Genomic DNA, 144179 nt, shown 5'->3' with positions numbered 1-144179 from the left:
TTTTTAGATCATCCTTTCTGATGGAGGCAGTTCAGCAGGGCTGCCCTAAATAAATCATTTAGCATTTATCTGCTGCCATGCCTGTGCTTTAAGTAGAGAGAAAGTGCCAGAAGGCGACCGGAGGAGCTTTGCATAAAGACAAAAAGGCAGAGCAACCTCCTGTAACTGTTTCTTGGCAAACAGCAGCTGACTACAAGAACGTCTGTGAAATCCATCACCGCTGCAAGACGCCAGACAACCTGGGGAGACGCTGCACAAGAAATTCTGGGCAGATTGATAAAATGTTGTTCATCATGATCAGCTGCAGCACGACACTCCCTTAAAGTACATTTGTAATTTAATTTCCTGTATGGATTTCTTAGTGTGTTCCTGGAGTTGATCATTTTTATTATTATTTTATTTATAGAGCCAGATTACTTGTCTCCCTTTGTTATGAGTCATTTTTTGCTTTATGTGAAACCTTACTCTAAATCAGATTTGTATTTTGATTGGTCCACCTATAATAGAAAAACAATTAGTTCCACATGTTCACAATATATATAAATACCAAATTTGCAAAAATTTGGTTTTAGTACATTTTTCATGTAAATCACGTAATTCACAAACAGTTCACATGTTTCAGATGTGAACTGTCACAAACGTGTGTTTCACATGTGAATCACACGTTTTGTGTTTCACGCGTGAATCAGGCTCTAAAAGTGAAGTTCACATGTAAATCAAACTGCATGTCTCAACTTGTAGCTCAGATGTGTTTTTGTCTAAAAAAAACGCATTAAATCGAAAGACAGAGGGATGTCTAAAGAAATTAGAGGAAATTTAATCATGTAAAGGCAACATTCTGCTACATGTCATTAAAACCCCGATACACTCAGTGTGAGAAAGTATTTGCTATTAGTACTGGTGTTATTCAGACTGTTGAGACAGTAAAACTACATCATGATTTGATTGTTAACATTAGTGATATGGGCTTATTCTGTTGTACATTGCTACTTAGAATTTTGGCACTAAAGATAAAGTGTAAAGAATTTCTTTTTTTGGTTTGGTAATTTGAGATTAATTTAGAATAAATTTGATGTGCTGACAAGAACTTGGTTTCCATATTTATAAGTTATCTAAAATAAAACAGCTGTTCACAGCAAAATGTTACAAAAAAAAAAAAAAAAGTTTGTACAGTTTTAAAATGATCTAGTGCAGGAGGTGAGAGTAATGCTATGTAACTTTATATCTTTGAAATTTTATGGTTTCAACTGGCAAGAAAATTGCAAAACCCCAAAACTAAAACGGAACATAAATCCATGTCAAAGAAAGGTGTAAATAATTAAATCAAGCTTGTAATTAGGGACTACAAGTAAATCAGCTTTATTAGAACCAGGGGGAAGAGTCCGATAATGCTTGACTGGTCCTGAAGGAGGAAGCTGAAAAGTCCAAAATCCAAGAGGCAGAGCCAGGGATCAGGCAGCAGTCAGTAAACATAATATTACAGTTACTTATCAACCCGACAGGCACGGCTCGGGGTCCAGATGCAAGGCAAAGGTCAAAATCCAGAAGCCCAGAGACAGACAGGAGGTATCCAATTGGGGCAATGCAAGAAGAGTAATCAGAGGACAGACACTGGTTGTCAATCTTGACGACAGAAAGCCAATGTCAGATTTCAACTAGGCAGGTAGCCATGCTGAAAATCTGGCAACACTATTTAACCCCAATGAAGTGGGGTTAAATAGTGTGGGGACCAAGTGGCAATTTGGGAAACCCAGGTGTAATGAATAGGACTGATTGTCAGCGCGGGAACTATGGCAGTGTGCCACTGATTAACCCAGGCAGAGCAGAGAACGTGACAATTCTTAGATTTTGCTTATCTGAGATCGGGTCATGAAGGCAACAGGCTCAGGATGGAGACTGAAGCACCCCTCTTCCTAGTGGAAGAAGATAAACGCTCCAGCAAGTCTTGGGTTTGCCCCAAGGTGTCCTCCCTGCAGGCCCTGCTCGGAAAACCTCCAAGAGGAGATACCATCATCAGATTCCCAATAGTTCCCAAACTGAACACCTTCTTCTATCTAACCTCTGCTTGTGACCCTATCGTGTCCTGAAAGTGTCAATATCTTTTAAATTAGCTTTGCCCTTTCTAAATATGGATTAAGATTCAACATCGTTGTCTCAATGCACCACCACTGGCAGGAATATCAAGTGTTTATCGTCTTCTTCTTCTTTTATCCTTCCTAGAAATGTGTAATGTGATTTCTCTTGTTCCAAAAACACTTTGGTTTGGTTGCACAGAAGTGCAGAGGAACTTGGCTGTTTTTTATTGCACAGTCACCTCACGCATGCTTTACACTGTGCGGGTGCTGGACGTCCACATTTCCCAGCTTGATTATTTCCCTAGATTTCTAACCACAATAGGCTAGATTGCATATGCATGGATAGGTCCATGTTACGCAAAGGTTATGGCACATTTTGAAATTCATGCATTGTAATTCTCAACACACACATTAAAGCTGCCTGACAGACAAACAGCAGCTTTGGGATATGTTATCGCAGATATCTTCATCCTCAGTCTTCAGCCACCGTCTCTTAGGTTTTACATGTTTCCCTGATCAAACACACCTGTTTCAAATTATATAGAATGTGTATATATACCAGAATAAACCAAAAGATAGACAATCTGTTTGCAGGCATACAAACAGTAAGTCAATTGCCTGTGTGCTTGCTTTGTTTGACAAATAGACAAATCTAAATCAAATAATCCACAGAGGCAAATGTACATTTAAGTGTTGGACGGTGTCCAATGTGCTTTGTTTCCATGGTAACCTTACTGAATGTTCTTCACATTTGTGGTCGACAGGGATATGGATGCAGAAGATAACGAAGGTGCTGTAAAATATGTGAACCAGGCTGGAGTGTGGATGGAAATAAACACCAACAGCAAACAAAAAAGAAAAGCTGCTTCAGGGAGAGCCAGCATCAGCTCCACAGGATGGTTTCAGTTTGTCATACTTGGGCTGTTGTCCAAACAACATCTGCATTTCAACAGGTTCTGGCACAAGCATCGCATCCATGTGTCAAGAGTAGAATTGTCTGGAAATACTCCTTTCCTATCTGTCTCTGATCTCCAGTTTTTTGGGTTTTTTTTACTTTCCCTCTCCCTGAATATATTTAGGTTAGTCTGAAATGTTTGTTTTGTTTTTTTTTTTAAACAGAGAATTAAAGACTGCTGGAGCATAGATTCACAGCTGCATATTGTTTTTAGAAAGGTTGCAGATAAGATGTGTATCATCTAATTGCTACTCAGCAGAGTACATAGCACCTCAGAATAAATACAAAGTTGCCATCAGAAATAGAAATACGAAACAGTTACTTCATTCATCATCTGTAACATGAAGTTGATCATTTCTCAGTAAAATAAACAAGCATTTAAACAAAACAGGACTGTTCAGCGTTGCAAGTGCAAATAACTATTCTTAGTGACGGAGAGCAACAGAGAATTTGAATGCACACAAACAGACTCTGTGAATACTGTATCTCTATCACTGCTAGTTGACACGGAAAAGTTTGGAGCGATAATCTCCTGGGACAACAAACTTTTTATGATAGGCTTCTGGAGCACACAGAGATTTTTTGCTGCTGCTTCAGTTTTGCCTGAGATTACAGCAGCTGATATAAAGAATAAGAAGTAACGGAAAGACATGCTGAACCAGAAGTCAACTGAAGGGTCAACATCACACAGCCCAAGCACTGTTGTGAGTGCATTAAAAGCCAAACATAAATTAATCTGAAAAGGTTTGGCAAAAACTGAGGAATGCTTTCATGCTGGTAATGTTTGGTCTGCTTTAAATGAACCCACAGGGAAATTTATTTGTAGTACGAAGAAGACTCAAATGGCAACTTTACACGAAAAGAGTAAAATCCTTTAATGGAAACCAAGACGTATGGCCCAAGTAATCAAAGCAGACAGGTAAATGACATCACACATGTTGGCAGAGAGCAATTAACACAAGGAAGACAGATCTATAACAATGGATTAGTCAGAGAACTTATTAGTTAATGGATAAATTTTTTATGGATAAACTTTTATTCCATCACTTCTAACTTACTCCTAAATATTAGACTGAATGGTGAATATTTTTGGTTTCAATACAGGTGGATGCTAAGGTGGTGGTGAGACTCAAAACAAAAGCAAGTACTATGCAGCTGTAGTGGCAGCAAGCATGAATAAGACAGCAAGGGAGGAAGTGTGCAGCTTACACCCAAAATGGATGGATATGTTTTACATGTAACATTTGAGGCAGATCACATGGGATGCAGCTCAGGTTGTCTGCCTGAATTAGCTTGCAGGCATCGCTTCATTAGCAGCAGAGAATAAAAAAGAAAGTCCTGGACCCCTAGATACACAAAGAACACAGACAAACTGGCAGGAAGGAAGAATATATATATTTATACACACACACACACACACACACACACACATACACGTAGACAGGGGAACACATTAGGTCAGGGCAGGTGCTGATTACAGGAGGGCACAAAGTGGAGGAACCTTATTCTTATGGCAAAACATAAAACAGGAAAGTGAAAAGTGAAACCCACAATGGGAGAAAACATAACTCTGCCAGTGGAGGTGAATGTGACATAAAGTATAACCAGAAACACAGCCCGTACACATTTATTGCAACTTCATTATTTACCTGTGGCGGAAAAATCATTTAAGGTCCTGGCCAGTATATGAGCTGGCTTTTCTTCTGGGTCCTGCTTTCCTTTCTGGTCAGTGGTCAGTTGGAAGGAAGATAGACCCCAGTAATTAGTTTTTGTAACTATGATGTCCAGGTGGTTCGGTCCGCTTGACTGCAGTGCAGCGTCAAAGCAAACCAAACCAAATCAAAACATTTCCTTGTATTCCCTGATTAAATCAAGTCCAAAGGATTTTATCGTGGTGTGAATGCACCATTAGCTGCTGCACAGCCAGTTGCACTGGCAAAGGACCCCAGAATGAATGTGTAAAGCTGTGGTCTGAAGCTGACACATGTTAGTCTTGGACATTTATGTCATCAGTAATTGATTTTCCAATTATTTTTTAAACTGTTATCTCAGACAAATATGTAGCGTATGACTGTGGTTCACTTTCTTGTGTTTCTTTTTTTAATACTGGATAAAACAACAAAAAAGAAAAAAGATAAGAAAAACTTTTGCTTTCATCGACCAGTTCTGGTGGCAACAAGACAGCCCAGAACGTGAAGCCATGCTCGCCAAGTTTTTAAGTTTTTACAGCATTCTTGAAGTTTCAATTTACAGTACATTACGTCCAGTCAATGTGGATCAAATATTCTTCTTCCAGGATACACTTTCTTTGTCCTCGTGCTCAGCTGTGCTGCTAGCTTCAAGCTTCAGCTGAGATTGACAACATCCATTGTGCAGCAAGGTCTTTTTTTTTTTTTTTTTGACAACAGTCTATAAATCTCTTGAGATAAACACCACCAGTCTTTCCTGTTTAGATTTAATGGGAAAGTCTTTCCAAAAGTTGACAGCTTCATTGGTATTCAAGTAGCTTTTCTATAGCTCTAGCTAGCAAGTAGGTATTCTTCTGCATGCCCTCAAAGCAGCTACAGCTACCAGACTTGCTCCGTTAAGCCCCACAAACTTAAATGGCTTACATGTTACATTCAGTTTGTAAGAAAATATTGTCGTGGTCTTGGCCTTCCAGGATTAAAAGACATTCGAACTGGATTAAACAATAGTTGTCATTTCTTTCTCTGCAGTAAGACTGGTCCACACAGGACGAGAAGGGGGACCATTTGACCCAAGGGAGGACGACACTCAGAGATTTACACCTTTTCTCTCTACAGAATACAGCTGTATCAACAAAGGAGTGGAACGCAATTTATAGTTGCAGGTCGGGGGGGGTGTCGAGAGTCGCATCTAACCAAACCCTGGTTCTTGTCAAAAATGACACCTTTCATCAAAGTACCAGACTTCATGGCGCCAGAACAACCCCTCCCCTGACTGAGAAGGAGACTGGAAAGAAATTCAAACTTCTTCCCCCAATTGAAGGAAACTTTAGATGCTTAACCTCATTGATCTTATTTTACAAGTTTGTCTAACCGATTTAACTTAGTCTAAATGACTGTGGTTAATTGTTTTGATTGAATTTCTTCTTTTTCATTATTTTATCTTGATATGTGATTTAATTCTTTGAACTGATCACACACGCATATTAATCATTAACACTACATTAAATAATCTTGATTATGTTTTCCAAGCTCCAGACCTCTCTTAAGCTACTAATGTGAATGAATAAAATGTGAGTTTTCCTTTTTAGGATTTATTGCCCGATGAAGATGAGTCATGACAATTAATTAATCCACCTTTAATAAAAATACATGTAGCCAATCTTTTCATGTGTGAAAGTAATACTATAAGTTAAAGCTTTTCTTCCCAGCAAGCGAGGAGTCTGCATAACTCTTAAGAATGTGATTTGATGTGTATTGGAGTCAAACAAAGTAAAGAATTTTGAGTATCATGTTCACATTAATTAGATGCAGAGGGCAGGAACTAGAGCTGACCTGATTGGATAAGGTCGGTCAGCCTCTGACAGAAGAAACTCATGATTGGCTGGAAGTTCGAAAGGCGGGTCTGTTTAAAACCGACTTGCAGCCTGACTTCCTCAGTGTGTCTTTTTAGTCTTCTTTGTGCTTTTTGCCTTCTTTTAGCTTTTTGTCTTCTTTTCCCTTTTTCAGCTTTCGTCTTCTTTTTCCTTTTAGTTTTATTTCGTTATAAGCCGTTTACCTCTCCGTTCTTCCGAACGGGAGAAAGTACAACAAGTGTTTATTTGTAACCAGTCATTTTTCCTGAGATCAGTAATTAACTAGAACCGTAGTTCCAACTTTTTCCACTACGTCTTTACACGTAAAATCTGGAACTATCTATTTTTGGGACCATCTGGATCATCATCACGCCGCTCTGGAACTCCGTTGAACGGACCCAGAAGCCCAGAGTAGCTGCGTAGACCTACTCTTCCTGATGCTCCAGGGATCCAATCTCCCGGAAACGCGCCGAAAAGGGAATCAACCACCCGCTTCGACCCGCACTCCGGACATCCAGCGTCCAAGTAGCTCTGACATTTGTGATGTCCCAAACCAGTACATCAAATTCTTACTAAATAATTAAATTTGAATTCTTATCCAAATTTAGAATTATTGAACACGCTCTTATCAAAGATTTAAGTAAGATAATCATCCCGATTTATTTGCTTAATTCCAACCAGTTTCTTCCTGCTCCATCTCATTTAATTAATTTCAGCCTTCCTTATTACTGTCAGAATTGAAAACCCATGCAGACATCCATTAACCCATTTTAACTGTTTGGTTTCTTCTACTGTGTTGTTTATCATCATTGTCAATAAATATGTAATCAATTCATCCGTTCTTGTCATAATTTCTGAATGTACAATTTCTGGTTCTCTCGTTCTTAGGATTTACTCCTTTAAATTGAGACTGTTTGTTGAATTTGAATTTATTTCAGGTGTCTCATCCGCCTGAATCTTAGGTTAATTAAAAGTGATGAGTGGCGCTCCAAGGTAATTATTCATGCATTCATTCATTTTCTGACCTGCTTTAATCCAATTCAGGGTTGCGGGGAAGCTGGAGCCTATCCCAGCTGCCTTAGGGCGACAGGCAGGGTACACCCTGGACAGCTTGCCAGTCCATCACGGGGCCACACAGAGAGATGAACAACCACTCATGCTCATTCCTAGGGGCAATTTAGAGTAACCAATTAACCTAACATGCATGTCTTTGGATGGTGGGAGGAAGCTGGAGTACCTGGAGAGAGCCCACGCATACACAGGGAGAACATGCAAACGCCACACAGAAAGGCCACTGACCAAACCCCTCCCCAGCCAAGGATTGAACCAGTGACCCTCTTGCTGCGAGGCCACAGTGCTAACCACTGTACCACCGTGCAGTCCGAGGTAATTAATAAATTAATAATTAGTAAAGGCATATTCCGCTACAATATCCAAATCAAAGGAAACATTTTTAAATGTTCATTTAAGTTAACCACAAAGTTCTCATATGGGGAAGTTTGACAGCGGTTTCAGTTTGGGCAGTGCTTTCAATCACAGGATTCTAGAAACACAAGAAAAAAGGCTGTTTTCTGTCCCAGTGGTAATTCCTTCACAAATACTTTGGTCTTACTCAAAGCGTAAGCATCACAACCACATGGTATAGTTTGGAAACAGTTCCTTGTTCGATTTAGTAGTCAAAAGCTGCTTTTTAATTAATGTGAACGCCATAGTACACAGGTACGCGTTGGTATACAAGGCAAGGGTTCAAATCCGGCATTAACCATTGTACACCATGATGGTATCTCAGCTGTTACGCCACAGAGTGCTGCGGACTGGTCCATCAGAGAGCTTTGGTTTTGTGATGTTTTGATGTTTGTACTTCTCTTGATCCTTATTCTGACAAAAACTATCGTGTGCTACTTCACCCATTTAAATCTTAAGCTCTTTTGCTGATTACATACCGCAGGAAGCTTTAAAAATAACATCACCATTCCAATGGTAAAACATTTTGACACTTCGGTAAAATGCTGCTGAGAGCTTTGCTGTTGTAGTGGTTAAACAAATGGGCTCTTGTTCAGATGTTCGTAGGTTCAAGTCCTGATGCATTGCCATAATAAATCAAGTTGGATAGTTGTGCTGCTTCTCCAAATGCTTATGCTTATGCATATCAATCACTCAGCATAAAAGGGGATTCACAGCTCCCCTTTGCAAGAGGAGCAGTTTTCTAGTTATTAACTGATTTCTGAGTTTGGGGTAAAATACATTATTTTACATTGACATTCTCTGACAGGATGCTATTTTCTTGCAAGTGTTGGATGTTTGGAACCTACATATAAGATTTCGTTTTAGTCAGTTATATTTGAAGTGATGATCTTAAGATGCCGTTCATGGTAAAAGCCTAAAAAATGCTGTTTTGTACTGCTAAATGTCTAGCTATATTGTTTTTTTATGTCAGCCATTAGCGCCTCAGGCATTTCCACTGTCTTGCCTGTCAATCCAGTGACTGCAGTCAAATAAACTCTCTTTGAGCAAAGAAGCAACCAACTTCCAAATTCTATTAAAATTGAAGTGTAGAAGTCTCCCCAAGTCACAACACATATTGGAATAATTTACACAAGTGGTGGCTCTTTAATGGACTGCCGATGTTTGGATCCTACCTCGCACCCTACAGCTGGCTGCCTGGCTATACTTCAGCTCCCCTTCACTGCTGTATTAGAATAAGCAGGTAGAGAAAATGTGTCAAAAGATTCATGGAAGTCATTATATCAGAATGTTTAAAACATACAACTAACATTATGCGCTGGGTTAATTTTAGGAAAAAATCCCAAATTATTTCAGAATTCTGCACCTTTTATTCCCAAATATATGAGGACATTGTTGTAAACTATGATCGTACAGAAACAAGGAGGAAGAAACCAATGATATGGCTACAAAGCAGTTGACAGGCAGAAGCAGAAACTAGGATTTATTTAATGAAACTAACTGAGACATGAAAAGGAAACTAAAAGTTTTAAAGGATTACATACAAACTGACACAGTAAAGCTGGAAGAGTTGTAGGAGAGCGCAAATGAGGATCTGACAATAAGCAGAGTATTAAAACTGAAAACCCAGGCTGTGTCTCAATTCATTAGTGCACTGGAATGCAGTGCGTAGTGCGCACTACGCACTTTTCTCTGTAGTGCGCACTACGGTGGGTAAGTGCTGTCCCAAATGGAACACTGGACGAAGTGCACTAACCGGTAGTGACGAACTCGCATTTGACCACAATTATTATTCTGCCAAAATTAAAACAAAGCGCTAAATTACGAGAATGAATTTGCTTCTCTCATGAAACTCCATCGCATTAAAGGTGACGAAGGATCCTCCTCCGATTGGCTAAACTGGTACGTATATTTATTTACTTGTAACGTGTATGACCCGCCTGCATACGTGCCCAGAGTGTGTACCTGTTGCCAGCCTCGCATCATTGTTGGCTTATTGTTTCAGGGACAGTTCGTCCCACTAAATTATTTTTAGGAAGTTGTAAAAAATAAATGAACAAATCCAGCAAACATAACTTTATGTATCATATCATCATATATTATGGCACTAGACTGATCTATCTCAGTTGTTAACAATACAAAGCAACATCAGACTGTCATGTGTCTTTGCATGTCTCCCACATGCTTATTAGTATAATAAATAAATAATAAAATCAAAACACTAATAAAACAGCTTTTAAATATGCAAAGATATTTTCAGTGGAAAAAATGTCCTTTACATTAAACACATCTGTTTTAACTGGTGTTTACTCTGATGCTGTACACATTTGGCAACAGGAAACGGATTATGAATAATAATGTAGGGAATGTAATGCTGTAAAGAAGATGCTCAGACACAGGGATGCAGCAAAGTTGCTATAGAAACATTTTATTGAATCCTTTATTGAAACTTCTACTGCTTGTTGCAGTCCATCTTCCTCTTGATGCTCCTCTGGCAGTCTGTCTGAAACCACCTGCAAGCTCACTTCAACTGCTGCCTGTCAGAAGCCAGGTGTGTGTGGAGAGGTCTTTCAGGATCCTAGAGAGCAGGTGGAGGTCCGTCTTCCTAAAGGCTCTGGAAGGAGGTGAAGTACGTCCACCGTCCTCCACAACATCTGCATGAGCAGCGGTGACCTTCTGGAGCCAGATGATGATGAAGATGTCAGGAGGGCAGCTGGGAAACAACCAGAAGGAGAACCACCAGCAGCATCTCCAGGAACCATCTGTGAGGCTGATGAGAGGCAGAGGATGGCAATGATTTGTTACTCCCCAGATCATGATTGCATTTATATCTAAACAATAAATAATTTTGCGAATGGGAAACAAATTGTGTGTCTTTATATAATGAAGATCTACAATGAACTTCTCTTTACATTTTTCAAATATAATTACATATTTTGTAATTAATTTATTACCATACACAAAACAGACAAAACATTCAGTAAATAAACACATATAACCTGTATACGTCCACTACAGCGGATAAAAACTGCTAACCGTGTGCTAACAGTGTGCTAACCTACGGTGCTAACTACCGAGTCTGAGAAATGGTCAGATCCATAACTGTTGTCAGGGATAGATTAGCAGGTTGCAATATACATCACAATCATAACGGAATAATTTAATACTTACAATTATACAAATGAATCCCCGCCTGGATCGGCGTTAAACTCCACCATTATTTACCTGGTAAACTGATGGAAAGTCCATCCTCTCCCGCTACGTCAGCAAAATGGCGTCGATTTAGTGCGCGAAGTGTCCATCGTTCCACACTGCATTTAGGGCAGCATCCGGGTACTTTCAGTGCACTGAGTTTTTTGCACAAAAGTCAGTGTAAACGCACTATGCACTAAAACATAGTGCGCAAAGTAGTGTTAGTGCGCTGATTGAGACACAGCCCCAGTGTAACAAGAAGAAGTAGTAACTATACAAGCAGAAAATCATTCATTCGTTCATTTGTTCGTTCGTTCGTTCATTCATCCTCTATACTACTTAACTCGATTCAGGATCAGGAGAGGCTGGAGCCAGAAAACCAAAGAAAAAAATAAATAAACCAAGACAAACGATAAAATTTAATTGTGTCTGAACCATAAACTCCAGATCATGATGTAAAGTGTCACTCATTGTATCTGGGAATAATAAAAACATTGATCTATCCATTTTCTTAACCAAGAGGCAGGATAAACCCTGTACAAGTTTCCAGTCCATCGCAGAATAATAAAACTCGATTCTGCTTCAATTCTAATCAATTGTTCAGAGCCCAAACTGTATGTATGTATTAATGTATATAGTTTCAGTGGCTTCTGTTATCCATTGTTCTCTGGAGAGCAGATTTAAGTTTTTAGTTTTAATCTGTGAATAAATTCCAATATTCAGGACTACCATTCAAGCTGTTTTATGGTGGATAGGCTGCATGGTGGCACAGTGGTTAGCACTGTGGCCTCACAGCAAGGTCACTGGTTCGATCCTTGGCTGGGAAGGGCTTTGGTCACTGGGATTTCTGTGTGGAGTTTTCATGTTCTCCCTGTGTATGGGTTCTCTCCAGGTACTCCCGCTTCCTCCCACCATCCAAAGACATGCATGTTAGGTTAATTGGTTACTCTAAAGTGAGTGTGAGTGGTTGTTCATCTCTGTGTGGCCTTGGGGTGGACTGGCAAGCTGTCCAGGGTGTACCCTGCCTGTCACCCAAAGCTAGCTGGGATAGGCTCTAGCTTCCCCACGACCCTGAATTGGATTAAGCGGTTCAGAAAATGAATGAATGAAACCATAGACCGTATATGAAAGATGGACAGAGCCTACGGCGGTAAAAAGTGAAGTGTATAAAACTGCAGTTCCCCCCTTCATCCACTAGGGGCTGCCTGCAAAACAGAGCAAATCCCCATAGACTCCCATGTTAAAAAGGCAGAAATGAACATGTTTACAGCCTGGTTCAAAAATCCATTTTAGGTTTAATAGGCCAAGTTACTGTGGAGGGAGTGAATTTTTTTCTAACTCGCCTGTTTAAAAGTAATTTAATCTCAAAGTTTGACATATTTAGGGACGTGTCCTTTTGATTGACAGGTACCAATCTCCTGCTTCAAGTAAGAAGAAAGTAGCCGGTTAACATCCGTTAGCTGGTTCTCTCCTGTTATCTCCAGGTTAGCTCGGTATGCTCTTAGCTATAGAAAGCTTGGAGTTCGCTTGATGTCAATCATCCACCATGATGCTCAGAGCCCCCCTCTCAGCTCCACCTCTTTGCCCATATATGTATTTTCCGGGTGAGATGCCTCTGCCAAGATGGCTACGGTAGGAACTGCCCACTGAGCTTCAATTCAGCTCTTCAGAAACTTATGGGTGACATCACGGAGGCACCATCCATCTCTATATACAGTCTATGGATGAAACATAAAAAATGTGGCTTTAATTGTATGTTTTGGCTTTGCTGCTGAGTGAAAATAGCAACATTAGCTTCACTACCTCAGCTGTACGAAGCAACTTCTAAAATGTGAATATTTTTCTTCTCAATGCTTATATAAAAAAAAAATTTAAATCTTGTAACTTTTTTCAAGAAGGCCCTGACTAACTGTAGAAAAAATGTTCAATTTAGGGATAAAAATCCAATTTTGCATCAACTATTACTTTCACTCTTTTGAAGTTAAAGATAAAAATGAAACAAAAAGAAAGATGTTGTGAGTGAAGTGAGGCAAAGACTGATTTGTGTTAGCGCTGTGATGGAGCGGTGGGCTGCCCACGGCTCTGAGAGAAGACTCAAGGACTGATGAATCTTAAAGGAAATAAAACAAATCAATAAAACATTATTCTACTAGCACAAAAAGAATGACATAATCTGAGTGTAATAGATAAAGGCATTGGCTGATGGATGAAGTCGCAGCTGAACTGGAATTATTCACATGCAGCTCCTCTGTCTGTTATCCTGTGTTTGGGGGCTTTTCTGCTCCACATGCTTTAAGAACTGTAATTAGGACGCAGTTTTGCATAAAGTGTCAGTGCGAGGGAGAATCCATCACCCTTTTTCTAGCACTGTGCTGTCTACATGAATGCATCACATAAGGAGATAAAGACTAAAAAAAAAAAACCATTCATTTATGTGCAGTTGTTTGGACAAGTGTTCATTTCCAGTTAAAGTCATGATGTGAAACACGCCAGATTTAGGAAACACAGCTGAATAAATAATGCATCTCAGGCATGCATCATGTAGCTTTGACCCCCAAATATAAATAACTAGTCTGTAACTTCCAGACTCACAGCATCATTTATTTCTTTAGTTTTTACCAGAAAAAGTCTACAACTGGTGTGGTTTAGCTACAGATTGAACATGTTCAAAGATACCTAAAATAGTGTGTGAAACGATATAAATACAATCGTGATAAAGAAAGTATGTCTTAAATCAAACACCTTGCGGGTCTTAAATTGGGTTAAAAACAAACATCAGACGAATGAACAATACTGTTTTTCCTTCCATTAGATTGGCGGAGGGCGGAGTGTACTTCATCCTGTGATTACAAAACTAACACACACACACACATGGGCAGGGTAGATCAGCAAGGATCTCACCAGATGTGAGTATGGGAAAACACATCAGCCACCTGAAAAGCAGACCATAATGTGGCAAACACACACTGATGTCATCAACGCACAGAACTGCGGGAGTAATTCACCTTTTCAGCCGTAACTGTCGTCACTTTAATTCCCGTCTTACTCAGAAGTTCTGACCAATGTTTCATCTTATCATTTTATTCACCAAACCGTGTCCTCGCTTGCAGCAGCAGCTTTGTGATCAGCCAGCAAGAAGGAAATGAACCAGCTGATTGTCATCCTCCATTTCTGTCTGGGTGCAACGAATGTGGTGGATAAACACATCTCAGACAAAGGCCGACCTCTGCAGAAAACCGATGAATGGGATGATTATTATTGTAATAAATGAATAATAAAATAAAAATAAAAAAGTCTGCTTTCATATTTTTCTGTTTATTCAGTTAATTAATCCTACATATTTAGACAAATATCTTCATCTTTCATAAACCCCTGAGAGTAAATTTATCAGAAATCAACCCACACAGATGAACATACAAGTTATTTGACTTTAGAATCAAAACATCTGAGCATGTTTGATTAACGTGTAAAGTTTCAATATGAAGGTGTAGTTTCAGCCGATAGTTTGTAACCTCGCAGGTTTTAATCCATTCATCCATCCATGAAATGGCAACATGAACATTTAATGATTCGGAGTTTATAAATTCATGACCCGTGTAGTTACTTATAGCAAACACAGATGTCTGAGTCTGACACCAGTGGCAACACATCTCAGTCTGAAATTCTTTCATTGTTCAGCAGATATGATCTAACTGCTTAATAATCATAGTTTCTGCATCGTAACGACTCTGTACCTCCCTTATGAGTTTATGTCAGTGACAACGTTTCTGTTTAGTGTGTTTAAGATGTATTTTTTACACATTTTACTCATGAGAAACCTGAAAGTGTCAATGGCTGTTGCTGGGAGCCCCAAAAATGGCAGCAAAAGCTGCAGTAACCATTCTTTGTTAGTGGTTTTTAAAGTTTCCCAGGTGGGAAAGATGGAAACACACACTGTCCAGCAGAATACAGCTTAAACATCATGGCCATTGCAGATTGGAAGCTGCCATTATTGTATTTTCTGAGTCATAATACAGCTTAAACTGGATGGTAAACGTCAACACACGATCTGCTATCTTAACTTTGAGGATATTTGCAGCAACTCCAGTAGATGAAATATCATTTTCATTCCATTAAAATACACATTTCAGTGATTCATGGAAAATAAAGTCAGCAATGAAAGTTAGAAATGTGATGCAACACCACAGCTAAGGGTAGCTTCCCTGTGATGTTACATTATTTTTACATCATATTCTCGCTCTAATACTGTAATGAGACTACCTGTTAAAGAGCTCATAAATTCATAAATACATCTAATACAACTTACCACATGCAGCCTAAGTACGTCGAACCTCATGGAAGGCAGCGACTGGACACAGACACTCGGATCTGTTCAAAGACACAAAGAAGAGAACCAGAAAATAAACATCAATACTAGTTTTTAAAAGATGTTGGGGACGCAGTGCCATGAAAAAATATTATCAATACGTCAGTGGAGCAATATTGGTGACATATGCATTGATGTGATGAAAAAGGAAAAATCAGTTCAGGACTTAGTTCAGGTTGTGGTGGATGTAATCACCATACATGTAAAACAACTATCAACACACTTCATGCAAACTCATTGTACAAAATAAGACTATGCCATGTTAAATTTGGTACGACACCAGGCACAAATTAGAAAGATATTCCTCTTAACCATCATTACCTCATTTAATAAACCTTGTTTTGTTGCAAACAGGAGCAGTTCAGTAAAGGTTTACATGTGCAGATTGTCGCTTTGCTCCTGCTGAATTAAAATTTTAAAAAAAAAAGGTTAACCTTCCCGAGTAAACTAGGAAAGGCCTAAAAATGCTACAAGATAAACAGTAAAGTGTTGCTGTTTGCATCAAAGCCCACACACAGAATCTCCCATAACTCCTGCTATTTTTTTTAGCTGAGGTCAGGAATGGAAAAAAATTGATTTGATTTTGTTAAAAGCAAAAGCGCTGTCTCAAAAAGCAAAAAATTTCCTTTATAAGAAATTGAAAGAAATTTTGTTCCATATTAAGCCTGAGACAAACATTTTGCTCTTGTGAGGGCCGTGAAAGTGCCAGATACTGTCTGGGCTTCTTTTCTTCCAGTAATACAATAGGCAGGGATTAAAGCTACATACGAAAGCAAACGGTGAACTTATTCCTGATTACTTCACCAAACCTGTACAGCCATAATGCAACAGCAATTTTATCACATGTTAAAATAATAATTTCTCCCTGGATGACAATGAAAACTTGACTAACTTTACTGCGTGGCTATAAATATTCAAACAGACCATAGATAGCATCGATAAAGCCTCGCTGCCATGTAGCAAGTATTATAATTCCTATCCAGCTCTCCGACTGCATTTCCATATACAACATGTTGCCTTGTGTCAGCTGGAAGGGTCTTCTGAGATAAAGAAACCTTCTATATTTCATGTCCACAGCTTCAGAGACCGTCTTAATGAGCCAAGAGCATGCAATAGGCAACAAAAAAAAAAAAAAGAAAAAAAAAAAAAGACCTGTAAGCATTTCAATTCTTTTGGGGGGGATGAAGAAATACACGGCCTTACTCTGACCTTTAGCATATTATGCATGTCAAGCACATTTAAATAACAGCCTGTCCTCCACACATAACATCTTAATCAGAGGAAGCCAAGTAGCAGGTAGGCAGATTTACAGAACAGCATACTGCAGCAATATAGTGTCAAAAGATCAAATGCAGTGTTTTGTGCTTTAAAAGACACCCTGCACTTTTTTTCCTCTTCAAGCTGCTCAACGTGGATTTAATGCTTAAGTAAAAAGTGGCATGATTATTTTTGGATAAGAATGCAATGGAGGAAGGTCATTATGGTTACTGGCTAACTGTAACATCGCCAATGTTCCACATTTCAGCGAAGCTGCTGTGCTGTTTGCTGTCTCGCTGTGCGATAAATAAAGAGACAGCTCACATTAATATGACTAAGAGAGACTAGTTAGGTCTGTGCCTTTCCACAAGTGGATGCGACTGCGCTTTGGCTAGTCACAGCTTTCTCTATGGCGATAGTTTTAAGGCCGTGGCTGTCCAGAGCTTGGGTCTTAAAACTATGGTGATCGGTGCGTCATTATGGCTGCAGCTGTTGTGATCACTGAAGGCCAGAATAAATAAATAATAATAAAAAAAAGTCTGACCTCATTAGCATGAGGCCAGTATTCAGCATAAAAAACACCAATCAAAGTTGCCAGTTCTGCAGTCAATACATTATCATTAGCATGATCCATAAACACAGAGTGGGCTAACCCATCTCGAGGATGAGCAGTTTACACGATACAAACTGCTGTAACCCTAACCAAAACAAGCAGAAATTTATCTGCGCTGTTTGGCTTGGAAATAAATTGATTTACTTGACCATCTCGTTTTCAACCAAGTTCAGTTTTAATTACATTTTCAAGACAACTGCATGAATTTCTCCGTTTTTTTCTTCTTATTATTAATATTAATCGGTGAGAATCGGTAAGAGCATAAAATGTCAAGAACATCCTCATAATCTACAAAGAATTTCCATGGTAAAAAATATTCTCATTTGTTGCGTGTGCCATGGTCAGCTGGGATGGACATAAGGCAAGAGTGCTCAGTGCTCAGGCAGAGGTCACCGCCAACCTCTGCACCGTTTCCTTTTGGTTGTTTTGAGTTGGGAGTCTCCGCTAGTCCAGATTTTGGCTTTAGTTTTTTGGTTTGATGCTTTTTGTTTGGGAAGTGTCCCAGATCCTACGGCCCAATGCGTGGCTGGTTTAAGACTGCCCCTTATTTTTGCCTATTTTGGCTGGGGCTCCCTCCACCTTTGGTTACCGTGGTTTTCTTTAATAAACTTTATTAAATGTTGCTGTTTAGCGATGCTCTCTCTTATGTTTTATGGTTCCTACTCTTGAGCCGTATTATTGTTTTGTTTAGGGACCGTAACATGATTATTGACATTGAGATCAGGATTAGTGCAGGGGAAAAGGTGAACAGCTAAATCTAAACCATGTCTGTAGCAGTTTATTACCTAAAAAGCAAGAGCACATATAAAAATGAATATATAAATAAAGTAGAAACCGATATGGACATTAGGGACCTGTAGGTACAATAATACAGACATAAAGTAGTGCCAATCAGATAAAACTGATGTCATAATCATTATTTCTTTTAGAAAACTTATTGTAGCAGCAGGAGGTTCCAGCCATATTTTGATTTCTTGAAGTAAATTCACAATACCTTTACTTGGCAGCCAATGTGTTTTGGTAGCGTCTTCCTCAGGGCTCCATATGAATGAATATAAATCCCACTGTGGGAGGGAAATTCTCATGTATAAGACTGTGAAACAGGACCATGTTAGAGAAGATAAATAGAAAGAAAAGAACAGAAACAAAAGCATTTGCATTGCACAGAAAGCATTGGTAAATCTGCCCCTTAGCTGTCATATTTTTGTTTCCAATAGATATCTAAACTCAGCACAAAGGAAAGGAAATTTGTTTGTTTGATTTATTTCTTTGCTGTATCAGTGATTCTTGGTTATAAATTGTATATAGAAATCTCACATGGAAAGTCAATTTATTTCTCTTTAAATTGGGGACTCATTTGTAAGGACAATTCTTTTGTAGGACATTTCAGCAGAACCGAGAATCTGGGTTGTGCTTCTAAAAGTCTTCTCTGCCAGTCCTTCTGCTCATTTTCCTTACTAATGTGGCCCCATTTAAAAGAAATTTAACAGGCTTATGAACTGTATATTATAAGATTTATTAAAAAGATATATTGCTAAAATAATTAAAAAATGAAACAATAATAATATTTCTCGTAAACAAATACAGATGATTTGGGATTTTTTTTCAGTCTATGATGCAATAAAGAGGCCAAAGAAATCATATGGTATATTTGTGTGTTAATCTATGAGGAGACATATTTCTCATTTGCATGAGAGACCTTGTAGCATCAGATAGGAGTTAAAACCACAGGTTGCAGTAACAGGAGCATATTTTGTGCAAATATTTCTTTGCTTTCTGGAAAACCAGTTAAACCAGAACGAAAGTGGGCGGACATTTCTCTACGGAATTAAACATCAACGAGCTGCATAAATTGCATACTGAAATTTTAATCGGTTGCTAGGCAACATAACACAGCCACATTCATGATTTAAACTAATGATTCTGGTGTTTGGCAACCAAAAGGACCCTATGTGACGTTTTTTTTATTTTCCTTGGGTGGCCACTAGTCATCCTCCCATCTTCATCTTTGGAAAACCAGGCAGAAGAATCCGGGGACTTATTGATTGATTTTTATTATAACACAGAATGCAATATAGCACTTATTTTAACGTTGGCAGCCAGAATTGATCTGTGTTTGGACTTTTTATATTGTTTACGTTGGTAAATTGTTATTTTACAATGGAGCCTGATGATTTGACCAATTTTCGGGACACAAACTCCAGACTGTTTGTGTTTTACTTGGACATATTACAGGTCATTTGCATCTAGGTTATGTGCAGGGAATGGAAAAAAGCAGCATTAACAGCAGTAATCACCATCTCTGGTGGTCAAAACCTCTGAACTTATAAACAAATTTAGCAGAATCATCTAAACTCCATGTTGATGTGATTCAAGCCAAGCACAATTAGCTGTAGAACATGGCACAATCTGCTGCTACACAGAAAAGAAAACAAACAAGCTTAACAACTAATCCAATTGGCGCCACCATAGTGGCAACTAAGCCTATCAACACCCTCAACAAGGTAATTTTTTTCAGCAAGATATGCTCGTGCTCAGCTGAGGATGGATTTAATAATCAAATTTGTTACCAGAGAAATGCTAGTTTTTAGCTTGTCAATGCTAATGCACTGATGAGACTAGATATAGATGATCCAGCCATTACTGACATTAGATACATAAATCATCAACCAGCCAGAATAGTTCTTGATTGCCAAACTGCATTACCATTAATGGCATTGCTAGTTTAAGGCTGGGTCATCTGAATTTGGTGGAAAAACACCCTCTTGCCACAACATGTAGCCTCTGCCAGTCTTAGTAAACTTAACTGCAACATTTGTTCTAGCACACATGCTGGAACGCAAAGCCAAAGCCTCTGAGTTTTATGCACTTTGGCCTTGCACAGCTTTGGCCTGTGCTCAGCCAAAGCTGTAGCTGAGGATGTAAAATTAGCCAAGCACACATCCACAGCCAGTCCTTCCAATTAAATAGCTGCACTACCTACTATTGTAGCAGCAATAGTTTGAACACTGCAGAGCATGGCTTGTAGAAGAACTATAAAAATAGCTACAAACTGTGATTTAACAGAGGTCTAAGTGGTGTTCGAGCTTCCACCCACAGGACTTGAGGTAAGTAAGCTAGTAAATGCTGACAGACCATTTAATGTGAATCAAAAGTAAATTAAGTGCATGGCTAAAATAAAATACTAAAATGTAACAAAATGTCAAGGTTGCCATGGAAGCAGCATATAAGCAGATGCATTGCTCTGCATAAGACGAATCAAATAAAATGAAAGAAGAACGGATTCTTATGTACTATTCTTATCCTAAAATCTCCTAATCAACTCCTTCAGTAAGATCTCCATTTTGTGCACTGCAGAGGATATCATATTGCATATAATGTGCGTAAAGTTTATTATGGCATGTAAGTGAAGATAAACATATGGTTTATCACTTGACTGCAAAGTTTCACTCTGTCTAAGCCTGCACCAAGTGTAGAATTTGTTGCCTCACATTGCTCATCTATCATGCATGAACCATCTGTCTGGGGATTCATTCCACTTTTTTCCCCTCCCCTCTCAAATGTATTGTCTCTGTTTTACTGTCTGTCTCCCCCAGACTGAAAGGCTGTCTCTTTATTATCAGGGCTCTGCGGCTGATCAGGTGACAGGGGTGTACACCATGTCAGATTAGTAAGTCTGCCATATCTTCGAGAAATGTGTGGGAGACTACAAAGCCCTGTCAAGTGGCTGAGAGGTGCACAGTATAATCTGTCTGAACAAACTGTGCCGCAGGACACAGCAGCTGTTTTTATTTTTATTATTATAATTTTTTTTATTATTATTCTTTTCATTTGTTTTCTTTCTGATGAGAAATCAGAGGATAACCACAGTCAGATCTGGCTGCTGGTGTGTACACATAAAGGACCACATAAAAGTTCAATCCTGATCCCAGCGATTACAAAGGATTACACATTTTAAGGAAAATGGAATAACAGGAAGAGACAACAAATAGTACCGAGTCAAATGTCTCTCATGCCTCGTCGTGCTGGTGGAACTCTTATTAGGCAAATCCTTCCTGTGGGAGGGAGAGAGCAGATTTAGATTAGACTGCTGCACCATTACATAATTCCTTTTTTTTTTTTTTTTTTTTTTCCCCAGCCAGACTTGTTGGCAAAACGTTGACGCTAATCGGTTACCCCACGCAGATGACAGACACACTGTTTCCCCACAACCTTTTCCAAGTTAATATGCATCCCTCTTGCAGGGAGTCCATTTCCAGAGAGACTTGTACACTTGATGACTTTTCGATGCCGTGCACACGGCTCAATACTTTCTCCTTTCAAAACACGGCCTTATTAAAGCCAAAGACGGGGGTGTGGGAGAACGTCTAGAAGGTTAATGGTGAGGAGACGCTACTACTCATCAGCTCCAAATAAAACCACAAATTGACTCTTCAAAGCTCAGCGGTTGACCTACTTTTGAGCAGCCAATTATGCCATGTCTCTCTCTTGCATCTTTTTGTTTTTTGTTTTAAAGTGGGTCAAGAAATGTAAAAAAAACAAAACAAAACTGAAGTTTAGGCAGAAGGTGTGGAATTTGTTTCCCTTTGTCTGACTGATGATTAATAAATGTCTTGTGTTGTCAGCTTCAATTAAGCACGATACTTCCCAAACAGACCACTGTTGACATAAATGGGAAGATTTTGAAATTAAGACATGCTCTGAACTGTTAACGCTCTTATTTAAAAAGAAGCTTTGGGGTAGAGGGAGAATAGCAAGTTTAGTCATGCTGTCTCCATGTAAAATTATCTTCAACTCAGGACCGGAACGTCTCCAAACACAGCTTCATTTTAATGTCTGTATAGAGGAGCGTATGGAAAATCAGTTAAAATAACAACTTTAAGTCAACTTCGGGAGGCATCATCAGCATCGTCAGTGCGTCTACACAATGACTGTGACTGATCACTTCTTGGATCATGAACATCCATGATAGCAGAAAACCTGGCAACCCCCTGAGCAATCTGCTGCTGAACAGTTGCCTGGACGTAATTAATGGGAGTATACCAGCTGACAACAACCAACTGTCCGACATCCCGTGTACCTGCACGAGTCGAGATATGATAAATGTGTCACGTTTCTTATCATGTCATTTATATCTTTGGATCGGTTCCCCATTCCATTTCCACAAACTGACTCCCTGCTTATTTCAGGCACAGCCCCCACCACCTGCCGTTGACCCCCCCCCCCCCCCCCCCTCCCAGTTTATCACCTGACCCTTCCAATCTCTCTCCTTGCAGTCATGCGCTTTCCGTAATGAACTCCTTCAGTATTTACACATGCATATGAATAATGCACTTTCCTGGCTGTCTTTCTGCCAATTTCTCTCCCAGCCAGATCTCTTCTGTGTTTATGCCCACCTCCCTCAAAGTTTATTCACCTGGCTGCTTCCTGTAACCTCTGGGAGGCTTTTAAGCTCCACCAAGGAGGTCATGTTCTTACGGGCGTTTATCTGTTTGGCTGTTTGTCTGTTAGTGTTCAAGATAACTCAAAAAAGTTATGGACGGATTTTCATGAAATTTTCAGGAGTTGTTGGAAATGTGAAAAGGAAGGACTTCATTTTGGTGGTGATCCAGATCACTGTTTGGATCCAGTATTTTTTTTAGAACTATGGCCCTTAGCGGAGGTTTGCGCTCTCCAAGTGCTTTTTGAGTTTTAATGAGTTTTGTTTTAACTTTTGCTTTGGGGTCTTGGATAACTTACCTTTTTTTTTTTTTTTTTTATCATTTCTGGATGTTAAATGTGCAATACCAAATGTCCCATCCTCCATGTTACATAATACTGTACTTTTTCCTGTAGGGCAGACTGAGCAATAGACTCCCTTAATGCAATTACCAAAAACGTGTTGACCCCCCAGCCATGTCATGTTGAAACTATGCTAGGTTTTGTGCTTTTATTTGCTGCTTTTTACCATAAATGATCCATTCTGTCTTTCTTCTGTCCTTTAACACACAACAAATTACAGGTAAATACCAGCATATGGCTTTACTCTTGTACTTTTTATTTTTCTTTTCCAAAATAAGGATGAATAATCTGCACTGTGGCGTTACTCAGACATGTTTCATGAATGAAGTAACATTGTTAATAAATTCAGCCATCAAAACACTGTATTCATGTGAATGAAACACCCAAATGTAAAAAAAAAACCCATAAATAAAATAAGTTTTCAAAATATTTTCCCTTTCCAATCAATAAAGTTATCATGAATCTTGAGTCTGTGAGGGACTCTTTTAGGGGATGGGAGGCCCAACTGGCAATCACTGGTATAGGGCAACCAGTAGTTTGGGGTGAGTAAATCCAAAGTGTTAAATTTGTATCACATTCACAAACCAGGTGCAATTGGTGGGCAGCAGAGGGGAAAAACCACCCATCCAAAAACGAGTCTTTTTATTTCAATTCATAACCTTTTAAATATAATTTTTATTTCTAATTATTTATTTATTATTTTTATGTTGGGCCTAATGATAATTGTAAGACTGAATTCCCATGTGTTTTTTTAATTTGTTTTTGTTTTGTTTGTTTTTTTCAAAGTGGTGAGAGTGTGTGAGATGTATTGATTTTTTTTTTTTGTCTTGATTTGGACAATCAGTTCACATTAAGCAGCAGTTTGCGATCCAGAAAACAAAATGTTCATTTTTCAAAGCAAATAAATTGGACATTTAAAATCTGCTTCACAGCAATACTTTTAAGGAGTGAGGTGATGAACTATGGACGACGACCAAAAAGTCAGTTGCAGATTAGAGAGGAACGCAGCAGCTGATTTCAGCACCTGCATCTAATGATGGTAAACCCGAAGCTTCGAGAAACACCAAGTCAGTAGGCTATGACACGACAGCTGTGAGATCAACTCATAGTGATGAAACACTGATGTCTTCAAAAGCACCTCTACCTGGTGCATTTGACAAGAAGCCTCGACAAGGCTTCATCACCTCATTACTCTCATGCTGCTCCGCGTCTCATCTTTGATTCAGTGTTTAATAAAGGAAATGTTCGCAACCCCGTGTTCCTGTTTTCATCTGTCAGTGTTTAAATCAGTGAAGTGTCAAACTGTCTTATCAAATGCAAAAAGTAGGAGAAAAATGGTTCAAATGCAACTGGGATAGTGATCATTACTGTATTTATAAAGCTGCATCAAAATAAAAAATAGAGAAAAATGCTTGTGGAACTTTATGAAGTCTTACAGATATTTTGAGATTTTTTTTTTTTTTTGTGTATCTTTTCAATGATGTTTGGCTTCAGGTTACTCTACGTCTGGCACGCTCCAGCTTTGGGAAAGTTACACCTGAAAAAACACCAGAATTAGATTCCTCATAATCAACTTTACAAGCATATGAAAATAATGCCAAATGTAATTAAAAACTAATACAAACCAGGTACAAACTTTCAAACCCATCAATCACTCCTTGCACACATCAGTAGGCTTGTTTGTGCCTATCTAAGTATGGACTACATTTAGACAATATCATTTTTGGCGGTGTGAAAATATGTGGTGTGCATCTGTGTATGAATTAAGCGTATGCGTTTGTGTGAATAAATAAATGTATCTAAGCTAAATGTAAATCAATATCATTTTCGTTTGATTTTTTTCCTCCGATCTGTCTCAAAAATGAAGTGATGAATGATTGCTTGCAAAACCACCTTCCCCGCACCAATAATTTACATGCAACTGAAACCCCTGCTACAAGTGTTCTGTGTTGGCCCAGTATATGCATGAGTACAGCTCTTAATTGAATGATGGATGCAGAGAAAGTGGCTGGCAAAATGAAAAGAAAGTATTTAGTAGGACACACCTCATGCATCTAATTAGTTTAGTACTTACGAACGTTCAGTGAGCTGGTGAAGCTACGGTAGCAGAGTCAGGCGCTTGCCATGAGTTCCAGGGCATAGGCAGACAGTTGCAAACTATGCAAGACACACAAATGATCATTTAAATGTGCAGGTAGGTAAGTGCCTGCTTAATCTAATATAATCAAGATCGTAAGACACTATTAAAAACTTGCAAAGTTAGCTTAGTGATTCAATAGCAGTCCCCAGACTATATAACTTTGTATGTCTTGCCAACCAGTAGCTTATGTTGACGTTTTTCCTCAAAAAAACCAAAACATATAGCAGGCTCATCCCTCCGGTGAGTACATCAACCAACTTTAAGAGCGAAGCGTCAATTCACAAATCCTTTGAACATACGTAGACCACTGGAATAGTGCAGTAACGTAAAAGAACAGTGTAGCGATCTGTCCTTTTATGTATATGATTTTATATAAAGGAACAGACTGCATATGCGCGAGCACACCACTGCAACGATACAAGAGGAAAAGGCAGTGCTGAACTGTTCCTACGGCTTCGACCGTACAGCGCAAGTGTTGGTGGCTTTTGAGTTGGGTCATGACACCTGTAACATTTAATTTGGGAAACATATCGGTGAAATGCCACTGTGCAGATGATTCATCCTTATCAAGAGAAAAAAGCAAGACTGTTGATTATCTTTACTTTGGTTTTATTACGGACTGGACAGGACTAAACTGGAATGGATCATTTGAAACAAAAAGCTAACCGTTAGCATAAAGCCAAGTATTGATTTTGGTAGCTGTATGAAGGGGGTCTTCATGCTAAAAGGACTGATCCACTGGTATAGACTGAAACCTTTGCACAATGGACATTTGTAAGTGGTTCAACAATAACATAAATATGTAGCTGTGTCACGCTGCAGGACTCAACCACTTCCAGGCGTTTGGATGATTCCAGTTACACTATGTTGCCAAAAATATTCACTCATCTGGCTGTTACGTGCATATGCAGTTAAGTGACATCCCATTCTTAATCCATAGGTTTACATAATAATCATTTTAATAATACTAGGTTTTTGTCTCCTTGGCAGATATTTTTGTGATGATACACAATTAAAGTAAGGTACACAAAATGAAATTGGACATGTTTGGTTGAGCTCTGGTAGCCTTTTTCTAATATGAGTTATATAAGTGCTTGTGCAAGATTATTACTGAGCGTTCTGCAGTTCCTCTTTGACTGGGGTGGAAAAGCATACTAAAAGCATCTGTGCTGTGCTGAGCTACACATGTATTGTTTTTATGCGTGAAATACACTCTGTGGAGTGGAACATACTTCTCATAATTTTGCGGCTTAGGTATTGTGATGAACTAAGGCTTCAGACACTCTTAATTATGAAGTGTGAATACTGGTTGAGATTGCTACAATACATTTCATGTTTTCTGTTCTGAAATGGATTCATATCTGCAGTCTTCCTTGATATGGACCCAATAATAAATTGTTGAACTGGAATTTGTCCTTTTCATGAAGTCAAAGTTAATTTCATAGATAGCAGTCAGTTGCCCGGCCTGTTGCTATCTCCCAGTGCCAAGACTGCATATGCATGAGCAGCATTCACAATGATCTGTTGGTAATAATAAGCCTGCTGTTTCTTTTGCAAGTTCAATGCTCTCCACGCATTGCTGACACTTAGTTTCAGACAGTTCATGCAGTGGTAGGTCCCATAATCTGGGAGGATGACCTGGTTTATGTTCAGGACTGTCATTTCACCCTATCTAAAAGTTTCTTGGTTTGATATCTTCTGTAATCAGGTGCCATTTGGGTAAGTCTAGAAAATACTGGCACTTCTTATTGGTTAGCTTTTCTTTTAAGATATTTTTTTGTTATTATGGGATTACAGACTAAGGCCTACTGTAACAACAAGCTAAGCTTAACACCGAAGCCATTTCCATATCTAGACCAGTCAAGTTATAGTTCCCTATAATTCTTGACAGAACAGCCTCAGGAAAAGGGTTCTGATCACATTTAAAACCATGAAACAAGGCCTGAGGGTGTTTTCACCAAGTTTCAGTGCTGCTTTGAGGGAAGATGGGATGTTTTTGAACACCAACACTAAAAGCTGTATACATCAGCTGTCTGGACTTTACATTGTTCACGGACATTGTTGAGCTATTCCACACTGCTTGATGAGCATCTGGACTTATCCAAAGGAAAAGCCCAAGATATCAAGAAATGTCCCACAGCCACAGCTGTCGATGTTGCACTTACCCACCCAGAGCAGCATTGGAGGGACAACTGGCTACTTTTTTGTGATTTCAGCCCTGCTTTCCCTTGCAGAAAGGTGTCTAAACTGGTAGACCTGGACAATCACATTCATTGTGCTAATGGACTTCCTAGACTTTCTGACCGATCACTCCCAGATGGTGAGCAAAGGACCCAACTACTCCATAGTTCTCAGCCAAAGTTCTGGCTCCCCCAGAGGATCATCAGCTACAGCTTAACTGTACAGTTTCCACTACTCCAAAGAAGCAAACACAAATATAAAAGACCCATCACACACTTGACTCTATGTGCTTGAACTACTGCCCTCAGGCAGAAAGTTCTGGACAATAAAAACCGAGACAAACCCATTTAAAAACAGCTTTAATCCCAAAGCAAAATGATGCTGCTGAATCTTTTATTCATGTGCAGCAGTATCAGCAGGCTGAAATGTGTTTTATGTATAGATGTGGTATGTTTGTGGGTGGACATTTGTTTATCTTTGAAACTAAATAAGTATGGACTCCAAATGGAGTAGCACTCCCACAGTACCACAGATGCTCCAAATAAGTTTTTAGTTGCACCAGTGCTAAATTAAGACGCCCCACTTAAATCGACTTCTGTGCCATGCTTCTTCCACACACCCCCCCCCCCCCCCCACACACACACACCCCCCCCACCCCCATTCGTATTTCTAAAAACATGACAGTTTACAAAAATAATAAACTTATTTTTCACTTTAATAAAAACATTGCAAGTGAAGTAAAAATTCCAACATAAACACTTTACACCAAATATTTGCTTTTAAATGGTTTGATTTGATATTGTTTCATTTTTTAATTAGTAATGCAGTTTAAAAAAGATATATCAGTGTACTGCATCATATGTGGATTCAATTAAATATACTGGCTGTTACATCAGCCACTGATCTATAAAAGTGAAGCAAAAGAAGGAGGAATAACACTGATGTGATGCTTCGTGTCTCAATTTTAGGCAGGGACCCCAAATTGTAATTGGAGCAACATATCCATTGCAACTTTGGTGACAATCAGTTGGGCAATCTTAGCCATGGAAGTTCAATGGAAGGCATCACATTACTTAAACTAAATGAGACATTGGACTGATGATGTAGTCATTTGATTATATCATCCATTCATCTTCAATGCCTGCTAGTCCCAATGCAAGGTTGCATGGTAACAGGGTCCAGGGTACATCCTGGACTGATCACCAGTCCATCTCAGGGCCAATACAGACAACCACAAAGTCACATTCATTCCTAGGGAGTATTATTACGAGCCCATTACTTAACATTCATGCCCTTGGACTATCGGAGGAATCTAAAGAGAACTTATCCAGGAGGAACATGCAAACCCTGCACAGAAAGGCCTGATTCGACCCCTTCTTGTTATTTTTTTTTATCCACTGGGATTTCCTGTTGAGCAAATGTTGCCCCAAAGCATCTCCACTATAAAACGACTCACTAAGCTGCAGGATCATGTAAGTTATTCTTGAAACATGTACAGGAACGATCTTTAAAACTAAAGTGTTTTAGTTTTTAAAAGCAAACCTTTTGGGGGCAAGTTAATACAGAACTTGCATTTTAAATATGTGAGCTACAACAGAAGGGCCACCATGGCTCGAAAAACAGTTTGTTTTTTTTTTCTTGCATATTTAATTGGTTTTTTGTGGTTAATATTAATGAACTGTAAGTGTACTGGAGGTTATAATGTACAGCTGCATTTCAGTCATGTGGATCAGCAGCTGGCTACGTCTAGAGTCACGTGTCAGTGAAGAATGTGATGTCTGAGTGAGCAATGCACACTGGAACAATAATGACCTCAGAATGTCACTCAGTGTCTGCGGTGCTTAATATCATTTCAAAATAATGAAGAGTACCTCCTGGTTATATTCATGCTAATGATAACAAGTGATTATGGCTGTTAAACAGGCTGATAACAGCTCAACAGAAGCAGAAAGATTCAGCAAAACAGTAAAACTAGGCAAAAAGACACTTTTTTTTTGGTATGGCTGTGAACACCTGCAGTTTCCTGCTGCTTTATCACCACAGCTCATCGTTGTAGCGTTCCAAGTAATAATCTGAACCACTGGAAAAACCAAAGTTCATTACGCCAGCTTTATTTTTAATTGATTTCATGAATTTTATGCATTTAGTTTATGCAAATGTCACCGAATAAATGTGTAGACCATCTGCAAATCATTTGGAAAGCAATAATGAAACAAGTAGGCGTCGAAGAAAAAATATTTTGCCCATTTTGCCACAAAACTTAGAGCACAACATTACACAGCTGCTATCAATCATCAAAACAGTGGTGTTTCTTCCTTAACTGTTTCAGAGAGTGGTTTCTAATTGCTACACACATTAGGCAGATAGATATGAGGATGATTTTCCAACACAAGAACAGGAAAACAGATTACTTCCTGCTCGCATGGAGTCTCTCGTCAGAGGGAAACAATAACGGCAGAAAGCGTAAAGCAGTTTGCAGTGAAGCTGCGAAGTTCTGTTTCTTAACATGACTGTCCTCATGCTGGGCTGCGGTGTGAAACAACAGATAAAGATGCTCAACAACTCATGTGAAGATCTCTGGGTGAGAGAGAAAAAAAGGTCCTCATACCTCCACCACAACAACACACTAAATTAACAAGGCATGAAAACTCTGTTCCAGCTGATGCTTCCCCTTCAACTCCTTATTGTCTCTCCACTCTTACGGGATTTCAAACTTTGCTCTTTTGAAAAGCCGTGATGTGTTGAACACAACAGAATTAACTGAAATTACCAATCAGCCATTAACTTTCACTGGCCTCGATATCATGTCCACCTCACTCATCCCAGGTTGGACTCCTTTTGTGCTTTCAGAACTCAGACTTTTTTTGCTGGCAAAGATTCAATCATGTGATGGAAACATCCATCAGAGATTTTGCTTTATTTTGACACAAAGCATCACACAGTTGCTGCAGATCCATGATGAGACTCTCGTTCCATCACATCCCAAAGCTGCTCTATTGGACTGAGATCTGATGACTGTGGAGGCCGTTGGAGTACAGTGAACTCATCGTCATGTTAAAGAAAGCAGTTGGAGATGGTTTGAGCTTTATGACATGGTGGATCATCCTATTGGCAGTGGCCAGAAGATGGTAGACTGTGGACATGAAGGAATGGAAATGGCCAACAATACTCAAGTAGGCTGTAGTGTTTAAACCAAGCTCAGTTGAAACTAAGACGTCCAAAGTGTCCCCAAGAAAATAACCCTAAATTGTTGCACCACTAGCAGCCTGAGCCATTGATATAACCCCACCCCAACCAGTCGAAGCAGATGGCTGCCCTCCCTGAGCCGGGTTCTGCCGGAGGTTTTCTTCCTGTTAAAGGGGAGTTTTTTTCCTTCCCACTGTCGCCTCATGCATGCTCAGGATGGGGGATTGGATCGAAGTCATGACTCGATGCAATCAGTTGGTTTCTATTATAGGATATGTATGAATTGGCTTGAAATTATGTGTATGTTGATTCGTGTATGTAAAGTGCCCTGTGACAACATTGTTGTGAAGTGGTACTATACAAATAAAGTTGAATTGAATAAAAGGCAGGATGAGTCACTGTTTTTGTGTTGCTAATACAAATATCCTACCACCTGAATGTTCCAGTTGAAATGGAGACCCTTCAGACCAGACAGCTTTTGCTGCACACAGCATCCTGTTCTTATCTGACAGGACTGACTCCATTTGCGATCTTTTGCTGTTGAAGCCCATCTGCTTCAAGGCTGGACATGCTGTACATTCAGAGATGGTATTCTGCACAACTTGGTTAGAACCAGTACTGCATTGATCATGTCCAGCCATGTCTTCCCATCTTCGTCTGAGCTCTGACATCAAAAAAGACATTTTAGTCCAGACAAGTGCTGCTCACTGGATATTTTTTCTTTTTGACCATTTGTGTTGTGACAATCCCAGCAGGTCAGCAGTTTCTGAAATACTCAAGTATCCTGTCTGACACCAGCAGCCATGCCACTTTCAATATCACTTAAATTCCTCTTCCTCATTCTGATGTTTATTTTGAACTTCAGCAGTCATCCTGACCATGTTTACATGACCAAATGCATTGAGCGGCTTCCTGTCTTTGGCTAATTAGATATTAGTGTTAACAAGCAATTGAACAAGTGTACCTAATGAAGTGGTAAATGGGTGTCTGTTTCTTTGTCTAACAATGAATGGCTTTTAAAGACTCTTAGTTGTCATTCTTAATAGAACTGATGTGGTTATTAAATCAAAATTAATCTTGATAAAATGCAAACTGATACTTCTACAGTTCGCAAGCTTCAGTGATCATAGGTTCAAGTAAATGAGGGTAGGAAACGAGTGGAGGGGTAATTGTGGACAATTGTGTGTGTGTGAAAGTCAAAACATGCCAATAAAAACACAGATTGCCTGCAGCCTTGCGCAGCCAGTCGAGGACATTTGGCAAGTAGAGCTGTGGTCTCTGTGACTGGGTGGAAAACACTGTTAAACTGGAGTATGGAAAAGAAGTGGAGAAAGGCAAATGCCAGTGGACACTCAGAAATAATCACTCCCTCTCACATCACCCACATGCTGAGTTCTGTCAGCACAAATACCGCCACCCACTTGCTCTGTGTCGAGATCCCATAAACACTGCAAAGCCAAACTGACACTGTTCAGCAGGTTTTTGGAAAAAGCTTATGCCAGGCAATCACGCTTCATGTTCTTTGTACAGGCCACATGTTTGGAGACTTGTTTAATGAGAATGCCTAGGTTACAACAATAAAAACAAAACTGATGACTGGTTACAGATGACACCATTTCTTGCGCCACAGTAAAATGGCTGTTCTGGCTGATATGACTGTTTCCAAAGGATTCTGACATGGTAACGTTTCTATTTTAGCAGTTTGTTGCCAAAAGATCAGTGTTTGTAATCTGCCCAAAGTGTTGTTTTTATTATGATAATCCCTTGGTGCAGTTTTTTTTTTTTTTTTATGAATAGTGCTTTTCCAATAAAGTCTGATCAGATCACATTTGCCCCTATCGAGCATGTGTTTACCAGACACTTCCTCCAGGATTTGGGATTGTGGAGGCTAGAATGGCGTACCTGCAGTCCTGGTTTCAGCCCTTTCCACATGCAACTGTGGCACCTGTTTGTTTATGTCTTGTTTCATCAGGTATTGATCATCCAATTATAAAAACCAAAATCTATAGGAGAACAAGCTGTTTTGCGTTGGCAGAGAAGATCTGCCTCACAAAATTTGGAAAAAAAAAAAAGAAAAAAGAAAGGCAACATATCACTCCCATCATTCTTAGGTCTTTACACTAATTTGAACTGATTTTAAAATGTTGCTAGTTTGCAAAGCTTTGAAGGTTCTGTCTGTGTATATATATTTGCACTGCTCAAAAAAATAAAGGGAACACTTAAACAACACAATGTTACTCCAAGTCAACCACACTTCTGTGAAATGGAACTGTCCACTTAGGAAGAAACACTGATTGACAATCAATTTCACATGCTGTTGTGCAAGCGGAATAGAAAACAGGTGGAAATTATAGGCCATTGGCAAGACACACCCAATAAAGGAGTGGTTCTGCAGGTGGTGACCACAGACCACTTCTCAGCTCCAATGCTTTCTGGCTGATATTTGGTCACTTTTGAATGCTGGTGGTGCTTTCACTCTAGTGGTAGCATGAGACGGAGTCTACAACCCACACAAGTGGCTCAGATAGTGCAGCTCATCCAGGATGGCACATCAGTGCAAACTGTGGCAAAGTACTTCTTTTTTTTTTTCAGAACATAAACATATAATTCCACAATAAAAGGTCAGGGTGTTTGGCCAAAATACTGCCATCCAGAACAGTAAAAAATAGGGGTCTTTGTCATTTTCATTTTATGCAAGGAAAAGAAATGAGTTATTAACATGCAACATACACCACAGTATAATCAAGGCATTGTCGGCTTATTATCAGGATCTCATAATGTATACATATCAAATTAATGTAGCAGTAACATAGGGTAGAACTCTGCACTCTCTGGGTTCTTTTCTAGTTATTTTAGTGTTTTAATTGTTCTATTTTTAATATACTTTTTAATGCTGTTTATGCAGCTTGCTTTTAATGTTTTATGTAGAGCACACTGAGTTGTCTTGCTAATGAAACGTGCTATACAAATAAATCTCCCTTGCCTTGTCTTTGTGGGCACAGTCCACATTCTCAGCTTTTGCATTGTCCTTTAAAATGTGACACAGTTTGAAAGGGAAATAAACACGCTTTCAAACTATATAATATTTATTGCTACGAAGCATTGTTACAACAAAGAACTAATCCATCAAAACCCTAACTTCCAAACATTTTGCAGTTTTTTTCTAAAAGAGTGGCTTAAATACAGAGTTCATGTTCACACACATTCAGTATGGCGAGGTGAAGATTAGACTTGAATATCCAAAACTATACATCAAAATGTTAACTTAACCCGAGTTCTCCTTGTATCTTTGCTGGGCCATTAATTAAAATGGTCTTTATCTAGTATAAATCCCTCATGGGTTAAATGTAATGACTCGGGGTCCTGCAATGCAGCCTGGTGGCTGTTGTGTGGACTTCGACTTGCCCTTATCTGGATGATTCCTCTAGTGGCACTCTGTGTTCTCTGGTGGGCTGGCTACTGGTAGGAATATATCCCCAAGATATTGTTTCCTTCAAACCAGATGTTGATATCTTTTGACATTTTCATATATTTATTTGTTTAAGAGACTGTAATCAGAGATGGGGGCTAAAATTTGTGCCATATGGAGAGGGAGTGGGATGCTGGGGGGAGTGTACATACACTTTGTGTGTAAAGGAGATTACAACTATACTGGTGGCTTCCTTTTTTATTTTTTTGCTATTCTTGAATGTGTTGCCTTCAGGTGTAAGCTCTGACTGAAACCTTGTAGCAGGAGTGTTACGAGACGTTCTGATATTTTGGTTTGACTTTTCACTCAGTGCTATCGCTAGTTTTTATCATTTAGCTACATTTATCAGATATCGTACCAAAAATTTGTATATGAGCATATACTGAATGCAAATATAAGATACTACAATTATTCAGTCATGTTAACCATAACAAACCTGAAGATTTTTTTTTTTAAGTTGAGAACATCCATTTGCTTATTAACTGATGATGTGATGCAACTCTGTTATCACACCTTACTGGTTGCAAGACATCATCAGTCACGTTCTCCTGAACAATGGAGATGTTCAAAAGAATATGCAGCCAATTCAGTCCAGTCTTTTTCTACAGCAGTACTTCACAGCTGGAGATTTCATGCTGGAGAAGCTGAAAATGCAGGAGGGGCTGCAGGCTAGACAGGAAAAATGTTGTGCAGAGAAAGGATCACTGTGGAAATCACTGTCTTCTTTATAACACACTGAAAATACCTGGAGAAACTCAATGAATCATGTGACATTAAATGAAAAAAAATCTTTATTAATCTGAAAAAGAAATAATTACCAGAAGAGAAGCTCCAAGACAGTCTTTGGTTGTCTTGATCATAATACTACATGTTTCTAAGCTTACATGACATAAGTGTGTGAAAAACAGCTAACAGATCAGTGGAAGCAACTCTCACCACTATGCATGTTCCTATAATTTGCGCTGGGGCAGCAAATGGTACTTCTCATCTGTTTGCTAGCTTGAGAGTTATCAAGTTTGACTTAGTACCTTCCCACCTGAGATTCCTTCCTTTTCACAATGCTCACAGAAATAGGAAGAAATAGTTGCTGTATATTGGACAAGTTGATAATAATATCTGTTACATGCATCCAGTTTGTTTATTTGAGCAATGCTTAAAAATGAAAATGTTCACTTTTACCTTTAAGATCTAGCTGTCAGCTTGTTTGATTTTCATTGTACAAGATAAATAATTAAACAAGCAGACAATCTGAATGAAAATGCAAGACTGCATTCAGTTCAACAACAATGCAGACGACGTTTCAACAATGTTGACAGCTAATGCAGCCGACGCGGACTAAGCAGTGTTGAAAATGGATGAATAGTTCTTGCAGCATTCTTCTTTGCATAATCAGCTCCAGATTGGTTCCCAGCACAAAACCAGCTCTCCTTTTAAATCTGTTCAATCATAAAAGACAATACTTTTGGTATTTTTACAGTATTCCTTTGCAAATCATATATATAGTCATTCATTGTTAATGCTTGGTTTTTGTGCATTTGCTGATGCAGATTTAAGAAGACTTTCCTTTATCAAAAATCTTATCAAAAGGAGATTATTTGCTTTAAGTTGGCTTTGGCATTAGACTTTGGATTAACGTTAGATTTAGGGTTGCAGCCTGCATGGGGAAGGTAAGAGGAAAACAAAACACAGAAGCTAAAATATTCTCTAATACCATGGGGGGAAACTGCTTTGATTCTTTACAAAAGGCAAAAAAGTGCCTTGATATCTTTGGAAAGTGGCAGCAACTGCTGACTGTCGCCTCATGCGGCATGTTTGCGTTTCACAGTCCAGTTGGTCTGAGATGCTTTAAAACAACAACATCATCTGAACTTGATGGCAAAATGTCACTGCATCAAGCCTACCTTGAAATTACACATTCCCTTCAAAGAGAGATGTTTCAATTAAAACAGTGACAGGGCAATATGTTTAACGGAAGCTAGGTTTTTTTTTTTTTTTTTTTCTTTCCTTCTTCTTTTTCTTTTGTGTGCTTTGTGTTACTGACTTGAAACAGAGCCTAGAGGATTGCAGCGCTGATGTGAAAACGTTCAAGTCAAAGCTGCTGAGAAAGGCTTAAAAATAGAAACCAAACACAGAGTAATTACTTGGCTTTGAAATATGGTTCTGCTGATGCTGTTGTCACACTGCCGCAGAGATGATGACCATTTAAGGGAACAGGATAAGCAGAAGTATCAAACTGAAGCAATCCTATCTGACAGGTGAATAAAGAGATATGCGTTTAAATGGGACGACAGTTTTCCTGAAAAGTACAGATTGAAGCAACTTTAATAGCTAATTTCCATGTGCAAATATCTACATGTTAAGGAAAAAGAAGTAAAAAAAAACTAAGTCTCACAATGCAAGCTGCCCAGCATACATTTAAGTCACCCAAATAGCAGCGTTCTCAATCGTAAGGCAGAATACAATCACCATATTGTGTGTGTGCTTTTGTGTGGGACTCTCAGGGCTACAGCGAGGAGAATATGCAGTGTGAGTGAATGCAAGTGTAACGGGTATAAGCTAAGATTCACGGATCATTTTGAGATGTGTGTGGTAGGACAGAGCGAGTGGGCGGAGAGAGAGAAATTCTAATTTAGTCAGAGCTGCATGTCAAATATTTTGTGCTCATATGTTTCTAGAAATACAGACTGTTGGAGTTATTGCTTATGTTGCAGCATTCACTAGTACACAACACTATGTGCATAGAAAGTGTCACAGTATAATATACAACATTGTTTGAGACATTCCTCAGAGATTTTGCTCCACATTGACCTGATAGCATCACACTGTTGCTGCAAATTTCTCTGCTGCAAATCTATGATGAGAATCTCCTGTTCCACCACATTGCAAAGCTGCTCTGTTGGATGGAGTTTTGGTGGTTGTGGAGGCCGTTGGAGTATAGTGTTATGTTCTGGAGCAGTTGGAGATGATTTGAGCTTTGTTATATGGTGCATTACCCTGATGGAAGAAGCTGTCAGAAGATGCTACACCGTGGCCATAGAGGGATGGACATGGTCAGCAGCAATACTCAGGTAAAGTGTGCTGTTTCAGAAAATCCCAGAAAATGTATGTACAATATTTACTCTGATCTCTCCCACAATATTTAGCTCCAAAAACACACTTCGTCATCTTCTATGCTCACTCCTAACTCTCCACACCTTAGCTCTGATGAGCTGCTCAGAACCCTGTCGCTCCTCCCTTTTACAAGAAGCTTCCCAATTAACTTCAATAAAGGAAATTTTGGTACCAGTCATTTGTCTATACAACAATCATTCATACATTTCCCCAGAGCACATACATTGGATCAATGTCCGTCTCACAATGTATAATCCATGTATAAATCAAATCAAATCAAACTTTATTTCTTGAGCACTTTTCATGCCATGGGCAACACAAAGTGCTTTACACAATAAAATCAAGTCATAAGGATTAAAACAAACAGTAGATAACAAGACATGTAAACAGAATAATATGTCCCCAGGGTGGATTCTCCTAGAGTCCCGTGACTGTGACGTCACTACCGCAATGCGTCATTCGTCATTAGCACGGCTCTGTGGTGCGGAGTCAGTGACAAGGCCCCCTTGTCACACATGCTCAACTGGCACGAAAGGGCCGAAAACAAGGTCGCCTTGATGCATGTTCTCACCTGGGCTGAAGCCAAGGGGCCCGTGGAGTTTAGGGGCCCATAATTTTTTGGACAAAATGACTTAAAAAGTCAAATTGTTTTGTAGCTTGTAAATTGCCCTGCCTATTGCCGCCTTGTGTGCAAATTTAAGACTGGTAATTGATCTAAATCAACCCAAGGCTCCCCATGCCAAATCCTACCCACCTATGTGTCAATCTGGTCATGCTTTACCACTTTGATAGAGAGACAGGTAAAAGATGTCTGCCAAATGAAAGAGTTTTCTTCTCATGACAAATAGAACTAGAAGAATTTACTGAAGAGCATCCTGAATCTCACATGAATCTTTTAGTCACAGATGACAAAGGAGGAACTTGACCATACGGACACAGGCTGAGAACAGAGAGGTAGACTGGAGCAGGAGAAGCAGGCACACCAGCATCAAACAGGCGGACGAGTCAGACTTTGGAGAAATTACTTTGACCGATCCAAAGTACGCTCTAACGGGACAAAAATGGGAGCAACAGCTTGTTAAAATAAAAGTGCTGGTATATCTGCATCGGAGCACACATAAACAGCAGAGTCTTATTTTTGTTTTTTTAAACAGAATTTAGCTGCAAATTGAGTTAAAGAGGCAGAACCCTTACACTCATAAGCATGCCATTCTTCATTATTTGAATTTTAAGGACATGAACGCAGTTATTTTTTGTGCAAAAGAGACCAGAAGAAAGCTCATCTTAAAAGGGCCAGTCCAGTGTTTTTTGATAGCCTCTGCAAGTTTTCACATGCTGTTTAACAAGTAATGTTGATTAAACTGCTATTCACTTAAATCTAATGGAAGATGATATTTAGGCCATGGCGTGTGTGTGTGTGTGTGTGTGTGTGTGTGTGTGTGTGTGTGTGTGTGTGTGTATGTGTATGTGTGTGTGTGTGTGTGTGGGTGTGTGTGTAAATCTGCTGCTGCTATTGTTATTTATTCATTCAAAATAACCACTAATGGTCATTTCAATACAACTAAATAAAGAAAACAGTCAATATGGTGAGACTGTATATTTCGAGGAAGGAACAGGGTCTGCTAAACTTCTCAGCTTAGAGGACTAACAATTGGTTAAGCCTAAACCTTCGGCCCTGGGTGAAGGTTAAAGGTCCCACATTATGCAAAATTCTAGCATTCATATGTCTCCCAATATGTTGTATTTGAGGCACAAAAATGAGGAAATTCTGTCACCTCCCTCATTTGCTCCATGCTTTAGTGAATATGTGCTCAGATGGGTGAGACCTCAAGATGGGAAACAACCACTCCCCCCGGCACTGTGAATGTCCCACTCCCCCAGCTAGCTGAGCTTGCCATATAAAATCACTGAGCGGTTGCCAGTGAAAGCCACGTCCTCACCCTGAGGAAGCCTTAGGTAGGCATGGACAGGCACCACTCATGAACATTAAAAGGTTTGGACACAGAAACAGCTAGTTCTCTGAAGGGTTCGCTAAAGCGACTTTTGGAATGGTTGAAATTAAAGACCAAGGCTAAATTTGGAGTTGTACACTTTGAAAACAATGTTTTTAGACCTCTGACAGCCATATGAAGTTTTTCAGAAAATGTTTCCTACAGGACCTTTAAGTTGTCATTATTGTGGCTCATCCCATGGCAGAGGGGTGTTCTGAGCACAGGCACATACTTTCTGCTGGTACATCTGTCACATTTTCAGTGGAACATTTTGCAAACAGAGCAAATAAACATTAATTCTATGCACATGTGCACATTTCCATGGTTGCTCTGTTATGAGAGTCAGTAATCAAACTTTTCCTCAGTTGTATTTTCTGCTTCCTCTCTGTTAGTCTGCAAACTGCCACATACCCGTGCACATGCTCTTAGTGCACCCTCTCTGTTGTACCAACACACTCAGTCAACTTGGTAAAACACTAATTTTGCCACCGTTCCAACCAATCACAGTCACCATGTTTGGCTGTTTTTTATATTGGAAAAGAAAGTGTTATTATTCATCTCCAACCACATTACACTGTGTTTTCACCTCAAATTATATGTGTCAACATCTAATGTAAATTCTTTCTCTGCATACAAAGTGTTTTCACCGTATTGACTGACGTATGGGGCAATGGGTGTTTGAAACCTTTGGTTAACTTAGCTTGGCTAGCAGCAGCAGGATATAAACAGAATAAAAGGGATGCCTAAAAGCAAGCCTGGCAAAATCAGACAAACATGGCCGGTTTTTCTATAAGTCAGTCGGCATGATCAAAATAACGTGACTGCATGAATTTCAGATTTATATAGTAGCTACTATGGAAACTAAATATAATGCTAACCAATATTTGGCAGAAATGTAATGTATCAAGAAAATCATTTGTCATCTCAAACCAGTCTGTCCATCTCTTGGTTATCCAGACAACTGATTTCTAATCTTAGAACTTCATTACTTTAAACCCTTGAGGTGGTTGTGTGTCAGACAATCCCAGCAGATCAGCAGTTTCTGAAATACTAGTCTTAGTACATCACATTCAAAGTCACTAAAAATCCCCTCCCCCTCAATTGTGATGCTTGGTTTCAACTTCAGCCAGCCACCATGACCATGTCAATGTGTTCAAATACATTGAGCTTTTTAATGTTTACAAACTTAATGTATGATGGTTAATGTAGTGAAGAAGAGCCAAGTCATCATCTGGACAGATGTGATATTGTCAGAGAGGATTTCTTCAGGCTCCCTGAAAGAAGCAATTATAGGCAGATGGTTCGGATAAAAATGAGAGATTTGGTAGCAAAGGTGGGTAAAGTGACACCGCGCATAAAGTAAAGAACAGATTTGCAGTTTACTGATTGACATCCATTCATTTTCACCGCTCAGTGCATTTCAGAGCCATAAGAAACTGGAGCTCATCCCAGCAATTAGCAGGCGAGAGGAAGAGTACACCCTGAACAAGTCACCGGTCCACTGCAGTAACTGCTTTACAGTTACATGAAAAATAAAGTACAACATCTTAATTTTTGCAATATACCTCTACATGACATAAAAAACAAGAAATTACTTTGTTCTTATAATGTAAAATCAGCATCAAATGAACAAGTTTTGACATGTCATACCATGTCATTATTTACTTGAAAACTAACCAAAAAAGCATCTTTGGCAGCAGTGGCTCAAAGTAACTTTTTTTTTTTTTTTTCATTTTGGACTAATTTTTTTTAAAGTGTTTCTTTGGTTACTTGTAGTTAGATCACTCAGGTTGAGGTCTAAACTTCAACCCTGAACAACTGCATGTTGATTCTTTTTTTTCTCATTCCTAGGTTTACTGATCTGTTTTAGACATCTTTTCTGTTGCATTAGCTAATTTGACATGATATACATACACTTACACAAGGGCTGCAACAATTTGTGGACATTGTCGACAAAATTGGGAAATTATAAAGCGTGTTTTTCCGACCAAGTGATGCATCCCATTTCATCATACTGCTGAGTTGCACACATGCGCAATAGCGTCTGCTGGGTGGTAACAAACACAGAAATGATGGCGTCCGCAACGACAACACGTACCAAAACGTCTCAAGTTTGGGAACATTTAAGCCTGGACAAGGGAAACAACAAGATCTCCATCAAGTTTGCATAGCAGACCTTGCTTATCATGGCAGCACATCCGTGATGTATGAGCATTTAAAAAGGAAGCACGTCGGACATTTAAATGAAACGAAGTCTAACTCGCCTCCATAAGATTACCTTCTACACTAACTAGCGGACTGAGACATTAAAAATAAAATGTATTGTCTGACTGACTAAGTATTTTCAATTAAATGTATGCAGTCCAAAGAAAAAAGCCACCATAGACCCCTTTCTGAGGAGGGTGCATGTCTGCTTCCTCTGAAAGCAGATGTGCAACAGGCGACTGCCCTCACAGAGTCAGTCTTGGAGATGCTGGTCTGCGATATGAAGCCGCTCATTTCTTTCAGTTTGTTTGAATAACTCTGAATACTTTTTCATCTATAAATGTCATTAAAACTGTCAGATTTTTTACTGTTTGAATTATAAAGTTCTCTTGCAAAACCGTGCAGTCGACCACTGAACGTAATTCACAAAAATGTTGTTTGTTTGTTTTTACTGTTTTACTGCTGCTAACGTACCAGCCCTTGGTTTAGAGTATAAAGAAAAAAAGTTTACTTAATTTTATTATTTATTTTTCACATTAAAAAAAAAAAAAACCCATTTCCCTGTCTTTAAAAAAATGGACAGAGATTTATTTATGTATGGATTTATGTCTATACTGACTGATGACTTTTCCCTTTCAGATGGTTTTAGAATACAGGACTTTTCTTTTTTTGTAAACTTGCCTCTCAGCAGCAATGATTAAAAGCAACATTTTTATTGAAGTACCCATCTTTCTCGTGTTTATCATTTGACACAATTAAAGCAACCTCATGTCAAATTTAAAACAAAAAAAAAAAAAAGATTCGTTAAGTTGACTTATCATTTTAATAGCCAGTGACTAGTCGACTATTAAAATAGATGTTTGTTGCAGCCCTAACTTACACACAAAAGCAAACCCAATAACCTACTACATTACACTTTCCATCTGGAAACATTTTATTGGTATTTAGAGCGCCACATAGTTTACTCTTTATGGTATCATGCTCCTGTGACTGCTAAACTGAGCCCAAATCATCAGCCGTGCTTGGTAAATAACTTGTAGTGTTTTTCCAGTCATGCCCACCACTCAAAGCACTTTACACGAGCTATCCTTCTTTAATCTTTTTATAATTGTATTGTCATGAACCAATTAGCATAAATGAGGCCTTTGGAGCCTTTAGACTTTTTGCTGTTTTTCATGATGTGAAAATGCTGTGAATTCGCTGTGACGTCCATTCTTAGAAAGACTGACAACCATACTGAATGTTTTCCACTTGAGAGGAATCTTTCTCACTGTAGAACGATACAAACTCGACACAGTTTGGAAATAGCAGCGCTGAATCTCTCTGAGTAAGCTGATGCATATAGATTTCCTTCATCCTGCTTCCTGATTGAGCTTTCTCTGAACTAAGCCACATATGATTTTAAACTGCATTCAGGTTTGAAAAAAAAATGGCAGGTTTCCTCATAATCTTTCACACTAACTCTTCCATCCATATAAAGATATTTCCATCCGAAAGCACACATTTCAACTTTACCCAGCTTCAAATCTCTCAACTTTAAGTGATCTTAACACTCTGGTGGCTATCCATTTAAAATACAACATTATTGTCAATGATAGTACTTACTTACAAGAACTAATACTTAAACTAGATACAGAGTTAAGTACGTCTATAAGGTCCAAAGCATGGGATTGCCGTTTTAGGAGTATAACGAAATATTTCCAAACTGGGTTACATTAAAACTGCATGTTCCATCCCTGTAATCTTCATCATTTCAGCATTTGTGCAGAAAAACTTCCCTTTCTCAGCAGGTGACGTGGAAAACAACTATGTTAGCACCTAGTACAACATAAAAAAAAAACAAAAGTACAAAATATTAGTTTAACAGGCTGTAGCCAGCAGTGTCTTCACTTTGATGTCTTTGGATCTGCTGTGAGCAGCAGAGATGCTTTCTGTTCACAGGGGGGTGTCTGCTATATCTTCCTACAACATCATCCAAATCACGCAGGGAACTAAACCCCCAGGATCTGACAGGCTGGGGGTGCATGTTTCACATTCTTGTATGAATGTGAGCTCTTTAGAATGAATTTAAAAAAAAAAAAAAAAAAAAAAAAAAAAACCTGAATCAATCTGAAGTATTTCACTTCAGAAAAATGCTTAAGTATGTTATTGGTGTTTTAATTTAAAACAAAAAAACAATCTTCTCAACACCAGCTTAGATTAATCACATTTGCTGTATTTGTCTTCAAGTACATCAGTTTCTATCAAGTTTGTGTGAGTCTTCTGACTAAAAGAGGAGGCTAGTGGATGCTTGAGTCATGAGTCAACTCTTCTGGCAGCATGACAGGACTGTGACAGCTTGGCCTGAGAAACCTTGATCCAAGCAAGTCCAAAAAGAAGAAATAACAGGATGACAGCATGGCCTCATGACACAGCGTGGGAGAGGGTCACTTGGCAAGCAAGGTCAAAGTAGGATGAGGACTTAAAGATGTTTTTTTTTTCTTTAATGGGCTCATGAATGTCTCAGAACACTAACACCCTGCAGGCCTGTCAAAAGAATCAATTGAGTGGCAGAATTGTGAAGAACGTGGATGTAAAGAGACAGACAGAGTGAGGAAGACACCCCCCCCCCCCCCCCCCCCCCCCCCCTCACAGGAATTGTGGATTGAGAGGAAATGCCCTAATCAAAGTTATTCTGTCTGGTGAAAGAAAAGCCAAGTGATCTGTCAAACAGCTGACTCTACTAAAGGCTACGTGATGAGGAAGTAACACATGTTTAATCACGTCTTCCCTTAGAAGCAACAGTCCAGTTATATATACATGTCGGTAGCTGTAGCTGACTGGAGATATTTGGATGACTTAAGCAGCTTGAAAGATCATTCTGGATGTGATGGGTCGAGCAGTGAAGAGCAGTCAGGCACAGGTTTAAACTTCAAAAATACAGGTTTTTATTGTAACCCAATAAAATAAAAATTTATTTAACATAAATAAATAAATCAGACCCATAAAAGAGGTCAACTAAACAAACCTATAATCAAAGAACTTGTAACAGAAGTAACTAAAGCAACAAAATGAAATTCAACTTCAATTCAATTCAACTGTATTTGTATAGCGCCACTTCACAACAATGTTGTCACAGGGCACTTTACACACAAAAATCACGTACATACACATCATTTCAAGCCAATTCATACATATATAATATGTATTTAATAGAAACCAACTGATTGCATCGAGTCATGACTTCGATCCAATCCCCCATCCTGAGCATGCACACGGCGACAGTTGGAAGGGAAAACCTCCTCTTTAACAGGGAGAAAAATCAACTGACCAAACAAATGACACGGGGAAACTTAAATATGGGCTGATCAGCTCAAACAAAAACAGATGACACAAAAAACATAACTAAATGAACAAAAGAAAATTCCCCCCTTTTATTGCAGCAAGGGTCTGGTCCAATTATCTGCTCCACCCCGTGGCCACCTGCTGGTTCACAGCCAAGGGAATGGAGCTACTGAAACTACGTGTGGCTGTAGGTACAGCCATCACACTGGACATGGAATATGAATATTATCCTCCTTTAGTGTGAATGAGGGTACTGATACAACCAGCAGGTGTCTCAGTGTGTTGTTTTTTGTTTTTTTTTTCTGTTTTAATTTGAGTTCTTTCAGTAATTTACGCACAATTTCCCCGTAATCAGTGTCTAATATTTCTCTACTTGGCTACATTTATGTTGTGCTTACTTCCTGCTCTGTTGTTCCATCTGCTAAAAGTCCCTCAAGACACACTTCTCATACAAAAAAATGGATTACGTTTTGACCCAGATCTTGATGATGGGTCCTGCAGAAAAACTTCTCCAGGTCTTCCCAAAGACTTCCAATGAGGTTCAGGTCTGGACTCAGTGCTGGCCAATCCATGTGTGAAAATAAGATACCCTACACTCCCTAAACTACTCGTTCACAATCTGAGCCCCATGAATCCTGGCGTTGTCATCTTGGAATATGGCCTTGTCATCGGGGAAGATGAAATTATCTGGTCATTTAGTATATTAAGGCAGTCAGCTGACCTCATGCTTTGGATGCATAAAGTTGGTGAATGTAGACGTGGCCAAGTGCAGCAATCCCAGACTACAGACTGTCCTGCAGGCTTGTACAGTAGGAACCAGGCATGGTGGCTGCATCACTTTATCTGCCTCTTTTCTGACCTGATGCTCTTCACTCTTTCTCGAGGTAGGCTCACTGATTAATGTTTTTTTTCTGTTTTTTTCATGGCTACACTTGAGTTTGCTTCACAGTGTACCATAAATATAGAATGTTTTTATTTACACTATTTAGCACGGCTGTTTTGCTGTTTGTTTGTTTTGTTGTTGTTTTTTAGTTTGTTTTTTATTTGGTTTGGTTTTTCTTTTATGATTTGATGTCATCAAGCATTTTAGTGATTGACAATCACGACCACCCAAGACTTATTCCACCCACATTTCTTCCACACAGATGATGATTCCCTGCTACACTTTCAGCTTTTTGATAATGCTTTGGGCATTAAACCCAGTTTTAGTAGCTTCTGCAATCCTCTTAGATCTTCTCTTAGCTTAAGCCAATAATTTGACCATTCTGAAACTGAATAATAGGTTCTCCACAAATTAATAACAAAATAAATAACTTGTAAGTTTAAGCATAACCTTCCAAGCTCTTGGCTTAGTTTAAATGGTAAATGGACTTGTATAGTGCTTTTCTAGTCATACAGACCACTTAAAGCACTTTACACTACTTGTCACATTCACCCATTCAACACACTCATACCCCAATAGGCACATTGGGGGGCAGTTTGGGGTTCAGTGTCTTGCCCTAGGGCACTTCAGCATTTCAGGGGAAGCCTGGAATCGATCCCCCAACTTACCAGTTGAAGGACAACTGCTCTTCCTCCTGAGCTACAGCCACCCGCATAAGAAGTCATTTCAGTTTAATGAAGGTGGTGACTTCTTTTTGAAAAGGCAATATGTCCTCTGCCTAGAAAGCTTTTTAGAGTGAAATTACCCGACAAACTTATAAGTGGCATCCATGAGAATAGCTGATTAATATTATTCAAACTCTACAGACAAAAGATTTCTTTTAACAGAAGAAACAATGGAACCATCCTTGGTCAAAGAAAAAAGATTATTCCTTTCCACAATTCCTTGCAGCCACAACTTTCCAAATGAAGCTTGATTCACGCTGATATAAATTAAGACAGTGGTGTGAGTTTGAGCAGCACAGTTTCAGTGCTGCAGACCTACATCGCAGCTTTGTGAACTGAATTTAACTCAATGATATTTTATTAATCCCCAATAGGAACTTGAATGAGCGTTATTCAGTTCATCAATGTTTCACCTAGCAGCTCCCTCCTTACAACGTCTGGAAATATGCTTTTTGTCTAAGCCTCTTAAGTAATAATTCATGTCATTATTGAGTGGATTCATTTTAAAGCTAATCACACTCTAAAACAATAAAAAGAATTTGCAACCAAACCACAAAGTAATCTACAAAGAACGCACAAAGGATAGCATTTGATGTTCTTAGGGAATTTGGCAGATGTTGCATCTCATCTGACAAGGCACTACAGCAAAAGCTAGGCTTATTTTTCTCCGACATTGTTTTGTTAGAGCTTTTTTTGCACCTGGGAACTGCTTTAAAACTCATTATGGGCTCAGTGGTGGCTAAATAAGGGCTGTTTAAAGACATAGTGCCAAGTCCCTCTTTATTAAAGAATAAAGAGGGAATTTAAATTACTTACATTCAGCTCAGCATCACGGAGGCTTATTTTCATTAGGATTTGCTTAGATTTTTCTCTCATCTAATTTTCAATTGCTCTCTTCTCAATGATCTGTGGAATGAGGGCTAACACAAAGTCTTATGTGTCAGCCGATATATATATATATATATATATATATATATATATATATATATATATATATATATATATATATATATATATATATATATATATATATATATATATATATATATATGGTTTTTAGGGCGTGTTTTTTTTTTTGGTTTCTCCTAAAAAAAAAAATTTTTTTTAAATAAAAAAAAACATATCCTGCAGTGACAGCACAGCATTATATTTTGAAGCATATGTTACTTAAGCTTATCATCAAAGAGAAGGAAAGGCGAAAAAATGACGACTGCAGAGGCGAGGGAGGAAGCCGCTCGCTCAGAAACTGCTTTCATAATGTGACCGGGATGTGAACTCTGTCATCAGTAAAGCTTGTCAACAGTTCTATAAGGTAAATCTGTGCACTGTAAAAAAGGGAAAAAAAAATATAAAAAGGAAACAAAATCATTCTGTTACAAAGTGATAACCTGTTGCTACATTATTTATCTATTTCCATACTGCTGTTTAAAGTGTGAATAAGAGGGAAACAGATAATGTGAAGATAAGACAAGAAAGGAGAGCGAGGAAGGAGTGAGGTCCTGGCTGGTTACCATGGTACCTCAGATTGGCGATGTTTCAGAAGTATTAAATATCACTCAGAGTCCCTCTGCTTTTGATCCAGCTCTTCCAGACGCAGGCTGCTCCTCCTTCACATCCTGGCAGGACGAACACCTGGCTGGAGAGGCACATCACTAGAGAGTGGAGATACATCGATAAGCAATAACACGTGCACAAATTCACCAAGGATACAGTACTTTAAACATATAAGACTGCCTTATGACAGCTTTCTTAAACGAGTTTCATGATCCAGATATTTATGAAATCTCACAACATCATGGAACTTCAACATAACTGTGCATAAAAATGTTTGTCGTCGTTTACATTACCTGCCCTACTTAAACTCAGTGTGTTTAGCATTTTAAACTCTGAGGGAACTGCATTCAAGAGGGATCAGCGCCCCTTTGAATAAGAGCAGAAATAGCTAGAATGAAAACATAAAAGTGACATGAAGAAATCTGTTCATCCATGGTGCTTTACAAAGAAAATGTTGAGAACGAAAGTGGGGACGCGTAACAGATCTGTCATCGTGTATCACTGCTGTCACCCTCAATCACATTGTCAGACTACCCCATTTGAAAACACACATCTCATATGTCCCAGGTGGGGGACTGTACAGAGCCAAGCTAAAAATCCTGGCATGTATCCACATAAGAAGTCATTTCAGATGGCATTGTAAATTATTACATTTTTAGCCACTGGCCTTCAGCTTAAGGCAAACAATATGTCAGTGAATGTTAGAAGAAACCCATCAAACTACAAATGTGGTTTTAAGATCTGTCAATCAGCAAACATCACAAGCAAAATGTGTTTGGAAAGCTAACACAACCTGGAAATCATTCAGACTGACAAAAACTGTCTTATTAGCATATTGGCACGGGAAATTATAGCTCTGCATAGTCCTTCTGAACAGCTCCCTCAAACCACCTCTTGTTTTAGCTTTTCAGTGCCACGATGTGACACTGAAAACATGGAACAACATATGTATGTCCTGGTTGTTCTTCAAGCTGTTGGTTTTGCTCTGACGTGGGAATAGATCATTCTGTTTTGTGGAGAAAGTACACATGGAATAACCGAGTACTTGAGCGTATGGATTACTGCCAGAGAACATTGTTACAAGCACTGATTTTGGTCTCATTCTAGCTTTATCCTGTTTGTTATGAAATCACTTACAGTTTGCTGGAATCTGGTCGTAAACATTCAATCATTCAGTATTCAAACAATTTGTAGCATTAGAGAATTTATTTTCCATGACAAAAAACTTCTGAAAAACTGCTAACTAAAGGTGAGAGAAAGATAAGATAGCTTCCATTTAATTTGCATTTTTTAATCCAGAAAAACTATTCAATTCAATTCAACTTTATTTGTATAGCGCCACTTCACAACAATGTTGTCACAGGGCACTTTATATACATGAATCAACATACACATCATTTCGATTCATACGTATCCTATAATAGAAACCAACTGATTGCATCGAGTCATGACTTCGATCCAATCCCCCATCCTGAGCATGCACGAGGCGACAGTGGGAAGGAAAAAACTCCTCTTTAACAGGAGTCTGCTTTGTTCATCTCTTTTATTTACATCCGGTTATTGCCAACTTTTACTTATAAATCAGAGCTGACTGACATTAAAAACTGTCCAAGAGCAATCTTAATCAATTTTTCAGAATATTGTACATTTTCAATCTGTTACGATTTACTTGCAATTACATCTTTCACAGTCAAATTAGCAGATTGAAAAGATCAATTTGTTGCCAGGTCATTGATCTTGCTCCACCACAAGGTAAGCACAAGGGTCTCATAGTCTTGTGTCCTCTGACATGGTCATGTCATGTCAGAGGTCTAACATGGTCATGACAGAGGGTGTGAAATATTGTCTCCTGAATGAGATGACTCAAGGTCCAGTGGTGTTCCTATGAATATGTGATATGGTTTGTGTTTAGGTCAAGCTGTAAAACTGACAGACAGCAGAGGATAGAAGCACTACCAGTCTTTAAGTCTCTCTAAGTGGTTTATTGATGCCTGTCAACAGGGAGCCACAGTGTGGCTAATGACAGTAGACACCCTGTCTCTAAGCTCAGAGAACGGCTTTAAGATGGAGGTGTTGGAACTTCACAAGATCAATAAGGTTGGCTTGTCATCAAACCGAGAGCGTGAGTCCATTGTGAGCATTGAAATCTCTGAAAACTGAGTGGATGAAAAATGAAAACCCAGCTCTGCTATTCATGGATTGCTAGTTGTGCAAACATTCAAAGTCAAAATGGTCATGTTGCTATGGATACAACAGCTCCAAAATGTGAATCCAAGTTTTCAACCAATTTAGTGCAAGTTCTGAATACATTTTTTTTTTTTTTTTTTTTAGAAAGTCTGAGCCAGGAAAATGCAAAAACATTCATGTTTCCAATTAGTGTTTAGATGTCCAAACACCATTTGCTAGGCTGCAGCTCATTTTTCTGTTGACATTAATAGCATGATTACAATGCAAACCAGTACATGAGAGGGTGATGTAGAAAACAGATTTGGGAGAATAATGTGGAAAGGATGAAGGAATTTTGTTTCATTAATTGCCAAAGTTATTTTCTTAGTTCACACATATCTAAGTGTAATATAAGTTTTCGCTTCATAATGGAGATAATGAGATTTTAGCCAGCTGCAACCTCATCATTTATTCACTATAAATCAGTTTTAGTTTATCTTGGAAATTTTAATGACTATACCTGTCTTCATCAGTAAAGCACTAACTTTGCCCCATTAATTTTTCTTACAGCTAAAAAATATGAACTAGAGAATACTTTTTACAAGGTTTGTCAGCTAATACTGTGTTATCACTGGTATTATTGAATAGTACTCTCAAATAAAACCCTCAGAGAATCATCAGTTCCAAACCACAATTTGCCTTTTGCCAGGATAATCTCAAAAGTCACATTTCAAATGTTGTCATTTCATTTCAGTTTGCTGAAAACACCTCCATAAGTGTTGAGCTCTTATGTTTGCAAGAGCTGTAAGCGTGGGATACACAAGATGTTCATTTGCATAATTTTCACTGAAATGTGCAAATGTAACCCCTTAAATGCCTGTCACGATATTTCTTTTTCTTTTTTATTTTATACTTCAATTTAGTCAATTTTATACAAAAGCTCATAAAGATTATATTCTCACTCCTAAATGGTTCAGTTTTCCTATGGGCTTTTCTAACCTGATAAAATAAACGTCTAAAAAAAGGAACAAGGTACATAAATCATGAATAAAACGAAAATGATAAGGCCTTAAACCGTAATCAGAGATCACCAGGCTACTCCGGATTATAACGTATGCGTGCCAGATCAACTGTGACAGTAGCCTTTATGCCTGCAAGCGAAGGGAAGCCCGAACACTCACTCAACTTCACAAGCTCATCCCCACATCAGTGTGTTAAACTTTCATGATACTGAGCATAATCTGTTTGTCTTCAAAACAGTGATCGATTAAAGGTGTAGTATGTGACTAAATCAATGTAATTAAAATGTGTGTTTCTTTTGGCATCTATTCCCTTTACTAAATAAATGTTAGGATTTTAGTCTCTTAAAATTAAATTTATATGTATTTGCCGTGAGTCCACAGACATTGCTGCAGCCATAGATTTTAATACGGAGTGTCTGAATGGACAAACAACTCTTTGTATGAACTGAGACTCCTCTTAGCTTAGCAACTGAAGAACCAGTTTTACTGGAAAGGTTCCAGAGCACCGTTTAAGATTAGTGATGTCGTAAAAGGAACATAGAAGAACACATTACACATATACACAATTTTGAAGTTGTTGTCTGTTATGTAGTTGTTTCTGCACTTGAGACTAAAAGATCCATTTCCAAAGTAATCATGTTTATGTCTGGAAGAATTTTGGCTACTGATGGCCACCGTCCACTGATAATGGTGCTTCTTAAGTCATTTTTACACCTATTTTTACCACTAGGTGTCAGTAATGGTTTTTGTGCCTTTAATGGAAGATGTATTCTTTTGAGCAGGGATCCTAAACCATGGATCCCTGCTCAAAAGAATATGTTGTGCTCGATCCCTGCTTTATACAGCCAAAGCATAAGGTCGGCATCTTGGGGCCCACTTACATGTTTTTCTGCTGAAATACACCTGACTCATATGTAATTGTTTTCCAACTCCATGTTTTCAACTTCGACAGTAGCCTGTGAAAGACACGTTGATTTGAACCAGGTGTGTTGCATATAAATATAAAACCTGCAGGACACTTGGTCTTGACAACCAGGGTTGATGATCCCTGCCATAGAAGACAAACTTTGTTTTGGTCACATCCAAAGAATCAAAACCACAAGTGGCAGTCATTCTTTTTGACTCAACAATTCAGTAATTCAATGATATAACGCCATTTCACAGTTCAGTTTCCTGCCTGTGGTGTTTTATATTCTGCTGCATGTTACAGAAGTGGCACATACTGTGCAAGACATGTCAAAGCATTTGTTGTGGCAGAACTGCAATTTTTTTTGCACGTTAGATTGAGTGTGACTTTATTTTGACTTGATGATGTATAATGACATTTTTAGCAGTTCATGACAACAAATTTATTGATAATCTGCTACATGGTCCAAGGTGACAGTGTCATCATTTTCAGATAATACTTCAAATGAAGCTAGCTAACACATTTCTAGATGAGTAACTGTATGATCCACACTTACAATTGTAGGAAATGTGTGTGTAACTAAATTATATGCTCCCTGTGTAGTTCTAAATCAGTGATCCTCACTGTTTATTCAACAAGAGCCGCACTGATTATACTAGGACAAGAGGAGAGCCGCTACCCCCCAAAAAAGTGTTCCCACGCTACGTATCCTGCTACGTTGCCAAATCAGTAACATGCAACTTTTTAGCAAGGAATTGTGATCCTAAATATTGCACGGGGTAATGGCATTCTTATGCAACCGTATATGGTGAAAATATAATAATGCCTCCGGAATGTCGGTGTTTCTGTTTCAATATATATACGGAGCTACCGACGGAGCAGCTCTTTGGCGGAGTTCGGTGCAGCTGAAATTAGCCAAAACTGGCAACTCTGACAGGGTCAACAACAGCAAAGTTTCTGCAAGCAGCCTGCAGCTCTTGTTTGTGGAGAGAACTGCACCATTGAGGATCATTATGACTTGTTTTGATAGCATTTTCAGAAAGCCAGTGGCTGCTTCACGAGCCACAAATCAAGAGTCAGTGAGCCGCATGCGATGAGGAACACTGATCTAAATGGTAAGACTTGCGACAAAGGATGACAAGCAAGGACTACAGAAACTTTGCTGCTTTTGACACTCAAGGGACTTCAGTCCACAATTTTACTGTCTTGAATGAAACATATTCTACTTCTTTTAACAAAGGACTGTGATCTCCTTGAAATTATGAACGATATAATTCTTTTTGCCAGTTGTGAAATAAAACTGCCTCTCATCTCTGCATCTGACCGCGAGTCAGTCAAAATAAAAATTGGCATTGGAACTACTTTCTGCAGAGGTGACTAGACATTGATTCATTTTGATAGCAGTATTCCCTTTTATTATGACAGTACATATAACTAATTTCTCCAAAAGACTCCAAAATAGAGATTCTTGTGTAAAAATATTTTGCATGCACTTCATGTACATTTAAGTAATCACAACATATCTTCAACGTTCATAAAACGCTAAATATTATGAGCAAAAGATAAAAGAAGCTATTATTAAACAAAGAGTTTGCTAACAGCCATAAAATGATGGTTGTCCTTCATTCTGCATTGCCCAAATGGAGTAGTGACTTATTCAGACACCAATCAGGAAACTGAATGTTGTTTATTGAAATTATGAGGGATGGCTCCAGTTCCCTAAACAGCACTAACACACTGTTTATTATTACACCTAAATATTATCTTGTCAGTAAAGGCTGGAGCTTTTGACAATGACCCTGTTGTGGCTGACTGTGCTAAACAGCAGAAATTCAAGACAAGACAAGACATAATGCTGACACACTTGTAGCTGTAGCTAACAGATGAGTCAGCAGACTTGACTTTGCTGCAGAATAACAGCTTTTTATACAAAGTTGATAAAAACAGCCTTATTTTGCTCCTTACAAAACCATTAAGGACGTAAAATCCAAACTATGTACAAACACTGCTAATTCAATTATTTGCTATCATGTTTTTACTCCCAGGTTAGCTGCTAGCTTCCAGTTTCTTCCATTTTGAGTGTCAGTGTAACAAACATAAGCTTATCTTATGACATAAGTTACAAAGGCAGCCATCAGGTCAAACTTGTTCTACTGATGCTCTTACTGATTTGTAGACAAAACTCCTTCAGTCATGTGATGCACCTACTGTACATGACCTTTCTAATACTCGCTTTATTGGGAAATCAGTCTAAGTGTTTATGTGCTGTTGTACTATTGATACAGCTAAAGCCTTTATTTTGAAAGGGTTCGGAACATTGAGGTGTTGTAAACCGGCCACAATTGCTGAAAAGGTGTGCAGCAGCAGCGTGAAGTCACATGTGTAATAGAAGGCGAGACATGGTTACAAAGGGAAATTGCTAAAATCAATGCATAAAGAAAAGCTTACAGTTTCTTATCACCTGGTTGATGAGGGAACAAGGTCAGTATTTTTGTTTGGTTATGTAAATAGAATTTTGTTTAATTTCACCAAAGTTTACCGTGTTCCGCTATGTGTAAAGTTTAACGGTTTTTGGCTAATATATGTCTCACGCTCTTTGATAAAGACCATGCTTAGTCAGGAACGTACAGTTTTAGTAAATCTGATTTATGCAATGTAAATTTAAATACAGTTGCAACATGTGGGTAATTTTTGATAAAGCATTCATTCATTTTCTGAACCGCTTAATCCAATTCAGGGTCACGGGGAAGCTGGAGCCTATCCCAGCTGGCTTTGGGCGACAGGTACACCCTGGACAGGTCGCCAGTCCATCCCAGGGCCACACAGAGACGAACAACCACTCATGCTTACACTCACTCTTATGGGCAATTTGGAGTAACCAATTAACCTAACATGCATGTCTTTGGATGGTGGGAGGAAGCCGGAGAACCCGGAGAGAACCCACGCATACACAGGGAGAACATGCAAACTCCACACAGAAAAGCCACTGACCAAACCTTGCCCCAGTCAAGGATTGAACCAGCAACCTTCTTGCTGTGAGGCCACAGTGCTAACCACCGTGCCACCATGCAGCCCCAGATAAAACACACTCAACATAGAGATTGCTAAAATGGATTTAAGGAAAGAGAATTCATAAGTTGTAACAAATAAGATACAAGCAAACCAGTAAGGGTTCTAATTGTATTTTATCTTACGGTGTGTTTACATGCACGGCTGTTCAATAAAGGTTGTGAACCATCAGTTTGAGAGACCATCTTTTCCATCGGGGATGCTACACCTACTTATAAAGCCTATGGTCTGAAGGACTTACAGACTAACTTTTGAATTAAAAAGGGCTGCTGTCGTTCAAGGTTCAACCGAGATCAAATAAATGTTTGAACTTAGAAGACAAAGTGACACCCCTGTCAGATAAGACAGGTCCCTGTAACGTTAGTGCACATAGCTAATGGAGGACTGGATGTCATGCACCTTAAATATATTATGTACATTGAATTTTCCTTTTCAGTGTCATTTCCAGTGTAACTCAGAAATATGTACAGCACAGTAATGCCTTCCTTCTGTTTGGCTAATATGATTAATCCCTATGGAGAGCAACCAAATCAGTAAAAACATGCAGTAAAGGATTGGGCATCTCATCAGTTTTTACTAAGTATGCATCCAGGGTGCCATCAAATCCAATCCCTACACTGTCTGTATTTAAACAAATCAGTGCCACGTGTCATCCCCAATAAAAGTGTGAGCTGTGACTCAATATCCTCATTAGCAGTTTAAACACATGCTTGTGTAGATAAGCAACTGCACGTCTTATGGTCCACCTCTATCAGACAGGATTATGTGTAAACGTCTAACTGATTATGGAATCAAAGACATCCTAAAAGTGCGCATAACACTTTTAGTGCTTTAAAGATGTTAAATGGATACATTTAGTGTAAAATAATCTGATTACAATAATCTCGAGGGATCACACACCCAAGCAGAGATGCTGTAAATGATTTATTTTAGCATATGATGACTCAGCATCACATGAGTTTGCTGGAATCCTGCGCCAAAACTCATGTGACCCTAATTGCAACAGGGAAATGAGCATGGATATGCCCAGCTGTACGAAAGGAAAAGAGAAATCCCAACAGCATTATGCTTTGTCACGTTCTTGTAGTCAGTTACTTTCGCATCAATAACGAACTGAGTTACTGTCATGGAGGATTGGAACTTGAGAAAGGCTTACACTGAAGCCGGGGGATTTATTATCCAATCAATTTTTTTTTTTTTTTTTTTGATGTTATAGAATAGGGCTTTGGATCTTAATTAAAAATATCCTGCTAAAAGTTGGCTTTCCAGCAAACACAGTGAATTTAGCTAAATCACAAAATCTGTTCAAAATTCTTTGTGAAGTACTGTCTTACTGATTAAGCAGCCGATTATTTGGTTAAAAAATAAATAAACTAAAGAGAGAGAGAAACTAGGAGAGAAATTACTGGAGGCCCAAAACAAAACTTGAAATTTCAACCCACTTATTGTTCCCTTTTGGCTCGTCCGTCTGGAGGGGTTGCCATGGCGAATCATCAGACAGGGAAATTGGCACATGTTTTACGCTGGATGCCTATCCTGATGCAACCCTCTGCATTTATCTGGGCTTGGTACCGAGTTCAACCCTCAAAGAACAAGCGAGTTCCCCCCAAAGCTGCAGCAGCGAAGGGGAACAGAACTCAATCCTCAGATAAGATCACAGAGCCACTGCCACTCCTTCCATTTCCAAGTATCTATATTACAATAACTTGCATTCATTCTATTTCAGCTCATAAAGCTGCTTGACTAAATACTGTAGACATAATATGAACTTTGACAACAAGTCTATTAAAGTTTAATAAAAGAAACATCTTAAACCTAAAGAACAGTAGCATCCCATGATCTTCATCCCATGGCATCAAAGGTGAAGTATGCAAGATTTTCAACATGAAAACATCATTTCTATTAAATGATGAAGGGAAGCAGTCGTCCCATTTGTCAGAGGAAGAAGCCACTTTGTGTGTGTCTCTTACAAATACATGGAGTTTAGTCAGTGAGAGAAGAATTTTCCCAGACAAATCATCCTTCATAGACTCTGCACACCAAGCAAAAAGGGCTTCATTTTGGTATTGTTGGCATTGAAAATTAACTTTAAGGAATATAAATGGTCCTTCATGATTTCTATTGTTTACTGTTTTTTTGTCCTGTTTTACATTAAAACTACACCTTTGAGTTTTGCTTCCTGCCTTTGTTTTGCACTGTTTGAGCTGTAGACATACACCTGCACCACCTTCATCATATATCACCACATCAAGTGCTTCATTTCTAATCGGCTTTGCGTTTTGGATTTCTCTTTGTTTGTTTGCTTGTTTTAACTGGAACTGCTGCATTCTGCAGTTTCAGGGTCTAAATACATCTTGCAGATAAGCTGTTCTTTTAACAGATATTCTTTAAAACTATCCAAATCCAAACGGTAAATGAGCAGAGAAACAAGGCTATAATAACTGTTTGGCTTATGCCCCTCTTGTGCATGTGGGTTTCACATGTGCAAAACGATCAATTATTGATAATAATTTGAGAGTTGATCAATATTTCATTGGATCCTGCTGATTTAACATCTTAAGCATATGCTGGTGTTGTGAGGATTTTCAGAGATGTTCAAAGTTATCCCATCAGAGGCTGGATAATGCATGTGAGATTGCTGCACACAGAGGCTTTGATTCATTATAAATGAGAGGTGAACTGTGCATGCATGTAAGCTTACCTTTATCCAAACTAATTGCAAATAATATATGTAAATGTAAAAACACAAGCACCCTCAGATGGTCCGGGCTTGATTATTGAAGTCCAGCATGTGATAAATTCATAGGAAATGTTATGGTTGTTCATAAAATTAGCCAGATCAGATGGGTTTTCTCCAAAGACTGGGCAGAATATTGGACCAAGCTCCTTCAACATTGGATTGTTTAAGGATTAGCACATTAAACATGCTCTTCTTAATTCTCTGCTTAAAACCCATTACAGTCTACAAGCACTTGAGATGAAAATGCATTTAAACAGCTTCCAAATAACTTTTAAATGATCTTGATACAATTTCCTTTTTGCAAAGACCCAAAAGAAAGATGTGGTTTTGATTCTGTCGATTCAATTTCGCAACTGGTGATGTATCGGTTATCTCTTTCCACTCACTCCTGTTTACTTAATTGTGGCTGTATTCTCATTAAATGTGGTTGACATCCAACTGACCTACAGAAAACTCAGACAGCTCCTCAAGCATCCCGCTATGGCACTCTTGGCACAAACATCCCACATTTTAGAAAAGGGGGTAAAAAAGAACAAAAAAAAGGTGTGAGCTTTGCCTGGGCTGTGAAAGGAAAAGAAAAAAGTGTAGATCTTCAACCTGGTGCTTGTCTTAATTTGCTCACCAGTAAATTGACAAGTGCAGTTGTGCAAAAGAGCGCAGTTCAGAAGGAAAATGGCTAAAAATTAGAACAAAACTACAAAAATGCCCTTCAGTAGCCAAGATATACCAAATATTACAGCTGGAGCCTCAACTCCGACTTAATACTGGAGGTCCCTCCAACAAGACAAAACAACATTATTTGACATTTTCTTCAAAATTAATGCAATACCCAGACACAAAAAATGGATGAATACATCAACCCAACCAGGGCTGGACTGGGACTAAAGTCAGGTCAGTAGTTATACATTGGCTCAGGCCACCTCTACTCATATAACATGAATCCATGCACATGCACATATGGGTAAATAGTCACCAAAAGCTCATTATCGCATATAAAATCAAATTTATATTTAACTGCAATGACCACAAAACTATTCTTTAGTCCAGCTCCTTTTACCTTTCCTCTTACCTTTTCCTCCCCTTTTTCTTTTTATGCAAGTCTATCAGCATCATCCCGCCACATTCCTATCTCTCTGTTGTTCCACCTCCATGATCTCTTGTTGATTACAAAAACATGTTGTCAAGTTCTCTACAAGCAGAGTTTCTGAATATAAAACTTTTGATCAGTCGCGACTCAATGCTAACTGATGAGCAGAAATTGTTTAATTTGTGTCCTGGTGCCAATTTCTACAGTCCAGTCAGCTGCATCATTTCACTGTGATTCTTTTTTACTCCTTAACTCTTTTTTTTTTTATTGCAGTCAGGCCACTTAAGAAACCAGGCCACCAGGAACTGGACCGCAAAGTCAAGGACTGAACCCACCAATGAAATTTACACAAGACTATAAAATATTCAATGTGGCACCGTATGAAAGTCCTTCACAAATAAATCACATTAATAGAAACTGCCCTTCACACTTTACACATACTTCCTGCTGAACCACCTGCTCTGTAAAGGCATCTGGAAACACCATTCTGGTTTGCATACTCATGAAAAGGCATGAGCTGCACCATGTCAAAAATGGTTTTAAAAGGATGTGTAAACACAAAACAAATTGAACAAATTTGTGTAATTCACTATATTTGAGTCTCTTTTTGGGAGAATAGGATATTTGAGGAGCTTCTCCAGAGACAGGAAATGAAAATAACAGTGTTTCTAGTTAAAGGTTGTATTTCTCTGGCCTGAAACCCATGTCCTATATTACAAATAATATTTCTTTTCTTTTCTGAAAAAAAAAACTATATTTTTTCAGCATTAAATATTAAAGCTTCAGTCCAAATTTTGTCTCTAGAGTTTTATTAAAGAATATTTGATGTTGACAGTTATTGGTTGAACATTATTGCAGTATTAAAGAGGATGAATTACACTTCAGAAAATATCTGTAAACTACACAGAGCAGGTGCAGTGTAGTAGAATAAAAGATGACACACACACAGTTTTATGATTTTAGGGTGCTATTCATTATCATACAACACCATCTGTGCAGAACAGATTGCCTGGTTACTCTGTTTGTGGAGCCAGTCTTTCCAACCTGTGCTAGAAATTCACTATGTCATCAACTTAAAACAATTGTATCCAGTTTCTCAGTCGTTACAGAGCAGTTTTTGCATGTTGGGGCTCACTATTTTTAAGAGTATTTAGGTTACATAATAATATCCCCATGGGTGCACATGTGGTATTTAGAGCTGTTTTCACTGCATATTTATAAGACAGCTCTGTAATTTGAATACCAATCACTGACATTTTGCTCATCTCTTATCCCACAAGTAACCCCTCGGTCATTTCCAGGAAATTAGTACAAAGTGTAAAGAATATTTTAAAAATTAATTACACCTTTTGCAATTCTCAAGTTTTACAAATCGGGACATAAAAGAAAAATGATCTGGTTCTTACTTCTTTAAAACATTATTACAAGAGCTTGAGGTTTGGGTTTTTGTTTATGCACAGGTCTGTTAAGGTGCTGTCACAATATTTTAATCAAGTTGTCCTTTGAGTCATTACCATGATTCTTTTCTTTTCCACTCATTCTGTTGCAGGCTTGCTGCTGCATTAAGGATCCTTGTCCGGTTGTGTGACCCAGTTTTAAACCAAGCCTTAGCTTTCAGATGTAGACTCGCATCTGACTCTTAGAATACTTTGGGGTTCATGTTCAACACCTTGACTGTTCATGTTCAACATGGACCCCATGACTGGATTTTAATGTGTGTTACTATTTTTTTCATGCTGTAAAAGTTTTATGGTGTTTTTGATAAGGGGATTTTTGGCTAGAAAAAAAAGCCCTTTTTTGAACTGATGAAGCTTGTTTTGTTTGTTGTTTGTTGTAACCAATATTTGTTCTTTTTAAAAGTCTTTTTTTTTTAGTTTGAAATCAATTCTAATTAAAAATTAAACTGTAAGGTACTCAAGTACTGCAGCTGCTAAACAAGATCACTACATCATGCTTAATATATGGCATGAATTGTTTGTGCTGACGTGTTAAAAAAAATATGTTTTTGATGGCCAAACATTTCCTTCTTTATGCAACTTTGCAAACCTAAACCATTTTGCGATATTCTTTTGTAGACAGAAAATGTTTTTCTACTGCAGCCCTTCAAAACGAGCCGCAGTCATTCAACTTTTTTTTTTCTAATTCTATTATCAAGTGTAATATAATTTAACTTTTAACATGCTAACAGAGTCTTGTAGAGTCTGAGATGTAGCTCTGAGCATCTGACTCTACAAGAGGCAAACCTGCTGGAACAACCACATGTGGAAAAGATCCAGATTGTCTTGAATGTTTCGATTGCAAATATTGTTTTTCAGCGTGAATAACTGAAACCAAATTGTTTGAAAATGGCCTCAACATTCTCCGCTTGATGAACAACAATATCCTTTTTTTTAGACCACTGATGACACTGATTATCGGTACATTTCCCCTTCTGAGCATAGAATAAATCTAACATTCAGCGGCAGATGCACCGTGCAATAAAATTTCAACAGCAAATGAAAAGACCAGCTCCAACAATTAAATAGGTCAAATGACAGATGATAAATCTTTTTCAGGAAAATAGTTATATATTTTATAAGCTCTTTTGTGTATATTTTTAGACAGATCTTACAATGAACTGCTTAACAACGGTACTTGAAGGCCAACAAGGAGTTTTGAGGCATTCAAATGCTGTCAGGTAACACACAAATCTGTCAATTAGACATCAAACTAGGAAAACTTATGCCTTTTCAGGAGGAGCGTCATCGGTATGCCTCATTTGTCCCCTGTCGCATCAACATCAGTATGTGGTTTTACTAAGAAAATTGTATTTGCACTCTGAGTGACCTAAATGTCCAATAATGCACTTTGAAATTAATGAAAACATGTAGAGAGAGTGTTTTTTGAATCACTGGAATAGTTTTTGTGTGTGGATACCTTACTAAGAAATTCAGTGACCATCTGGGTGTGTCTTTTTCCATCAGTGATCTGCAGTGTGCTTCTTTTTTCGTATTCACAATATGTTGTGAAAATATTGTTTAATAATTAAAATGATTACATGATGTACAGTTCCATTTCTTTTAGACAGAGCGCTGAGTTATTTAGTCTTTAACTACTAGTCAGTGTTAGGCAATGGATATATATTCTTGCTAGAGCTCACAAAAATATGGAAATAAACCCACATAAACTCACACAAAAGACTATCACCAAAGGTAACTTTATACATTCTGCAGTCTGATGAAAGAGGGGCAATTTATAAAATTATGCACAACAAAGCAATATAACTGCATAGTTTAAACATCAGTTTAAAACATCTAAAATATAACTTTGAAGAAATGGAAGATAAATAAAGTGCAAAATAAAATGATAACTTCATGAAAATAGTGCTTTGCTGATTTTTAGCAGCTGGCTTACTTTAATATATATCTTATTGAATTGAGAGGTGCTACCTCTATGTTTATTAATAGTTGATCATCGTCATTACGAGCACGCATTTTCACAGCTTGAGTTCCCACATTGCCTTTAAAAAACTTCAGTCTACTCCAAGTGTCTCCCATTGAATCCCCATGGTTAAGAGGAAAGCAAAGAAACTCCACAGCCACAACCTTTCCTCTCAGTCAGAAGCATGTATTTATTTATGTGCTTCTAAAGGAAAAGAAATATAGCCTATGAAGGTTCAAAGTAGCATGAGCTGGGCTGAATGCGCTCTGTAAGAAGAAACGAAGACACAATTTTGTCCCGTACCTCTACCGTAGTTTCAGATGTCTGGTTGCTTAGTAACGCTTCCCTGACAACCAAACATGCGTTTCACTGATGTTCTGGCCATTACTCCATAGATTTTAGTTTCGTTGTTTATTTTATAAAGTAATGGTTGAATTACGTTTTTTTTTTTTTTTTTTTTAATAATTTCATATCAAGGGCGTAACTTTTTTTTTTTTTTTTTTTTTTTTATAAATTGGTTTCTAAGCTGTCCAAGTTCAGCCGTCAGTTTTCCCACACATGGACCACGACATTCGTCAATACCTAACCCATGCAACGGGAAATAAAGGTTTGTATCTTTCTGTCTTTGGATTTAATGACAAAGTGTGTCTAAACTGTCGACTGGTAGGGTTAATACACACAATGAACATTTAATTATTGTGCTTGCCCAAAATCTACAGACTCTGGAGCTCTCCAGTCTGCATACCGTTTGATTGCGGACTCGGCATCTGGCGCAAACCGACTAACTGCACGCATTTCTCCAGAGTTGCACGTCATTTGTGCGGAAGCAGCTCTGCAGGTGAGGTACTTCTTGTAATCCTTGTAAAAAAAATTAAGTCTGCCTCACCGGTAAAGCTAAGTAGGGTTGCCACCTTTCAGGAATGAAAATAAGGGACGCCCAGCAGGGCTATGTTTTGTACTGTCTTGAGTAAAGGAGTGATTAAATAATCAATTAATCAAACGTAAAAAGATTGAAATGCTTTTTAATCTTTGTGCAAATTTATTAGATATAAGGTTTTGCTAATTAGGCTTCATGAAGCAGTGATTACATGGATCTCTACTAACATGAAGAAAAAATACTTTATAAAGTACACCTGTAAGAAGATTTCTGAGTGAAGAAGGTGCAACATTGAACTTTATAAATAATACTGTGTCACTTCACCTGCATGTGGTAAGAGGGGAGGAGTGGGATGAATTCATATAATTTATATCGTGGTCACTAATACTTGGGCAAGTTCAAATACTTTTTTTTTTTGCTTTATTAAGTTATCGAGAGATTATTATGGGTCAGTTTTTACAAAGTGTAATCATGAAGATGATCATTAAAAAGGAACAACAACAACAAATAAATTAAACAGTATATTACAAGGGGAATCAACCAGGGATGTAGGTGTAAAGTTTGCACAGATGTAAGGGGAAAGTTCAATTACTGTTTTATCAAGACTTAATGCGGCGTTACCATAGCAACGCGTTATTCAGCTGACTTTTAACAGGTGAATGAGTGAGAAAGAAGTTAACATTTGATATATAATGTTACCATGTGGGACCATGGTGGGATGCTGAAATGCGCCATGAAATGCGGCTCCTCGTTATTGGACTGTGTTTGTTTGCTGCCTGTCTCATGACTTGAAGGGAAGTCATGTCATCATAACAGTTTAACAGCACTGATAAAATAATTTATTGAATGAACACTTCACATAGATTTCTTAAAAATTGACATAGAAAACGCATAAAGCTCTAAATATTTTGATATAGGAAATGCATATATTTTAAAAATGAACGCTTCCTGCTATATACATTTCTGTGTGTATGTATTAACTTTTCATCCATTGAAACAACGTTTTTAGTGGTCAAATATGGTATTTATGTTGGCTAATACAGCATATAAATAAATAATCCTGCTGTCTGATATGATGTCGGACAGTCCACGTTGTAAAATGAGCCTTGTAAACATCTTTACAGAAGCTGCAGCCAACAATCACATATGTTTGGCAACCTCTTTTGAATTTGAAGACGTAGAGTAGCCTGCTGGCTACAGAAGACATCTTTAAAAGACGCAAGTCTTCTCCTGAGTGTAGTAATGTAGGAAATCGTAAACACAACACGCAGGCGCAGAGGGGAGGAGGCTGAGACCTGTACAGGTTCTGCCTGACAGGAAGTGTTTACTGGCTGCTGTATATTCTGTGTTTAAATTTGTTCATTATTTTTAGATTGAGTATTGATGTGTGTGACTGACATGTGTAGGCTGTTGGAAAGTGATGAAAATGCGGAAGAAAGTGCGTCATGTCTTGTATTGGTTCAATCCGGGAGGCAACATTTGTCTGTCCATTAAAGGACGGTAGGTGGCAACCCTACCTGTAAGTGTTTTACAATTTTGTTAACTTTAAATACACACTAATTTTATTGTATCCACTCTAGTCTAACTTAAATCAGTACCATATTAGAGAATACTTTAAAAATGCAGTCTCTAGGTTCATATAATCATGTGTTGTCCCACAAGGAAGGAGCTGTGCTCATCAGTCCTTAGTCAGTTTCAGACATTAGTCAACAGCGTGAGCCTCTTGATGCAATCCTATAAGAAAGTGTGAAGTGGGAAAACACATGATTCAAACTTGCCTGCAAGCTTGCTCTTCAGGTGCTGTCAGAAGTATTTCTTATGTTCACTTTTTTATGACTTCTGAGATTTTGCCTAAGACATGCTGCTGCCAGAAGCCTTGGAAATGAAATACTTGCACCTGACTGTGAAAGCTGTGTGGCTCATTTATATAAGTTAATGCCTACTACTGTGATATGTAAGCACTTTCTCCTGTGGAAGTTCCTGCATTATTGCTGACACCGGAATCTAAAAAGGATTTAATGGGTTTGACTTTTAAAAGCAAGACCTTTTCCATCCCTCAAGGATTGTTAGTGAATTTATACCAGTGCCATGTTGCTAATGGTATTTTTAGGTGCAGATATAAAATAACACCTTTACTACAGTAGATTTTAATTTTGATAAGTGAGAGTAACAAATAAAAAAAAAATATATTCAATCATTTCTGAAATGTTTTAACAATGCATCGCTTTTGAAAACACTTTGGTCACATAATCTAAGTGCACATGAAGTAAAATATGTATTGTGCCTGGTCTTTATGCTCCCTCTCTCTGTCTGTGTTTGCAGTTGGGGCATGTGGAGATAAGCACAGCATGTCTACAGATTTACTTTGAGGGCAATCCACCGGCTAATCAATTCCTGTGTCGCGCCTTCCTCTGCAAGGCCCAGCTGAAGTCTCCTCCGGCCACTGGGAGTGTGGTGAGGAGAGTGATTGGACACATCATCTTCAGGGTGTTGTGTGTGTCTGTTAGTGTTTCTGTAACAGTGAGGCATACATGTACAGAAATGGAGCAGATGTCCTGCTGTAGCAAAAAGGAAAACAAACAAAACTCTTTGTCATCTTTTTTGATTTGGTCTCTAAGAAATATTTGCTGTTGTCTTTTCTCATTTTAAATCACTTGAAGGGATTTTTTTTAATCAGTTATCTTCTATTTTAGGAAGACTTCAAAGAGGCTGTGACGTACTTTGTAAAAGCAATTGAAATTTCAAAGACTGAACCAAGGTATGCAAACCTCTCAGATTGTTTTTAAAGTGTAAGAAAAGTTGACCAGTTCCTGCAAACTATGGCTGATCACAGCCAAGTTGCCCTTTTCAAGCATGTAATGAAATTAAAATATTCTCATCAGGGAAAGCTTTTGTTAAGCATACAAGATGGTCTTTGCCACAGATCCAGACTCTTAATAACAGATGGTTTGATTTGCCAATACATAGGTTCCTGTCTTATTTACTGTGAAAAATGCTGACTTAACCTTAGCAAGCCATCATGACTGAACCTTTCAGCTAATGAAATTATAACCTGTCAATAAACGGACTGAATGAGCATATCCAATTAACACCAAAGGGAATACATTCAGTGCAGACTAATGCACAGCACACTCTCTGGTGAATAAATTAGCAACATTCATACAGTCTTGTTCACATATTTTTCTTCAGAACAGTGCTTTGAATTCATAAATGTCTCGCATTTCACACAAAAAAGCCTGTTGGGGGCACTCTCCTGTGGCTCACTGGACGGTTGTTAATGCGCTCACATTTGCAATTCACCACATATACAGTTGACACTTGGTCTTAATTGAGTTATACTAGGAGATGAACTGGCTTGCTTGCATTTCAGATGAATAATTCAGTGTTCCATGTTTACTTTTCTCGCTTGTGATTTGTGAATTACAGATACCACTTCCTTGTGTTCAACGCCTCAGTGCTGTACTTCCAGACAGTGCGTCCTCTACTGCTTTCAGGGCAGTGCTTCCATTTGGTCCCCACTTTGAAGCAGGTGGTACAAAGTTTGGAGGATGTGGCAGACCGAGATCATGCCTGGAGGGCTGAACTCAAGATGTAAGTGCCTCTGCAACATGGTTTTTCTTTAAAACTAACTGTGCTGCTTTAATAATGCAATGCAGGCATTGGGATGAGCATAATAGGAGAAAAAAAATGTTTCTGTTACAAACTTTAGAAAAAACATTGTCTATGCATTGGGATGAATACTTACAGGAGTATGTACAAACTCACAGGGGCAATGTTTGGTCATGTTTAGCTTCAGGTGTCCACCTGAACATACTGAGTCACCATGTTTTTCAGTCAGTTTTTATGTTTTATTTTGTGTTTTACAACCTGAGCAAGTTATTTTTGCATTACACATGTATATTAATGATGATTTACATTACTAAGGCTAGATATACTTACATAATGTCTAATGCCCATATTTCTCTGCTTCTCTTCAGACACTTGCTGAAATGTCTTATAGACTCTGGTGAGGCTGAGGAAGCTACAAACTTTGCCAGAGTTACAGAAGAGTTCATCAACACACATACTCCACATCTTTATCCGAGACTCTATACTGTTCTGGTAAACAACATGTCATATCCATGACTTTTATCAAGGGTAATTTTATGTATCTCCTAGTGTCGGGGTTTTATGAGATAAATAGAGCTCTAAAACCCAGATTCCCTAAACAGTCAAGATGCTGTATGAAATGTAAGAAAAATACAATGCCATGATTTACAAATGTCAAAGTCCCAACAAAATATAAACAAAATATCAGATGTAGAAACTGAGAATTGTTACAATTCCATTGAAAATATTGGTTCCTTTTTAAAATTGACAGCAGTAACACTCTTAACAGCGTGATGTTTCCCATTGTGTAACATCACCTCTTCTTCTAACAACTGTCGTCATGTCTGGGAAGTGAGAAAACCAGTTAATGCAGTTTTAGGAGTGAAATGTTGTCCAATTTTGTCTGATGCAGGATTCTCACTGCTCAGCAGTGCTGGGCTGACATTGCTTTTCATTTAACAATGGTCCAAATGTTTTATGTTGGGGAAAGTTCTGGACTGCAGGCAGGCCAATTCAGCATCCTGACTCTTCCACTCTTGTGATGGATGAAGTGCATAGTTTGCCGTTATCTTGCTGAAAAGTGTAAGAATTTATTTGAAAAAAATCCCCACACATTTTAGATGTTTCCCAACTCCAACACATCTGATTCAGAATTATTGAATCCTTGTAAAGTTCTTTGCAAGCCTGTTGATGAGCCATTTATTTCAGTCAGGTGTGTTAAAGTACAGAAACAGCTGAAATATTCAGGGCAGATGATCCTGAGGACCAGGACTGAGAAACATTGCTCTAAAATCTTAATGTACTCTCAGCATTAATAAAGCCTTTGCAGATGTGGAAGCTACCCATGCCATAGGCACTAATGCAACCCCATTTCATCACAGATGAACTGTCCACTAATAACAAGCCCGATGCATCCTATCCTCGTTAGTCTGCACAATATATTCTTTATAATGTCCAAAAACAAGTTCAGATCTTGGATCATTTGAAATCTGCTTCGCTCCAGAGACGACAATAGTGTTTCTAAATCGTGTTCACATACAGATTCTTGTTTGCATGATGGAGCTTTTCTTAACTTCATTTGTGGATTTCATGGTGAACTGTGTTCAGACAGTGATTTTTAGATCTGTTCCTAAGCCCATGCAGTGATTTACAGAGGCAAATCAAATCTGTTTCAATTACTTTTCCAGCCTTTTTTGCCTCCTTTTCAACTTTTCTTTTTTCTATTCTATTCTATTCTACAGTCATTTAGCTGACGCTTTTATCCAAAGCGACTTACATACACGCTAATACCACTATAGGCACATCAGGGGGCAACTTATGGTTCAGTGTCTTGCCCAAGGACACTTCAGCACATAGTCAGGAGTCAAAATGAGCTAATTTTTTCCATGGAATGGTAAAAAGTCACATTTTGAGTTTCCGAAATGTTTATCATCTATTAAGAATAAAATATGGGTTCACGACATATATAAATCATTGCATTTACATCAAATATGTTGTACTTTTTACAGATGTGCACGTTCTAATGTTTGTCCTTTCAGGTGCAGCACAAGCTGTTTAATGATGAGGTCCTGCTTATAATGAGCCAGCAGAATTCCACCTTAGCTGTCATTTACAAAATGCAGAAATTAAAAAGGTAAAGAAATATTTCCATAACAAAATATTAACTTTACCACGGCAGAGCTTATGTTTGTCTGTTCGTCTGGCTGTCTGTCGGTCTCAAAGTTATGGACAGATTTTAATGAAATTTTCTGGAAATGTAAGAAACAAAATAAGGAAAATGTTATTGCATTTTTGGGGGGAATCTGGATCACAGTATGGATCCAGCAATTTTTTCCAAAAGATTCTTTTAATTTTGGAAGATAGGGATCATTTTGCCAGTAAAACTTCTAATCGTACAGATAACGCCAACAGTCACTGGCAAAAAAAAAAAAAAAATCAAAGGAAATCAAGGAAAACAGGATGTGGCATCTATCCTAATGATGGAAATAAATATGAGTTTTGGAGTTTTTCTCAGGTGAATGACTCTATGGCATGGCAGAGGTCAGCGCTCTGAATGATCCTTAGCGCTGGAGAAAGCAACTTTGTTTTTATGCTGGCATTATAAAAGGCCATTCTGTCTACATAGCTGCAGCAAAGATACACAGGTTTGTTTTCCTGCTGTCCACAAGAAGAACATTTGATCTTCTGTAATAATGATTGTTGTTAGCAGTTGAATGACAAGTCTATTTTTTTCCAAATTGACTGCATGTTTTCCTGTCTTTCGAACATCCTACGAAGTTACAGAAGAATGCTAAGTCACTTTATGAGTGACGTTAGTAAGAGTATTACAAAGGTCAAAATGTTCTTAATATTTATTTTTACTGGTTTTAATCTTGAATGATTTTGGCTGCAGGTGTTACATGAAATGTTTTGATTTCAGTTCAAACTTTTGCTTCATACTTTTTCAAACCTCTTTCAAGAGCCAGCAATCCACTGGCACACTCCTCTGTCTGTGGTGTCCCCCAAGTTTTAACTACTTGACTGCTCATGTTGATTGCACAGTGCTGTTTTTTCTGGTGTGCTGCACTATAGTACAAACCCAACCCCCACCTCCTCTCAGTAGGCATGTACTCATGTCAGAGCTCCTTATGGTTCCTTATTTCAGCAATAAGTGTCGACAGTGTGACTCAGTCCTACCGAGCCGTCCTCAGCACCATATAGTTTATATTGCCTTAGGTTTATGCACTGTTTGGTGTGAGTACATTAGAGGGTGAATTAAAAACAAATACTTGTGTACAGTATTGTGTATTAATGCACCCTGACAGCTTTCTTGATGTTTGTATTAGCTTGATAGGAATAAATGAAAACAAGCTGACAGAAGAGGATTCTATGAGGCTTGAGGAGATGTTCAGTCTCTTAGTGGATTGTACCAAAACACCTGCTACACCTGTGAACTCGTGCCCTCTGCGGAGCCCAACACCCATCCAGCAGTCTGACAGGTTTGGAACCCAGAGAGTCCTGATCAAATTTCCTTTGTTGTTTCACTTCCTAAACCTCCCACTGCTGTAAATCCACATCCCAAGTGCAGAGCACAGCTCAGATTACTGTACTAGAGTGATGTGAATTGTATAAATTATGTTTTATCTGGGATTTGCAGAGTTGCCTTCCTCCTGGAGTTGGCTCTGCTGGCCTTGCAAGTGAAGCATCAGAAAGTAGCCACCGACTGTTTGAAAGAGCTGAAGTCGGCGGGAGAGGCTGTGAGTATCCAATATTCTCTTAAAACCTTGAGCAGGAGAGGCAGCAGCTTTAATTGTGCGTATTATAGAGACGTTCAAATTTATTCATGAATGTGACATTGCCCCTTAAAGAAGCTACTACAAATAGAATTAGCTAAATTAGCTGAGTTCATGATCAAGACCTTAAGAGATTGCTCTAATTTTACTTACAGCAATGTGGAGTTTATTTCAAAGAAAGGACCTTTGTTCTCTTAGTCTTTTGTACATAATTAGCCACATTGCGCATGCCAGTCGCCAGTCCCTTTGATACCAGAAAATGAGACATTAACAGTATGTTGTAGACTTATCATCTTATGCATTATATTTTACTGAACACTGACTTTTGCTGTTGCTTGTTTAAATCTTTTTAGAGTATTGGCCAGCGTATAATGATGGAATGTGTCAGCTGTGAAATCAACCTCCTGATGAAGGACGCAAAGATGAATGACTACTCCAAAGCCATTGTGGAGGTGCTTAATCACACTCAGCACCAATTATATGGTTTTTACCACCTTTTGTAATGAAAGTGAAATGCTTATTTGCTATTTTAATGCTATCAAGCCAGTGTGGGCAAGAACTATGCGTGAGCCAGAGCATGCTTTTAATGGAAGGGCTTGAATCCCAGGGAAAAAATCCTCTGGTATTCCTCCAGTTCAGGTGAATCAGCCAAAAATAGCTACAGTATACTTTCTTATAGAATTTTCCATTAGAAGATGGGACATTGTGGGACATGATCAGCAACAATAAACCGGAAGGCTACGATGTTTAAACTGTGAATGCCTGGGGGAACCACTGATACAAGGCAGGATGAATTTAGGCTTGCTTGTTGTTGTTATCACCAGCTCACCCTGCCATGTTGCAACTGTAGTCGCAACTCATCGGACCAGGCAAAGTTTTTCCAATCTTCTGTTGTTTAACTGTGGTTAGTCTGTGTGAATTGAAGCCTCGGTTTCCTGTTCTTACCCAACAATATTGATACGGGGTGTGGTCTTCGACTCTAGCCCATCTGCTTCAAGGTGTTTTGTGTTCAGACATGGTGTTCGGCATACCTTGGCTGAAACCAGGGTATGAGTTACTGTTGTCTTTCTATAATCTCATTCTTGAAATGGTTGTATGTGAAAGTTCCAGTAGAGCAGCAGTTTCTGAAAAATGCAGACCAACAACTGCCATGTTCGAACTAATTGAAATTCACTCTCTGCCTTATTTTGATGTTTGAACTTCACCAAGCCATCTTAACCATATTTCTTCTGTCTCTTTGGCTTTTGCCTTTTGGGGTCGCCACAGCGAATCTTCTGCTTCCATCTAACCCTATCCACTCCGTCCTCTTCTCTCACTCCAACTACCTTCACGTCTTCCCTCAAAACATCCATAAATCTCCTCTTCGGTCTTCCTCTAGGCCTCCTGTGTGGTGGTTCCAACCTCAGCATCCTTCTACTGTGATGGGTTGTGAAAGGTGTTAAGTTACTTTCTGAGATGATCCAGTAACTGTGTTCAATGGATTTTCATGATGTGAAATGCTATTTTACATGTATTTTAAGTATACATACATACATCCGGTATATATACATATTACAGTAGCCCAGATTTGCTCAAGTATCAAGCCCTGGTTGCCAACAGTGATCACATCCTGTTCAAGCCTCAGAAGTGACCTTAAAGACCATGTTGGCCTTGGTCCATACTTGCCTGCCTGTTTTTGGTCTGATGGCATAATTGTTACTGGTGTCTTGTTTGTCATTTTTCTTTTTCTGTATCTATATTTGCTTGAGTATTAAATCCCAAAATCTCTTTTTAATACCATCTAAAAAGTGTTGCATCAGTTTGAGTAACATTGTTTGATTATCAGTTAATCAGTCTAATATGCGTTTTCGTTTCCTTTCTAACAGAATCAGAACAGGAAGCAGGGTCACATCATTGTGCAATCTCATTTCATACCATACTGTGAAAAGTCCCTGAATCAAGAATTGGCTCATTAACATATTCAGCCAAATTTAATCCACATATACTTGCCAAGTGATAGAAATGCTGCACTTCATCGCTACACGACAGATTTTCAGTCTGCAATTGTTATCCTACAGGCCCGCCTGAAGGAGATAGACAAGCTGGATAAGTGGCTGAAGACTGCAGTGAGGGAGGGGGACCCTGAAGCTGTGCAAGCACTGTGTGTTACCCAGTGGAATATCTGCCTGCCGCTCCTGCAGCACAATCTCAGGAAACGCATCAGGACACCTCTGCTCAAACTAGCCAAAGCTCTGGAGGACATTCACAGGTTGAATCATAACTGATTATACAATATGCATGCATAGTTGACCTTCCATTTGGTTTTCCTGCTGAATGAGCATCTTGTAAACATCTATTCACACTGCAGAACAACGGAACAGCAAGACAAAACTTGCCTGTTTAAACATGAAATTTATTCTTTAAGACAAACTAGATAAACACCCAGACTTGAATAGTTCCACTACCATGTTTCACCGCTGATGAGATGCATTTTGTTGTCATGTTTGTCTTTTTACATTCATCCTTCTATCACCTCAATATATCCCTAACCCAAATCTTGTCATTACTTTTGAAATTTGTTTATTTTCTGAGCTTCATTTTCATTTTGTAAAGAACACTGAGTCATACCCTGTTTTACTTCCTGTCTTCATCTTTTTTCCTCCATTGTGATTGCTTCCCCCGCTGCCCTCATTAGATCCACCCGTGTTTTATGCCTCCTTGTATTTATAGCCTAGTCAGTTGTCACTTTGTCTGTATTTATTTCTGACTTGCCTGCCATTCTCTTCTTTTTTGCCTGGATTTTTTTGTAGACCTCAGCCTGTTCCTTTTTGTGTGTTTGTTGTTTTCCTGTCAGGATTTTTTTTCTCACTGCTTCTTCAGCTGTTTCTAAATCTCACTCTTTGTTGGTTTTACCCGACACATGTCCTACATGTGTTTCTCTTTTGAACCACACATACTGGAGTTCATTAATGAATAGGAGTCTTTTCATCATCCTCTGCACACTTCTGGGATATCTCATCCCACCCAAAGCTTTTGGCCTCGCCTTCCCCCTGAAAAGTGGTTTAGAAGAACAACTCATCTCCTGAGACCGATGCTCTCACATCATCATTCTTTTAACAGGACTGAAACAAATCTTGTCTTTGTTTAAGAAAATCTGGATCTGGGACTAAGTTTTTTAATCCTCACAAAGAAAGCTTAATGTACAAATATTTCTTTGGTGCGGTCACTACTGAGATCATTTTGTGTTGGAAACAAGGGATCCAGTTTTAATAAGATGCTTTTGTAAACTGTAACCTGTCTTTTTTGGGTAGACTGTGTGACTTAAAATCAAACTTGACCTCAGGCAAAGCCTGAGTTACAGCCATAACAAATGATTAATTATACATTTAATGTCACAAAGGAATATTTGATCATTTTTTAAAGGCCAGATGTTTAGTAAATCATAAAAAATAAAAGCTCATCTTAAATTTGATAGCAGCAGAATATCTAAAAAGTTTTGACAAGGTTGTGTTTACTTCTGCAGCTTGCTCTTGTCTTTTAATGACGACTTTTGGAAGAATAATATTGCTCCATTCTTGTCTAACATAGCTTTCAAGCTGCTCATGATTCCTTATTCTTCTTTGTTGAATTTCACATTGCTCAATCATCAGTTGTGCTTTTTTTTTTTTTTTTTTAGTATAAGGTCTGAACTGCTGGCAAGCCATTCCAGCACATGGACCCTTCTACTATGACACTATGCTGCTGTAATGAATTAGATGTAACATCAAATTTAACATTAGATAGCTGAAAAGTACATGCAGGGTTCTGTGAAAAAAATGTGCATTACAATATATGTCACTTTAAAACCAGTAAATACCTTTCAGCATTGGTGGTTGGTACCTTTCCAGATGTGCAGGCGTCTGTTTCACAGGGACAAATGTGCCACTATACTATCAGACAATCTAACAAAGTACTGGTAACAAGCCAGACGGTCTTTTATACTCTGAAGGGCAAGGCATCTGTGATTTTCAGAGAGAATTTCAACTTTTAACTCATTGGACCACAGAGCAGTTTCCATTTTGCCTTAGTCCTTCTCAAATGAGCTTTGACCTAAAAAAAGACCGCAAGCTTTCTGAATCATTTTCACATATGGCATCTTTTTAGCATGACACAGTTTTAACCTTTATTTGTAGATGGTGAACTGTGTCCACAGACAGCGATTCCTGGAAATGCTTCAAAGGCAGTGATTGCAATAATGAGGATAAGATCATGGTATTAAAATGTAGATTTTGGACTTCCTCTCCTGCACACAGATACATTTCTAGATTGTCAATCTTTAGTTTATATTTTTTGCTGTAGATAAGAGATTAGTAAAAAAAAATCTTCACAATTAATGTTGAAAAAATGATTTTGAAATTTCTTTACCATTTCTAGACTCAACTTTAAGCTTATTTTTACATCTGAGCGCCTTTTTTTTTTTTTTATACCCGTGTTACTGATCTTTGATGGCAGTTAGTGTCATTTTACTGTTTTTACCAAAACTAGTAGATCTAATCATGTTGTTTTCCTTTTAAGCCCAGCTGCAAACTACAGTTTGCTAAAACATGCGAGATAAGGTGTCCCATATGTGTAATGTCAGGAATTTTAACAATGCCTTGTGGGATAAAACTTACCAGTCCAGTGTATCTCTACGTCTCAGAAGACAGGTTGACTGTATGAAGGAATGGCATTTCACTGTTTCCTACAGGCTCCATTTCTGATCATTGCACCTCTCAGATAATCAAGCTAATTTTTTTTTCTTTTGTTTGGGCTGTGAATGAGTGGTTATCACATATTATGTAATCGTTTGCATTATCTAACCATTTTCAACAAGCTAACTAATGTGTTTTCTTTACTTCCTTTAAAAGTGCATGTGTGTTGCTCTTACAGTATGTTGCTGGAGTTGCGCTGTCACGTACACTCAGAGCTGGCAACAATTGAGGAAGAGGAGGGTTGTCTCGAGGCTTCTTTGGCTCATCTTCAGAAAGCCATGCTGCTGGATAACAGGTCACAACGAGAACGACTGTCGTCAGCTTTTCATCTCCTGGAGCTCAGACGGACCCTCTACCACACACCTACCCGGGCCGAGGATAAGGCCGCTATGCTGATGCAGCAGGTTTTCTGCCCATATGTTTCAGACTGCTTGACATTACATAGCTCATTATAGAAGGCAAGATTTTTTATGTGTAAATGGGACGTGTAATAAGTTAACTTTAAATTTCATTCTGCTGTGCTTGAGCGCAGATGCCTAGAGGACTGTAAGAAAAGTGGCTGGCTGCAAATTAATTCTGACATCCAACCCTTCTGTGTCTTTTTCAGACCAGGGATGTGGCGCCTGGAGATAATACAGACACTCGTCCTGTTCTGGTCTCTGTGGGTCTTCTTTTGGCTCCTCATGATTTTCAATTGGTGCTGGATGCAGACGACGTCTCGAAAAGTACAGATGCTTTATTCTTGCTTTCATTTTCCATTAAAGTACTTTAGTGTTTTTGTCTTGTGTAAATAGCTTGAAACACAGAAAAATAGTTACTCTCTGTGTTTCACTGTTGTCATTAAAGAAATAGACAGCAAGAGAAATTCTGTCTTTCTGTGATAAAATGCAGCATCTCCACTGTGTTCTGTACTTGAAGATAAACATCGTGTTTGGTTAGATGATAGACGCCTTCAGGATGTTAATGTTGTATTTACGATGAGGCATTTACCGAGTGGTTTTTATCCTCTGTCCTCGTTTGCTGTTTTGCTCATCATTTGGTCATTTTGCTGTTGAGATCCACTCTGCCCAGCTCTGCCTCATATTGTGCCTTTCTTTGAGCTTGTTGTGGAATTTTTTCAACTCTGTATTTTGCAGGGGGGGGGTTGTTTGTTTTTCTGTTTCTTTGAAGTTCACTTAATAAGTTTTGCTTCACTAATACCTTAAGAAAGTATTTTGTATTATTGAATAATAAATATTTACTTTGTAGCATCACTTTTAGAGTGTGTAGTCGATGCCAGATAAATCCCACAGATCTGTGCAGAATGTACCCTCGTTTACATGTAGAATGCACCTCAAGGCTGCAGCATGAGCCAATTAAAGTGCCAGTAAGCATGCTCTCATTACACACAGATTGAGTGCAAAGCCGCAAACCAGTACTTTTGTACATTCTCGAGTGCATACAGTAAATTTGTCCCTTAGTGTCTAAATGTTGACAGAAAAAGTGACAAGTATCAATCTTATCTGTTAGCTTTTGTGCATTTTATGTGAGAGACAGCTTTCCAAGTGTCTTTTTTAGTGAAGCCCCATCAACTGTGTGGAGTGAATCATGTAGCAGAAGGGCCTGAGCTTTGGGAGAGGCTTTGATCTCTGACTCATTGCAAGCTCCTCGGTCCACAGCATCCGATGAACATTCATCAGTCCTAATGACCCAGGGAAGAATTTGGCTTTGACAGCTAGTCAAAGGGCTTCTTCCTCAAGCATGGGTTAAAAGCTTTGGTCCTTAGAGGCGCCTCTTGTTTTCGTCAATGAACCTAAAGTATTCTCCGAGACGAAGACACTTAATCATTGTGCTCCTTGCTTCAAAGCCAGCACACAACGTAACCTCTGAGACTAAAGGAGTTAAAAAACGAGTTGTTTGCATCTTGCTGCATTTTTGTATTGTTCCTCAGGTGTTTATCAGTAAGAGGTGTATAGATTTTTCCACTCCCTTTCTGAATATATTTTTTTCTTGTATCCAATTTGTTTCATTGTCTATCTCGTTTATAGGGATAGGCATTAAAAACTATGGCTCACACATACATTCTCACTATGCATTATGTTCTTTAATCTACAGGAAACTGTCTTCTTTATTCATCATTTATACACAACACAAAAGCTTTTCCAATTCTAATTAAGTTTGACTCATTCATGCAGCACTTCATCTTTTGTGCAGTTCCCAAAGGCAATCTTGGATCTGAACCAGCAACTGAGCTTGCTGCTAAGGCTCAGCATCACTCCACATGTGTGCAGAAAGTGGGTGCACACTTGACCAGACAAGGCAAGGACAAAGACAGTACAGAGAGGTGTGTGTTTAGGATTTTCTTACATTAATTCTGACTATGCAAGTCAGTATAAGACAGATTTTTTTCTTTATTTTGGCCAATGCAAAGTAATTCTATTAGTTGTCACACTCCCTTGAATCCAATCTGGAAAACTTCCTGTATAATCAGGCTTTTATGGCTTGTTGAATTTATTACTCCATACTTTTACTGAACATTAGATACCAATGACTGTTTAATCTATTGGTCCTGTCTGCAGATAAAAATTCTTGAGTGACTATAAGAGTCTGTACCCATTATTTACTCTGCATTGTTGATTGCCGCTATGCCTGCCCTGATGACTACTTTCAAAGTGTGCACATCAGAAATTACAGACTCATTCTCCGTGAGCAAAAAGGAAATGTCATGACTTTGGAGGAGTTTAATTTATCACTCATGATACTGAAAATAAACATTCATCATGTACATCGTGAAACTACAAACCTTTCGAAGGACCAAACCTTCGAAAAGGAATCCAATTTAAGTTTTGTTTCAATTTTGGCTGTTTCAGGGCCAGGTTGTGGGCAACACTAGCAAAGATAGCCAGGAAGAAGGAAGTCTGGGATGTATGCCGAGCTGCCTGTCGATTCTGCCTGCTGTATGATGATGGAAGCTGGAAGATTTCCAAGACTGACAGTAAGAGGAGATGATTAAGATAAATGGAAAAGGCTGTGATGGAAAAATAACACATACAATATTACATTTTGCCATGAATTATTTCATAAATGCAACAAAAATCCAAAATGCAAAAAAAAATAGTAAAAATACTAAATACACCCTTATTACTTCAATAGGAATTTAGAAGGTATGTATCAGCTGGATGTTAATCAGATGCACTTGATTAAATGATCACCATAAAATGTGGGCAACTGGAGCATTCAGGTGTGTGATTGTGCTGCCAGCCTAACTGGTAAGATCCATTCTTAAACAATTTAGCATCCATCACACTAGATTGGAAGAAAATATACACAAGACTTTTGGCAATCTTTCCAGGAGTCTGCATCCAAGTTCACCTTAAAGTCAGACTTTGCAGTGACTTTGCAAAAACACAAGAGCTACATCTCAGACCCTACATACCTCAGATTGCACGCTCAATGTTGTTGGTCATGACAGAACAACTACACAAAAGAAAAGCTTTTTCTCTGTTAAGTTACCATGGCAACACAGCTAAGGCATTTAAAGCTGCACATTCATTTGACCAACCTGATTGGTTATAATGCATATGACCTTGTGGGGAGAATAGCAGACACCATATCAACTGCTGAGCACAGTTGTGAAGGGATTATTATTTGAACTTGTCTAGTTGCCACGTGACCCTGGTGCTTTGCTGAAACTGGGTCATACAATACAATAATGTACTCAGATATAGCTTCAAATGTACAAATGAATGGCTTAAAGACAAGCATAAAGGTGTTGCAATGACTCAGCAAAACCTGAGCAAAACCTAATCAGGATGCTACAAAGGTTGGACAAAGGCACTCAATAACTAACTAATCCCATAAACCTCAATAAGATAAAGAAAGTATCAAGAAAAGTGGGTCAGAATTATACCATAATACCATGTGAGAGATTGGTAATGCCATACTTTAAAGATGTAAGTGTTTTGCAATTACTGGTATGTAGGGGTAAAGATGGGCAAAGAAATGGCTTCAAATGCCAAGCTCAGTTGTAAATGGATGGTGGCCATAAGTTGCCAAAATTCTTCCAAATATAAACTTGCTTTCATATGCAAGTGGCCCCAGGTGCAGCCATGACATGAGTACAGGTAACTGAAAAACTGTTTGGGTGCTGATCCCATACAGTGCTCTAGCACTTATCAAACAAATCCAGGACTGCAGTTTTAAAGCTCAGTCGAGCATATCGACACCGAGCAGTTTGTCCAGTCCTATGCACTACAGTCAAAATGGTGGCACAAATATTAAAGCTGCCATATATGTGGGCAAGTAGAAATTAGCTGATATATAAGAAAATGGAAAACATGAAAATCAAATGAACAACAGTTATTTATCTAAGGTGATTAGATGCCATTAGAAACACATAGTTAATAATTTTTTCAATTTTTGCCCTGTGTGTAACACTACCTCTGAATTTTGAAAGTTTATTGTATCTGAAGTTTTATTTTGCTAATTTCAAGTAATGACTGTATTTAAAAGGGTCTGGTTACTTTTAATGTGATTGTAATAAAATAGTTCTTTCTACTACAGAAAAGATAGTTAAGTAGACAGCAGCAGTAGTGATGTTTGTTCTAGTTGTAGTCTCCTCTATTCATATCTGATTATATCTGTTTCTTCCAGAATGCAGATGTTCAGAGGAAGAAAGCAGTGCACCATGTTGTCACTGTCGCAGTGGAAGCCAAACTTGTGTACATTTGCTTCGCCTTTTAGCAGAAATTTGCTTTATCAATGCAGAGGTATGTTCTTACAAACGTATGTCTTCTGCAACACACAGACACATAATTAAACTCTTGGGGCCTTACAGCTGAATCATGTTAACACTAATTCCCCTTCACACTGATGATGTGCAGCTTAAAGAGCCAAGCTTGTCTTGTAGTGTTTGACTGTTTTAACCAAATCCACTCCTTTTTACTGTCATCAGCCCAAGCACAATCCCACCTTGTTTGTATTATATTTACAAGAAGTTTTTGTCAATAACTAAATTGCCTTTTTCTGTAGCATTTCTTATGACATAATTAAGCTCTTGACACTCTTCCCTGATTTTGCTGACTGAACACTTTGTGCAGAAAATCCTATCTTCCCAACACAATGTTTATGTGCCTTTGTAAGCACAGACTTTCATTATTCAGGACGGTGGCTGGTGTAATTTCATCAGACACAAACTTTTTTTTTTTTTAAAGTTTTTATATATATATATATATATATATATATATATATATATATATATATATATATATATATATATATATATAATGAAATCTGTTCAGATTATTTCTTTTTTTCTCTAGATGAGACAGAGCAGGCCATGCTTGCATTGTGACCCCTTTTCCATTATTGAAGATAATGTGCATTATTTACAAAACTGGGATAGTATAGACGTATTAATTTGTGTTTTCCACTCTAGTAGGTTTTAACTTAAAATATAAATTAATGCTTTTGTTGTTATTGTGATCACAAACACTTTTGGACTTGTAAAGATCATGGATTTTTTCACTTCAGTGGATTTTTTAAAATATAAAATTAGGAACAAACAGCACATGGAGTATTACACATGCATAATGGAATTTTTACCAAGCCCGTGAGGTTGGTTGGAGTTTGGCTGGACTCAGAAGTCGTAGGGCTTGTCCTATGAGCTTGTCTTATTGTGTAATCTCACATCCCATCAAGCCGGCAGCCTCAAGTCTTTATTAACTCTATAGAGATGTTAACTTGACAGCACTTTGAAGAAAATGAAGACAACTATGCACAGCAACGACATGACCTTGCCATAAGTGACATGCATAGCAGCCTTTCCCCTTGCTTCTTTCATGTATCTCTCCCTTTGTTCTGTGACACATGGACATATTTTTTTGTGAATTGGATTATAGTTCATTAATTTAAAGTTACCTTTCTCGCAGCCTGATGATGACGACCAGCTCCTCTAGTCTTACCTAAGTCATTTGCCTTTGCAGTAAAAAGCTAATCAGTCATTTCTGTTTTTGTCTTTGATCTGTACAGCGAGCTTTAATGCCTCTAGAGTACCCGTCATTCCCAGAGCGGGAATTTGCCTCTTGTTATTATGAAGTTTTCATAACAAGATGTCACCTCTAATATCGTCTTTGATTTTGACATATGAATTTATTCCGTCTTGCTCAGGCCACTATCCAAAAGCTGTTAACAGAAGGAGTGCAGCTTAACGACCCAGCTGTCCCACTACAGATGGGATGGGTGGGTTTGCCTGAAGACAATCCACACTGGGCTATTTACAGGTGAAAACAAAATATGCCCACACATGTAGGCATCAGAAACATGTTGCATTTTTGTGTCCCATGGTAGAAAACTGTCTGATCCAACAAGACATTGCTATAGGGGACAGTGCGGTAAATTAAACCTTATGTTACATACACTTTCCTATGGACAAGGAGCAGTTTTACAGGTATAAGAAAAAGTTTTTTTGTTTTTTTCCAGGATTTCTCCTATAAAGGACTTGGTAATAACATGCCAATAATAACGACCGTTTAAAATATGGTTCAATTTACCCCACATTATGTTGTCAATACTATGCAATCTGGTGTCACTGAGACTTTGCCTAACATGTTGATGGAACCCATCTTGAAAATTTAAATATAACATGAATACATATTATGCTATTTTATTTCTGAAATCAAATATAATATCTGCTGATCTGTGTTGATTCCTTTCTAAATATTAGAATGACATGTTCAGAAAATATAAACCAAGCAGAGCTCTTTGATCCAAAGACTCAGGTCAACCAGCCCAGACCAGAGTCCAGATTAAACATGGAGAAGCAGCATTTAGCTGTCATGCTGCAAACATGTGGAACAAACTGACAGTGAGGATTACACTCACCAAACATAAACATTTTTAAATCCAGGTTAAAAACATTTCTTTTCTCATGCACCTATGCATGAAATCTGCACAGCAGCTTTTGATTTAATTTGTTTGTAATTATTTTAATATAATTGATTATTTTATTGTGATTTTGCTATTTGTGTCTGCTTTTTACACCATCTGTAATGCTTTTAATGTTTTATGTAAAACATTTTAAATTGTCTTGTTCATAACCTTGCCTTGCCTATATTCCGAGAACAATATGTGATGAATTTCCATTCATCAGGTGAAAAAAATGAAAGCAGGATTAGAACTTCCATCCATTCAGCTTTTAATGGTACTTTATACAGATTTCTTTCCTGTAAATTCTCTAAGTCTCAATTATTAGCTTGATGGTTTAGCTGAACAGGGCAAAGCTTTAACTAAAGAAAGTATTGTCCAGATTATGTGTTTTTATTTTCTGTCTTGTAACAACCAGGACAGACTGAACAGACTCAACAGGACAGACTGAACTGCTCTGGGCTTAATAGCCTCAGTATTATCTGCTCTACTTACCACTCGCTTGCTCTCTTTTTGCTCTTTTGTTTTCCTTTCTTTTGTCAGGGGCAGATAGAAACCCTATCTTAATTTTGATAACCCTTCTGTTTTCTATGTGTTTGCATCAGACACACTGCTGCAACAAACCTTAGAGGAGTTCTGCTCTGGCCGACCATTATCATTGCAAATTCGCCATTGTCTTGGTTCTATGACGAGTCAAAGTTGGTCAACCCCCTGGAAAACCCCTACGGCTTAAAGAGCCAAGGATTTGTCTGCTGGCCTCCGGTGCCTCTGCACGTTGCTATTCCGTGTTTTTAGATACAAACAACCACAGACTTTTGAAAAAACTAACTACGTTAACAAACATTAAAATAATGAAGAATGTTAATTTATTAATGTGCTATTTTCCAACACCAATTTTTCTTGCTTATGAATCTGAGCTGGGTTAACGAATAAGTCTGTTTCTTTCAACTGCTCTGATGGACCATTGACATTAGCAACTGCACACCATCCATTCAGCCCCAGTTTGTGTTTTTTGTTTGGTTGTTTTATTTTTATTTTCTTGTCATATCTTTCCTATGAATGTTAAAACATTAGAAGAAAATAATTTTTTTTTTTAGTAAAATTGAACAAGTTTAGTTCAATGTTTCATTTAAATAGAAACACTTGTGTTTTAAGATGTAGCATCAAGCTAACAGTATGGGTTGCACTACAATACAACATATATGCTAAAAATTCTCACATCCAGTCCTGATTTCTGAGATTGAGCTTGAAATGATATTTCAGCAATTAGCAGCTGCTCCTTAGTGTTACAGTTTTGTAATATTCTTAACTTGGGGGCTTATGATTATATTGTAATTGTCCCATTAGAATAATTAACCCTGCAACATGCTAATCGTTAGGATTTACTATAATGAGGAGATGAGGTGAAAAATAGAAATAATCCCCTGGGTTTTCTGTTCAACACATCAGCTAATGATCTGATTGCTCCAGGGAATTAGTTTGTTTTATGGATGCCTTCTAGCTGTTTATTTATGCAAAGTTATCATGAGAAATCAAATAAAAATTGTAGTGTAATACAAGTGTGTCATTGATACAACATGCAACCAGCAAAGAGATACAGCTTTTTTACAAACTGACACAATTTAGTCTTAATTAAACATCCTTGACATGTTTTGGTCAAAATAACTCAGACTGTAAAGTCTCATTAATATACAGCTTCATTGAAGCAAACCATTTTCGGTCATTCATGAGTGACCCACATGACTTCACTTCAAATTCTATTTTCCTCAGGCTCTTTCTCTTTTAATACCTGTAGTAGTCAATAGTCATTGGACCATGTTATTATTATAGCACGAGCATGTTATTATTATAGCACGAGATACCATATAGTAACCATATAGTATAGCCTGAGTAACTAGGAGCACACTTCCCAATGATATTTGCAAAAAGCAAGGGCAAAAAGAGTTTTGACTTTTCATTTCCTCAGTACAGCTGATGCATTAATCATCTGAAGTTGAAGTTGGGCAAAGATAAAGATAGAGGAAGTTGAATAAGTTTGTGGGGTGGCATAAGTTCACCCTGCAATTCTCACATTTTCAGACATAGGGGGTTGGTTGTTACTCGTACACCTGAAGCACAGGAAAAAGGGGGACCCCCCCCCCCCTCCCCCATTTGGTTTGGTTGAAAGGAAACACCTTTAAAAGTTTAATTTAAACTTAAAGTGGGGCTGCAGCCAGTTAAAGGTTTCCTCTTCTGAAACATTCACTTATGTGCTTCAGTGAATGAAAAAGTAGTCAGAGGCTTTACACATCTTGCAATGAAAGTGTTAAGTGAAACATTTTTAAATGTAAAATAACTAATAAATGAACATTACAATTTATGGAGATGGACCCAACTGTTACCAATCTGCCTGCAATAAAGGGTTAGCTTAATTTTTACATGGTAAACATAGTGTGTTTTAGTTTTCTTCTTTTATGCTGTACTGCTATTGAGATTGACTAAGTAGTCTTTACACTCTCTCTAACGCGTAGACTCTATTTTCCCTTTCCAACTCTTCTTTGTATCTTTGGCTCTTTCACCCAGAGACTGGATCCAAGCTCTGTCTGCCTACGCCACCTCCAACTTCTTACGGGCAGGAGAGCTCGGAGAAGAGATCGGGGAGCCGTGGGTGGTAGCAAATGCTGCCATTTACCTGTGGAACTATAATAGCCACCTACTGGCAGCTGGGAAATTCCAACTCCTGCTTCCGACCTTACAGAGTCTTGTGGAAATGCTCCGAAAGACAAAGGACATTGGGTTGTGCAATTTTTTAAATGACAGTGCTATTTTATCCCATGAAACATTAATCATACCAAATAAGACAGTTCAGGTGTTTGGACCTGGTGACATCAAATTTGTTTTGCTTCAGCACTAAAAATAGAACAATCTGCTTCAACAACAATGATGTGGTAAAAATTTGTGCTTGCCGTTAATGAGAACTTTAATCTTTCATAAGTTTATTATTTAAAAGTTGTCAGCATTGAGAAATACAAAACGGGGCTATTTCGAGACTGATGACTGCAGTTTTGAAATTATTCAGTGGGCTTTGATAGACTTTCATCAGCCCAGCAGTCATTTTTACAACTTCCTGCTGGGTTTACAAACTCTTTCTATCCAGGTAAAATTTAAAAGGGATTATATGTCAAAGCTAACAACAACACAAGCTGCATTTATCCCCAGAAAATAATATTTTAAGCCCAGGGAAGTTCATTTATAAAAGTCCATGTCAACAGTTACTTTGTGGCACTGTAGCTCACTCAGAACATGTAGCAATTTTAACCCAGCTTTTTGTTTTCAACCTAAGACATTAGTCTTAGGTTGAAAACATGTGAATGCCCATGTGAATTTTGCTGTACTGATATGTGACAGCACTGAGGAAACAAATGTGCTTTAAGTCTTGCTATTTTTAGGAAGAACCAAAATATGTGTAGTCTTCAAAACTTTATAATTTCTTGATCTCAAAGATGTCAATGTGCGGTGTATTCTTTGTGTTGTGTTTCTCAGCAACCGTGCCTTGTGTGTTCTGCTGTGCAATGCTGTGGCTCGGGGACTGATGCAGCCTCTGTCTGAAAGACAAAGTGCTGGGCCTGCTCTGACTGGAGACAAGGGGAAAAAAGGAACTGAGAAGGGAGTGGAAAAGGCTGCCAGTGCCCATGGGGTACTTACAGACCCTGCTGCTTTGCAGGATGCCCACAAGGCATTAGAGGTATGTCAATTTGTGTATACTGAGGCGTAGTGAGGCCGCTGATACCTCTCTATGACTGTGCAAGTCCACATATTAAATAGGTGTGGGTATCTGCAAATTTTCACCTGTTTCAAGACATTTGTGAATCAAATTGAAGGTTATATTTTAGGGTAAGCCAAAATAAAGGTAAAGATGAAAGCATGTCACAGTAACATGTCGTTAAACCTGTGAAATGTAAATTTTACTTTTGTTGTCTTAAAAGTTCCTATATAAACACAACTTTAAAATAAATAGTGATTCCAAAACCAGTGTTGATTGAACCTGTTTTTGATGAAGATAAGAGACAGTAATAATATTGAAGGAGCAGTCCAGATCAGGTTACTTTATGTTAGTGCTGGGCAACAGAAATGTTCAACTGAGATCAATAGCACATGCTGTCATTTCCAGCAGTTTGAGTTTTATAGCTGCGTAAACCTGCCTTTCTTTGAAAAACAGACAACAAAATATATGATTTCCAGCTATCAGATGTGATTTCTTGCTGTAACAAACAGGACGAGAATCTCAGCACTTACTCATGCTGATGGAAAGTCAGTTGTTTAATGACCTTTTAAAACTTCAAAATGTAAAATAAAGATATTCTATAGAAATAAAGAAGTATCGGGCTTCACACTTTCCAAAGAAACTTGGTGAAACAAGTGCAGTATATCTGGAACTTGTTTTCAGTGAGCATGTTCTTCTATCTGCAGGCAGGAAAGAATCACACAACAATGTTTCATATCAGTGCACTAACCCCAAATGTTTTCAATGGCAGAGTTGTGTAATGATTGCTGACCCAAGCCACTGCCCACCCTTTTCACCTGTGCTTTGTCTGTACTTGTAATCAGAGCCAGTAAACAACAAACTTTGAACAAACTGCATTATGAAATATTCACTTATTCATTCATTTTCTATGCTGTTTAATCCAATTGAAGGTTGCGGTATACTGATGCCTGTCCCAGCGACAGGCAGGGTACACCTTTGACCGGTCGCCAGTCCATCGCAGAGCCATAAGCATTGGCATTAATTACTTTATTCATTATTGCAGGTAGATTTGTTTAGATGACATGCTTACTTTACATGCAAACTTCTAATAAAATGCAAAATGGAATAACACACAGGGTTTCTACAGGGTTTTAAAAAGTCTTGAATTTACAAATTTGCATTTGATACCTTTAAAAGTCCTTAAATTTGCCGATTTTTTGATAAATTAAAATGGTAGGTCTGAAATTGTCTGTGTAAAGTTATACACTGTATTGCAATAAAATGTGCTGAGGAAATGTTGGAGCTGCAAAGTGCCGGTAGTGAATTTATTTCCCTGCCATTCCAGCCCAACCATTATATTGAAATTAGGAATCAATTCTTACTGACTTTGCGGGGAGAAATTATTGGGGCACAGAATTAACCTAACACACATATGAATCTTTTATTTATACATGAAAGAAAACTACCTGACAGTGACTTGAAAATTGGATTTTGTGAGTAAATTGGGAAAATGTTCCCTTGACATTATATCACTAAACAAGGCGTCAATCCCGGCATGGTTGGCAGGGGTGGAGAACTCATTCGAAGCTCAGTGCACCTTGTGCAAGAAGAGCATCAAACCAGGAATGATGGGGATCAAAGCTTTGGAAGGCTTTGGCAAGCAACCTCTGTGTTTATGTATAAGGGAGGGGTGCCCAGCTCTGATCCTCGAGGGCCACAATCCTATAGGTTTTTGATGTAACACATCTGACTCAAACTAATCAGTCATTGTACAGAACTTAATTCGCTGTTGGATCCATTTAATGGAAGCCAGATGTGTTGGTACAGGGATACATTGAAAATCAGCAGGACAGCGGCCCTCAAGGACCAATTTTGGGCCCCCTTAGTCTAGGGTGTCATGTATAGGTATCTAGCAGACAGCATCGGGCAGTGTGACGAGTTCAGTAATAACATCAACTTAAGTCAACCACCGCACAACATTTGGCCACGCCCCAACCCTAAAACTTAAACACTGTTGCCAAATGATTTTGACATTGTCAATTATCATCATTACCAAACTCAGACCCTTGACTTTACACCAGTCACTGGTAATATCAACAAATGTATGTTTCGAAATTTCACAAGTAATTTATTTTGAAAATTAAATGGAACTAAATTTTTTCAAAGTCGTCCTAAGAAGGTCTTAAAAAGTCGTACATTTAACTTGAAAAAACCTGTAGGACTCCTGTACACAATGAACCCAAAAAGTAAACAACAAAAGAACAAAAAATCTACTGAAGACTTCAACAATTTAAAATGTTTGTTTTATTGTTTTAAATAATGACTCCTATGTTGTTTCATGATATATTTAATGACTCAGAATTTCAAAGTAAAAAGTTCATCTTTGTGTGTAGGTGACGGAAATCATTCAGAAAAGAAGCTGTAATTGTCTGGTTTACAAGGATGTTGGTCGGAGCATCAATTCCCCAATCAATCCAGATGACCATAGAATTGTTTAGGCCATACCTTTCCTACAAAGGAGAGACTGAACCATGAAAACAGGGAAAAGATCAAATCAGTTCAACAGAAGTATGATGAAACATACTCATTTTGTTGTGTTTTGTCGAAAATAGGATATCTTCTTTTGGGGTTTTTGGGTGCATGATGTAATAAACATGCATGAAACATTCATGGTACTGCAGATAGTCAAAACACATTTCAGTGAAAATCACTGCCGTCAGCCTTGTTCTTTTGAGACTGATTGTGGAGTTTTGAGCTGTTTCTTTCTGATCTGTCTGCTGTAGAAAAAAGCCACAGTTTAAAGCAGGAATGATGGACTTTAACATTTTAAATCTGGGGTCTGAAGTTGAAATACCCTCTCCTCCCAAATGTAGATCTATTGATGGTGTGTGCCACAAGTGAGTTACATCCTTAAAGATGTTACTCTGTGCTCAGAAAAGAATTTCAGTTTATAAATATACATAAAATCACCTGACAGCAAAGATAAACATGTTTTACTGCTGATGTAGCTTTACCTTGTCATACTCACATGTCACCAGTATTGCTCTCATTCACTGCCAGCAGGGGAAGGCAAAAGCTCAAAACCAGGAGTCTCATAGATCATAGATAACTTTTAATCTCTAAGATCTCTTGTTTTCAGTTTTCTACAGATAATAACTTGTTTTTTAAGAAAATCTCCCCTCTTCTTTATGGTCTTTTGGAAATACACTTCATGTTGTGATTGATAACATGTTGGCAGCAAAAAGCTGCTAGAAATGTTTTCCTTTTATATTTTGAAAGCATAAAATCGAGTTGTACTTTTGCTTTATGACACAATATTAATATTTCATAAAGATAATGTGTACACCAGCACAGTACATAAGCACACTAAGCAAGCAAAACATTTATGTTGTGATTTTTCAGTAGAAAACATGTACTGTATGTGGACCTGTGTTTTAGAAGAATCATTTTAGGAAGGCTCAATTCTCCCTCAGTGGAACAGCTTGACAGATATTGAAGCATAACATCATTCTAAGGAAAGATTTTGCTATATTGCACATGTGATTTATCAAGCTTGCACACACATGAAAACACACTTGCATGTAGCTTTCATGACTTGGTTTTCCTTTGCTAGCAGTGTCTGATATCTCTGTCTTCTTTGTTGCCAATTAAACCCTTTTTCTTTCCCACTTTTTATTTTAAGGCGCCACCATGAATATATGCACTAAGTTAAGATGAAAGACTTAATTGTTGAATTATTAACTAAATTTTGTGGTGTCTGCTTCCTTTTTGAAGGAAAGATAGGAAATTATACTTTGCCAGATGTTTTTACACACAATATATAGTCAGATACCTTGTGTGACTTAAGCACAGTCTTGCTGAATTTTCCGTGGCTAAATGGCCTTGGGCGAGGACAAATCCAGGACATGTTGACTTCTACACGTGTCACATTGTACATTATATCACATAGACTATATGACTCACCTTTTTTTCTTTTCTTTAGTTTTAGAAAAAGTTCATTGACTTTCTGATTATAGTAAGGACATTTAAGTCAAACTATAAATAGAACTGTGCTTCTGAGACTGTTTATAATATGAGGCATCCTTCCTAGTATATCCCTTTATTACTGTTCTATTCGCTTTCTTCCAGCTATGTGACTATGCCTTCCGCATATCCAGCTGCCACATCAGCGGGGAGACCATCCCAATCGCGGTGAGAAAACAAGTGTTAACAACATGGGTGCAGATCAAGAAGCTTTTGCAACAGCAAATTGGCTCAAAATTGGACGTATTCATAAATGAGGTACCTGTTGCACTGTTTGTATTATTCTTATCCAGATTTATATGTGTGTGTTTACCAAAAGTCGTTTACTCTTTAACATAAGGAACATCTTACTTTATAATTAACTGTATACATTGCATACTTTGAAATGTATAGCGACACAAACAGCAGACTGTTATTATAAGAACTTCATTGGCTATTTGATGTCTAAGTCAAATATGGGATAATTTGCAACTGGTGTGATGCATATAAGAAGAGGGGTGGGTAATGTATTTAAAGTGGACTAGTATGACTTGAAACAAGACATGAAGTTCCTTCCCATGTTACATAACTAAGATTGCTTCAAAACTATGACATCAGTCATTCAGACGTCAGTATAGCGTCACTAGTAAGTAAGTTAACTAAGTAAATCTTTATTTATATAGCACCTTTCAAGAAAAAAAATCACAAAGCGCCTCCCAACAACACACAAATTTTAAAACAACATAAAACATTAAGGAAAACATAAAAACAAAACTAAGTAAAGGCAAGATTTAAAAGATGTGTCTTCAGCTGTTTTTTAAAAGAGATCACTGACTCAGATGATCTCAGGCTGAGAGAAAGGGAGTTCCACAAAGAGGAGGCCACTGCTGCAAAGGCTCTGTCACCTTTTGTTTTAATCCACGTAACAGCCAGCAGACCCTGGTCAGCAGATCTCAAGGACCTGCTGAGAATGTAAGGCTTTAAAAATCCCTAATATAGCCTGGAGCTTGGTTGTGTAGGACTCTATAAGTTAGAATCAGGATTTTGAAGCTGGGTGACAGAGCTGAATTTTGACGATAGGAAGTAGCCTTGCAGCTGAAGACGGACTAGCAATTTTTTGTTTAGGCAAGAAAAGGTGGAATTGCAGTGGTCGAGTGTGGAGGAGATAAAGGCATGGACAATAATCTCCTACTCAGATGGTGAAACAATGGGTCTTAGCTTGGCAATGTTCCTCAGATGATAAAAACAGGAATGGACAAGCGACTTTGTCTAAGGAAAGTGCAGGGTCCATGATTACACCGAGGTTCTTCACTGATGGCTTAATAAAAGGGGCAAGAGGGCCGAGACTCTCAGCTATTTTAGGAAAATATTTGTCTGGAGAGCAAACAAGAACTTCAGCTTTTGTTTAATTTAGTTGAAGAAAATTTTCACTCAACCATCTCTTGACAGCATCCAGACACCCAAGTAAAAACTAAATCTTAAAAAAAATCTGAGGTTTAAAAGAAATATACAGCTGGATATCATCAGCATAACAATGATAAGAGATATCTTTAAAAGAGCCTATAATGTCCTGCAAAGGGAGCAAATATAAAATGAACAATAACAGACCCAGAACGGACCCCTGTGGGACGCTCAAGAGATGAAGGTGACAACTTAAACTTTGCAGCCACAGAGAATAATCTAACTTAGAGGTAAGAAGAGAACAGTTTAAGTGCAGATCCGGATACCACAACCCAGTGTTTCAGTCTGTCTAGCAGAACCTAATGATCTAGTGTGTCAAAAGCTGAGGTCAAGTACAGCAACAATAACACGGAGCAATGACCTGTATCACTCTGCGTCAGAGGTGAAAGGTAAAAACAAGATCCAAAGTAACGTGTGAGTTCAGACACATGGTGAGTAAAATGAAAATAATCCATGACAATGATAAAACATCTAGCAAAGAGGTCAGAGTCATCATCAACATGAATATTAAAATCTCCAACTATAACTAAGCTGGACAGCTTCATAGTGGAAGATAAAAAGTCACTAAACTCATATGAAAACCGACTCTTTGGACCAGGTGGACAATAGACAACAGCACAGTAAAAAGGTTTTCTTATCACTTTAAGCAGCAGCAGTTTAAATGAGGCAAAGTGTCCAATGTTCACTGTGCGACAAGAAAAACGGCTCCTAAAAACCACAGCGACTCCGCCTCCGCGGCCAGATGTCCGAGGCTGACCGATGAAGGAGTAACGAGGTGGGCAAAGTTTGATGAGGTATGGATAGTCCGAAGTGCACTGCCAGGTTTCAGTCAGAAAGAGAAAGTCCAGATTTTTAGATGGAATAAAATCATTAAACAAGAAAGATTTATTAGAGGCAGATCACATTAAGGAGCACCATGTTCAGAGGGGCAGGAGCCTGGTTTGTAACGGAGACAGCTGAAGATTAGATCCTTGATCCTCGGATAATCCACTCAGAACAGGTAACTGAGACCAGGCAGGTGAAGAGCCCGGATGGACACTCTGCAAGTAGGATGGCCTCAGGAATCCAGACCCTGTATATCCAGACCGGAATGCAGAAAAAGTGCTCTCTCCCACGGAAAGTGACCGAGCATATTTGATCAGAATCGCTCGGCGACGCTGACCGGACACCCCACGCTTCCAAAGCAGCCTGATCATCACCTAGACACCAGCTCTTTTTCCTTTCTTCCTCCGTGGTCTGCGTGATCCAGAATGCACACTTGAGACACCAGATGAGAAACCAGCCTCAGGGAGCAGTGAACGAAGAACACCAGCAGGGGGAGATGAGGTATCCATTCTGATCGTACAGGATTCAATACATAAAAGTGTATGGCGATCATAAACTATAGCAGCAAAAACTTGATTAAAACTAAGCAGTAAAAGCAATGCCGAAAACAGCAGAACAGCTGATACAGAGACAGAGAGCAGCGAAGCTAGACACAGGCGCCATCATGCATCGTTCAACAAGGGAGGTATAACACAGAAGCACTGTTCCAGTTAGTTTTCTCACAACATGGAATTATTTTTTTACGTTCTAAAAAAAAAAAAATTCCTCGGCACTGCTGATCGCAGGCCAAACTGCTGCTGTGTTTGCTGAATATTGCAGTTCAAACAGCAATTTCTTTTCCCATACAAGCCAGTTCAGAATCCCAGGAGGTCAGCTGATCCCTGACATTATTGGACAAACGAAGAGATGATATCTGTTGTAAACTGTTATTGTTGGAGAGCATTCCAAACTGACACATGCCTAGTTGTCATCACATTATCAGAAAGCAGGACTGCCTTAAAGAAGGATTTATACTGGAGGCAAGTTGCTTCAGTTTTATCAGTAATCGTTTGACCGATGTTGGTATTGATTGTATGTTAGTGTCTGAAAAAGACATGTACATGTAGCAAAAAAACAGAATTGATCCCAGCTCTGCAAGACTTCCTATCCTGCACTGCATTGATGGATTCATCAAACTTTACTAAGTTAATAACAACACATTAACAAAATCTGCCAAAGCTCCATAGATATTTTCTACCTGCTTTCACTCTTCTCAGCATTACATCTGAATCCTTTAGTAACATTTTATATGTTTGCATGAAGAGTATGTCAGTGAAAGAAGCTTATCTTGAGTTGATTTACTGTTTAACCTCATTTCTTTCAACTTTCTTTTACTTTTGTTCATTGGGAACAAGGCATACCACACTGTTTAAAGAATTGTATGAAAAGTAAATATATTATTAAGTTAGATAAATTCTTTTGAAGTTCTGATTCATTTTCAGTGATAAGATTCAGTTGACTGTGGATAAAAAGTTTCAGTTATATAACCTGTCAAAGTACTGCATTTTTTCCTGATGTAGCCACGGTGTTCAAAATGTACACCAAAGCTAATATCAAACCCTTTCATGCAATTATTTTCATCTTCATTTTGAGGGGCTGTCATGTTTTTTATATCCATACTAAGACAAAAAAAAGAAGCTAAAAGGGAAGAATTGTGTTATAATTATATCATATTCTAAATGTATCTTGGATTACAGACCATATATGGTTCTTCTCTACTATGCTTATGGCACTTTGGACTTAGACACAGCTGCTTAATATCAGTAAGATCAGGCCTGCCCTAGTAGCAGCTTTGTGCCTACTGTTGTGTGATCATCTCTTGTCCCAATTGTACAACTTTATAATGGGATAGAATAACTGGGAAAACAGCATCACAGTTTTGCTGTTTAATGATAAAGTTTCTACAATCTTAAACCTGTTTGTCAGCCCAGAATTTCCTACCTAATACTATCACCTTTAACCACATGCATTTGGAGTTTTGGATGAAGGAAGTGTCTTTCTTTATAATATTGAAGGATGCAGTGTTTTTTTTTTTTTTTTTTAAAAACAGGAAATTAAACCAGTAACAAACTGGGTCTGTATGTAATTGGAATTCCTCCTTTAACATCATTAAAGGCCAGCTCAACTGTGTTTGGTTAAAAAAAAACATTGGCCTCCATATTCCACTTTTTTTTTTACAACTTTTAGTCCAGTGTCCTCTCTCTCCAAGGTGCTTGTTAACCTCAGTAGTTGCAACATGATCATCTTTCTGTTGGCTTTTTTCATACCACTTTTTGTTATTAAGAACAAAGTACAGTGCAGTAAACAATGTCTGCAGCATTCTAGAAACTAATACTCATGCCCAAGCCAATGCAGGCAAACTCATAAGGTGAAAACTGCAGCAAATACAACACATGCAAAAGAGAACAGAAATTAGTGGTTTAAAAAAAATCACCAAAATGTCTCTACTCATAGAAAAGCTGTTTTCCAATTAAATATACAAAATTCCAATATGTCAAGAAAGCTAAATTTACTAAGCTGATCATTTTCCACCACATGCTATACGTTTTTGTCAGAGACTGACATTGTGAAACTTTTAATGAAGACTGACCCAGTTGCCTTTCTCACTAAGAACTTGTACTATCTCACTGTGTCTGCATATCTACTTTGGGATTCCTGAGTGTGCCAAGGACCACCTCAGGGTTACCAAAAATAAAATGGTGCTGATCTCTCCTGCCCCTGCCAGCTAGCTCAACTGGGAAAAGCCAAAAACTATCTCATGTGGAAAACATAAATTACCTCCCAAATTACAAATACAAGCTTACCAAGCACTCTGATTTGCTACTTCTGCTCCTAGATGGAGGGAAGGAGAGATAACCCTTTATAGACTCAACTCACTAACTCCAGCTGCTTGCCACTCAGCTTATTGTGCTGAAGTTGGCAACATGAAACAAAACAGTAATTCTGGATCTAACATCTGGTCTTTTGAAAGGGCCTCTTGAAATTTTGGGAATTATCAATGTCTTTTGTACAGATAATTCTGCTGTGCATCCAGCAGAGCGCCGGGATGAAGTTTTCAGAACGCTTGCTTTGTTTTCCCATTCACAGTGTGAAAATGATGAAGTGTCTTCGACGACTCGTGTGCTTGTCGGAGTGGAGATGCTCCAGTGCAGTCGGAACCCTGGGCATATGGAGTTCTCCGTTCCCAGTCTCTCAGCAGTATGTACCATTCTGTGTGTGTTTTCCTACCGTAGCTGAGGTCCAGATGGCAGCAGCAGACGCCACAATGACCTCTGAGCCCACTGAGCCCGTCTACATCGAATCATGTGTCAATATAGAGAAATAGTGTGCCCACTTTTATCATGATGCTTTGGTCTCATTATCACAGATAGCTTTGGCTTGAGATGGCCTGTCCATTTTGTCCACTGAGAATAGCACTGTGACAGTTTGAGCCTTTTGTCTTTTCCCACCACCCCCTTTCATCTTTCTTCATCCTTTGGTTGTCTCTTTTCACCTTTATGCTGTTTGCCCATTTTCACTCTCACTACGCTCAGCTCATCTTTTGAATCTGTTCTAGTTTTCTTCTAACACACCCTGCCTCCCTGCTTGTCCTCTTCTGTCTTTAATTTTCCCTCAACCTCTCATTTTTACATTGATATTTTGCTCTTCTTCTTATACCTACTGCTATATCCTTATCACCTTAATATGTTGAATGTAAATTCCTTCACTTTTATTCCACCTCTTTGCTTTCTGATATTTTTCCTTTGCTTCTTCCTCCTTTATTTCCTCTCCTTTTCCCTTTCATCTCATTTGTCATTGTTCCTCTCTCTGCTCCTTCAGTGTCTTTGGGTTTTCCCACATCTCCTCTTCTGAGCTTGCCTAGCTTAACCCCTCCTCTGCCTTACCCCTTTCTTGTTTTGATTCTCTCTCCTCCTTGCCTCTCCCGTTTCCCGCCCTACCTCATCTTTTCATCTTTTCTCACACTCCCCAGTCCTAACCCTCCTTTCCTCTTACCACCTCCATTTTCTTTCCTGACCATTTTTTTTCCACCCTCTCCTCCTATAAAGCTGGTGAGCTTGGCATCTGAGTGCAGCTGGTCCGACGCTGTGGTGGAGTTGCAGGTGTGGTGCCAGCTGGCTGCCTTCTGCCACCATGTCAAGGACCACAGCTTGGTGTTGCACTGCACCCGGAGCGCTCTGCAGTTGGGAGAAACAGCGGCGAAGAGTCTCAACGCCACACCCTGTGTTTTGTATGTTTAGTTATAAGTTATTTAAACAAAAAGACAATTTTATAAAACTCGAGTTGATCTGTCTTTTCTCAAACACATGCACACATAAGAATGTGTTTGCTTTGCAGTAGGTAGGTGATATAAGTGGTTCTGAGGAGCAAGTGACATCTTGTGCACACAGACGAGAACTGCACTCATTATGAATGAGGAAGTTTACTCACTTTTTCATGTAAAGTTAAAGAGTTGGTACAGTTTAGTTGATTCATTATCAAACTGAATGACTTAAATTCCTTTTTTCTGTAGGTACGGCCCAACTGCAGTGAATGAGATGCTGAGCAGCGCAGCCTGTTTGAGAGGTTTGAGCTTAGTCCACGAGTCCAGTGGAGATCTAGATACTTACAAAGAGGCTTTGAAAGTTCTTCTGTCCGGTGTCAGGTGGTGTTTAGCATGGACTGATATATGAACTAAATCCTGAGGCTTAGCTTTTATCTGACTTTCTTCATCTCTTGTCCATAGCTTTGCAGAGAAAGCTGACAATCGAGCTCTATGTGTCACAGCCGCTGTGCATTACTGGAATTCTTGTCTGCCTCTAACACAGAGCCCAGAGGAAAGATGGCAGCTCAGAGAGCACCTGGAGAAGATCCTTAATGCCCTTGTTCACACCACCAAACATGAAAGCGTACGAATCCACAATTGAATATTTAAAAAGCATTTTTCACATTGCTTTTTGTCGACTTTGATCCAGTCGGGGGATTTTCTCCATTGTTGACAGGAATCTGTTTTTCTGCACCTGGCCTACATACATATATATAAAATGAGATTTGCATAAAACTGCCACCCTGGATTTCTGTGATGTTGTACAACTTGGCGTTATTAATGCTGAAACTTCACACCAGAGCAGAAGAATGCCACCAGAACCACAAAGGTTATTCTGCTTTACAGTGGGATGTGTTAAAGCTGCTTCCCATCTGAAAAATACTCAGGATTTATCTACTGCTAACAGAACCAAAGTTCACCTCAAAGAAAAAAAAAACTAGATGTAAAATAAAAGAGCTGAAAGGAAGCAAAGACTGACCTTTTGTGTCCTTTTCATAGCTTCCCTTTTTTTTTTTTTTTTTTTTTTAAAAATGCCCTTCAATTCTTAAAGTTTGTTTTGGAGGCTGTCAAGTTGAGAAAAATGGTGTCAAAGTTTCTAAACTTACTCTTTTGTCTTTAATTAATGCTAAAGTTCCTGAAAGTTTCTTAATATGCTGCAAGGAGAACTTTGGGGTGTGTTTAATTATGCGAAAACATCTCTCCTGCCAGGGGGATAAACAGTCATTCAGCTGCAAAATAACTTAAAATGTATAATTAAAGGCAACTCATGTGAGGACTCATGATGTTCATCTGTGGTGCTTTTTCCTGCAGTACTTAACAGTGTTCATGATGGACTGCAAGTGTAAGCACCAACTGTTGGTGCTTGCTAAACTGGGAATGGAACATTTTATGTACAAAGGTACTTCAGGGTGCTTTTCATAATGCATTAAAATCTTTAGAAAAATTGCAAAAAAAAAAAAAAAAAAGACCATTAAAAAATAAAGTTCTTAAATAATTTTAAAAATACAAACACACCAGTCTTATTTCTGACTTGTGACTTTTCACTCTTGTTGCTGTGAAAATCAGCAATGTCAGTATGAGCCCATCTTCCATTGCTGCCACTAACCTCTGGTGCTACAACACACCTTTTACTTGTTTGTGTTGAAATGTTAAGCCTTTTCCTCTTTGATTTCAGAATCAGAGCAAATTGAAAAGATTACTTCCATTAAGGACATTGCCTAAAGAAATTGCTACACATGGAGCAAGAAGTAAGTGCTTAAAGGACCATGATGTTGTTCATGTGTTAAAAGACCTTCTGGCTACATGGTAGCTCTCCATATCATCTAATAGGGAATTAAACTGACCTTTGTCTGTCTCGTTGAATGATTTCATTTCTAATCAACAATGATATCAAAAGTATAAAGACGCTTGATTATCATTTCAATGTGTTTGATGTTTAGAAGAGGAACAGGAGCTAGCCTTGAGAACAGCCATTTACAGTTTGTTGTTCCACATCCACACTGATAAAGGAGACTTTGAAAGTGCCCTGCAGCTACTGGACAAAGCTGTAAGAGAAATGCCTCGTTCCCAGCATCGCCTGTAAGTGAAAGAAAACCTAAATAAGTTAAGTCAAAGAGATGATAGATGGGTTAGAAAGATACATATATATATATATATATATATATATATATATATATATATATATATATATATATACAGGCGGACATTTTATTATTCTCTCTGTTCTCCCAGATCCCTGCTCAAATATTGCCTACTGGTGAAAGCACGCCTGGGAAAAAACATTGTGCTGGACATGCAGAATTTACTAGATGAAGGAGGCCAGAGCTGCTCGTTGATGTGGCATCAGGCGACAATGTATGCTGACACCATCAACCAACAGCTTACCTGCTACCAGAAAGCCATCACCTCTCTTGTGGTAATTGCTCTGCTGCTGCAGCATTTTGACTTATTTGCCAAAAAGCTAGTCATGTAAATGAATGCAGAAAATTTGGGATCATATTGGAAATTTTTAATCAGGAAGTTTATCTTGCGTGTTCGTTTTCTGTTCATCATTTTGGCTCTGAGCAGAAGAGATTTCTAAAAGGCTCTATCGCCATCATGTGGAGTCAGCATGTCATTGCAACTGTTGTTGTGTCAGAACATCAGATTAGAGTTACTTGTGTAGTAGCCCATATAAGCCCTTTGCTCACTTGGGAATGGGTTGAGCTGTTTGTAGGATTCAGGCTTAGAATTGATGCTTTTACTGAAACAAGTAAAGGCAGCGTTTTTTCATGGCTTTTGTATTTTTTACTGACTTTTATCAACAGAGCACAGAAACTCGGAGGCAGAAGGTCAGCATTCTGCTCGAATTTGCTGAGTGGCTGTTCTGTCACGACTTCCCCAAGTCAGATGCCCGGCTTCATGTTCAGTGGGCCATAGACATTATCTTACAACTGCAACCTGAACAAGTAGGACAACCAGGTGAGAATACTGAATAATCTTGTTTATTGTATGTGTGTGTGTGTGTGTGTGTGTGTGTGTGTGTGTGTGTGTCACAGACTGGTAAGGGTAGTTGATTTTTCTACATAGATGTCTGAAATCTGAAAGAAAACGTAAGGCATTCTGGGAACTTTCCTCACACATAAGGAAATGGGAAACCGATTTCTCCAAGGTCCTTTGTCACATTGGTTCATGTAACCCATAAAAGTCTGCTTGATCCCTGCTTCCCTCAGCACTTTTACTTATAGTGTCGACAGTTTCTTTATGGTGTGTAATTATGACTGTATAAATTGTGATAATTGTTATTTGACACTAAGTATGGTAAATGCACAATAAGTCCACGATAACTCCATTATTTATCACATTTTCAAAATTAAAAAAAAAAAAAACTTCACTACTATGTTGCCAAGAGACCCTTATTTTGACCAGGTAATTAAAATAAACCTACTTCCTGTCAAAGTTTTGATCAAATAAGAGAACTTAAATTAATGGTAAAGTTCAAGCAGGAGCAGCTAAAGATAATTTAGACACCACAATGTTGTATATCTGTCAGAAAAGAACAAGACTCTGAGAGGCTTAGTCACTGTTCATCTCTTGTAATTTTCTACAAATTAAAGTTGATTATTTCATTTTAGCCTCATAATCCTCTAAACCCTCCATAAACCCTCTTTCTTGACTGTGCTCGCATATTTTGTACATTAAAAAAAGAAACAGGCAGACCAATAATATCAAATGTAGCTTGGAGTTTTGAGGATTTAATATGCATATTATCAGGGAATCACTGTCTGATGGTGAAGTCAGTTTTTTCATTATTTATTTACTGCAAAAGACAAAATTCATCAAATTAAAACAAAACGAAATGTTATAAAAACAGTATTGTATGAATACAACACCAAAAGATCCAAAGATGCAGCTTTCACTGGCACCCACTCTGTGATTTCAAAACTTATGCTTAGCGAGCCGGGGTGGGCCAATAACAGTATCCACTACTAGGGGGGAAAGTGGTTGTTTCACCTGTCTTAGAACACATTCACTATAAAGTGGAGCAACCAAGAGAGAGAGGCGACAGAATTTTTGTCATTTTTGGGCTTCATACAGAGGCAAAAGCGACAAATGTTACTGATAAAAAAGAAACCTTAGGAAGTGAAATATGTATAATATGGGACCTTTAAGTTGTGTGACATGTTAAATCAGTTCTATATCGTCTTCCAGGGTCTTGTTCACACCACAACATTTCCATGCAAAACTTACCCCTTTGTGTATTTGAAGAAAAAAAAGCATTTACACAACAGCTGAACGACAACTGTGCACATGCAGGGGAACGTGCAAATAGGATGAGAAACAATGTTGTGCACATGCCAGGACTTTAGTGGGCTGATGGCATAAATGTTTGCTTCGCCAGACTAAATAAAATAAAAACATGTCGCTGAACAATGTGAGATGAAAGTCAGCCATTGTTGTGTTTTTTGTGGGTTAAACAAGGTGCAGAGTGCACAAGTGTAAGATGATGTGGATGACGTCACCATCGCCCAAAGATTCCGATCCCAGTTTACACGGACTCGCCTTGTGTGTCAGGGAAAGTTCACTCTGGAAGCCGCTGCCAAATCTTTGTGGTTTTATCCACCCAAAACTCTGTAACATGTAAATGAGAGGCCAGAATGCAACAAAACGTTTCCTCTTTACAGTCTCAGCATTGTGGTGTAAACAGTGTCTCAGCCACTCCAGAAATCCATCAGATCCCAAAAGTTTGAGATCTGACTTTAAAGAGTTTATTAGTGTGATCACAGTAGCGTGTATTATGTACTATCACCTCAGTAAAGTGCATAATGACTTACTTTCATATATATATTTTTATCATTAACATCATTAATCATGATTTTCATATTTTCTTCCATTGAGAATATACTGTTGAAATAACATGATACTATATACTGAGTTATTTTCTGTACCCGTTAGAACACATTCACATCAGCCTGTTTTGGTTCAAATCTGAGCCTGTTTGCTTGGAAAGTCTGCTTCGTTTGGGTAATGCGAATGCGCAAACTAATTCTGATCCAGATCAAAGAAGTGGACTCGGTCTGCCTACAAACACAGAACTCGGTCCACTTGAAGCTAACCAAATACAGAAAGCGGAATGCACAACAAAGTGCATTGTGGGTTCAGTTCAAGCCCCTGCGGGTAACATAACCAAAACGTACTTGTGTGTGGAATAATAGATGGCTCTGAATGGGAGAAATGAGTCAAGCAGAAAACATGAAAGAATTTAGTCAAAGTTTTTATAGAAATGTGATCAAGCAGACCGCCAGGAATGCTTCAGGAATGCTACAACAAAACTATTCAATCTTGTGTGTTTTTTCTCTCTCTTTTCTAGAGGATGAGTCTGAGAAAAATGAAACTCCAGTGGACTGTGAGTCCTTGGCCCATGGCTTATTTATACAAAATCTGTCCAATCTAAAAGGGGTACATTGCCTTGACCAATTGGTGCAAGCACACACTCTGCTTGCTGTCATGTCTGACAAGACCTCACCTGAGTATCAGCTCAACTTGCTTAAAGCCTACAATGTTGTACTCCACATATGGCAGGTACTGCACCACCAACACCACTGCCCACCTTAAAATGTCCCCAGCTGGTCTTTTTTTTTTTTTTTTTTTATCTGAGCCATAGATATAGTTAGTGTGACACATTTCACTGTAGGTTTCTTTGGCTACGGCTTGTGAGATATCAAGTGAGATGGCAAAAAGTCAGCCACTTCAGCCTCCTGTGTCTGCTGGATCCAAAAAGGACAAAGACAAAGGAAAAGGGAAGAAGGTGAAAGAAGTAAGTCATGCAACTTGTATGTAAATGTGTGTAACTCACAGCATGGAGAAACCTGCTTTTAAGTTAGTATTGACTTAATTTGCTTACATATTTTACTTATGTTTTATTTTTCTAAAAGAACACCTTAAAGTTGATTGTCTCATCATGAATTAAAGATTGAATTGATTATGAAATTAAGCTCCCACTTAGTTAAATTTATGATACATTACAGAAAACCTGCAAAATATTTGTAACAGCGAAAAATTATATACTATACTACACATTTACTTCCAAACTTGTCAAAACTAATTAAATATAATTTCCATCTCATTTATCTAACCAGCCCACCGCTGCCGAAGAAAGACACAGACCAGTTGTGTTGGATCAAACACTTTTTCCTTCCATCACGAAGGACTGGGCTCGTTTCGTCTGTCCGGATCAGGCCAGGCAGATATTCAGAAGCAACACCAACCCCCACTGCATCAATATACACAGCATTACAAAGCAGGCACGCTTTCCTCATTCTCTCTTTTCTCTGTGTAATGACAATGTGCCATCTGCACTACTGTTTCTGATTTCTTTTATTTATTCTATTTTCTTCCTGGATCTGCTGGCTGTAGAATTAAAGGCTTAGCTACAGGCAGCAAAACTCAGTAATGACGTTGCGCTGAGGAGCTGGGCTTTGCTGGTCAAGTGAAAGTATGCCTATTGATCTTTAGGGATCAAATTATAATGTAGAGAAAAAGTTAGAACCCGAGTGTTCTGGTTTAGATATTTAGTATCATCAATTCATGAATATACTGTACATACTGAGATAAAAGCATACAATGAAACTTTATTTCAAACATTTTGAAACAGATCAAATATTTGATAGTATATTCAATATGTATCCTTATCTTTCCTTGTATTTTTACATATTCATAGACTCAAAGCCTCTATTGGCTAACCCTCCTGGAAAAAGAATTACACCTGAACTCTTTTGATTATCTGACACTGCCTGTCCTGCACCTAGCTGAGATCATCGCTCATGACCTTTTAGACAGGAGGAGCCTGTCCGACCTCTACAGACTCAGGTAAAAACGCCCATTTAGTGAAAACTGGAGCCACTCACAGATAAGAGCATGTTTGCATCTGGAAGAATTTTGGTCACTGATGACCATTATCCTTTTAAAACTGCACACTTGGCATTTTAAGTAATTTTGACTAATGTCTTTACCGCTAGATGACAGTTATTTTTATACACTTTACCTTTAAATAATTGAGGTAATTGAGGAAATCACTAATGCAATTGATCAAAAAGCAGTATTCAATTAGTGTATTAGTAAGAAGCATCATCAGGGGCCTGTGTTGCACTGGATTAAAAATTATTTAGGGGACAGAAAACCATTTGGGTTTGTTTTGTTAGGTGTCAATAGTATTAAAAAATTGTGCTATTTGCAGATGGCATCATTATATTTTATTCTCGAGAGAACTTGGAAGAGCTAGTGGAAACTGAAATGATAGAAATGGTAAAATTACAAAAGTGGTTTAATAAAAGCAAATTATATTTAAATAAAACTGAAATAATGTTTTCTATATTTGTAACAACATGCAAGTAGCAAGCAATTCTAAATATCTGGCTCAATGCAAACGTGACGAAACATATATTTCAGAGCCATACATGTCAGAAGTCAGACACCCATATCCACAAAGGCTGTTGCCATAGCAACTACCCAGCTAAAAGCAGGTGGGGGTTCACACCTCAGCGGTAACATGTAGGACCCTCCACCACAGGACTTTACGGGAGCCATCAAGTAAATAGTGACAACAAATGCTACAGCCTCTGGAACACAGACAGCTCACCAGCTTCAGCCTCGGGAAAGCTCATTTTTGCCCAGTGTTACCAGTAAAATTCATCCGCGAATGTTACGTCCTGCACAGTTCCTGTTTTACACACATCATGTGAAAATGTCAGAAATAAAAAGTTTGCGTTCTGGTTCAGTGATAAAAATCTGATGCTATTGGAAAAGAAGAGGCAGTAAGATGTCATCTTTTTTTATTTACAAATACATATTCTCCTTGATGAAATGATGCCAGCATCAGACTACATGATGGTCAGCGTGTTTGATTAAATGATAACAACTGCCATGTCGTGGTCAGAAGAAAACACTGGCGTCATGACAAACCAACCATCATGATTACTGTACTTTCTGTGTAGTAGCAGACATGAAAAAAAGAAATAGAGAAGTCTTTTGCAAAAATGTACGTGGCAGAGCATAAGATAGACAAAAGAAAATATATATACATATATGCTCTCATTTAAAGAGAGCAGGAGGTTAAAACAGTTTTGCTGCAAACAAAGCGCCCAGACGGAAAAATTTGACCATTTTCAAAAGAAAGACTTCCAGGGATGTTAACGCTTCCAGCCAACACCAGTACACACATTTTAATTTGAAAAAGTGCAATTTACGAGTGATGACCCCTTTAACGCAGGGGAGTCCAGCTCCAGTCCTCGAGGGCCACAATCCTGCTGGTTTTCCATCCATCCCTGTTCCAACACAGCTGACTCAAAGGAACGAGTCCTTTTGATGACCTTCAAAGGCTGTTAGATCCATTTAATTTGACTCTGGTGTGTTGAAACAAAAATACATCAAAAATCTGCAGTACAGCGACCATCAAGGACTGACTTTGGATATCCCTGACTTAAGGGGAAAAACTTTACTTAATACATATGTGCAGCTTATACAACTATAAATTATGACCATATTTATCTCTCTTACATATAGCTATGCACCAAACTGTGCATTGACCCAAATGAATTTAGCCTCTTATATTACCTCGTCTCTGCTTGAGGTTTTAAGCTCCAGGCAACATGAAACTACCTCTAGAAACACTTACCCTACAGTTTGTATGACAACTTCAAGCCTATTGGTATAGTGTTGGGAAATATAAGCATGTCGTTTTGCTGTGGTGCACCAAGTACATCAAGTAAAATATTTAATGAGAATGTCAACACTTCTGGGATTCAAGTTTTCTTTTCTTTTTTATCTTCATGTGAGGCTGTGTTAGGGTTGAAGTCGTGAGATGAACAGCTTGTGGTACACAAATAACTCAGTAACATTGTTTTTTCTTCAAACCCTTTGTTGTAATTAGAATTGTAGGGACATGTGTTCAGCTGGGTTTGGAGTCCCATTCACCATATCAGGAGAAACTTCAGTCTCTGAGTGAAATCCAAGAACAAGAACAAATCGGGTATGTGAACTCAGCAATGAAAATTTTATGTTTGTACATCTTTTATAACCTTTAATATTGTATTCAATACCGCAGGTCCCACAAAGCCATAGCTCTTTCCCGGGAGAGGAGAAACCTTCACAGAGTTTATAATCAGGTCAGATGCTTCTCACAAAAAGGTTTTTTTCTTCTCATGCATAGAGGCTGAATTTAATTTAAGAATATTTAAATGATAGAGGAGTAAGTATTGGCAAGTTCACATATAGGTATGATCTTCAAAAGTAATTTTTTTTGCGACTTGTCCTCACATAAAGTAATACACGTGTTTATTTCCTTAATTGACACTAGCATCTCATGGATATGAACATCTTTCAGAACTACAGTTTTCTGTGTTGGTGATATTTCAGAAAGCTAGGGTTGGTGGACATGCTTCGTGTTGGCGGCAGACTAAGGATGTGAGTGCTTCGGATATATGGCTGGACAAAGCTGAGGTTTGCCTCAGCATGGGGCTGTATCAGTCTGCCAGACAGCTTCTAGCAGAGGCCCACATGGTGGCCAGGGTGAGTTGAAAGAGAAAGTGACAGATGTTAGGTTTTCATCCAGCTGTTAGGTGCTTTTTAATTTCCACAAGAAAACATCTAGATGGAAACCAAAATATACGACAAGAAATGTACAATATAACCTAAATAGAGGTTGAAGAAAAACCTGTGTGGTAGAAGGAGCATCCAGAAGCTGATTTTACAGTCAGGAGTCAAACAAAGGGCCAAAACAATTAATTTATTAGTAAGGAAAAGGCTCTGCAATGGCAGGAAAGCCAAGGAACTTAACTAAAATAAAGAAAGGCAATGAACAGCAGACATGAGGCAGCAACAAGAATTTATCCCTAAACAAATAAAAACCTGGGTTACTCAAACTGGGGAAGAAAATGAAATTAGGTAATCAGTAACTGAAAACCGGGTCTGACACAAGAACCGAAAGTAAGCTCAAGATGCAAAGGGTAAAGATGCAGGGTAAAAACTACGGAATTTAAAACCATGAGACTAACTAGATAATTAACTTGACCAGAGCAATGAGTAAAGAATAACTCAGATGAAGGGGAAGAAAATACAAATAATAAAACAGAAATCCCAAACTGATCTCAATAAATGAATTAAAAAGAAATATGAGGAATGAGGAAATTAAACAAGAATCTGAACAGATAACTAACAAGAACCAAACCAAACTATCACAATAAATCTCAAGTCTTTGTGAGAAGGTCATCTGAAGACCAGTTGTAACCACAATATGTTATGAAGATATTAATAGAAAAACCACTGATCTCCAGTCCAGTCCTCTATTAATCTATTATCCCAATATCTCTGATAATGCTCTGCAACTCCCGAGATATGACTTGCTATGTGTTGGAATGACTTCTCGTGTCCATTGAAGGAAAAGGTTCTTCTTTTTTACCTCCCTTCTTGCATTGCACTTTACGTTAGACACAAGATTCTGCACTTTTTTCATTCTTTTAAGTTTTACTTTGCACTGATGATGACATGGTGCTCTACTTGTTGTCTTATCTTATGATCTGTATTTTTATATTGTCGTGCAGTTGTACCTGCCCATGACACATTTCCCCTAGCACTGCATTTAAGTTTACCTTATCTTATTTTATCTTAACTTACAATACAATGTGTCACTTGACAAACCCCAAAGCAGAACCAATTGAAAACTAATTGAAGCGACTGAAGAAGGTTAGAACAAATTAACTTTTCATTGATATTTATTTTAAATTACAATTTGTATTTTACAGTCTTATTCTATATCTTACAATACTTCATTTTATTTCAGTGTATTGATGCTATTATAGAGTGGTTGTTTGTCTCTTCATGTTCGCCCTGCGATAGACTGGCGACGGGTCCAGGGTGTACCCTGCCTCTCGCCCAAAGGCTGCTGGGATAGGCTCCAGCTCCACCGCAACCCTTCATCGGACTAAGCACTTTGCATAATGAATGAATGAATGAATGAATTAAGGATTTTTTTCTTTAGTTTTTCCTGATGCTTATGGTGGGGGTTAGGAAGGTGCTCTAAGTCTTTATTTGATTTAATTTGTAAAAATTGATTTTAACATGATTAATTTTGTTAAAACTGATGCTGCAGAAACTGTTACTTCAGTTCAATCAACAGAAAAGCATGAACAAGGTGATTGTTTTCATATTGTTATAATGCAACTCTAATTAAATAGCTAATAAAAAATAGTTGCAATTTGAAAAAAAAAGACTTCTTGTAACAACCATAACGTAGTAACGTAGTTTGCAACAGTATTCTGTAGGAATAAGTAAATATTGGACTAATTAACTTTTCATTAGCAGACAGTCAGATATGTATTGGCGACAACAGAAAAATCCCACTTGGGACACTTATGAATGGAAGATTATTTTATTTTCATGTTTTTTACTATAACTTTATCATTTATTTTCCCATGTCTTAACATTCAGGAGCTTGGAGATGAGAAAACTATAACAAGAAGTTTAGTGAGTCTGGCATCTCTGGCTTGTGAGGAGCAGAACTTTGCTCAGGCTCTGATCCTGCTGGACAAAGCCCAAACTCTGGGTGGGGACGATGAGTTCTGGTATCTGCTCACCCTTACAAAGGTCACAGCTGTCGTGGGACAGAGAGACCAAAATTCACAAATCAAGGTGATAAACTGCTGTCTGGAGTGTAAATAACTACCTTTGTTGTGAATATATTTCCAATTAAAGTTTTTTTTTTTTCTTATTCCTCTTTTCCAGACTGATGAGGTTATAAAACAAGGTTGTGAAGCTCTGCAGCTGGCTCTGGGGCAACGGACAAACAGAGGCCCAGAGCTCACATTCATGATCATCTCACTACAGAGGAGGTAACTCCAAACCACTGGGTTTGTTTGTTGTTTTTTGCACTTTTTTATTAGTAATTGTGACTTTGCATTGAGGTATAGTCTATGCTCTAGTTGCTGTACACTCTGTTAGTTAAATGTGGTGCATTTATCCAATTACACTGCAAACACAAAAATAACCTGTAAGCATGTAATAATATTTGTAACTTCACTAAATGCAGTTTATTGTGCTCTGCTCGAAGAGGTGCAGTGGAATACATCCGTGCCATTAATAGTGGTGAACCAGGAATGATTCTCACCAGCAAGGCTGTCCAGAGACTAATGGCAGTCTGTGACACACTCAAAGAGTGTACAAGTGGATTCACCAAACTGGGCTGTAAAGTGGAGGCAGCACAGACTCATGGAGAGTATGCACATGGTCTGAGGTCCGTCAGTCAGCTGTTACATCAGATCTCATTTTTGTTGCTCCAATAACACCTACATAATACAAACTGCTTCTTTCTCCTGCACTTTTTCACTCTCAGGTCTATTTGCTGTCAGAGTTTGGTTAGTTACCCTCCATATATGTTCCTCTGCAGGCTCCTCGCTGCTCATGTTCCAGACAGAGAGAAGAAACAGCGCTTCCTGCTCGATGGCCTCTCCCAGATGCAGCTAGCTGTCACTCTGCAGCAACATGTGGTGCTAAATGCTCAGAGCCTGCTCAACCCCCTGGAGGTAAATTCCATGTTGTCTTAAAATCCATCTATAACTGTGATTATGTTCTTCAAGAATCCCTGTGTTGGAGTCAGTACATCTTTTATGTGTTGTGACAAACTTTCTATGCAGACATAGGGTCGCCCTTCAACATGTTGAGATTTTAGTTCTTAGCAAAAAGTTTAATGGCTAGTTGAGACTGTTGGGCATTTAAAGCAATCTTTATGGCAGTTCCTACCTCAGCAGATGTCTTCAGACACACACAGGCGTCTGCAGTACCAACTGTGCCATGGTGGCCTGAAATCAGTCACTGTGGCTAACTTTTGAGAACTTGATCAGCATCAATCTAGCCTGACAAAACTTGCTTTGAACAGCTGTGACAGAACATTTGTTCAGTCCTTACACTCTGTGGAAGCGCCAAACACATGAAGATTGCTGGCGTATTTTATAATTTGTGCAGATGGCACAAAATTATGATTCTATTTAGAGTAGTTTCCACTTTTGTTTTCCAATATGCATCACTTTCCTCTGAAAAGGCCTGCAAAGATTGAAAGCAAAGCTTTGATTGTGTTTTCAGCATTCAAAACGAAGAAGTTTAATTAACAGAATCACAAATAAACTCACACTAAACAGTCACTCTTGTACTCAAAGTTGTAGGATATGTTTTGTATGTGTTGTGTGTATTGCGTTTTGTTTTTTGTTTTTTTTCCTTTCTATTTTATTATTTACCACTGCCACAAAGCATCGTAAAGCATCCATTACTATTACATGTCAACAACAGATGGGTCTAAAAAAACATTTTATCCAGGCACTAAACACAATCTCTTTTAGTGATATGGTTATCTGAGGGCTTCTGTGGCTTAGATGGACCGGCATCACACCAGCTTAGGCTTTGATTTACATGTTGATGGAATCACGAAAAAAAGATTGATCGGATGATTCTTGCGCCTGCTGTAAATCCTGATTCAATTGAGTTTTGATTAAATGTTCTGTGGATGTTTTGATGGAGCCACAGAGGCTAGAAGCCAGCTTCTTTTTTTTGCCCGGTGCTTTCAGCAGATGGTGCTCCAACCCAGCAGAGCACATGTTCTGGCATCTAACCCGCCAAAACATCAGCTCCAGTCACTGAAGTCAGGATGTCATGCTGATATGAGCTTGATTGACTTTTCAAGTTTGCATTTAACACGTTTACCATTATTTTTTTAGGTTTCTGGTCTGAGATGACATGTTTTTCTTTTCTACTCTGATAAAAAACTACTTTTTGTTCAGGAATCATCTATTTAACCCATAAAAACCCAGCGTGACATATATGATACATACAGTTTCTGAGACATTTGGTATCACTTTATGCTACACTTAGCTCAAAATCCTATAAAACACAATCTGATTGTTGTTTTCTGCCCCTTAGTGAACTCTAAAAAGCAGAAGATTATAATAAAAGGCAAATATCCCTAATTTTACATTTTGTTAAAAGGATAAAAAAGATCTCATATTTTAAAAAATTGGATTTATCTGAACATTTTTTCATGGGTTGGGTCGATATTGGTTAAGAATAATGTCAAGGCTCTATGGCTCTGTGTTGCTTTAGAAATACAAATTTTACTTGTGAACTGGAAAAACAAACAGAATCTGTGTATCCAGCAGTTTAGAAATCTTTTATTAGATTACATCAGCATGGAAATGATGTCTGCCTCCTCAAAGGATCAGTCAGTTGAATTTCACTCTCTCTGGTCTCCTGTGATCAGCTCCATCACTTAGTGTAGGGGGGAGAGTGTGACCTCATCCCGCTCGGGGCTGGGGACTGGCTGGGTGGCTCAGGTGGCTGTGGGTCTGGGGTGGACCCCTGGACGGGGATCTTGGCTGCTTCATTACTGGGGGGGCTAGGTTTCCAGACCTGGCGGGAGGCCTTGGGTTGATCAATGGTTGGAGTTGCCTTGCGGCGTTGGGCCGAGGTCGCTGGTGGAGGCTGGATCGGCGGGTATTGGCTCCGTGACGGGTGGCCGTGCCGCTGCGGGGTGGGCGGGGTGCGGGTCCTGGGCTCCGGTGCCCGGGGCTGTCCCCTGCTTCTCGGGGATGGGGGGTCGGCCCTGCCGTGGGGGGTTGGGCTGACCTGGACCTGCCGCTGCAGTGGGGGCGGGTCCGTGCCCTGGTGCCCGGCAGAGGGACCCGGGCCCAAGATAGTTGAGGATGGGGGGTGGCTGTGTATATATGGGGTGTGTATGGAGGAGTGTAGTGGTACATGAATGTATGGGGAGTAGGGGTGCGTGTATGTGGGAGTGTGTTGAGGCATGTAGGGGTGGGGGTTTAGGGGAGTCTGAAAGTACATGAGTGTGTGGGGTGTAGGTGGGATACGTATGAGGGAGTGCGGTGGTGTATATGCGGGGTGTGTATAGAGGATTGTAGCGGTACATGAAGGTGTAGGGGGTGAGGGGTGTGTGTATGCGGGAGTGTGTGAGGGGTGTTGGGGTGGAGGTTTAGGGGACTGTGATAGTACATGAGTGTGTGGGGTGTAGTAGGTATGTGGTGGTTTATATGTGGGGGGTTTATGGGGAGTGTAGTGGAGCATGAGTTTGTGGGGGGTAGGGTTGTGTGTGAGGGGGAGTGTGTTAGGGCATGTAGGTGTGGGGGTGAAGGTTTTGGGCAGTGTGATAGTACATGAATGTGTGGGGGGTTGGGGTTGTGGATGAGGGGGTGGGTGGTGTGTGTGTGTGTGTGTGTGGGGGGGGGGGGGGGGGGGGGGGTAAGGGCTTGTGTGTGGATAATCTGGTGTTAAATGCATGGGAGATAGGGGTGTGTATATAGAGGAGTATTGAGGTGCATGTGTATGGGGGGTAGTGGCCCGTGTGTAGGGGGGAGTGGGGGGGTACATGTATATGTAGGTGTATAGGGGGGTGAAAGGTCATGATTATGAAGGGGGTAGGACTTCAGTGAGAGAAGTGGGGAGTTGTGGTGGTTTGTTCTAGGGTAGGTAGAATGAGAAGGGGTGTTTTGTGATGGGCAGGGAGGTGAGTGGGATGTAGGGTTTTGGAGGTGGACTAAACTTTTTGGCCGTGTATCTGTTAGAATGGGTGTGTATGTGTATAGATGTATGTGTGGGTCTGTAGGTGTGTCTGTGTGTAGATGTGTGTGTATACCAGGCTGATGGTGAGGGGGTGTGAATGTGTTGGTGTGTAAAGGAGGAGGGAATGCAATGTGTCTCTGGGTGAGGGCGTCTCCTAGGGGTGTGGGGGCGGTGGGCTCTTGGTCTGTCTCTTCTTCTCCCGCCCCTCCTCTTCCTTGCCTCCCCCCCCCCACTTTTGCATGTGGTTCGTTGGTGCCTTCTGGGGCCGGTGGCGGCTGCTTTGTTGGTGTTGCTGAGGGCCCTGGTTGTTGGGGCAGCTGCCCTTGGCCTGTCCTGGCCTTCGGGGGCCCCGGGAATGGGGGACGTGCCCCGTGCCGCAGGTGGCTCATCTTCTTGAGGGAGGCGCACTTCCCTCGGGACCTAAATCCCCCGACCCCCCTCCTTCCCTTCTTCCACCACACAGGCAGGGCGTTGGGAGGTGGACACGTTGATCTTGATGGTGAGAGAGGCCATCAAGGTGGTCTCGATCGCTGCACCCGGCATCGGTTCACCTCCCAGTTTTAATTACACTTAGTCAACATAACACAAAAAACACACACTGACAACACATGGACATATTTTGGGGGGCAGGCCATGCAGTGTGCGGTGGGCGGGGCTGCTTTGGTGGTCCCGCTCCCAACATGATGTGGTTACTTCTTCCCAATTTTAATTGCAAACAACATACACTTCACAATCATTCATAAGCTGGGAGGGAGGGGGTGACAATGGGGTCCTGCCACGCCCCTATTTCCGGGGCTGTGCCGGAGGAGTTTGGGCGGGGGAGTGGTGCTGTTCAGGGGGCCTGGGTCTGGGCTGGCCTGGCGGGGGTGGGACTGCTGCTGGCCCTGGGTGGTGCTGGATCGGCTGCATGTGTGAAGTGGTGGGGGGGCGTTGACAGGGGTGGGGGGTAGTTGTGTGGCCCTGATCGGGGCCCTCCTATCCCCTGCTCCCCCGGGGGTATCTCACAGGGGACACGTTGGGAAAGAAAGGTGAGGGCGTGCATGAGCCAATGGATGAAGTGGTGACTGAATGTTAGGGTAGAGGGGTGAAAGAATTTAGGAAAGTGGGTGGCCGCTGGGATAGGAGGAAGGGGGGGGGTGTATGCAGATGGGTGGGGGTGTGTATGTGGGGTTATGTTGGTGGTACGGGGAAGTGATGGGGTGGGTGTACAATGAGGAGTGTGAATGTGGATAGAGGGGTGTAGGGAGGTATGTGTGTGTGTAGAGTGGGGTATGCGTGTATGGAAGAATGGGTGATTATAGAGGGAACAGGGATGTGTGTGTGAGGGGGTGTGTGAGTATAAAGAACGGGGGTAGGAGAGTGTGAGTTTGAGCGTGTGTAAGAGAATGGGTGGATAGGGTGTGTTTAAGGAGGAAGTGTGGATGCGTGTGGGTGGGGGTAGGTGGGTGGGTGCATGTGTGTGTGTGTGTGTGTGTGTGTGTGTGCGTATGTGTGTGTGTGTGTGTGTGTGTGCGTGCGTGCGTGGAGGGTCTTGGTGCTCGGGGAGCGCTGCTGGTCCACTGGGGTGCGGCCTGGCTGCCGCTCGGTGGCGGTCTGGGGATCCTGGCCCTCCGTCGGTGTGGGCTGGGCCCTCTGCCTGCGGGGGTGGGGGGTCGCTTCTGGGCTCTTGGGGCCGTGGGGCCCGCGCTCTGTCTGCCCTGGGTGGCCGGGCCTGTTCCCCCTGACTGCGGGGGACTCTGGCTGGGACCCCCCTCTGCCTCCTCCTGGGTCGGTGCATGGCTGGCTCCGGGGTGGGGCGGTTGGGGTCTGCGCCTGGGGGTGGCTGCCGATGGCCCGGGTCTCGGGGGTACTCCTGGCGTGCCTCTTGCCTTTGTGTGGGAAGGGTCACACTGGCATGATCACCTTTTCCAGAACACGTTCCACTCTGCATGTTCTGCATGTGACACAGTCACCGAGTCGTCACGCAATTTTATTCACTAACAGCAGCTAGTTTTCTCATTTCTGTTTGTTTCTCATTTATATTTAACTTTTTAGATTCATAGTTTAGTTGCTATGATCTAAAGTTGGCTTGTATGTGTATGTATATGTGTTAATACTGGCAAGTGCGTATATGTTTGTACGTATGTTTGTGTGTGTATGTGTGTGCATAGAGGTGTGTGTGTATATGTATGTATGTGTATATGTATATGTGTACATATGTATATATATGTGTATTTATATATATATATGTGTGTATATACGTGTGTGTATATGTATGTGTATGTATGCGTGTGTATGTGTGTGTATATGTATGTGTGTGCCTGTATGTGTGTGTATGTATACATCTGTAGGTTGTTTTCTTTCATTTTGTTTTTGGGTTATTTTTTAGGTTGTTTTTTTTTCTCTCCCTTTTCTCTCCCTTTATCTCTTTCACTTTTCTTATGAGGTGTTTTTTCTCCTTTCTCTTTCTGTCTTTCGTCTGTCCTCTCTGGTCCAGCAGTACAAACTCTACAATACAATTGCTTTTCTTGTATTTTCAGTCTATACATGAATATTCTCTTCCTCACCAGAGTCATGACTTGTCACTGGTATCCATGAGGAGACTACTGCATCTGTGGCTGACCCTGACAGAATATTGTCTGGCCATTTTGGAGGAACATTGTGCTGAGGAGACACACCAAGCTTTGGCCCGATTTAAGATGACGTCTGTTGAAATAGCACTGAAGGAGTTTACGCGCAGCTCACCTGAGCCCAACACCACAGAAGAGGTAAGAAAGTGAACAATGCAAAAGTAATTTCTTCTGTTCAGATGCACTCAGAAAAGAATATGTCATGGCACACATATTTACTGTTGCTTTAGCAGTAAATTCCTTTGTGCTTACAGTATAATTTCATGTACGGTAACTACAAGAAAGAGTGCTTTAAGCTCTATACTATATATTTTATAAAGAAGAGTGTGATGAATAGTTTGTGAGCAAGGGACTATTCTGGATTAAACAAGGAGAATCCATAAATACATCAAGATGACCTCCAGAAAATTAACTGAGAAGAGTCTGCCTCAGGCAGCAGAGGCTGGAGGATGATGAAGAGCTAGTAGAAGTATTATGAAAGGCCAAACCCCTCCATGTGATGTATCATTGATCGAGAGAGAAAGTGGATAAAATAAAATAAGAAGTTACACCTAAGGCTATAAAAAGATGCTCTAAATACTGAATCCTCTGAGAAAAGATTAACAAACGAAATGTTTTGGGTTTTTATTATTATTATTATTATTATTATTATTATTATTATTATTATTATTATTATTATAATATTATTTTGACACAAAAAAAAACAGAAGTGCTTTGGGTGAGAAATAAGACATTTTGTTTGGTGGCCACAGTTGCAACACTTATGTCAGAAATGTTGCATAAAAGAGGTGCTTGGATGTCAGGATGGAGGCAAAACAAATTTTATACATGTCTAGAAAAAATGGCAGGCTGACCTGCAGTGTCCATCAGCTCTTCCACAGTAAGTGGCAGTGAAGACGAGGAGTCCCCAATGAAAGAGATGATGTTGTCGAGTGTGTAGCTATCGCCACCACTAGTGCATTCGGTTCACAAGGTAAATCTGGAAGTGGTCAGGTTCTGACCAAAACTGTGCTCCACACAAAGTCATAGTTGTTATGTAGTCATCATGTCATTGATGATTAAAGAAATTAGAGCTGTGATGTAACATAGAGACAGTAATATGTGACCTAATGTATTAAAAAAAACAAATAACATACTGAGCAGAACCCTGGAATTATAGTTAAGAATCCAGTTCAGCAGAAACATACTCCTCAGACCTGGAAAACTTTCAAAGAGGGATTAAATAAAGAGCAGTTGTTCCTCAGATCATCTCTTCCTCCACTGTGTTCTAATCAGCCTCTTAGACCATCCGGACCAAACATCAAAACGAAGTAAAGAGATAGACATACATGTGGAAGAGAGTCTGGAATAGAGTCAGACTAAGTCAGGTTGCTTTTACCCAGCTACGTTATAGCTGTTGCAGAGAATAGAGGAAAATAAATGAGACTGAATATTTTCCTCACAGCAACACCAAGCCAGATGTTTTATCCTACTGACAGTTTTATGCCAACAGACACTTAAGAGACAGTAATTGTCATGGTTTGGACTTTTTAGTGTCCGTTTCCTGTCTTATTTTGTAGTTTTCCTTGTTTAGTTCCCTTTTGTCTGGTTTCCTGTTTTGCCTGTCGTTCATTAAGTACACCTGAACTCAGTTCATCCATTTCACCTGTGTCTTGTTCTGTTTCCAAGTATTTCTAGCCCTTGGTCTCTGTTCCACTTGCTGGGTCATTGCGTTTGCGTCTTGTGTTTGTTAGTCTTCTCGCCAACCCTGTTTTCCTTGTTTTTGGATTTGAAGTTTATTTTTGGATTAAAACATCTTGTTTCAGCATCCTGCCTCCCGTCCCTGCATTTAGGTCCACACCTCCATGCACCGTGACAGTAATGAGGGATGGGAGTTCATGTTTATTTAGAATGTGATTGGGGGGGTGAGGGGTTGTACAGTAATTCTGTGTGTGTGTGTGTGTGTGTGCATGTGCGTGTGCGTGTGTGTGAAAGAAAGCTTGTAAATGTGTAATTTTTCTTATAATTTGAAGCACTTTGCGCCAGACCTAAAATTTGAACCACGGTTCGCAGGTGATTTGTAAAAGTGCTTGTGTGTATGGGAGACAGGTGCAAATGTGTTGCAGACTCCTTGTTTAAATGAAGGTCTTGTATGTGACATGGTTTGTAATATGGAGTGTTTGGATGGCAAATATGAACCTACGGTACACAAATAAACCTGCCTGCCACACAAAGAAACACTATATGACAGCAAATTTTTGAAAAAGTTGGTAGAACGATACAAAAGGTGGACGACGAAAAAAACCAACACTAAACACTTGTATGGTCTCAGGTAATGACAGCATAGTACATGGAAACCTAATAATAGTGACCATCCGGCGACACATGGCAACAAATGTCATGGTAAAAAAAACGCGTTCTCTGCATGTCTTTGCTTAGTTTTGATGTCTCCTTCCTGTGACAATAACCGTCACGTGCACAATAAGCACACAGACTGCTTGCAAATACTTTTAAAACATGTTAAATAGGAACAGTTTTTATGAGCAAAATTTTCTTCAGGTTTAGTAGAAACATTGCAGGTGCAAAATAATATATATTTACATTCTCTCCTCCAAACACACACAAAATAGTGTGTGAGCACCCTATATTGCATATTCAATCACCCTGAAGTTCTAAATGGATGCAGACATGATGTTTTGTCCCTTTTAAAGACACAACCCTCAGTGCATGCTGTTAGTAAATCAGTTTGTACTTTTAGGCGAGTTTGCACATGTTTTAGTACACGCAAACCTTTAGTAAATCTGGGCCCTTGTGTTGTGTTGTCTTTTGGAATAAAATCTTTCTGTCGAGACACCAGTAAAACCTCTTTAACAGCATTTTTAACAGCATTTCTTAGTGAAAATGAAAAGAAGATTCTTTCCAAAGTAGATTAAAGTCTGCTTTGCACTTTGCTTCTAAAGTGAATTTATCCTCAGTCAAGTCCGGAACACCTACGTTAGTGTCCAATTAATTGTTGAGAAAGCTTGTTTATAGGAATACTGGCTTGTCAGATTTCAGCAAAGTAATTCTTGTTTCTGATCCAGCTCCTCATTTGGCCCCTATCTGACTTGTATCTTGTCCAGGAATGGGTGAGTGTGAGCAGAACCTTGGGTCAGATGATACAGAGCCAGCTGGCAGCAGTCTTCTCTCACACCTCAGACAACGTGAAGATTAGAGCTCGATGCCTCAGCCTAATGGGAAAGTACCTGAGACTCCTGGCTGTGCAGGAGGAGCCCATGATTCTGACTGGACTGTGGCTCAGACACAATCAGGTAGACAACACACATATACACATCATTTACAAATATAACATTAATATATAGTTAACCACAGACTGTAGATAGTCATTTATTCTAGTATAATCAGTATTTGATGATTTTCAAATAACTTTGTGCAGAAGGAAACCTGGTCTGATCCTAAAGGGGTTCCTACAGACGATGAGTGCTCTGAAAAAGGCAGTGATTCAAGCAGAAAAGAACTGGGACTGACCTCTGCTAGAAATGCTGAGCCGCAGGTACATTCCTCCTGACAAGTGACCTCAACACTCTGCTAGTGTCTAATCCGGGATCTTCATGCTGCAGTCCTCACATAATAAATAAATAAAGGAAAAATGAAATGAAATAAATAAAGGAAAAATGAAAATAAAAGAATTTGGGTGTTCTGCAAAGTTCTCATTTTGATAATAAGTGCACAGATCTGGACATAAAACTTGGTGTGGAGTAAAATAAGATTATTGAATGATTTATATTACAACATTTTGGCATATAAAGTAGTGTTCCAAGACTGAATTTTGACATTAAATTATCTATTGAGATTAATTATACTGATAACAAAACTATGTTATTCTGAATAAATTGAAGCAGCTGGAATTTTATTAGGTTGATATTTTGAAGCTTTAATAAGTTCATATGTCACTTTTGTCTTTGAGGAACTATGAGGAAAAGAAAATTGCAATACCATTTTTATCTATAAAGTAACATATTATTTAATTAAATACAGGAATTTTCATTGTAAAACTGTTCAGTCGGTCAAACTATCACTGAACCCATGAATTCCTGAAGACTGGTGTCCTGCAGGCTTTAGAGGTTTCCCTGCAGTGACGAACCTGATCCAGACTCGGACATCAAGCTCAGCACACGTCTTCTAATTATCCATCCCAATCCGATCCGAGTCCAGTGTGTTGCAGTGTGAAAACCTCCCTGGTTCCCTGGTCTAGATTATGGGAAAAAAATCCTGCTGTCCCATCAAGAAAAAGTACAGAACCAGGATAAAAAAAAAATGTATCAGAAATAATGGAAGTAAATAAAAGTAAAACGTGTGAATATAAAAAATGGTTTCTCAGAGTAAACACTAATTTTGTTTGGGCTGGATTGGCTGGAAATCTCCTGGATGGGATGAAAATGCCTGAGAAACTTCTGTGGAACACCTAAATGCTGAGTTGTCAATCACAATATAGCCTCCAGAGTTACACAGTTCCTTTTTCTGAGAAACTGCTGACACTATAAGACTTTTTAGTGTTTGGAAGAAATGATGTGGTTCATATTTGAAGATAAACTTGATAAATTTGGTCCATCCTGTGGAGTTTGCTGAACGATGTCTGCAGCCATGTAAGAGTTAGCATGATAACTTTTTTGTATTTAAAATTTTAAGTCTGCTTTTGCCTAAAAGTCATGTGACCTCAATAATTTTTAATATAAACAGATATGGTTGAGAAGTTCTCATGCTGTATTAACTATGCAAATATGTTTGGGACTGATTCAGCTTGTGGGATTTATTCCATTTTAGTTGCCTTTTTCATCATGATTTTTTTACCCTCCTGGATGTCTCTATGTTATGTAACAGAGAGAATGTGAGGTCCAGCAGCTGTTGGCTGAAGCCAGAATTGTACTTTCTGAGGCCATCAGCTTGTGTCTCCAACACAATCTGTCCTCATCCATCCTGGCTGAGGCTTCTCTAAACATGTTGGAGTGTCACGGGCAGTCTGACCCTGCAGTGGCGGGGCAGTGTCTTGCCCTGTTTCAGGTATGCATTTCACATACTGAGTATGCAGTATTTGTATAATGCATGGAAATTAAATGCACAGCACATAACTTTGCATCTGTGCCAGTGTTGTTCTCTGCTATACCCAGCAGCTTCTTCATCCACCTTCTGCTATATTCCTAGAGCTGCTGCACCGTCTCCATGGCGGCTGAGGTCCTAAGTTCTGCCTGTGCTGACACCAGTGTGTCCAAGCTCTCAGCTCTGCTCTCCATCCGCAGGAATCTGCTCCTCTCTCAGGAGGGGAGACACAGCAATATGCTGAAGGGAGTGGAAGACTCCCTCTGCAGCCTCTCCAAGGTACCAGGTCACCAAACAGCCCCACTCATGATTTATGGATGCTGTTACTACCGCCGTAGTAAATTCCCTTCATCGGTGGCATAATATTGGTGCTGTTATGGCCTTTGCTCCAAATTTACTGAAGGCTTCTGAAATCACATGGAGTAGTGGAGCTGCAAACATATTTAATCATGAGATTTTGATGTTATTGTACCATGTCCAGCAGCTGCTTGGTAATTCACTGGGTAAAAATTTCAGCCTTGTCTTCTCCTTCTCTTGATGTGTATGTGTGTTTATATATATATATATGTATATATATATATATATATATATATATATATATATATATATATATATATATATATATATATATATATACACTACTCACAAAAAGTTAGGGATATTCAGCTTTTGGGTGAAATTTCACAACAAGCCTAAAATGCATTCAAACCTGTACAGGTGAACTTAATGTGATCTTCTCTAAGCTTTTAAATGCACATGTCCAACTGTTAAATGTTTCAATAAATTTTGCACAAGTTGCTGTTCTCTAACAAGGAGCTTAACGGCAAAAATCACGGCAGGTGTGTGATCCTTGAATTGACCAATAAATGTCCTGGTTCAATTAGAGCTGGTGTCTAAACAGTTGTCCTCATCATGCTGTTCACATTTTGACATCATGAGACCAAGACGACACCTAACAATGGAACAACAGTCCCTTGCCATTGCGATGCTTCAAACAGGACGTTCTCAGACAGAAGTGGCCACTGAGCTTGGAGTGTCACAGAGTGTCATCAGCAGGTTGCAACAGAGATATGGAGAGACTGGAAGAGTCACAGAAAGGCCTAGAAGTGGACGTCCTTTGGCCACATCCCGTGCTGATGACCGCTACATTGTGAACACTGCCCTGAGAAACCGGATGATGAATGCCACTCAACTCCAGGCACGTTTAAGAGAGGTGAGAGGCACCCAAGTGTCACGTCAGACCATTCGAAACCGTTTCCATCAGCGTGGTCTGCGTGCTAGACGACCTGCACGGGTACCTGACCACACCACCAGGCACAGGCATCATCGTCTTGCATGGGCCAGGGAGCATTTACGCTGGACGAGGAACCAGTGGGCCTCAGTGCTGTTCTCTGATGAAAGTCGATTCACACTGAGCAGAAATGATGGCCGGCAACGATGTTGGAGACGTCAGGGAGAGCGCTATGCATCAGCCACTGTTGTCACCAGGCGAGCTTTTGGTGGTGGCGGTGTTACAGTGTGGGCAGGGGTGTCCACTTGGTACAGAACTGCCCTACACTTTGTGAATGGTACAGTGACAAGCCCATACTACCTGAATAACATCATTAATCCAGTGATTGTGCCCCTACATGAACAGCACAGGCCTAATTTCATCTCCATGGACGACAATGCTCCTGCTCATCGAGGCCGCATCATCAGGGAACGGCTGTTGGAGACTGGTGTACCTCAAATGGAATGGCCTGCACTCTCTCCAGACCTGAATCCCATTGAAAACCTGTGGGATCAGCTGAGCCGTCGTGTAGAGGCTCGAAACCCTGCACCCCAGAACCTCAATGACCTGAGGGCTGCCCTTCAAGAAGAGTGGGATGCCATGCCTCAGCACGCAATAAGTTGCCTTGTGAACAGCATGAGACGTCGTTGTCAAGCTGTAATTGATGCTCAAGGGCACATGACGTTCAAATTTTTTGTTGTGGTGTAACTACCATTGTTGTTACCTTTTGTGTTGAATGAATTTTTTGAGATGAGGAAATCAGTAGTGCATCCTTCTACTTAAATGTCTTACTTTTATGATATTATATCACTGTAGCATGAACATATTGCATTTTCCATAAATTTCACCTGAAAGCCAAAGATCCCTAACTTTTTGTGAGTAGTGTATATATATATATGATATATATATATATATATATATATATATATATATATATATATATATATATATATATATATATATATATATATATATATATATATGTATATATTATTAGAAAAATATTTTAAAAGAAGTTGAACTGTTGTTTAATAGTATTATCTTAACTTTGGGACATTGAAATTGCTGTTTGATTTGCAGGTTTTTAGCCAGCTGACAATCTGTTCCAACCACCTGAGCCTCCTTTCAGAGCTCCCGCCTAGTCTGAAGATCTTGCTGCTTCAGCACTCTGAAGACGGGTACCCTCTGTTTAGTCTTATCCATTTTCCATCCTAATCTACCTCTCTCTGCTGTGCACTTATTTGTCTGCTCTCTGAGGCGCTGAAGGAGCCACAGTGCAGGAGTAACATGCTGCAGGTCCCACAAGTCACATTAGATTTTTAGGCTGCAGTCATTTGTGAAGCAGGAGGAGTTGACTGTGTGGTAAACCTGCTGCTTCAGGGCTGATGGTATATCATTCCTTCTGAATAGCGATAGACATCTGCTATGTTGCCAGCAGATTTAAATAATGTTATGCAGTGCATACAATATTCTGGTTAAAGGTGAAAATCCACTCCTGTGGATTTATGTTTGTATTATCTTTTATGTGTGTGCTTTTTCTTTCAGGTCAGTCCTCTATGGAGGATTCTATGAGACAAGCAAAGCTTTGGAAAATCAAAAAGGAAAAACTACGCAAGGTAGATCCATTTTTCACACTAATGTTGGTAATGCAGGAAGGACGTCAATTCAGACTGCTTTTTTTTTTTTTTCACTAAGATATAAAGAAAACAAGCAGGAAGGAAAGCGAATAGAATTAACAGAAACCCGTGTTTTCCTTCTAAACTCCATAAGATATTTTGTCAACCACAACCCTACCTTATGATATTACCTGTTTACCTGGCATTTTGTGGGACTTGGAGAAGAAGCAGAAAAAGGGAATATTGTGGCATCCAGACTTATGGCTTCAGAATTTAGACAAGTACTTTAAATAGGAAAAACTAGGAAAAAAACAGAGAAGACAGATGAAGAGAGAGGGAGATCTTAGAGAAGGAGCATGAAGAGGAGCTCATAGGGACCAATTACAAAGTCTGGAATGTTTATGTAAGTATGTAAGTCTGATTCTATTTAAATTCTGATGTTGCAGGTACACTGACATGCTCTAGGGTGGCCAAGGTTTCGGTCTGCCCACAGGCGCTGCTGGCACTCAGGGAGCAGACTCTGGCCTTTAGCCAGGAGAGAAGGCATTCCCTCCTGAAGGAAGACTCTCAGTACAGTGTAAAGGGCTGGCTGGAGACATCTGAGGAGCATCAGGTTTCTGCTCTTGTCTGTCTCGTGAAAACTGTAGCTTTTTTTTCCATTCTATTGACGACACACACTGCTCATAAATAGTTTAACTTTAGTGCCGTTATTATCTCATGTCTTATCTCCCTTAATGGGGAAACTTGGGACATCTGATTTTTGCATGCAGACCACTTGTATCTGCATATAGGAAAATAATCAGAGGCCTAAAACTATAAATACTGGATAACAGCAACTCAAGCGGCCTTTTTCTTCCCCCTGCACAGAACACTGCAGGGAATGCGAAGATAGCACTTGGCTTCAGAGAAATTGTTCGAAATATGGACGATTATTTGAATCCACTTCTCACACAGTTTGACTTCTCCTGCATAAGGTGAATTACGCATCACATCTCTCTATTTTCTTCTGCACAATTCTCATTTGGTTTTCTTGGCTTTGTTCTTATTGAGTGCCGGTAGAAGTTTTCAGAACTCTTTTTAGATTCTAGTTGGGTTTTTTTTGGTGGTTTTGTGTTTTACTTTTTTTTGTTGTTGTTCATTTGTCATAAAAGAAAAGAAACAGGTGCATCATCCTGACGGCATCAGTATTAATGATGTGTTGAAAGCCCACTAAGTAAGGATGCTAGCATCGAGTCTAGAGTCTTGGTGATGATCCTGAAAGTTTGCCACATCTTTCCTGTGGACGTTTTTCTTGTTCTTTTTAATTGAAATGTTCAAACTCTACCATGTTAGATGGGGAAACTCTGCCAGACCGAGTTTGACAGAGTTGTTTTGTTGGAATACTGAGAGTCCATACTGCTCTAAAAGGTTTTTACTTTATATTGCTCCATATTGTTTCTCCCTCCTGCTGCAGGAAAACATTCCCACAGAATGATGCTGCCATCACCAAGATTGATCATGGGGTTTGATCTTTGCTTGATCAGATCAGATCTGATCAGGTTTTATTTCTCATTACCCAAAAATCATTCAGGTGTTTCTTGACAAATTTCTAGTTGGCTGTTCCATAACAACCATTAGTGAAGGTCCTTGTGCTCCATCATCTGCTGGTGGTGCATGTCAGTGCATGATGTGTGATGTCATTCCATCTACGCACAGGAATCCCTTATCCCATCCATAGTGACTCCTGGACTTTCTGATTGCCAGCCTGACCTTGATCCATCATTCCCAATTAATCAGTTAGGCTGTGACTTACAGGAAAACTGTTGGTTGTTCCAAACTTTCTTCCGGTCACATTGTACAGGCATCTCAAGAGGCCACAGATTGGCATAAGATGCAAAAAACACCTGATGTGGCATTTAAATAAAAAAAGTAGAATTGTACAGGTTAGAAGCTTTAACTGTGATCTGCAGTTAATAACAATGTTATAACAAAAGTTCAATCATTCTTTAAAAGTAGTGTATCACACTTTTGTTAAAAATGTTTAAGCTAAACAAAAGTAAAATAACTTGTTTTGCAGAAATTTTTAACAAATAAGTTGTTTTTTACACAGTGGCAGTTAAAGTAATTCTGTCACACAAATTATAAATAAATATATCTGACAAAGAAGGATGGAAATGTTAGGATTTAGTTGTTAAAAGGTAATAAATCAGCAGGATGAATTTAAAAGCTGATGTGAACCTAACTTTTCCAGTAAACAATACAGAAACAAAAGAGAAAACAATATGTGAAAAATTCACAGCCATCAGGTGTGTTTCCCCGCTATAACACACAAGCAGGATTAGAATCTCAGCACTTCCATATTGGGAGGTTGGCAGTGACGTTTTTATGGTAATAAATAGATAAAACAAAAATATTTACATCAGACTTGTGCAAATATTCAGATAATCTACAATTCCACAGTTTCTCTTAAAAATTATATTTTGACATACAAGCAGTGGAGGAATTAATCAATAAGGCATTGACATGTTCAGCCTAAACGTGATTTTTAACATAAATCTGCATTCAAAGCAGAAACTCTGACCCCCCCTATAAAGGTTCTGTGTACATTGAAGTATTTGTTTATGTTAAAAAAGTTTGTCTTTACAAAACGTGAGATCTATGATTTGAGCCCTGGCTGAGAAGGGGTTTGAACAGTGGCCTTTCTGAGTGGAAAATGCATGTTCTCTCTGTGTATGCATGGGTTCTGTCTGAGTACTCCGGCTTCCTCCCATCGTCTAAAGACATGCATGTTAGCTTTATTGAACACTGTAAATTCTTTTTAGGAGTAAGTGTGAGTGGTTGTTTGTCTCTGTGTTGTGCCCTGTGATAGATCGACAACTTGTCCAGAGTGTACCCCGCCTCCCTTCTGCTAATTGTTAGGATAGACTCCAGCTTCCCTGCGACCCTGAGTTGGAATAAGCAGTATAGGAAATAAATGGCGAGATGATTTTCTTTTTTTTACAAAAACTTTAAATGAAAGAAACGAAGTTAAAAAAAAAAAAAAAGTGCCGTTACACTAACCAAAGTAGTTTCATGGTGCAAGCACAGTACACCAGGAACAAGTGCTGAGTGAGTGTGTAGTTCTTTCCCGTGTGTGTCGTGCAGAGCTGGCGGGGAAACAGACCTTCACACGACGCTCAATGTTTGTTTGTTTGTGATGAAATAGTTGTCTGCATGAATTATTTTGTGCAGCCTAATTATAAAAGCATCTGTCAGTTTATGAGTTTATACAACACAATGAACAAACAACTTCATAGAGTTGATAAAACTTTATGCCAGCACTGAAGAAAGCTAGTTCTGTGTTTTGTTTTGTTTTGTTTTTTTTTGTCAGTATGTACACAGTGTTGCTAATGTCTGTATTACAGAGTAACTTTGTCAGGCAGGTCATACAGTAAGACTGTCTGACATGCAGATTCACAAACGTAGTCGTACTGATCCTCACCTGTTCTTCATCTACATCCATCAGGCCACAGGGTGCATCTCTGCTGACCTCTGCAGTGACCAAAACCAAAGATAAAGAAGAAAAAGGAGTCTCAGGTAAAGTTAGTGTGTTTTTATTCTTTGATCTTGGGTGTCAGATATGATATCTAATGAACTCTGTCTGTTGGGAATCGAACATGTTTTAGAGCAGGGCCCACCAACTGAAACTCAAACTCAAAATGTATTTATATAGCACATTTACAACAGCCCCTGCTGCAAAAAGTGCTTCACGAAACAGAAAATACAGATAAAATTATTACAAGTATAAAAATAGAAAAATAAAACTCTGGATGATTATTTTACTCTATTCTATTCTACAGTCATTTAGCAGACGCTTTTATCCAAAGCGACTTACATATGAGTGACAACAACACAAGCACGAAACAAACATATGTTAAAATACAAGATTAAGCAATAAAACCTACTAATAAGGCAGCAATAAAATAAAATATAAATAAAATAGTAACATACAAAATATGAAACAGAACAGAACTCAGTAGACAAAAGTTTGTGTCCTGTCAGAAATTGACCCTCGGTTAAAGAGGTAGCTGGGCTCTAGTTGGTCTAGTCTTGTCCCTTTCAGAAGCATTTAGCCCCCTCCTTCCCTCTGTGTTTCCTTAAAGGCCTGACATGTTTGGGTCATATCTGATCAATTTACAACATAAAACACTCATAAATATTGTTTTTTACGACTGACTGCCTCATGGTCTCAAGCCCTGGTAATATCCTCCACACTGTATAAACATATAATAGTAATTATCACTACTTTCATTAAAGTGTGTTAGTCAACCTCGTTACACCTGTGGTGGTGACCGCCAGAGGAATTACTGAGTGTCCGTATTACATTCAGCCCTCTGGTGAGAAAACATCCATCACAATACTCCAACACACAACACATACACACACATTTGAGACTGAACAATGTTTTTTGTGTGTAAAAATCTCTTTCCCACTCGTATGTGTCGATCTTTTCACTTGAACCCCCTTCCTGATAAAACAACGAATATGTTCACACACACTTGGCAGGTGTCTGTTAAATTAAGCTATTTCTTTCCCATGCTTTTCTGCCTACCTCCACCCTCATCCCCACATAAACCACACCTTTCAGATTATTCGATGTATCATATCTTCACAGAGACCTCCAAAATATAGCTCTGTTTGCTTTGCCCTCCATTTACTCTGAGCACAATGAGTAGACGGCTGACCATGTGCTTATCTGTCTGAGAGGCTCTGGACCAGATTTTAGAAGAAGATGAAGAGTTAAACCAGAGACAGACAAGGATGCCCAAACTGATTTTAATCCAGACTTCACAAAGATTGACCAGCCAACAGATGGAGAGAGAGAGAGGCACATGAAAAGCAGGTACCTGAAGAGACCTTCCAAACCAAGAGTGGAAACTGGATCTGGTCTTCATCCATCCGGGACAGAGGAGGTTCAGTGCTGACAAAGACAGCATGCAACACCTTGTGTGGATGGCATCAGGTCCAGATTCCAACTCTTTACCAGAGTCCAATAAGGGGATTGTACTGGAGGTGACCAACCTGGAGAGGAAGCATGTGTTTGGGGACACCTGGACAGAACTAAACCAGATAGACCTCAAAGCCTAAATGGGCTTGTTGATTCTAGTAGGAGTATCAAATAATGAGGTTACAAAAGGGTTGTGGGATGTCTGGTAGGCCGATATACTACTTGTATACCTACTTACAGCAGTCTTATGTCCTTTAAAGAACTGTTCAATTTGAAAACAAAGATACACAACCTGTCCACTGGAGACATGACGACTGGCCCCCACCTGAGTGTCAAATGCCACTGGTGTGCATGAATTTATATAAACACAAGCAGACTTACACACTTATTTAACATTAGGAAAAATACAATTTACATTCTATTCTATTCTATTCTACAGTAGTTTAGTAGAGTCTTCTCTGCAAAGCAACGTAAATCTGTGAGAACTACACAAGCATGATTAAATGAATTTCTATTTTCACTGCACTTATGCTGTTTGCCACAACTCTAGGATATTGTCCACAGGTAAAAAGACTGTTTAATAAAAAGTGGAGATTAATGGTCGCATTGATGTACGAGAAGTTTAAACACACCAGTTACACTAAAGTAAGGGGAGGGACATGAACACAGCAGGAGGGGTAACTCTGACATGAGACATAAAAACTGATTAAGTTCAGTAACAGCTTCAGGTTAGCCTGACCTAATATTTTGATTCAACATAGCAATAGGAAAATGATTCCCTATCATCCGTAGTTTATTTATTGCTGACATCTCAGGAATTATCTTCAGTGATGTTTTGGTCTGGAAACGGAGGCCAAATATTTGGCCGCAGAACTCAGAACTTTTAAACAGCTTCAACCAGCATTCTTCATCATACATGGCTTTTTTTGTTAAGAAAGTAAAACAGTGCATATCCTGAAACAGTCAAACTGTTCCAGTTAACAATTTCCAGTTAATATATTATTCATGTGAAATTCTTGTCATTTCAAAGTTGAACCAGGGGAATACTTGGTGATCCTGGCAGACAAGAAGCTGCTGGAGTTACCTCTGGAATCTTTGTCCATCCTCCAAAAGGAAGGCGTGAGCTCTGTGTCACGGGATTTTTCTCTGCAGCTTTTCCACAGTCGCCTGAATAGAGAAGAACCACAGAAAGGTACCAAAGGTGCATACAAGTACACTGAAACATTTGCAAGCATTACAGAGATTTCTACTCTTTTCCTCAGGAAATTATAGTTTTACAACGAAATGCAACTGATGAAAAATTTTTAATATTATTGTGAAACTGTTTAATGAATAGTTACCTTTAAAGTTTTTACTCAATACCAGATTATTTGTTCTGGTTTATGTCCAGAGAATGGCTCTCAGGTATCAATAAGCAAAGCTTAGCTGTGAATTTGCACAGAAAGATGATTAAACACGATCTTTCTGGCTATAAAACTGTAAACATTTGAACTGATAATCACATATAAGTGCATGTGTATACATGCATTCATTTACTGATCAATACCCATTTACCAGCCGCTTTATTAGGTCCATATCTTACTAATAATGGGTAAGACTTGGTCATAAATTCAATAAGATTTTTGTAACATTTCTGAGACTTTGCTCCATACTGACATGATGACATCAAACAGTTGCTGCAGATCCATGAGGAGAATCCCCTCGCTCCACCACATCCCAGAGCTCCTCTATTGGATTGAGATCCAGTAATTGTGGAGGTCATTGGAGTGAAATGAACTCATTAACATGATTAAGAAATAAGTTGGAGCTTTGTGACATGTTGCATTATCCTTCTAGAAATAGCCATTAGAAGATGGTACCCTGTGGTCATAACAAGACATGGTCAACAATACTTAGGTAGACTGTGGTGCTTAAACCACGCCACATTGGTACCAAGGGTACAAAAGTGTGCCAAGAAAATATGCTCCACACCATGATATCACCAGTAGCCTTAACCATCGATGCAAAGCAGGATGGATTGATGCTTTCATAATGCTAATGCTAATTTCTGACCCCTGCCAAATGAATGTTGCAGTTAAATGGAGATTCTTTAAACAAGGATCCATGTTCTTTACTATTTTCTTGTTCAGCTTTAGTGAGCCTGTATGACTAGAAGCCTGGGTTTCTTGTCTTTACTGACAGAAGAGGCCCCGAGTGTTCTGCTTCAAGGCTGGGCATGTTGTGCATTCACAGATGCTTTCTACATACCTCAGACATAAGTGGGGTGTTGTGGTCTACAAAACTGCTGCTCACTGAATATTTTCTCTTTTTCAGACCATTCTCTGTAAACCCTAGAGATGGTTGTGTGTAAAAAATCCCAGTAGATCAGCAGTTTCTGAAATATTCAGACCAACCGTGCCATGTTCCTCTTCCTCATTCTGATGATGAGTTTAAACTTCAGCAAGTATTTTGACCATGTCTACATGACTAAATGCATCGAGTTCCTTCCCTGTGATTGGCTAATTAAATATTTGTTAACAAGAAATTGAAAAGATGTACCAATGATGTGGTTGGCAAGTGTCAACTTTAATGTCTAAATGATATGTGATCTAGTTGTACCTATAAGCAGAGGATATTCTGTGACTAATGTGGTGTTTGTTTTATATAAAACACTTAATTTGTATTATGCTATAATGTAAAGGTTCAAATTAAGTCAGCTTTGTTTATACCCCAGACATATTCTAAGAAAGTTAAATTAAATACGTACAAACCTCAACATATACATATATAGAATTATGGATATTTGCTCAGAAACTTGAGAAAATTGGGACTTGCACTTGCACAAACACTTTATGATTTAAGGATCGAGACCGCAGGCAGCCATCCATAGCAATGAATTGAATTTGAACCGGAAATAAAGGTCATTTCACATCCTGCTTGTGTGTAAATCTGTAAACAGGCATGAGTGAACACCCCATTATGAAAGTGGGTGTCAACTAACTGTGGTCGCAATCTGAGCACTTTGGAAACAAGACGGTGGGTTTGATTGTCCAGGGTAACGTAGTATCCATGGGTGACTGCTAACTGACCAGGGTTTGACATTTAAGCTATCAAATACCAGCACATGATAAAATGAGTGTTGCAGAAATGGACCACAGCAGAACCTCCATCAGATGTTATAGATTTACACTGTAAACATGCACAATGTCTACTCTGACTTTTCATAATACTGCTATTAATGCCGATAAATTAGTTGTTATCATTCCTGCAGCCACAAAAGTCTGATATTTTGTCTATTAAATAAATTGCATCTTGTCTGATAAAATTATTTATTGGCATTAAGGGTGGGGTTGAGAAGCACCGAGGCTGTTTGATTCTATACTGACCAAGTGAGAATGCAGCATTTACTGCTGCTTTACTGTAATCTCTGCAGCCTAAACCAATAAATCCTTCAGCTGCTGGACAAGAACAAGTCTTTGTCAAACAGCCTGAAATGAAATGACCTCACAAGGGGAGTAAAACGCATAATCTTAAAGTTCTAACCCAATAATGACACAATGGATAAAACTTTTAATAGTTGTTAATGCAGCAGCTAAAATAATATATTTTACAAATGTTCTGAAATCAATATTTTTAGGCATTATACAAAATCTTTGATAAGCTCTGGCATTTGTAGTTTAGATGTTGCCTCAGTTTGTAAATCTTGACTGTAAAACTGAATGAAAGGTTCTTCATGACTCAAGCAAAGATTATCAGACCTGAATGTAAAAGCTGATGCAACATTATGTCATCACCCGCATGTGTCAGCCTTATCTGATGCAATCTGTTGGAAACAATTAATGTACTTTAGGTCTAGGATTTACAATTTTAAAGGGGTGATGTATTTCCCGCCAACTCTGCGGCATTGATCGTGTATAAATTAGTTATGACATTTGCGAAATTGTGAAGGAGCTAACTATCCAAACACAAATGGTAGTAGAAGTGTTGTTTTATTCTATTTTTTGAGTGAAAACATAAAAAATATGTTACCAAATGTTTCATCGCTCTACACTCCTTCGACAGATATGCTTTAGAAGTCTCCCCAAGTCTTTTCTTGTTTGTTTTTTTCTTTTGTGTCTTTTTGCCAACAAAACACAAATAAGTTGGAGGATTAAAAGAAGTAGAAAATAACTTACTCTGATCCTGTTGCCTTCACTTCTCCAAAGGTTGAATAATTTGCATCACTTAAGTCACTGTTCAAAGGTAACTGTAAAAACTGTAAAAGTAAATTTATGTATGTGAGACCATCACTGGACCCTCATTACCATAACTTTGACATTTCAAAGTTTGCCGTTGTCTCAAGAAGATGTGGTACCAGAAATCTCATTTTAGAGGACCATTTTAATATTCTATGCTGTACTCTAGCATGAACTCTTCAGAAAAAAAAATTACAACAAACTAAAAAAAAAAAAAAAAACATCCAGCAGGTTGACGGTCTTTCTTTCTGTGTGCTCTTACTGGCTAAGACATGATTTCTGGCCACGATAAGCTGAAGGGATAAAGTCGAAGTTTTAAACAGGAACTCCAGTTATTATGTGTCAAGGATGCTGTCTTGTCATTTATACTGTATGTCATATAACACATATTGATGCTTCATATTCAACATACTAAAAAGGATGGGTATTGAAAACTATACATCCAGTTCCTACCGGAATGTTCTAAAAATTCATTACTGTATTGAAACATTACCTGCCCTGCAGGATGCTGAGGCTTAAAAACCACCTCATAATATGCTTTTCAGTCCTGGGAGCTGTAGTGTTGCTTTATTAAAACCACACTACTGACCTTTAGCAGATTTCTCCACTTTGTTGCCTCTTAAAAAGGCTAATTTAGCATCAATGTTGCTACCTTTGTGTTTCTTTTCTGAATCAGTCATGTTTTGCATTAAAAACAGCCAGTGTGTTGATTTCCAGTAACTGGTGTGTGATGCAGTGCTTTAAAGTGCAGGACAGCAGTAAGGTAATGCTGTAGGCTGGACAAAAGAAGTTGTTAAGTCAACTTCTGGACACTGCAGAGCAACAACATCTCCAGAAATGTGAATATTAGTTGTCAGTGTAACATCTCAATCAGAACAGAACAGTTTTAAAATGGAAAATGATGTGCTTCTTTAAGAGGTGTTTAACATGCAGTCACTGTTTGATGTTTTATCCATTATAAACCACACATGCATGAAGCACAAGTCCTACTGAAATGTGTCACTTTGAAAGTCATCTATAGGTGATAAAATGCAGAATCCAAGTTCATCAGCATCAAAACAAACTTTGGTGTTCCATTACTTTTTCATGTTAAATGTTCAAATATTTATTGACCTTGCTGATTATTAATGGTGGCCAGTTTTAATCTGTAGAATAGTCAAATTCAGATATGTTTTTTTGATACTTTAATAGACATTAAAACTGCACTTGTCACCTTACATATTTACATATTTTGTCTTCATATGGACTTTGTCCTTGCATCACTGTGCACTGGCCTTTCCTTTCAAATAGATTGCAACCTCATCTGGTCAGTAAGTAGATGCTGGTTTACCTAAACTGAACTAAATAATTTGGTAATTAAATTGATAAGCAATTCTTTATCAATAATAAATGGTTGGGTGTTGCAGCCAGCATAAACTTTTAGTGCCTTAGTCATCAATAAAATGTCACTGGCTTTGCAAATACTAACAAAGTTTTTTTTTTGTTTTTTTTGTTTTTTTCCCCACCGGTCCAAAAGCTGTGTAATCTATCCCACAGACAAGTGCATGTATTAATTTTATTAACTCTGCTTCCTGTTTGTGGTAGTTGAAAGTGACAACAAAAAGGAGACCAAAGGTGGCAGAGGAACTAAGGGGAAGGGAGATCAAAGCCAAGCCATCAAAGCAGTGAGTTCAGTAAATTAATCTGGGCCTGCCAGATACAGACTGCAATATTACTTTCACCTGCTGTCAACCCTGGCAATTATTTAAGTCGCTCCCGCCTCACTTTAAAGTGCAGTTTTTCAATCAATTACATAATGATTTTCATAACTATCCTATTTGTAGCTTCATTTATCCCCTGTCTCAGCGTCACTTTGCTTTTTTCTAACTATTTTTGCTTACATTATTTTTGCCATCTCCTCACTCAGAAACTCTTCTTGCATATTCTCTCTTGTGGCTTCTATTAACAGATACCTATATGTGTTTACATAAATATAATGGATCTATTTTGTCTTTATCATTTCATAATTGTCGATGTGGTTTCTTTTAAATTGTGACAAAACTTTGTTTACTCAGGTACCTGCCAGTCATGTGCTGCCTGCTTTTGCCATCCCAGTGGACACACATAAATTTAAATGTATCCTTTTTCTTCTTAAAGACGTTCATTTACGATAGGTTAAATTAAATGTTACAACTGTGTGTTAAATTAGAAAATCCAATGACATCATGGATGGAATATAGTTCTTTACTTGCCTCCTAAAGATATTGTCAATGAGGAGAGTTTTGGTAAGTAAATTAAAAAATCATTTATTTTATTCTGAATTTAATATACTTATTTGTGTAAAATATACTCAGTGATTGGAGACTTTCAGCTGCCCTTATTTTACATTCTGTCTGGGTGGTGTAAACTTCCAGATACATAGTGGGTGTTTAAAAGCTGAAGACACCAAGTTCTGCTGTGATTAATGTTCTCCCTTTAGCGTATCACAGCCAAGCACCGCTACTGTAAAACGGGGTGCTCCACTTAATGCATGTACTTTTCAGAGCTCCTCAACAGTGGAAAAGTGAACTTTTTCATAAAAATGTTCTTTTGAGATCTTTCATGAATCCAGATCCAAGAATTTACTTTAATACAACACCTAATGTACCAGGAGGCCTTGTCACATAATCTGCTCATTAGCAGGTCTTAAAATGATTTTATTCAAACCTCAAATGAAAAACAGATTACATGTTACATCCTGTTTTTATTTAGCAAAAGTGACTTTTTTAATGTTTCTGCATTGTTGTCACCCATAAATCATAATAAGCAGCTTATAGAATCACCTTTTGAGACATCAATTTAAAAATAATCATTTTACTACATGACTTTATCTACCTCTCAGTTCATTGTCGAGGAATTTTGCCCACTCTTCTTTACAACTTCACACTTTGTAATTCAGCCTTTCAGCCTGGACTTTTAGTTGAGTTCTGAACCTGGACCTTGATTGTTTTCTTTTTCACCCATTCTGTTATTTCCTTCTGTGCTTCGGATAAATGTCTCAACCATTTAGTTGTCAGCCAGACAGCGGCTTCACACTGAATATGTAGAGGAGTTCATTGTCCACTCAAAGACTGCAAGGTGGTCTTGTGGTTAAAAAAGCATCATCAACCCTCCACTACAGTGCTTGACAAGTGATGTGAAGTGTTTGTGCTGATGTGCTGTGTTTAGTTTTCAGTGATCATCATGATCGGACACTTCCACTTTAGTGTCATCTTTCACTCTTCTTGTAACTGGACGTTAATGGTTTTTAACGGGATAACTGAGGTCTGTAGACTCTTGGATGTCATTCTTGGGTTTTCAGCTTCTTTTGAAAAGTCTGATATGGAGGTGAAATTTTTTAAGACATTCACTCCCAGGTAGTTTAGCAACTGTCTTAAGTGTTTCCTCTTGGGATAATCTGTCTTTACACAGATGGACACTAAATTATTTGGGAAATGGCCTGATAACCCACATCATTAAGGGAAGTGATTATCTGGGCAGCAGCAACCACCTCTCCAAAGACTTTGATGCCTTTCCTCAGTGGGATCATGCTAGTGCACACCCAAACTGCCAAAACCTCGGCTTTTATAAAGCTGCTCACACCTGATGATGATCTGTTACACTAGTCTATGTCTCTTAATGCCAAACTCATTTTACTCATCTAAGGTTGTTTTTATTTTAAGATCATTTAATTTGCCCTGATACAGAAAACCTTTAAATGACATGACTGTATGTTGCTGTCTTACAAAGGCACAGGAGGGACCAGTTTTAGTAGGACAATAAAAGACATTTTGGAAACCCACAACCATCTGTCAGGGAGCTTCACAGGCAGCAGGTTTGTATATTTAGCAAAAAAACATGCTTGGAAACCATATCTGTTGTAGATTACAGCTTACTCAGCCACTTTGGCTCAGCTAATAATTCATTTTTTATTTATAGTCTGGCTGAGATAGAGCAGGTGCTGTGCAGATGCAGTGCCTTTATTTACCTGGGAAGGGACCACTTCATGGCAAACAACCCACCTGCCAAACTAGCAGCGCTCAGTCTCTCAGGTAATGTGCAGTCAAACATCAGATTTATCCTCTCTACATTGTAGTCTGACATGAGGCCATTTTTATGTCATTAAATGTCTCTATATAAATCTTACTATATGAAATGGCACATGTATGAACATGAAAAAATATAAAGACAAAGATTTTTAACATAACATGCGAGATATTATGAAACAACCAAGTTCTTGATCTTTCTAAATTGTTTAAAATGGAAATAAAACAATTGGTTGCAGATATTTCTAAAATGCTGTTTGTTGATTATGTAAACACTAAATGAAGCAGAAGGCCTAATCTCTTCAGGGAATGTCAATCTGTAATTTCCAGAATTATGTTAATAGAAAATTCCCCTTGCTGCAGTGACTAATCACAGGTTTAACTATGATATACTTGCTGTATCATTTCCATAGCTTTAGGAAATGCCCAAAAACTAATGCAAAGTGAAAATTTGATGAGCATTAGTGGTTTAGAATTAAAGCCGTGGATTATATTTATTGCTGCTGAACATTGATTAAATGTGGAAATAATATCTTTAAAAGTAAATTTTTAAAAGGCTGATAAAGCTAAGCGCATGTGAACATGTAGCTAAAATAAAATTAATGTATTGCAATATAACACATTTTTATTATTCTTATTTTAGATTTGCATTAATATATTTTCATAAGCTATTTTATGATGATTGTCTAGAGTCATAAAAGATAGCAGATCTGCTTGTACAAGTCTGAGCCCAACTATTCACACATATTCACTAAATTTCAGTCTAGTCAGGCTGTCTCTGTTGATAAATGACTTATGGAGAACCAATAATTACTCTTTTTTTTTTTTTCTTTTACAAGGAGCATCAAGAAATTGTTCTTTTCTCTCTCAAAGAATTCCTTGCTGTTGCAATTTATTTACAGTCAGGGGGACAAGAAGACTCCAGGCTTCTGTCTCAGTTCTAAGTCATTATAAGACCTCTGTCCCCTTTCAGTGCCTTGGAAATAAATAAATAAGGGAGCATGTGTTTCCCCCCCAAGTGTGATTGGCAGAGTGTCAGGCCAGCCTTGCTCATCGCCCCAGGCCAGACATATGTGCCACCCGGTAGTCTGGCATTAGTGCTGCTAACTATAGCGTGACTGACACCTTGGACTGAATTCCAACTGTTTTTTCACAATAAACAGGATCATTTCTACTTATTTGGCTGTCAGAAAATGATTAGGTGATGACAGATTTATGTTTCTCTGGGAATTACAGTGTCCCACAGCGGCTGCACCATCTGCACTCATATATTAAGAATTACTTTAATATACATCTTTGTCTTGTTAAATAAAAGCAGCATTTGTTAATTTACCACTTGAAGGAGGACATTTTTTGACAGCACCTGTACAGCCGATGCTGGGAGTAGATGGGAGGCATTGTGTAAAAAGTGGAAAAAGTCAGTCAGAATAAGTACAAGATGTAAGAGTATGGTGGATGAATCTGCTGACAAACACAATTTGACGGATCCAGGAAAGCTTATCCCAGAATTTTCACTTTGGAAGCTGCTGCTAAAAAATGATGGAAAAAAACCTAAAAACTCTTCGACATAGTGCATGATGAACATTTATGACAGATGTTTATCTGCAGTATGGTGTCATTTAGAGCAGATAGAAAATCTAAAAGTTTATATTCCAAAATATTGTATGCAGAAATTTACTAACATTTTTTTCTGTCTATATTGAAGATTATTTTTAAGGAACAGTTTCTGTAATGTTACGAGTTTAGGACAAAACTTATAGAAAAACATATGCTCAAGCAAGACATCACCTGTGACCCTCTCTGTCCGCCTGCTCCTCTCTTTGCTGCTTCACTTTTATCACTGAGTTAAAAAACAAATAGATGCCAAAAGAAGCCCGTCAAAAGTTTTACACTTAAATGCAGTAATAAACCACTGAAACGCGGAGCATTATCACTATACTAAAATAATCTGTAAGTGATCCTTTTGGCTCAATGCCGTTGCAAAGGATTTGTAAAATTCAAAATAATGAAATGAGAAAGTAATTAATCCCAGAAGGAGATTGAAATTTGTATATATTATTGTTTATGTTGACCAAGTTGTTCTTTTAATTTATAAAATAAAATAAGATAAAAATAAATAAAAACATGGCAAACATATTATGGCCTCTTTTTCCAAGGACATGCACCAGATGGAAATGTCTTTTTAAGTAAATTATACAATTATATGTAAAGATATATGAAGGTCAGGTAAATACTTCAGCATGCCGTGTTATTAGACTTTAATTAATGAAGTCGCTTAAGTCACAGCTCTAACTACTAAAGCTCATCAGGATCTCCTCTTCCCTCTGGACTGCCTGGCAGCTTTGATTTTGTCACCTGACAAAATCAAAACACTGATGCATGCTAAGGAAAGACATTTTTAGCTTTCAGCTGTTTTTACCTTTCTTAACTAAATAGTTCAAGTGCAGATGTTATTAAGCCATACGCCGAGACTCTGAGGAATCACAAGTAGCAAATTAAACCAGTTACACTCACGTACATCCTACACAGCTTGTCTTTGTGTAAAATAAAAACACTGTATCTGTTATGCTTTATGATGCAGCCAGATAGAAACAAAGTCAGACTTGCTGCGCTGTTGTTCCTGCTTGAACTTCTGAGGGATGCTTCATGGATTCTAACTTCAATGAAAATTAATTGTTCTGTTGCAACATAATATAACATTTCTGTTGTCCTCAGAGTGCCGCATGGCTCTGCTCTTTGACCAGTTTCAGAGCAAAGTTAGTGATCATCACCTGTCAGACCTCAATAGCCAAAGGAGGTAATGAAGTTCTGTTCCTGTTCCTGTTTGGTAAATGTGTTTTTGTGGGTTTTCATACACTCTGTTATGTCTTTTGTTTTGGCAGCATTGAAGCTTTTAATGTGGTAATTTAAAGGAGTCAGGCTTCCACTCCTGTTGTCTTTTGTGACCTCACAGTTTCTGTCCTCTCTAGTAAAGGACACTTCTCCCTGGAGAAACCATCAGAGACTGCTCTGCTTTTGAGTTTGGCTGGCATCGGCTGTATTGTTGTCAACCAGTGGCAAAGCAGCCTTCAACAGAACACACGCAATGCAGCCAATGTGCTAGACAGTAAGTTTTGGACATATTATCTATTACTGCCAACCTAATGTATTATAATGGCGTATAACAAAGAATTATTACAGCAATAAGTTGGGAAACAGTGTAAAAGTACATTTAATTTAATATTCAGTGGTTTACTTATTTTTTTAATCTTATGCTCTGTTGAAAATACCACAAAGACATCATATCAAATGTTGAAACTGTTTATATTTAATATAGACTCCAACACTGCCTGGGAAGCTGGAAGAAGGTGGGCAAAGAAGTAGGAAACTGATCTAATGCAACAGAAAAAAAAAATCACCTTGTGACACCCAGATCTAAATAGGTTTATAAAGTAACAAGTGATTAAAAAAAGAGCTATCAAGAGCATATCGGGAGGATTTCTGGAAGCTGGGGTTTGATTTTCAGAGAACTGTTACATTGGTAAACAACTGAACCATTCTAATTTATAGTCTTATAAACAGTTTTAGTCCTAGAAATATTCAGAGAATGACCAGAAATCTTTAAACAATAATAAATTTCATAGGTCTTTGGTTGCCACTGGAGCTAAAACGAGACTACAAACACAACTTGTGAATAAAAGGAGTTTGAGGCTGCATCTGCAAAGGCAAATTAGAACAGTCTTTCTATAAACAGAATAGTTTTCTTGGTGTTTTTAACCCAAGTTGAGATAAAGATGGGCTGAGAACATAGACTGTATATAAAAGGTAGACATAGCCTCAGTGACATCACCCGTAGGTTTCTGAAAAGTTGAAGCGAAGCTCATTGGGTGGTTCACATGTTGCCATCTTGGCATGTGTCGTCACTCCCACATAAATAACAAAATAGGCCAAGAGGTAGAGCTGTAAGAGGGGCTGTGAATGTGGGGGTTGATGATCGACATCTGTCAGACTGTGACCTGCCTGTAGCTAAGAGCTAACTGAGCTAACCCAGAGCTAACTGAGCTAACCCAGAGCTAACTGAGCTAACCCAGAGCTAACGGGAGCTAACCAGCTAGTGAAAATAGGCAGGCTGACGCTAAGTCATGCTGTTGTCATGAGCATTTTTTAACATTTACCTGCAAAATCATTCTAATTCTAATTCTGTTGTATTGACTTTGCTTTACAGCTGCTTTGATGGTTTGTCTAAGTCTCAAGTGTTGTCACCCACTGAAAATATTTGGCATTGATGAAGTAGAACAAACAGAAATGGAGGCCTGAAATTATCAAGAAGCTGAAATTCTTTTTTTTAAAGCAATAGGCTTCAACATTTTCTGAAATTTAGTTTCCAATCACAATTTCCAACTCGCTGCACTAGGTTTCTAATATGCATTTTTGTAAAAAATAGTGTTGCATAGTTGCTGTGTGTCATCATTTGTTGCAGATTTACTAAGGGCCAGACAGACCTCTGGCCAGACCATCCACGCCCTGAGGAGAGGCACCAGCTCAGAGATGCCACATCACAAGGTCACAGTGTCACACGGTAACATGCACTCAGTCTCACACTTTCATGCAACAAATTTGCAAGCATCACACTATAATACCAGCTTAGCTGAATGTAGAACTGGCTGCACACAGAGCTGAATATGTTGGTCAAATGTGCAACTTTCTCTGCAGATGAAGCACTACTCAATGACTCAAAGGAAGATGAGCTTCAGTACAAGTCAGCCCTCGCACCATCAAACTTCAACTGTGTTCTCTACGGACTTCCTAACCTGATTGTCCTGTAATATACTTTTCTCTTTCATTTCCCAGTTCAAGATAGGAACTGGTATACATGACAAAGCTTTTCCTTTATTGCTGCATGCTTGTGCAAAATTGAGGGGTTTAAACATTTCATTAAAGATGATCCTTGACTCTTACTTTACATTCTCAGCTTGGTATTTTGATGAAAATTCAGATTTTTACTCATAAAAAACTGGATTTTATTTTAGAAATACTCACATTTTATTACAATAACATGTCGCTGAAAAGTTGCACTTGTGTAATCACCCTCAACAAACACAGAGCAAGAAGTCAGGCAGGTTTCAAACTGAGTGATACAGCTTCATCTATAATCGGGAACTAAATTTCTCTACTTACTATAATTTCTAATATTTTCATGTCCATTTAAAGCTGGGTTATGCTGACACAGTCTGTTAAATCTTTCTTCAAATGTCACATAAAATAACTCAAGACGTTCCTTTCAAATATCAGTCCCACAACTGAGAGCAATCATTGTTGACACATGCTGTACTAAAGTGTGTCAACACAAAAGCCTCCACATCTTCTTAATTGATACATGTTAAATGTATCCCATTTCTAAAACCAGCCTTATACTTAATTGTACTTAGAAATGTTAATTTAGAGAATGCCTTTATCAGACACCACAGTGTGCTGGATGTTATTTGGGGAAACGTTCTCATTAGTAAATGCACCCCTTCAGACACCAATATTCTGCAACAACTGTAAGAACTACACGTCAAGACGTTTAAATGTTGACACATTTATTGTCATTTTCCTGAGCTCCAATTAAGTCGAACTTAAAATAAGGAGGCAGTGGAAGTCATCACTGCCACTTTGGAGCTCCGTGCTTACAAAGATTTGAGTGTAAGCCACTTAACATACAGGTCACAGTTGGAGCAGATCGACAGCGGGGGGGTGATAATCATATTTATGTTTTTGCCTAAAGTAAATTATTAAATTATAAGCATGTTATTACCACTTTCAACCATAAATATTAGCATTTTGAAGCAGTTGCCAGTAACCAGTTAGCCTGGATTTTTCCTATCTAAGGGAAAAATTAAATCATTAAAAATTCTGTTGGTATATGATTGCAGAATTAAAATGTGGGGGAAGGAGGGGTGGTGCTGGCGTTTCCAGGCAACAAGCAGAATTAATACACCTGACCTAGAATTAAGGTGTAAGATGTCCCATTTAAAGTGCTGGCTTTTTGTATTTAATCTTTTATTATTTTCCATTTTATGAGAAAATGTTTGTTTCAGCCCACAAGGTCTGCTATTGTCACTGCGTTGGTACCATTTTGTTATTCACACTAATGACCAATTATTTCCTTGTCCTTTGAAGTTCTAATGGCTTTGTGCTAGATCATGTAAAACAGCAGACTTCAACACTGTGTTTGTGTTTTTTATGATGATACTTGTAGTTCATGGTGATTAAGTCTGTTTAGGTCATCTGATTGTTTCACTGGTGTGCACTCCATCATGCTTTTTTTTTAAAAATATTTTTTTATTTTACTTTTTTGAGTTTTCATCTTGTCTTCATGTCTCTTCAGTTTATCTCATGTTCTCATGGCTCGAGCTCTTCATAGCCCAATTCTTGCCCCCAGAGTTGACAGCAGAATATCAAATTTGTTGTAAATTTAGCTGAAATCTCAGACCAGGGTCTACAATCAGCCTTTGAAAGAGTCATGTGGTCATTTATTCCTTTTGAAAGAGCTGCTTGTTTACTTCATAGCTGAGCCATTTGTCTGTGAAATGAAAATTTATTTTCATATTGCTGACAAAACTAAACCTTTTCATTTTAACTTGGTTTTATTTTAATTAAGTAATGTTGGATGGCTAAGAAACATCACTAAAATGGGTCTGGATGAAAACTTTTTTCTTAACACTTTAATGTTTACACTAAAAAAAAAACATATTTTAACTTTTTTATTTGCTTTTTTTCATTTATTTTTGGCAATAAGAAGAATCAGGGTTTTTTAAAAAATGACTCAAAAGTTGAGGATCCCTTTACAATATCTATGGAAATTGATGATCACTGAGTAGGAAATATAGTAATTGAAGAGAGCATGTTAACATGGTCAGCATCTGGTTTTAAGCTAACTTTAAAAAATAATTTTTATGTAATATGTATTATTAATTCCCATGTGATATGGGAAACCTTTAATTTTCTTTTTTTTATTTTTTTTTTTATCTGTTGAAATTTCACCTCATGCTTCCTGGAGCATTTCCCACAACAGGGATTGGCTTGATGGTATTTTCCAGCATAACACATTGTCAAGCATTCTACAGTTATTTGGCAGACACTTTCATCCAAAGTAGCTTCTGTGTGAGAAGTAATCAATCAACCATAGCAATTAACCTGACACACATGTCCTGTGGATGGGAGGAAGCTGGAGTACCCGGAGAGAACGGACACGTAAACAGGGAGAACATGCAAACTGCTGCCCCATAAGCAACTCTTACAATATTTTACCAGGGTTCATGACCATAGACTTATGGCTTTTTGCGTATTCCTTGATTTAATTTAGCTGAACCTACACCCCCCCAACAAGTCTTTACTTCTCAAGATAATCACGGCCCATAATAACAAACTGAAATACACATTAAGAGAGTATGTTTTGTCGGTTTGTATACATGGCACTTCTTAAAAAAGCTTGTCATAAATGCCCAGTGACCAGTTTAGAGTCCTCAGTTTCCTGTGGGAACTTCAGATCAGGAGGAAAACATATCTGAAATGTTGCATGAAGAAAACATCAGGAGACCTCCTAATTTACTCTTTGACAAACTCAATTTTGGGCCTTCAATCTACCCTGTAAGATTTTTTTTTCCTTCGCCTAAAACTGAATTAAACTTTAGAGGAATGCCACTTATGTGTGGGTCTTAACCCAGGCTTGTATTTGAATAATGTGTTTATATCAAATTCAGTTTGACCTTTTATTGTTGACTTTGACCCTTAATTTGCACACATCACTGCTGCTGAGCTCTTATCAACTTTTCCCTGAATTTTGGCTTGAAACTCTCCTCTACTTCACCAAAAGACTTTCACTTTTCTTGTTACATTGCCGTCATCCATATACTGAGCTCGACTTAGTCGTTGTACTTCGGCATGATAATTTCTAAATTTGTTTGCGCGAGTTTTCTCCTTCCTGTCTTAATGCTCAGGCAACATTTTCTCCACTAATATTCTCATTTTCTAGTTATTTTATAAGAAAACAGTCTATGGGCTTTACAGTGAGACAGCATTTTTAGTCTGGCATTGATGGAGATATTTTTGGGCTTGTGATTGATGGTTGACCGATTGGATAATATCCTCTGACCGAATAAAAGGGAGCCAACTTCAGTTCATTTGCAAACAGTCTGATTA

General features: G+C 38.7%; 1 protein-coding gene across 1 annotated transcript; it reads left to right on the top strand.

Moving 5' to 3' along the window:
- Positions 1-30071: 30071 nt before the first annotated feature.
- On the top strand, positions 30072-140821 carry cfap46 (cilia and flagella associated protein 46; the record flags this gene model as incomplete). The annotated part of the gene is made up of 59 exons (XM_079248731.1): positions 30072-30146; positions 50015-50135; positions 63144-63262; positions 65624-65755; positions 65995-66059; positions 66728-66892; positions 67279-67402; positions 68929-69023; positions 70216-70368; positions 70527-70626; positions 71016-71114; positions 72720-72910; positions 75550-75775; positions 75979-76096; positions 77565-77694; positions 78221-78345; positions 80004-80119; positions 81519-81631; positions 84837-85049; positions 85797-85998; positions 90127-90279; positions 95413-95523; positions 96372-96553; positions 96836-96967; positions 97049-97211; positions 97940-98027; positions 98569-98707; positions 98861-99044; positions 99436-99589; positions 101979-102190; positions 102303-102425; positions 102748-102912; positions 103329-103477; positions 105537-105635; positions 105711-105771; positions 106022-106174; positions 108092-108292; positions 108386-108492; positions 108711-108893; positions 109047-109182; positions 114772-114969; positions 117933-118121; positions 119692-119871; positions 120013-120186; positions 122258-122355; positions 122723-122793; positions 123240-123406; positions 123661-123767; positions 126278-126348; positions 128790-128951; positions 133558-133637; positions 134028-134088; positions 135293-135347; positions 135403-135510; positions 135910-136022; positions 138732-138813; positions 138986-139122; positions 140476-140574; positions 140709-140821. 59 exons carry the CDS (start codon positions 30072-30074, stop codon positions 140819-140821), a joined length of 7842 nt encoding a protein of 2613 aa, XP_079104857.1.
- Between the last annotated feature and the right edge of the window lie 3358 nt (positions 140822-144179).

Source organism: Telmatherina bonti (genome assembly GCF_933228915.1).
Source record: "Telmatherina bonti genome assembly, chromosome: 11".
In the NCBI taxonomy this organism is placed as follows: domain Eukaryota; kingdom Metazoa; phylum Chordata; class Actinopteri; order Atheriniformes; family Telmatherinidae; genus Telmatherina; species Telmatherina bonti.
The sequence above is the reverse complement of the archived record's forward strand: the minus strand, read 5'-3'. Positions and strand labels throughout refer to the sequence as shown.